The 144179-nt window shown below is 42.8% G+C and overlaps 1 protein-coding gene across 2 annotated transcripts; it reads left to right on the forward strand.

Annotated features, from left to right (window-relative positions):
• The first annotated feature begins 45278 nt into the window (after nucleotides 1-45278).
• LMCD1 (LIM and cysteine rich domains 1) lies at nucleotides 45279-109447 on the forward strand. 2 transcript variants are annotated; one of them, XM_012471096.2, is made up of 6 exons: nucleotides 45279-45424; nucleotides 76378-76466; nucleotides 80874-81129; nucleotides 90255-90590; nucleotides 106814-107029; nucleotides 108792-109447. In XM_012471096.2, exons 1-6 carry the CDS (start codon nucleotides 45383-45385, stop codon nucleotides 108948-108950), a joined length of 1098 nt encoding a protein of 365 aa, XP_012326519.1. In that variant the 5' UTR covers nucleotides 45279-45382; the 3' UTR covers nucleotides 108951-109447. The 2 variants fall into 2 exon arrangements, with proteins under 2 accessions (XP_012326519.1, XP_012326526.1); XM_012471103.2 differs by lacking the exon at nucleotides 45279-45424 and adding an exon at nucleotides 64405-65092.
• The last annotated feature ends 34732 nt before the right edge of the window (nucleotides 109448-144179 follow it).

Consider the following 144179-nt stretch of genomic DNA (forward strand, 5'->3'; position numbering starts at 1 on the left):
TTGAAATGCAGGTTTCTGAGCATCATCCACATGTAAGGAATCGTAGTCTCTGGACTCGAGAACCTGCCTGTGTAACAAATTCTCCAGTTGATTCTCACTCACACTAAAAGTGGCCTAGTGAATTGTAAAGAAATACTCCCCAAACTTGGCATAGGTGTGCATAGGAAGTGCCTGGAGAGCTTGTTAAAGCAGAGATCACTGAGCCCACCTCCAGAAAATCTGACTCATTAGGGGAGGGATCCAAGAACTTGCATTTCTAACAAGCTCCCAGGTGATGGAAATGCTGCTGATCTGCAGATCACACTATGAGCAGTCGTGGTGTTAAACTCACATTATTCTATATATTTTTTTAAATACACCCATATCTAAAGAAATCCTATTGAAACAAAAATGGCGATACCTTTTTGGAACCTGGGAAAGGTTTGTGTATGAATGTGGTAAAATACACATAACATAAAATTTACCATTTTAGCCATTTTAAAGTAGACAATTCAGTAGGCATTTGATACATACATAACGTGATGCCACCATCACTACTATCCAGTCCCAGAATTGTTTATCACCCCAGAAGGAGACTCCATACTCACTTAGTAGCCACTCCCCATTCCGGCTTCCCCTCAGTTTCTAACAACCACTAATCTGGTTTTCCTCTCTATTAATTTATCTATTCTGGATATTCCACATACATGAAATTATACAATATGTGACCTTTTGTATATGGCTTCTTTCACTTAGCAAGATGTTTTCAAGGTTCATCCGTGCTGTAGAATGAATCAGAATTTATTCTTTTTCATGGCTCAACAATACTCTATTGTACGGCTAGATCACCTTTTGTTTATCCATTCATCAGTTGATAGACACGTAGGTAATTTCTACCTTTTGACTGCTGTTAATAGTGCTCCTATAAACACTAGTGTGCAAGTTTTTGTTTGAACATCTGTTATCAATTCTTTGGGGGTATATGCTTAGGAGTGAAATTGCTAGGTCACATAAGTTCGTGTTTAACTTATTGAGGAATTGCCAAATTGTTTTCCACAGCAGGCTATGCCACTTTACATTTTCGTCAGCCATGTACTAGGGTTCCAGTTTCTCCACATACTCACCATCACTTGTGATTTTCCTTTTTGTTATTATGACCATCCCAGTGAATGTGAAGTAGCATCTTGTTGCAGTTTTGATTTTTATTTCCTCAGTGACTAATAACATTGGGCATGTGTTCACACCCTTACTGGCCATTTGTGAATCGCCTATGGAGAAATATCTATTCAAGAATCTGACCATTTTTTAATTGGATAATTTGTCTTTTTTGTTATTGAGTAGTAAGTTAGTTATATATTCCTGATACTAACTTCTTATCATAAATTTATACAAATGATTTATAAATAAATCCCATTCTGTGGGTTGCCTTTTCACTAACCTGATAGACCATACCTTTTTGAAGATTAATTAAATTCCAAGGCAATGACAGTTCTACAAAAGGGCATAACTCTGTGCTGTCAAAGACTCGCAGGAAAAAAAAAAAAAAAAAAAAAAACTGAGGCCCAGAGAGCTACAGAGGCTGTTCCAAGCTCTCATAGGAACTCCTCAGCACTGGAAGGGCCTTAGGGAACATTCAGTCCACTCCCACAACACACAATAACCACATGCGAAAACACACACACATATGATCCCATTTTATGCCTCGGATATTAAGGACACTTGAAATACACCCTTAGAAAGTTGCCTCTTTTTAGAAGTCAGGCTATAATACATCTATAGAGGTTAATGCATTCAAAGTTAGACTTTCAGCACTAGATAATTTTCCATTAAAATTCTAAAGTCAGAGCTTACAAAGAGAAAGCAAAATAGGTACTCAGGGTGGATCTAGAGTTACTTCAATATTAGACACTTCCTTTAATTTGGAATTTATTTCTGAATTAGAGGTATACATATATTACCTACTAGTGAAATGGGTGGATAAGCACAAAGCAAGTGTCTCAAATGTAAACAACAACAAGGGCAAGGAAGTAACACAGAATGTCAAACCCGAAGAGTGAAAGGTGTTAGGCCTGCAGTGCTTGTTTTACAATCAAGTGTAAATTCTGCTTTGTAGTGTCACTGCTTAAAACACTGAACAGACTAAACAAAATGGCAAATGAAACTCTTCCATGGGCTGTGAAAGCCCTCATCCAACCTGCCAGTTTATGATTCTTGTGTAAAGTGCCCCTTCCTTCATTTTAAATTTAACTAAGTATCTCAGCTCATGATCCTTTTCAATCCAAAGAAGCAAAGATGAACAAAACAAAATAAACATAATCAAGCACAAAATGAGTGTCTGTTATGTGCCTGGGCCTGGTCCAACTGCTAAACCCAAAGAGATAGAAGTGGTGAAACAGTAGAATCAGGAATGGCAATTGCTGTGATGCCTGGCAGAACAGCTTCAGCCTCACAGGAGCAACAATTCACTAAAAATGTTTTGTTCATGTATACCCTATTTCTTTCTCAAGAGAGCTTTTGGGGAATTCTACAATAAAGAGTATAATAACATTAACAGAATAAATACAGGAATAGTCAGGAAAAGAAAAAAGTGAGAAAGGAAATATGAAGCATAATAGTAGAGATGACTTAGAATCTACAAGTAGCATCAAATTTGACTGTGAGCTTCCTAGCAGCCAGGGGGAAAAAGGGAGCTACTATGCAATTGTTAGTATTAGGACTATGATTCTTAAACCCTTAAGAAAGAAAATATTTTAAAAGTGGCAATTTCCCAAAGAACATTCTCAAATGTTTGGCTAAAATAACTCCTAATGATTTAAACATAAGGATTTGATGAATTTTTCTGAAAACTGCCAGCCTACCATTAATGCTTTTCTCTAATGTTTTGCAGTAGGAAGGTCTCATGCAAACTCAGAAAGCTACATGCTATAACTAAGAGAAAATGACATATTAAGGGTCTGATGAGAAGGACTTGGAGGGCTCACATGTTCAGCTGCACACATCCCTGGTAGGGCCATCACGAACATCAAAAATACTCCAGACTATACATCTCCAGGAGTGGAATAACTCCAGTGTTAGATAACTTTCCAGGGAAAGAAAATGGATACAGTCCAAGTCCAAAAAAAATTAACAACTCCTTTTTTGGGGAGGAAGAACTGTATCTGAGACATGGAAAAGATCAATCCCTGGGAAAAAATCCAGTTATACGTCGCCTAGTAAGATGATGCATCCTGAAGCAATAGACTGTTCTGTCACCAAGTGTATTAGTCTTTTCTCACACTGCTAATAAAGACATACCTGTGACTGGATAATTTCTAAAGGAAATAGGTTTAATTGGCTCACAGTTCCACATGGCTGGGGAAGCCTCACAATCATGGTGGAATGCAAATGAGGAGTAAAGTCACATCTTACATGGCGGCAGACAAGGGAGCTTGTGTAGGGGAAATTCCCTTTATAAAACCATCAGATCGCATGAGACTTATTCACTATCATGACAATAGCATGGGAAAGACCTGCCCCCATGATTAAATGACCTTCCACTGAGTCCCTCCCATGACATGTGGAAATTACAGGAGCTAAAATTCAAGATGAGATTTGAGTGGAGACACAGACAAACCATATCACCAAGCCTTGGTGAAGTAGCGAAGAAAGAGACTTTCTTCAAGAGGAGATGGCTGACTGTCTTAGTTAACAAATCCAGAATACTCTGGAGTGCCAGGAAAAATGTCAAGCAAATGCATGTGAAGGTGAGAAATAGAGAGAAAGTGTAAGATTAGAAACAAGGAGAAGTGATTGTGGTCAAGCTGATTTCTCCATTCCATTCTGTGCCTACAGATACCTATATGTTCCGAGATTAAAGTTATCAAGTCATAAAATGTAACAGATTAATCACTGTGTTCATTAAGAATCTTTTGTAGTAGGCAACCAGAAATTGATTCAAGTTAAGCATAGAAAGAATTTGTTGAAAGGTATTGGAGTGACATATAATAGAATCAAAGGAAAAGTAAAAGAGAAAGAAAAGCCTCAAGAATCCAGAAACCAGGACATCTGTGAGCAACTATGTAGCAAGAACTCCTGCCCAGTCACTTTAGGATATCCCTCAGCTCAAGAGTTAAATTCCAAGGAGGGAGAGCCTGATTATTCCAGCGTGGGTCACAAGTCCATTCTCTGGCATTTCATCTTAACCAGTGGTTGTGAATCAGGGGCCGTTTTGCCCCCTAGGAGACATCTGGCATTGTCTGGGGACATTGTTGGTTGTCACAACCAGAGGGCATTAGTGGATTTTACAACCAAGGATGCTGCTAAATATCCTATAGCTCACAGGACATACCCCTGCAACAAAGACTCTACCCCAAAAGTCAGTAGTGTCAAGGTTGGGAATCCTGATTCTGACTGATGAGTCCAAAAGGAGCACAGAAGAGGCATTTCCTTAAAGGAAAAATGGGGTGTGTAGTGGTCTTATCTTTTGCCCACTCTACCCGGATTTCTTGGAATCCCTTTGACCATTTCTCTCTTCCCCTCCCCCAGCTTTGTCTCTACCAGCAACCAACTCCAATATTCTTCAAAGAATAGTCCTGGGCTGCTGGAGCCTTTGGCAAGCTTAGAGAGCTTGGAGTGCCTGGGTGTTTACCCCATACAGGAGACCCATAGTGGGGTAATAGGAAAACCCAGCTCTCTTGCTTCAAGTCAGGTGCCATTCACACTCCAGAGCTCCCCCATAGGATGGGGTTGAGGCTGGGACTGTGCTTAAATGGCACCCTTGCTCAGCATCTCCTTCGTCTCAGTCCTGCTTCCCCACTGCCTGACTGGTTTCTTCCAGGAAAAACTCTCTTAATAACTCATTTGTACCTATATCTCCACTTAGGATGTGCTTTCAAAGAGCCTGACCTAAAATAAGGTGCTATTGCCAAAAAAAAAAAAAGTGGGAGGATTGCTGATAGCAAACCAGCATAATTAAACAAACTCTCCTGCCTGGGTTTCCTGCTCTCCCCTCACCATATAAAAAGGTGAAAGATAGAAATCACACTCTTATTCAGATGCAGTGACCAGGAAATGCTCCAGCCATCTTGTATCCAGGATTAGACCTCCACAAAGAGAACCAGAGGCTTAAGGCTCCAAGACAGAAGCAAACAAGTTGATGCTTTCTGATTATTAATAACAGGTTGACACTTTCTAATCACTGATGACACAAACAGCAAAATCACCAACACTGAGCATCAGACTTCATCTCTGTGGATGGCTGGAGAGGCAGCCACCTCAACCAGACAGGAAGAGAAGATTATTCATAGAGGAAGAATTATGATGCTTAGTCACAAAAATGAGATGGGGAAAGGCACAAGAGAATCCAAAGTGTCGACCCCTGGGGAGTTGAATTGCTAGTTCCTTGTGAAAATTCAAGCAGCTGAAATGCAAGGTTTAGATGAATGCCTTATGAATGAAATATAAGAGATTACTAGTCTGCAGATAAGAAAATTAGACGTTTGCGAGTGGCACAGAAGAGCAAAGGAAGTAAGCAATCTTTGCAGATCTGCAAAGTCCTTCGAGTGGATTGAAATCAAACAAAGGATATTAAAAGACACCTAAAATAGGGGCAGAAAACTGACCTCAACTCTGTTGCCTGCCTCGTAATGCCATTAGGGGCTTTAAGTAAGATTGAGAATGCACTCTTCTAAGGCTATGGAACTGTTTAATACATTATCCACTGGCCCCAGTGAGATGTCTAAGTTCAAATTATTTAAAATAAAACAAAATCCATAATTCAGTTGTTCAAGTGCATTGGGTTCTGTTCCCAACTCAGTGACTTATTTAAGCAAGTCTCATCCCTCTGTGGACCTCAAAATCCCAGCTGGCAAAGAAGGGGCCGACAGGAGGTCTGTAAGATCTCTTCCAGCTCTGGTGTTCTTCATTCTGTGACCTGTCTTGGAAAACAGCTCAGAAGGAATCATCTTAAAATGATCAATAAAGGTTGTATACCTACAAATTCAAAATCCATGTGTCCCAGTAGACCAAGAAGTGTACTTCCCAGATCCTCCTTCAGAAAATGATTTGCTACCACTAGCTCTTGGCTTTTTGGGCTCTGCCTCAGATGCAGAGAACCATTCCACACAAGGTCATGGCCTCCTGGGAGCAGCCTATATTCAGTGACTGAGCAAGGTGAGGTATAAAGGCCTGGCCATTTCGTACCACAGGAGAAAGCTCTGACAGACAGTACTGGTTCCTAAGCCCTCCACTGGGTTGAAGGTTTTTGTGGGGCATGCATCTTCTCCTCTGCCCAGTCCTTCTGCCTCCCCACCTTTTCATCGGTGTTGATCACTAACAAACACTGTATCCACTAATAAATGCCTCAGGGTCTGCTTCCAGAAAACCCAATCTCTGTCAGTGTGGGCCATTAGAGGTGGCTTGGCTAGGCTGGGCAAATAGAATAAAAGGATTCTGTGGAGATTTGATGATATAACAACAATTAATAGCAATTGTAATAGCAATTATATGACACTAACAATGTCCAGGCACTTTTCCATGTACTTTACACATGTTAATTCTAATGCTCACCCAACCGAACAAATTAAGTGCTGTCATTATAGACAGGGAACCAAGGTACACAGAGGCCACAATGGGCCTATAGTCCCACAGCTAAGATACGACACAGCCGGACCTAAACCCTGGCAGGCTGGCTCTGGAGTCTGCACTCTCACCCACCAATTTGAGTCATTATCTCACTGGCCTTAAGTCATTAACCCCCCAGCTTCACCTTTCCCTTTGTGATGTGAGAAGTCCAGAACCAGTAACCTCTCAAGCCCTTCCAAAGTCACTGCGTGGTGTTCCCTCTCCTTCTCGATGTGTCCATGGCAACCCAGAGCTGGTCACAGTCAGGCCTGGAACTCAAAAGTCACTGTCACTGCTATCCCCACACCCTGAGGCTCTTTGCTCCACTCTGGTCTGACTTTACAGAGGGGGAGGTGGAGGCAGACCCAGAAGAAGAGCTCTAATCTATCTAGCTCTAATCATGGCTGTAGAGTAGCAGTAGTAATAGAAGTAGTGGTAGGAGGAAGATTAGCAACATTAATATAAATAGCAGTATAAGTTACTGTAGTAGAAGAAGAGAGAGAAGTAAAGAAAGAGGAAAGAGAAAGAAGAAAACGATATAGTTGTGGTAGTAGTGGTAGAAGAAGTAGAACTTATAGAGGAACTTATAGAAGAAATCACAGTAATAATTGTAGTATACACCATAATAGAAGTAGTTGTAGTAGCAGCAGTGGCAACAGAATTAGTAGTAAAAGAAATGACAGTAGTTAATAGATGAAATTGTAATACTATAGGTAGTAGTAATAGTGATAGAAGGAGTAGTAACAATAGCAAAGGGAGTGGTTTTCAAAGAAGAAGAAGGGGAGGAGTAAGAGGTGGAGGAGGAGGAGGAGGTAGAATTAGAAGAGCAGGAAGGAGAAAAAACACCAACATTTATGAAGACCTCCTAGTACCAGACACTGTGGCGAATGTGTTTTGTATACTCAATCCTCACATCTCTCTTGTTAGCCAGCTACTTACCATAATGTTCATTTCACAGATGGGCAAACCAAGATTCAGAGATGTCAACCTATGCAAAGAGGTGGTAGAGTCCAGGCCTTGGTCTTCCACCATGCTGGCTGCCTCTCCAAGGCCACCCACACCGTGCGCCAGAGGGAGTAGCTATGTTCTTTCAACTTTTACAATGCTCATTCCAAGAGTCCTGCCACATAAAATGATTTGACCCTCTTGTCCTCAGAATTAGTAGGAAACTTAGAATTAACTTCCCTCGGATAAGATCCTTTGTAAATATTTTCCATCTTTGCTTTATTTGAAAAATAGGCATGAGACTGGTTGTCACCCAATACTCTGTTGACACTTCCTTTTTAAAGAACATAACATACATTCTTGGGCTGGACTCAAACATTCTTACATTTTGTTTTTAAAAGAGAAACTATTTATGGAAAACCAGAATTATTGGAAATGCAAGGTGGAATCCCTGAGTTCTTTCTTCCTCTGTGATAAAGGGCATAAAATTTCAGCTTTCTACCATTCTAAGAGATATATATTCCCCTCTCCAGCCCCATTTCTAAAGACTAGCACAAAGTGTCATCATAATAACAATTGAAAATGTTAATGGATATTTGCCATTCGGGTGGGGGGTTGCTATGTAAAGCATTTTATGTGCATCTTTTCACTGAATTCTCATCATAACCTTATGAGATAAGGTTGTCAGCATCAGCCCCATTTTACCAGATGGTGAAACCAAAGCTTGTGGGCTTTAAGAAAATCACCCAACTTCACCCTGTAAGTGAACAAAGTGGGCTCCTAAACACAGGTCTGTCTGAATCGAAGCGAGAGCTCCTAGACTAACTGGGAGTAGCTGGAAGTTACCAACTAAGGGAATTTAAGAAACTCAACTCCTGAAGGAATGAAAACTTTAGATGGATGACTGTTCAGCAACTGACCCACAAAAAGACAGTCATGAGAGGTCACTGGAAACAACTGCCTAAGTAAGAGCTTGGAGTTGGAGGTGGGGGCTCTGTGAATATCCTCATGGTCATTCATTCACTGTGTATTCAGCAAACATGTGCTGCTCATCTCTCATGACAGACAAAGCTCTAGGAACCAGGAACACAATTGGAACCAAGTCAGACACAGTTGCTGCCTTCCAAGAGCTCACAATTGAGAAGAGAACAGACAGTCAACAAGCAATCACAGTTGAATGGGAGAAATGAAACACTAAAGTTTCACTTTGAAGGAACTGAGAGGGGGATAGGATACAGCCCAAGGGGAGAGAGGATACAGTCAAGAAAGGCTTGTTGGAGGAGATGCCACAAACTTCTATTTGAAAAACAAACAGAAGTCAGCTAGGTAAATGAAGCTGGCTGTGGAAAGAGTCCTGGGCAGAGAGAATGGCATGCACAGTGGCTTGGAGGAAAGAGAGGGAAAGGAATGACTGGAGAATTGCAGGACCTTAGTATGTACATTCTGATGCTGGACATGGAGGCCTCAGTCCTTTGTGGCTGGGTGATGTGAGCCACTCTAAGAGGCCTAAGTCCCTTCATCCTGGCTCCAGCTCCAAGCTTACCCAGTCACCCTCTAGTTATCATTGGCTTCCAATGATGGTTTATCTACAGGGACAGAAGGTCTAGACAGGAGCTAGATTCCAAATGCAAATTAACAGATGGATTTTTCAATTATTTCTTGCCCCTCTCAAGTAAATTGGGTTTTTACCACTGAGTTTCCTGGAACCTGGTCACCTGAGTGTCCAAGCCCACACAGCATAAACACAGACATAGGGCACAGCACCCTCACTCTGCATGGACCTTTTGGCTGAGATAGATCATTTGCCTGGGGGTGCATGCCATGGCCAGTTCATGCATCGGTGTTTACTGAGCATCTGTATCTGTTAAAATTCTTTCAATAGTGACCAAGAAAAAAAAAAACCAATTCAAAGTCTTAAGTAATAAAGGAATTTATGATTTTATAGCCAGAGGACCCAGAGTAGGTTAATTCCACAGCTCAATGATGTCATCGAATACCAGATTTTTTCCTAGTTTCTCTCTTCCTTCATCTTTCTGTGGTTCCTGGTGTCTCACGCAGAGATAATAATCATTAGAAGAAAAGTGACTTTGCCTGCCCTAATCTTATTCCCAAAAGTGCCCTCACCCCATTAGATTTTCCCCCATACCTCATTGGCCAGAAATCAATCACATGCCAAAATTTGGTTAAGGAAAGAAAAGGATTGCTTAAACTGGATCCGCTGTGGGGAATACAGAAAGTTTCACCATGCCTGATCCACGGCTCTGTGGAGGAGGCAAAATTGAATGATTAGGGGCTCTGCCAGCCAGGAAAAGTAGGGTTTAAAAAATGGATATGGGTCATTTGTCTGGCTTTCAGTAAGAGCTCAATAAATGTTTTCTGAACGAGGAAAGGAACGAGCAAGTTGAGATGGTTACAAGAAGCAAGGTAGCATAATAGCTATGGACATGTATTCAACACAACCCTCTGAGTTGAAAAAACTAGAAACTCAGTTCTAACTTGCTTCAGAGAATAATTGATACCTATTGAATCCTATAATTGAGAAGTCTAGGATTGTACCAGCGTCAGGCTTAGCGGGATGCAGTAATCCACATACTATTTTCAGGAATCAATGCTGTCAACAGCAGCCTACCAGGTCAACAACCTTAAGGGTACATTTTTTCCCAGCCTTCCAGCCCAAGTTCCTGATCTGTGGCTCAATGGCCTGACTCAGATGCACAGACTGGGGCTGTGAGGGGGCTGATTGGTCTGCCATGGGGTCACATGACCCCCATGGACAGGGGAAGCAGGAAGAGAGTTTCTGCGAGCTCAGGAGCAGGTGAACTGGAGGCTTGAAGAGCAGGCACAGGGTGAGGGAGGGAGGAGAGGCTGAAGAGAGATGTGACTTGGCTCTTAGTCATTTTCCATCATTTCCTCATAGCTCCTGCCTGTTTTTTCTTTGGCGGTTAGGACATAACCAAGCAATCCGCACATTTCCTAGTCACGTCTCTCTACTAAACAGCAAAAATGCCTTGTGAGAATCATTCCAAACCAAGAACTGGGTGGGTGGATAGAGAAAGACATGTGCATCTAATTAATGGGAGCTGACGGTCATGAAATGATGTTGGCAAAAACTTCCTTTAACCTAGGTTTAGGAAGGGGCCACTTAGGAGATGATTAATGACGTTTTATTCTTCATAGTCTCAGTGAAAGTAAAGGGGAAACATAATTGGTGTCATTTGGTTAAAATGTGGCAATTTGTTCATTGGCAGTTTTGTTCGGTGGGAAGGGGTGGGGATCTGGCCAGAGCAGAACAAACAAGGTAGGCACGTTGTAACAACGCACACAGCCGAAGCCTGTCTGTTTGGAAAAGGAGCTAAATGGAACACGTGACTGGTTTTCACGTAATTCAGAACCCACAACTACTGCACTCATTTCAGAATTTCCAAAATGGGTTCCTCTTGAGTGGGCCTATAGGAAGCATCAAACATCACATCCCCCTGGAATGATCACATGACAAATATGAGAAAGCATGCCATGTATTGTCAGGATGTATTCTGTGGCCCAGTTTCCCCACCATAAGGCCTTGCCCTTGCTGGTCTCCCCACTTGGAATGCCCTTCTCTGTGATCTTTGCAGGGCTGGCTCATCCTTGTATCTTCACATCTCAGTTCAAATGTCACCTTGTCAGAGAGGCCTGACCCCATGATCTGCTTCACAGGACACTACTTAATTTCTCAGCACATCCCTGGCTGATATGTGCTTGGTTTATTTGCATGTTCATTTGCTTTATGGCTCAGGATGCCCCTTAAGGGCAGATGCTGGTCCTATCTTGGTCATCAGTAGATGGCCAGTGCCTCACCAGTGACTGGCACTCAAATATTTGTTGAAAAACTTAATGATCTCTGGCCCCTTCTTGCTAACATCTGCCATAGCAGATTCCTTGCATAGGCTCCAAACTCTTGCATTGGCTCTTCCATCTACCAGAAATCCATGTCCTCACTCACCTCCACATCAAAGGACTACATGATGAATTCCATTCATTCTTCAGGGCCAATGTTACCTTCTTTCTGTAGCTTGCCTGGATCTCCAGCTCAGCCCAAGATAGAGTATAATAGAAATAACCCAGGCCCTGAAGTCAGACAGACCTATGTTCAATTTTGCCTCCAACACTTACTAGCTATGGATGCTCAGAAACATGTTGGGCTCTCGTAGCCTCAGTTTTCCCATCTGAAAAAAGAGAATCATAACAGTACTAACATAGAATTTCCTTGAGGACTAAATGAGGTCCAATGTATGCAAAACGCCCAGTCCTAGCACCTCACGTTATTGTTTTAGGATTCTAGAATCAATCATAGTCATTTGTGGATGTATCTGTACCAACAGGAGGCTGTGAGTTCCTCAAGAAGGGACTATTTGCTGCTTCTCTTTATGTTATCATGTCTTGCATTTTTTTGTGGAGCATAGTAGGTACTCAATAAATAGGTGTTGAATCAAATTGGATGTCATTCCAACATTTCCTAGGAATTCAAGTGGCTTCTCTACTCCTTTTCCTTGACTTACAGCTATCCAGAAAAAGCAAACCCATGTTGCTCATGTCACAAGCAAAAATTTAAGAAATGTCATCCATGAGAAAATAATCACATCCCACGTTCCCACACCAAACCAAATTGTTTTCAGTCAAGTTCTAGTCTGTGCACTCTGCCCTTCTAACCAATGTTTATTAATATTAGCAATCAAGAGGTTACTAGGGGCAATTGCTCAAAACCGGCAGGACACTAACATTTGGTTGGTATCTGAGTCTCTCTCTGGAATGGGTGCGTCTTCACGTTCACTTCTCATGCTAAGGTTTGTTTTTCCCACATGTTGTTCAGAAAACACAAGACTTCATGCCCTAGCTTTTTGCTGCCTAAAACTGCCAACCCTTCCCTTCTTCAACCCCAGGGACTATGTCAACTTTAAAGTCATGACCACAGGGCCACAGAGGAGCCAGACATGATAAAAAAATTATTGTTTGCTTCCTTGGTTTCTGGTGCAATCAACAGGAGCCCTCAGCTCCCAGAGTCCCAAGACTCTACAAATTCCTGTTCCAACCCAAAACTTCACCAGTCACTAGAGCACTAATCATTTTATCAGACATCTAAGGTGGCTCCAGCATCTCATTCCAAGTTCTGACTTTGCTTTATTTTTTTTCCAATATTATAAATGTGCTACTTTTAAAAAAACATGTTTTTGTTGGAAAGATCTGTATGTCCTTATGAATCTTTCAGATCTTACTGGAGTCCCTTAATATGCCCCTTAAAATATCCATTAAAAAGTCAACCACAACTGTTTAAATACTTTTAATACATACATTTAAAAAGAGAGCAATGATATATGCTACACCATTCAAAGATGGTGGTGGAGTTAGAAACGGAAGTCGGTGATGAGCGTGAGGTCACAGACTCGCCATTGGGGACCATTCTTCATTCAGCAAGTTGTCATTTACTTGGAATATCTCCCCCATTCCATGGATTTTAGGCATATTTTCTCTTTCAATGGGAAAATGGAAGGAATAGGTCATTGGGACCTTTCATTTTTCTCATTCCTATCATCTAAACACAAAGAAACTGCCCTGTTTAGAAAATGCTGCTAAGTTAGGGCAGCCCAGGGATATTTCAAGCTTGCATTCTGGCCATTTCTCTCTGTTTTACATGGCTTCCTATTCTCATATCCAATGAAAATAGCTCTTTCCATGGCAACACCACATAGAGATATCATGGCAGGATTGTGTTGTGGTTTTTTTGTGGGTTTTTTTTAGCGTACTATTTATCTTGAAACTGCACCAATCTCTCTCCTTTTTCTCTCATTCCACAATCACACCAGTGTTGGCAGGTTCTCTTGAGGGCATGTGAGGACACTTAGTCACCTTTACCAAAGGATTGTAGTTCTCTCTCTTTAGTCCACCATTCAACATTAGTCCTGTAGACTTGCCAAGTTTTTAACTTTCGGTGCTCAAGTTGAAGTTCTCAGTTTGATGTTCAAAGCCATTCACAATAGCCTTGACTGCTTCCATATTTCCGTATCCTAACACTGCCTACATTATAAAAATACGGAGCTGTTTAACCTGTGACTCAAAGATACCTAGACCTTGTTGGCCAGCCTCTCACTGCATTACAGCCAAATTTAACATATCACCTTATTCCAAACACACACATGTTAATACACACATACACACAAATACATAGACACATAAATCTATTTCCTATAGCATTTAGACAATAAAGCAAAATTTTGCTGAAAGTCTATGGAGAAGACTGAGGATGGGAATTGTACTACACATTCTTAGACAAATGTGCCTTTAAAATGCCTTTTATAACATTTCTTTAAAGTTCCTTTCCCTTTAATAATTGTTAAATGTATCTCTACCCCCAGCTCCTTTATCTTAAAACTGTTCTCCAGTTGAAGTTAACTCTTTCTCCCCACCTCTCCTCCAGTTCAAACATCCCACTGAACAAAATGAGATCCAGGTCACTAGCTGAGAGGTTTCAGTGAAATCAGATCATTAGGTTGGCCTAATCATTCAGCAAAGTTCATTAGGTTTACCAACCAATCAGTGATGGCTTGAATGAGTCCCAGGCTGGGGAGAGATGGGCATTAATGTCCTCTTCATCCCATCATGTGAAATTTACAAGTGTACTAGGCACCTCTGGCTTCTGAGTGCACATGCTATTCCTGCTTCCTAGAATGCCCTTCCCTCATTGCTTATCCGATAAAACCTTTAAGGTTTTAAGATCCAGCTCAAGAATCAATACTTCTGAGAAATCTTGGGGATTTCAGACATGTATCCTCATCCAAAGAAAAACATAAAAATCCAGAGCTGGCCACTGTGATGTAGCACTGTTCACGACCCCTGGGTTTTTTACTTATTGACCATGTCTTTGCCCCACTTCTCTTATCTTAAAAGGAAAGTCTTCTCATCTGAATTTTCAGAACCCAGATCAGCACTGAGTATATACATAGTGTATAATCAGTAAATGTTCACCAGATGGAATTATATTCTTGCCACACATCCAGGAATTAGGTGAAGCAGGTGTTATATTTTAACAGGCATTGATAGGCAAGTTCTTTTTCCTCTCTGAGACATGGGTTATACTGTATGAATGCCCTAAGCACTATACATGTATTAATTCATTTAATCATCACAAGAGCCCTATGAAGTAAATGATATTATCATCCTCATTTTACAGAGGATAAGGTTGGATTTCCCTTTGGTAAATTTTATTGTAGTTCAAAATACTTTTCACCCATCCTGGGGTGTCTCTCCCTATAGGAGGCTTATATACCCAGGCACGGCTACATGACTAGCTTTGTCCTAGGAAAACTAAAAAGTGATGTGTGTCATCCCCAAAGATTTAAGAACCAGCATGTGGTTGCCCTACTTCTTTCTCCTCTACCCTCTTAGACGCCTCTACTCCATCATCATGGATGCCCGAGTAAAAACGATATGGGAAAGAGGTACCACTGATCCATGTGACCATAGAGCACAAGCAAGAAATAACCTTTGTATTTGTAAGCCACTGAACTCTGGGTATCATTTGTTATCTCAGCATAATTTAGCCTAAACTGACATATGAACTCCACGAATCTGTCTTCTTTTTTTCAACATTCCCAATGTCATTGAATGAGATTAACATCCATCTATTCACACAAGTGATGAATCTGGAATTTATTTCTGGTGCCTCCTCTCCCTTCTCTAAAGGAAAAAAGTATATATCCAAGCCCTGTCAATGCAACCTCCAAAATCTCCCTGGAATGGAATGTCTCCACTTCTCTCTTCAATACCACCATCCTAGGCCAAGTCACCATCATCTCTCCCTTTGGCTGTTGAAATGACATATCTGAACTCCCTAGCACCTTACTTCACCTGCTTTTTTGTGCTGCCCATACTATCCTCCACAGAGGCTCTATTATAACAACAGCATTAATCATGCTATTATGGTGTATAGAAACATTCAGTGCCTTCCCATTGTTCTCATGTGCTGACAAGACCCTCCAGAACCAAGCCTACCTCTCCAATTTCTATCTTTTTTTTCTTTTTTTTTTTTTTTTTTTGAGATGGAGGCTCACTCTGTCGCCCAGGCTGGAGTGCAGTGGCACAATCTCGGCTCACTGCAACCTCCGCCTAAAGGGTTCAAGCAATTCTCTGCTTCAGCCTCCCGAGTAGCTTGAATTACATGTGCCCACCACCACACCTGACTAATTTTTTTGTATTTTTAGTATAGACAGGGTTTCACCGTCTTGGACAGGCTGGTCTTGAACTCCTGACCTCGTGATCTACCCATCTCAGATTCCCAAAGTATTGGGATTACAGGCGTGAGCCACCATGTCTGGCCTCCAATTTCTTTTTTATCCCATCACCTCACTTGAACTCAATAACCCAGCCACTCTGATCTTCATCTCACCCTTAAGCCACAGTATTTTTGACCTTCAGGTCTTGCACATGCTGTTCTTCCTGGGCTCCTATCTCCTCCCACTTCATTCTCTATCTTGCTATTCAAACGGCACTTCCTAAGGAAGCCTTCCTTTGATCATAACCCCTATAGTCTGGGTCAGACTTTCTTATTAAGTGCTTTTATAGGACCATGTACTTCTCTTTCATCATATATTTCACAATTGCCATTTGGATGCAATTAAAGAATTGTTTTATTAAGCTGCCTCCTAGACCATAAACTTTGTAGTAATGGGAATCATGTCAAATTCATCTTTTTACCTGAACACCCAACCATTTCTGAAACATGGCAGATGCTCTAATAAGATTTGATGAATGAAAGAATGAGTAAATAAGTGAATGAAGACTTTCCATTTTGAGATTCTAGGGCTCCTTGTAAAGCTTGAAAAATAAACTGGCTTGCTCTCTCCCTTAAGCAGGAATGAAAGACAACCCTTCCATTCACTTTGTTGGATCAAAAAATGCAAGGTACTTCAGTAGTCAGATTTTTGTCAGTGTTTACAAAGGTACTTTTACATATCATCTCGTCCACTTAGGCTCCCTGCCCATGCAGAAAATAAGTTTTATTCAGGATTGCTCTGAATACAGGCCTTGGACCTAAAGCAAATAACATGAACATCGGTACTGACAAGCAGGGCTGGGTCACTGCAAAGTTAACTTGGTCATGAACTAAAATGGACTGTTGTCTTTTGGAATGTGTACAGCTGGTGACCAGAAATGGAGCACTGCCTGATATTTTCTCTCAGCAACTAGCTAGGGCTTTGGGCATCCCAGGGGCATGGTCTGGGCAGTTTCATATAAACAGCCCCAGAGGCCCTCGGCAGGGCCTCTGTGTTTTTCTAGGCCACTGGTCATGACATTGGCTGTACCACTGCTCTTACAGATTGTGGTCAGAGGCAGAAGGACTGGGTAGTGGGGCAAAGATAGAATACAGATGCAAAAAAAAAAAAATACCCATCAGAGAATAGAGCCAGGGGACCCATATACTTCCAAGGATATTGTTTTCATGTCTACTGGCCATCTTTGTTCTAAACATGGAGTGTTTTCCTCCTGGACATTATGACTCAGCTCCCTGGGTGATAACCAGTGTGTCTGTTGGGCATACCCAAGCCACACTTTGGATTCTGGCACCCTCAAGGAGCAAGAAGAGGAACACAGGTCAAGGTGCTTGAGAACAAGAGGAGGAGGAGCTCTCTGGAGTAAGTAAGTGAGGGGATCAGAGTAAAAAGAGAGATAAGTGACCTAGAGGGGCAAAAGTGTTGGACCAGGATTGGCATGAAATTAAAGGGGAGAGAATTAGACCAAGCTTAGGCAAAACCATTACTAATGTAGGCTTGTCTGCAGTAGCAACCATTTCCCTTGAGAAGTAGTTCTGAAAGTGTAGTTTCTATATGAATAGCATGAGTATTACTAAAAAATTTGTTGAAAGTATAAATTCTTAGGCCATACCCCAGATCTACTGCATTAGAAATTCTGAGAGTCAGGCCCAGCCATCTGTGTTAACAAGCCATCCACATGATTCTGATACATGCTAAAGTTTGAGAGCCATTGCTCTTAGGTATCTAGTACCCTCACGTTGTCTCCAGGTGTCCAAATCACTGCCCTATCTAGAGATACCTGGGCTTTACCTAAATTCTTCTCACCTCCCTTTCTGGAATCCTGTGAATTCTCTCTGCCAGGCCCTTCCATCCCTACTTTCCCTGTGCTAAACCATCTAATTCAGGCTTAGCTGTTCACAGTTGGCATAAATTGAATTACCCAGCACCAGTTCTTTACCCTTCCCTGTATCTGTCACTGTTTGCTATGAAGCCATGCAGTTCCTTCACAAAAGGCAGACTATATGGCCCAAGCCCTTCTCTTTGGGCTTGGTCATGTGACTTGCTTTGGCCAACAGGATGTTAGCAGATGTGATTCGAGGACTTGAAATGTGCGGTGCACTGGAGCTTGCCGTCTTCTACTTGGTCATCCCCATGAGATGGGCTCCTCCAGGGATAGGTTGCCCCCATGGCCTGATCCCAAAATAAAAACATGTGGAGTACAGCCAACACAGTCAGCTAAGACAATACACAAACCTATAGGCAAAACATACTCATTGTTGTATACATAAGATTCTGGGGTTTTTGTTACCTCGCAATAGCTGACCACAGCACACTGAGCATCCATCAGTTTCAGTGTTAGCCTTGCAAGTGATCTACTTCCCCTACAAGATGGGATTCCTAAAATCCTAGTGACTTATGGCAGAGGAAGACTATCAGGCCCTTTGCTTAGATACAGCGAGGAATATATCTTAGTGAGGATCAGTTAGGGGGAATGGGGAGCTCTCACTTCTCTAAAGCCCACTGCAATCAGCATTGCCCTGAGAGTCACTCTTGAGTCAGACAATAAGAAACACAATGAGGATGGAATGGGAAACAGGCTGGGAAGGAAAGACAAGCATGAATGAGCAAAAACAAGGCAACAAGTTAGGGTAAGAAGGAAGTGAAAAGCAATAAGCATCATGTCATATCTCACTCTCATTCGCTGCTACTGATGGGTCCAAAGGGAATTTTTAAATGTCTCAGCTCCAGCCAGATGTCTTCATTTACTCTTGCTTCTGATCATGGCTTCCATATGATTTGCCTTTTGTTTAGCAAGCCGGTAAGAGTTGCAGCAGTGCCAGGATGAGGAGCAGTATTCTCTCAGTGGGAGGTGGCTGGGTACTATTTGTATGGAGTGAATTATTAAAGGCAAGTACTCCCACCCAGATTTGTACATTGCAATTAATTGTTCCTAAAGTGCTATCTTAGACAGGGTCACAGCAGTGAAATGCCACACATGCTTCCACTCAGCTGCCTGGGAACTCAGTCAGTGAGAGAAGCAGTGTGGGTTATGTGCTAGCCATCCACGGCACAACTCGGGCCACACAGGGAAGACAGGCCACTCCTGACCATGGGCACTTGGCTTCCCTATATGTTGAAAAATGCTTGTTATAGACAAGTTATAGCAGAGTATTTGTCCTATAAGTCAAGACCAAAAGGGGAAATAATTAAGTAAGCATTTTCTGGGTACCCAGAGGTAGAGATTTAGGCATTTTCAGCACTGAAGCAACAGTGCCTGAGATATCTTGTAAAAATTGCCTCTCTTTTCAACCCCAATTAATTTAGCTGGTCTGTGCCATATCGGTGTCATCCATTCTCTGCCCAGCTCAGGGATCCAGGCTGGCCCCAGATTCTCAGAAATTAAGGGAAGGATAGTACTGCTGGTTGAGCACTTGCTATATGCTAGGCATTGTGCCAAGCGGTTTACATAAGTTGTCTTAATTCTCCTTCTAACTCTGTGAGGTCGTGCCCTAATGCCCATTTTACAGATAAGAATAGTAAAACAGAAGTAAAGCAACTTGCTGTAAGCACACATAGTTATTAAGCTGAGAGCCAGGGTTGGAATCTAGACTTTCTGAGAAACTAATGACTGCATCCTTACCATAATACATTACAGGGGCTTGTCCATTTCATCATTAGAAATTTTACTATTAGTTCCCTGGGGGCAGGGACTGGATCTGCTTTTTGTCTATGCTAAGTTTACATGCATTCTCTCATCTAGTCTTCTGAATACTAGCATCATCCTCATTTTATAGATGAAAAAAACTAAAGCTCAGAGAGATTAAGTAACTTGCCTAACATCACACAGGTAAAAAGTGGTAGAGCCGGGATTTGAACACAAGCCTGAATCCCTAATCGTGTTTCCATTCCTTTTATTGTGGGTACTTATGGCCCCATCACACCAGTTGAAAAGTGGTTACAAGTCAAAAAAAGGAATGCTGTAAAAAACATAGCTTTCTTAGAGCTGCTATAGACACCCGAGACCTCTTAGAGACATGTGACCTGCATCCACAGCAACCCTGAAGCATGAAAAATACTTTGAGAATAAACTCTACTCCCTCATGCAACTGTGCTGACCCAGCCTTTGGAGCTCACCTTTGGAAACACCAAGAATGAAAACAATGACAACAGTGGATTTGAATGAGCAATCTATAAAAGTAAATTGCTACTTGGATGAGAAACAATATTAAAAATATATTCCGAGGGTCACATTTCCCCAGCCTTGAAAATATCCGAAAATGGAGATAAGAGAGAAAAATAGGAAAAAAAAATAAAACAAAACAGAAAGAGCCATGTTCTATGGTATTTTCCATTAGTTAATCCCAATGCTTCATAAGTTCAGACAGACATCAAGGAGTTTTCATGTGGACATATCAGGGGCTCCCAATTTGAGCTTATGTCATAATAAATATATATTTTTTAATTTCTAAAACCTGCTTTTTCAGTTTTGTTTGTTTTAGCTGTGACTGCCCAGCATCTGTCCTCTCTCCTTCTGGGAATATCCCCCTGATTTTCCTGGAGGGGAGTGACTCTCTCCCACTTGGGTCCATGGGGTTTGGGAGCAGGGAGCTCTACTCCCAGTCCCAAGGGAACCCTGGGCAAGACAGGTCTCTGCAGTCAGCATATGCCATTGTCTTGGCCACAGCGATCGGTTCAAGCATGGGCTGGCAGTTCAGCGTGGTCCACTCAGAGGGAGTCTGAGACTTGTGAGGGAGCTTCCAGGAAGAGCAGCTCTCCTCTCCTTTCTGAGCCTGGAGGAAGGGGAGGGGTTAGGGAAGGGGAGCCAATGAGAAGGGCTCTACCTGGGAGGAAGCTGAGAGAGGGCTGAGGAGACACTGACCCCTATGTGAGACCCTTCTCCAGATGGCCAGGAGTAACCTCAGCTTTCCCTGCATGGCCAGGGTTGTACCCTGAGAAATGCAGAATTTGGTTGTCTGTCAATGGCGACTAAAAAATTCTAGCTAAAATGATAATATTGATGAGTAGAATTCAGGAGAGAGGCCTAGAAAGCCATCCTCTATACTCTAGGGCCCTGAACTGTGAAGCTGGTATTCACTGAGTGCCTCAGAGTCCCTGGGTTTCTTACACCATGGCCAAAGGCCCCAGAGTGCAAAGGTGCATGGCCTTTTCTAACTTGGCTTTGGGTGTCACACAGCATCTCTTCATTCCATTATGTTCTTTGAAGCAGCCACAAAGGTTCACCAGGCTCAAGGGGAGGAGACACTGATGCCACTTCTTAATAGAAGGAAAGAATTTGCAGACATATTTTAAAACTACTACCTGGATATTAGCCCCCATTTTAATAATGGGAAAACTGAAGCTCATAGAGGTTAAGGAACTTGGTCAAGGTCCCCACAGCCAGTAAAAGGCATTAAATTCAAGTCTATCTGATATCTACGAGCACTACCTGCCCAGTGTGCCTGGAGCATTGTAGGTGCTCAATAAATGTTTGTTGAATGAACAAAATAATGAGAGCCATCATGGTGATTATTCTTAGTTTTCCCTTCTGCCATGCTTAATCAATGGCTCCCTGGAAGCCACTGCACTCGGGAAATGATAACCAAGTATCATGGCAATTTATAATCAAGGATGAATTTAAAAGAAGCTATTAGATTGGTGTAAAAGTAATTGAGGTTTTGCCCTTACTAAACCACAGTTACTTTTGCACCAACCTAATAGGACTATATTTGTTCACCCCAGGCCTCCCAAATCCCAAAGCAAGGAAGATACTTGGAGTTGCCAGTCAAGACCTGATTATCCAAGACCATAGACACCATGCTGTGGACTGGCCAGATGGAATGGGTGTTGGGGAGGACCATTCTCTCCCCCAGCACACCGGTCACTTTGATACCTAATAACAAGAAGAGTTAAAAAATTGGGGACAGGTTCTCTGAAATTTACTAGTAGAAAATACAGCACAGATATACAGATGAGGAAACTGAAGCCCAAAGATACAGGGACCAATTCAATACTCTCTAGGCCCATTGGTGGTATGGCAGAGACAAGCATCAGATCTCACATTGTAGGCCCATAGACTTCTCAACAGGAAGACAGCATGGACCAGGTATTTTGGTTATACACCAAATCAGACAGGTCTGGGAGAAATGCTGGCTCTCCATGTGTGGCTACTCGATCATGACCAAGTCATTTAACTCTAGGATATTCAATTTCCCCATTGAGGAAATGTAGCTATTAATTCTCTTTTCATATTAGTAACAAGAACATATGAAGAACTCCTATAAAAAAAAAAGTCACTAAGTGTATTAGTCTGTTCTCATGCTGCTAATAAAAACATACTTGAGACTGGGTAATTTATAAAGGAAAGAGATTTAATGGACTCACAGTTCCACATGGCTAGGGAAACCCCACAATCATGGCAGAAGGCAAAGGTATGTCTTACGTGGTGGCAGGCAAGAGAACATGTGCAGGGGTGCTTTCTTTTATAAAACCATCAGATCTCATGAGACTTATTCACTATCATAACAGCACGGAAAAACCTGTCCCCAAGATTCAATTACCTCCCACCAGGCCCCTCCCATGACACATGGGGATTATAGAAGCTACAATTCAAGATGAGATTTGGATGGAGACACAGCCAACCCATATCACTAACTAAAGCACAATATAATAGAAAAATGTGGGCAAAAGAAAGGAACAGATAAATCATGAAAGAGGAAACATAGGGCCAAATATATATACGAGTTGTTCAAAATCTTTAATGATCAAAGAAATGCAAACCAAGACCGCAATTTCTTTTTATGTTCATTAGCTTGGAAAAAATTTTAAAACTGACAATTCCAAACATTGGACGGAATGTAATCTGTATATTTCCAGTAAGCAAGTAAATTGGTGCAACCACTTTGGAAAACCAGGATGTACAAGAATGTTCAAGGCTACACTGTTAACCAGAGAAACAATCTGATGATAACCCAAAAGCTTATTCAAAGGAGAAAGAATGAATAAACTGTGGGATATTCCCACAATAGAATATTTAATTCCACATGGCAAATGCTTAGAATACAGTAAGAGTCTGAATGGGTAAACTCTAGAGAAATGCAACAACATAGATGGGTCTCGGAAATGTATTAAGTAAAAAAAAAAAAACAAGTCCCTAAAATTACCTAAGATGTGATCACCTTTTATATAAATTTTAAAACCACTAGACACACATATTTAAAACAAATAGACACACATATTTATGAATATGTATAGGTAAAATAAAGTTAGGTAAGAAGGAAAGGCAGGGGTGACAGACATGGGACTCAGGACAATGGTATCATGAGGGGCTGGCAGGGATGAGATAAGGGAGAAGCCATACACTTAGAGGTAAGTTATTATCAAAGTCTGAGATTTTGTTTTAAATTTGAGGTCATGAGTATTCAGTAGATACTTTCAAATATGAAATTTTTAGTATGTGTATAAAGCAAGAATTCTTAATTCTCTGAAGCTGAGGACAAGTAACAACAACTATTCCTTCTTGGTCAGGATGCTGTGTGGATGCAGGATAAGCAGCCCAGCTCTTACACAACTCCCCAGCACACAGCAGGCCCACAGTAATAGGGCAGTGGTTGTTACATGTATATGTGGCTTGAAAACAGCTTGAAGCGGGCTAAAGAAAATAAAATCCTTTTACTCCAACCCCCTCTGCCTTGTGGCTTCACTGATTTTATGAATAAATACAATCTTTCAATTATTTAGGGGCCCATGCCTTTAAAAATTGCCTAGCTCTTGTCTGATAGATAAGAAGACCTACTTACTTCCAAATCTCAGCAGATTTAAACAGCAAGCTCCTTAAGGTACTGGGATGTGTCACACTACCATTTGCTTCAGAAGAAGCTCTCACAGTTTGATCTCTCTCCCTGTCCTTTTGAACAATTTCACTTGGTCTGAACTTCAAGTTAAAAGAAAAACTGACTTTCCGCAGAGGGTGAGGGTACCTTGTTGACACAGTTCTTCTACCTGACTGTAAGTGAGAGGTTTTTTTTTTTCTTTCCTTCCATGCAACACAAGGAACAGAGAAGTCATTTAAGCCATATGAATTCTTGAAGGCTCAAAAAGCAAGTCGCCAGCCTTAAAAACATGTCTCTGTTTCCCTTGGCTAATTTGCAAATCCAGTAATATTTTCAAATAAGAAGGTAAGCAGACGATGGAGGAGATTACGGAGGCCTATCTTAGGCTAGTATCTTTATAGAGAGACCAGGAGAAAAAAATGTTACTGAAGTCTTTCCTTTTCAGGGAAAAGAATAGTAGCCAAGCCCATAATGGCCTCAAAACCTGGGAGGCAGATTGTATTAGTTCCTTCTCATGCTGCTACAAATACCCAAGACTGGATAATTTATAAAGAAAAGAGGTTTAATTGTCTCACCGTTCTGCAGGGCTGGGGAGTCCTCGGGGAAACTTACAATCAGGTAAAAGGCACATCTTCACAGGGCAGCAGGAGAGAGAATGAGAGCCAAGCAAAGGGGAGGCCCCTTATAAAACCACCAGATCTCGTGAGAACTCACCACTATCACAAGAACAGCATGGGAGTAACCACCCTGCATGATTCAATCATCTCCCACCAGTTCCCTCCATTACAGGTAGAGATTATGGGAACTACAATTCAAGATGAGACTTGGGTGACGACACAGTCAAACTGTATGAGTGATAGAGAGAGGTACTTCTCTCTGCACCTTCAAGAAAAATGGGAACACCAGTGAATATAAGGTGCCAGACACATTTGCACCAGATCTCAGCAAGGCTTAGAGACAAGGAACCGTGTCAACAAAGAAACTGGTATAGTCTACAGTCAGAGCTCTAGGATAAAGTGAACTGCCTGGAGAGGGAGAAAATTCCTCATTTAAAAAAAAAATCTGTTCTCTGGCAGTAAGTCTTTACTTACAAGGATACTGAGGAACAGTCTCAAGATGGTAGAACCAGGGAGAGAGATCCAAGATGGTCGATGACTAGCAGCTCAGGATTGTAGCTCCCAGTGAAAGCGCAGAGAAGGAGAAGACGCCACACTTTCAGATGAATTTTTGTTGCTCACGGACCAGGAGATTCCCAGCAGAGGAGCCCCACGGGTCACCAGCGTGACTCTTGTGGCCAGCGCGGCAGTTTTGCCGGTGCCCCGGCACGATGGTTCCCAGTGCAGAGTAAACGGGACTGGGTCCCCTTTTGGTCAACCTTTGGAGGTCCGGGAAGGCAGAGTCGCCTATTCAGCTGATTGAAGAAGGGACTCAGGAAGGAAGCCAGACCGGAGATTCCTGGGCAGAAAAGCACCATGAATCTTAATGCCGCTGTTTTAGCCAGTGCAGTGGGTTGCTCAGATTCCGGTGCTGGGAATCAACAAGATGAACGTCCACTCAGAGACCTAATTTGAAAGTTGGTAATTACAAAGACAACAGGTGGATAAATTTACAATGACAGGGAGAAACCAGCGTAAAAAGGCTGAGAATACTCAAAATCAGAATGCCTCTCCCTCTACAGGGGATCATAGTTCCTCATCAACAAGGGAACAAGGCCTGATGGAGAACAAGTGTGTTCCAATAACAGAATTAGGCTTCAGAAGGTGGATAATAAGAAACTTCTGTGAGTTAAAAGAACATGTTCTAGCCCAATGTAAAGAAACCAAGAACCTTGAAAAAAGGTTTGACGAAATCCTAACGAGAATAGACAATTTAGAGAGGAATATAAGTGAATTAATGGAACTGAAGAATACAATAGGAGAACTCCGTGAAGTATGCACAGGTTTTAACAGTCGAATTGATCAAGCAGAAGAAAGGATATCAGAGGTTGAAGACCAACTTAATGAAATGAAATGAGAAGACAAGATTAGAGAAGAAAGAGTAAAAAAGGAATGAGCAAAGTCTCCAAGAAATATGGGACTATGTGAAAAGACCTAATTTACGTTTGATAGGTGTACCTGAATGTCATGAAGAGAATGAATCCAAGCTGGAAAATATTCTTCAGGATATTATTCAGGAAAACTTTCCTAACCTAGTAAGGCAGGACAATACTCAACTCCAGGTAATACAGAGAACACCACAAAGATATTCCTCAAGTAGAGCAACCCCAAGACACATAATCGTTAGATTCACCAGAGTTGAAATAAAGGAGAAAATTCTAAGGGCAGCTAGAGAGAAAGGTCAAGTTACCCATAAAGGGAAGCCTATCAGACTCACAGCAGATCTCTCAGCAGAAACCTTACAAACTAGAAGAGAGTGGGGGTCAATATTCAATATCCTCAAAGAAAAGAATTTTCAACCCAGAATCTCAAATTCAGCCAAACTAAGCTTCATAAATGAAGGAAAAATAAAATTTTTCGCAAACAAGGAAGCACTCAGAGATTTCATCACCACCAGGCCTGCTTTACAAGAGCTTCTGAAAGAAGCACTATACACAGAAAGGAACAACCAGTATCAGTCATCCCAAAAACTTACCAAAAGGTAAAGAGTATCTCCATAATGAAGAATCTATATCAACTAATGGGAAAAATAGCCAGCTAGCATTAAACAACAATATTAAACTCACAAATATCAATATTAATCCTAAATTTAAATGGATGAAATGCCCCAGTCAAAGACACAGACAGGCAAATTGAATAAAAAGTCAAAACTCATTGGTACGCTGTATCCAGATCCATCTCATAAGCGAGGACACACAAAGACTCAAAACAAAGGGTTGGTGGAAGACTTACCAACCAAATGGAGAGCAAAAAAAAAAAAAAACAGGAATTGTAACTTTCGTCTCTGACAAAATATACTTTAATAGTAACAAAGATTAAAAGAAACAAAGAAGGACATTACATAATGGTAAAAGAATCAATACAACAACAGGAGTCAATGATCATAAATATATATGCACCCAATATAAGAACAGCCAGATACATAAGACAAGTTCTTAATGACTTATAAAGAGACTTGGACTCCCGCACAATAATAGCGGGAGACTTTGACACCACATTGTTAATATTAGACAGATTAACAAGAAAGAAAATTAACAGGGACATCTATGATTTGAACTCAGACCTGGAACAAGTAAACTCAGTGAATATTTATAGAATTCTTCACCCCAGGTCCACAGAACATACATTTTTCTCAGTATCCCATTACACCTATTTTGAAAGTGACCACATAAATGGAAGTAAATCGCTCTTCAGTATTTGCATAGCATTTCACAGACTTAAATGAAATATTGGTTGGCTGTTTGCTTGTTATTTTCTTCCCTTATTCCTTCCTGTCTTCACTGTTAAGCACAATTATCGGCACAAAAGAGGTTTTTAATACCTATTTTTAGATTGCATTCCAGCCTAGGCAATAGAGCAAGACTCCTGTTCTCTCTCCCCCTTTCTCTTTCTCTTTCTTTCTTTCTTAAAAAAAGAAAAAAAAAAAAAAAAAAAGGCCGGGCACAGTGGCTCAAGCCTGTAATCCCAGCACTTTGGGAGGCCGAGGCGGGCGGATCACAAGGTCAAGAGATCGAGACCATCCTGGCCAACATGGTGAAACCCCGTCTCTACTAAAAATACAAAAATTAGCTGGGCGTGGTGGCATGCGCCTGTAGTCCCAGCTACTTGGGAGGCTGAGGCAGGAGAATTGCTTGAACCCGGGAGGCGAAGGTTGCAGTGAGCCGAGATTGCACCACTGCACTCCAGCCTGGCACCTGGCGACAGAGTGAAACTCTGTCTCAAAAAAAAAAAAAAAGATGGTAGAACCAGATCAAAGGTTTTAACCTAGGGCTAGAAGTTGGGGAGATAGTGGGGAGGGGATGAATTCTCTGAAACTGAAGGTTAAAGTTTGGATAGACTGAGTGAGGATTCACATCTTCTATGGTATTCTCAAAGTGTGTGTTCCTACGAAAGATAATGAATCAGCAGTATAAATGATTTTTAAGGTTGCTTCTTCCACCAAACCCCAAGACCTGGAATCCTTTATGTCTTTAAATTGAGGCTGTGTCAAGTAGAAATTATATAGGCTTAATTTAAATATGTACCCAACTAGAAAGTAGGCTCCATAGAGACAAGGATTTTTATGTTCCCTTCATTGCTCCATCACCAGCCTCTAGAACAGTGATTGACACATACTAGGTACTTGGAAAACATTTGTTGTTGAGTTGATGAAGTGACCCTAGCTGAAGCCTGCGTTTGTTTTGCTTAGTGTGACCCACAGATAAATTATGCCTCTTCTGACTGGCAATGGAGGTGGCTGAACCTTAGCAAACATTCATCTTTGGACTTTATCTGCACCAAGTCAAGGTGTGTCCCACGTAATGCTACTGATAACCACATCTGCAATCGAATGTCAGGGCTTGATTATTTCATCTAATGAAGCAACTCTGAAATGTCACCCTATGCCCTACAGCAAAACAACCCTTCCCAGTCTAGAAAGGAAGGTGTTAACTGTGGCCCTGGACACTGGATTTATAAAAGGCATCCGCTGTTCCTGACTTCAACCTTCCTATGTTGTTGATATTGAAAACTAATTGTGTTGATGTTGGTCTCCAAGGTAAACAAAGCTTTACTGGGGAAATGTTTGGACCTAGAGATTCCTGTTTGCTCCAAGTATGGACTAATGGCCAAAATAATGAGCATTTTCATTCATTTCCTTTTAAAGTGATCCTGCTAATGTAACTAAGGGGACAGCTCAAAACAGTTTCTATTGGCCAATATCAAAAATAGTTTCTGGAATATGATCAATATTCAAGTGAAATTCTGGAATTTCACTTACAGAAAATGCCAAGAATTGTACCTCTAGGAAGCCCTCAAGATCCTGAGGGTAGAGCAAGAAAAGAGGGAAAGTAGAAGAAGGGAAACGAGAGAGGAAGGGAGGGCTGGACATCAATTGCTGACATGAGTGCTTATTACATGCCTGGTGCAAAGTTAAGTTTCTCAAATGTATGACCTCATTAAATCCTTTTGACAGCCCTGAAAGAAAGGTTTTCTTTCCCCCATTTTGCAGATAAGAAAACTAAGGCCCAGAGACAATTCAAGGTCACACAGTTGAAGTATGACCATGCTGGGACTTGATGAGAAAGCCTGTGCTCTTAACCACTAAGTTGCACTGCCTCTCAAATCTTGTTCCTCTCTCTTCTCACCATATGTAGTTTTCTCCCCATTATGAGGATGGTTTCTGAATTCAGTTGTGAGTTCTCTGGCCTAGAGAGAAGAGATAATGCATACATAAAACAAGTAACGAATGGTGGTAGCAGATAGTAAAGGCTGAAGATGGAAGTGGAGGTTGGTGGGTAGGCCAACAAGCTTGGACCTTCTCTGGAGGGCAATGAGGGCCAAGGAAGGGTTGGAGGTAGGGGACGAGCATGGCCAGGACTGTGTGTTAGAAACAGCATGCTGACTGTGGTGTGTAGCCTGCATGGGGTCCTAAACAAAACAGACACCGCTGAGCTGAGGAAGTCGTCTAGCCCATGAGTGGCACTCGTGGAAGGATGGAGCCTGGCAAACCTCAGCCTCATAACCCAGTCTGGGAAGCCGGCCTCTGTTGGGTTTGGCAAGGAGACATGTATGAGCTCAGCAGGAAGGAATGCAGAGTGTCACTGGCTTAGAGAGGAAAATGATCTGCTGAACCAAGACCAAAGCTGGGCCATCCTACAAAAGGGCTTGGCAGTGTGTCCAGGACTGCCTTTGTTTTCAGACATGTGTGGTGTCACATCCACACTGGAGGCAGCCTCAACCCTGGCACACAGGGGCTTACAGCTCTGAAAACAATCCCTAGGAATCTTGCTCCTCCAGGTGTGGTCCAGAGACCAACAGCATGAGCATCACCTGAGAACCCATCAGAAATGCAGAATCTAAGTCTCCACCCAGACCTACTGAATTAGAACCTGCATTTTAACAAGTTCCCCAGGTAATTATTTTACAATTGAGAATCATTGTCCCGACATAATGAATTGGAATCTCTGGAGCTACATTTCTCAAATCTGCCCAATTTCTAAGTTCACCAGATAAATCAGACACATACTAAAGTTTGGTCACCAGGGCAGGAAACCTTTGAAATGTCCTAAGAATGTCAATATTGCAGTATCTAAACTACGTCCTTCATATGCCTCCCATACTCAGGAGTGTCACAAAAATTCCCTGTGAGCAGGCATGGACAATATCATGACTTGACCTGCAATCTGTTAACTTCTAACAAAGGAACTATGACAGCTTATACACAGAGCAGGTGATCAGCTAAGGAATATAATAGAATGTGTTCTAATGAAACTCCACAACCCCACCATCCTCTAAGCTTGTCTCTCCATATCGGGAGGAGTTCAGAGCCTAAAACCCCACCACTGACTTAACCTGTGCTTCTTCTTAACAATTACAAGGTATTTTTTTTTTCTTGGACGAAAAAAAAAAGCACACTTACACTCAGATTAAGCTGTTAGTGACTTTTCAGAGCCCACTTTTCCTAGTGGCAATCTATTAGCAGTATTTTCAATCTGCCTCTAAAGAAAATCTTGGATGTTCCACCTCTCTACTCATCCACTGCCACATCTTGTCTCATCTGCATGCCTGCAAGAACCTGCCAGCTGATCTCTCCGCTTCTACTCCTGCCTTCTCTGGTCTCTACTCTACAAAGCATACCAAGTGCCCATTGGAGAAGACATGAATCAGACCATGTCATACCCTAGCCTGAGGCTAAGATCTGCTTGTATCAGTGTCCTTCAGCTGCTGTAACAAATAATTACCACAAATATGATGGCTTGAAACAACAGAAACATCGTGTCTCCCATTTTCTGAAGGCCAGAAGTCCAAAATCCATATTACTGGGCTAAAAATCCACAAGTCAACAGGGCTGTGCTCCTGGCTCTAGGAGAGAATCCATTCTTTGCTACTTCCAGCTTCTAGAAGTGCCAGTATTCCTTGGCTTGTGGCTGCGTCACTCTAATCTCTGTTCCATGTTCACGTTGTCTTGTCCTTTTCTGTCTGTATTGACTCACTCTCACCTCCCTTTTATAGGAATACGTGTGATTACATTTGGAGCCCACCTAAATAATCTCTCCATCTCAAGATCCTTAACATAATCGCAACTGCAAAGTCTGGTTTTGCAATATCAGATGACATTTACATGTTTCAGGGATTAGGATCTGGATACCTTTGGAGACCACTATTTAGGCTGTCACACTGCCTTTTCACTACACTTAATAAAATATAAAGTCTTTATTGTGGCCCATAACGTCCTACTAATCTGGCTCTGGCCCACAGCTCAGGCCCCATCTTGTTCCACTTTCCTCCTCTCCCAGCCCACCCCACTGGTCTACTTTCAGGTCTTCAAGTATGTTTCTACTCCATGGCCTTTGTTTTTGCAGTTCCTTTGTTGGAATGTTACTACTCTTGGCCTAATGTGCTGAGTGAATGAATAGCTTATTCCCACGAGCTCAGAAAAGATGGCAAAACTAGAAGGAGCAGCATGGCTGGAGATTAACTTTGCCTACTTTACAATTTGGCCTAGAGACTTCTGGTTAAACATGTTTTTACCCCCTCTGTTTTCAATTACCAAGTACCCCAAAATATCCACAGCTCTTAGTTATCTGTAGGATCTCTAGAAAGGAGTCACTTTAGACAATTGTAGCCATCTGAACTGGGTATTGACGGGAATCACGTCACATGGAACCATCTCCAGGATCCTTATTCTTGGAAAAACAAGGCAGTCTGAGAAAAGCCAATAGCTTGGCATTCCAATCTATTTTGACTTCCAGCAACAATTTTGATAAGGCTCCTTCTTCTAGTGCTTGATGAATGCTCATTGTTGACTTTGGGCAATTTTACAAAAGCCACCACTTCATGCTACCCTGGAGACAGAAGGCCTGACCGTGGCTAAACGGCCTTTACTTGCTTCCTGACTCTGAGGGCAAAGCTATCATTAAATGGAATTTCTAATAGGCTATTACGATGAAAACACAAATATAAGGAGGTTTTTTGTCCCATAAAGAAAAATGCTAACTTCTGTACAGTTATACAAATCAGTATCAGTCACTATATTAGATAGTGGGTTATCTAGAGTGATCAATTAAACTCATTCTGGTTTGTCTGGGACTTTCTCTGTTAGCATTGTAAATCCTGCATCCTGGAGAAACCCCATAGTCCCAGATAACCAGGACAGCTCATTGTCCTAGTAATAGCTACCCAGCCCTACCACTTGGTGAACCCAAGGCAAAGAGTATAAGTGGAGGCCCACATAGCATAGGTCTAAATATACGAGTTGTTAATCAAGCTGACACACTGATGAATAAAAATATGTTCTCTCCTCCTACCATGACAAATGTTTTCAAAACAATTTGGAAGTTAATGCTTGAATTCCAAGTTCTTGAACTCCTCTCTAAATCCTGATCTGTCTCCACCTACTCTTCCCACTCCTAGCTCTGTTCCATACCTCCAGGGGTCTTGCTCACATATATGCAGATTCCCCAACTCCATCTATAACTCATAAACAGCCAGCTCTTGGTTATTGCTTGGGCCTAGGGGTAAATTGTTATGAGGTTCATCTTGGAAGCAAATAAACCCAGGAAAGAGGCCCACACTGCTCTGGAAGTGGGATTAAGACCCTTCAAAGACCCTTAGTGGGGACTAAGGGAACTTAAAGCCTGGCCTAGTAAGAGGGCCAGAGTGTGGTCCTCAGGACTGGAGCCACTCTTGCCTGGGCATTAAAGTGATGCTGGTAGTCACCACTCACTGGAGGTCCATTGTAATTAGAAGCCATGAAATAATTTCCAGTTTCCAGATAAACCACCAGGTCTTTCTAGGCAGAGGTTAGAGTTGTTCAATCTAGAGAAATAACATTGCACAAAATCTTACAGATGCCCTCAAACGATTCCTAGAAAGAACTAAGATCCTTGCTAGAAGAAACAATTATAGTACAGTGGGGGAAAAAAACATCACGTAGCAAAGAGGAAAAACGACTTAGAAAATGACTCTCATGCCTGGAGATTTGTAAGAAAAGTATCTGCCACAGAGGAGACCCGGAGCTGAACAAACTCATCCTTCCAAGTTCATGCTAATGCTAGGATTTCTGTTTTCCTTCATGGGATTTACACTGATGGATGATGCAGAGGGCAGTGGAAGTATCAGTAGGTTCAAAGGACCTCATGCTCAAAATGACTCGTCTGCTCTTGTAACCTAATCATACAAGCGTGATGCATGCCAGGAACTCTATGTTAAGTAAATAACAGTACAGATGATAAGAGGTGGTAAAAAAAAAGATCATGAAAGTAGAAAATGATGATGTCATAGTGCCAGATAAGTTGGGTTTAGATAATGCCTCTGCAATTTACTACTAGTGGGGCCTTAGGTGAGTTACTTTGCTTATGTGAGCCTTGGTTTTTTTCTAAACAAAATAGAGATCCAAACCGTACCTACCACATAAAACTGGTATGAAGATTGATTAAGATACAGTATATAAAGAACTCAATCCAGTGCCTATAACCTGGTAAGTGTTCTAAAATATCGCTTACCTGTGGTAATAGAAGGGGTGGTGGCAGTAGTACTACTCAATGAGTAGAGTAGTACTCATTGTTTTCAGGAACAGGCAATAATTGTAGTAATATGAGATGTAAACAGATTAGTTGGTGATACGGGTTGGCTGTGTCCTCACCCAAATCTCATCTTAATTATAGCTCCTGTAATTCCCACGTGTCGTGGGAGGGACCTGGTGGGAAGTAATTGAATCATGGAGATGGGTCTTTCCCATGCTGTTCTCTTGATAGTGAATAAGTCTCATGAGATCTGATGGTTTTACAAAGGGGAGTTCCCCTGCACATGCTCTCTTGCCTGCTGCCATGTAAGACATAACTTTGCTCCTCCTTTGCCTTCTACCATGATTGTGAGACCTCCCCAGCCACATGGAACGGTAAGTCCATTAAACCTCTTTCCTTTATAAATTATCTAGTCTTGGGTATGTCTTTATTAATGGACTGATACAGTTGGATTCTGAGGCTCATTGTTCTTGAGTCTGGATGAGAAGGAGACAACTTTAGTGATAATTGAGATATTGGGTAAAAGAACCCAATTTACCCCTAGGCCCTACAACCCTTCAATGGATGAAGCCTGCAGAAACTGTAGAAGGGCCAAATAGAACTGGCAGGAAAACATGAATCATTCACATCTTCATTAGAGTATGTGGCACTGTGTCAGCAATGCCTTGAGCATAGAGCCATTCCAAACCACGTGGGGGACACCAAAAGAAGCTGCTGAGGAAGCTTCCCAGGATACTCACAGTTATAAAGACTCCACCTGAGTCACTGTAGCAAATCAGTGACATCTTAGATGATAGAAGATGGGTCATTTACTGGCAAGCCTGAATCAACATCACCATTAGCATCTGTCCCCATCCCTGGCCAGACTTAGGTACTACGCGATCTGTAGATGAATCACTTCTAAATTAAGCATGAAGATTTCCAAATTAGTTCAAAATGATCTAACATCTAGACAGAAGATACATATTGGAGGACGGGAACATAAGGAGTGAGAAAAAATAGAAGACTATGTTCTTTGAGAAAACAATTTATTTTCTTTTGAAAGGCAGGACCTATTTTTGCAAAAAAATGACTGACTCACTTTATTTTTTGGATCATTGAAAAGGAAAGAGTGTGTGTGTAATGGATTGCTTTACAACCAAATAAAGATGTCATGTGGACATTAAGCTTTCTAATTTGGTTTATATTATTCCAGCTACAATCAAAATGCACATGTGACTCTAAGATTGATTCGTTTCTGGCTTGGATTGCCTAAGGTCTTTCTACTGTTATAAGTAACTTCCCGAAAACCTTTCTCATGCTTTCTGGGATGCAGGAGCATAGTTCACCCTAAGATGCTCTCTAACCTGGTCACCCTAAGATATTGCTCTTGTTTCCAAGGGCTGCAAGCCTTACTGCAGGGTTATTGATTCTTTGGAAGTAAACTAGGAAGTTCCTGAGTTATTGAAGCCTTTTGTCACAGCTTTTCCAGTTCCTGGGCATGTGATGGGGGGCAAGCATTCATGGTTATTATCAGGAGCTCAGAGAGACCAGAGGTCAGCTCCTGGCTCTGCTGCTTGGCTCTACATGACCACAGACAAGCTGCTTAATCACTTTGAGCTTCAGCTTCCTCATCTGTGAAATGGGAGTACTCAGGGAACCTAACTCTAGGATTATTGGGAGGATTAAGTGTGACTATTTTGTAAAGGGCTTGGCTCAGTGTCTACCCACATGGCAAGAGCTCCACAAATGTTAGCTCTTATTCTTTCTAATGGAGAAGTGTTTGGAGTTATTTATTTAGATGTCCTAGAAGTTAAGCCATTGGGATCTGATACTTTTGGTAACAGAGAACTGTAAGCACCAGCCAAACTTAACTTTTTTTGCCTCAAGGCCCATTCTTTTCCTTTCATAATGCTCCCATTCATTACCTTTTGTTGTAATTGTTTGTTTAACATCTGTCTTCCCCAGGAGAGTGAATCCTATGTGTGTCTTTTTTCACTGCTGCATGCCCAGCAGAGCTCTTGATACAGAAAGAGATGTGCAATCGCTATTTGTTAAACACCTGAAAAACTGAACCACAGATTGAATGACTGAGTGATTCAATGAAAAAAAGAACAAACTAAATTATTGAAATTGGTCATTTATATTCAACCTAAGTATATGAAAGTGCTTTGCTAGCATGACAAGAGGTAGGACTACAGAATAGTAGATTTTATCTAGGAAATAGGCCTTTAGAGGAACACATAATAACTATTTTTGAATATATTGAAGAGTCCAATTCTGGTTTTGCTACCCATCAATGATGAGATAGGGGCTAATACCCTACTGCAAAGCATTACTCACTCCACACTCATATGGCCCTCAGATTGCACATCCCTCCCACCCTCTGCCCACCCTCTGTCATAATCCAGGATGTTTGACAGCTTCTGGCCTCAGTGTGTCTCTCCATGTCAGATGATGTCATTGTAAAACCATGTGTCTTAGGTTGTGAGAAAAGCTGGGAGAATCAACAGGAAGGCTCAGAACTTTTAAAGCCTAATTTCTGATAAGTAAGAATCTTTCCTGAAATCTCCTACCCACTCTTTTCTTCTGGGTAAGATCATCCATTCTTTCCAGAAAGACTGATCAGCAGCAAGGCATTGATGGATTATGTCAGGAGGATTTGGTGTCTTCATACCTTGTTCATCAGCCATGAACACACTCATCTTTCAGAAGCTTTGGAATTCTGCCCTTGGCTGTCTGGACATTCTACTGCATCTCCAGGGGGCCTCTTGGGATGTGCATGGTTAGCCATAGAAAATTCAAATTATGTTTTTAAATTATTACCTGCTTTGTGTGAACAAACTAAAATGACCATTGAACAACAGGCTCACTATACTATTTTCCTCCTAAAAATCTGTGATTGTGATGAAATAAGTGGAATGCTTATTTAATGCCATTTTTTGTCACAAGGAAAGAATGGATCCCCAAATGTAGCCTGAACAAACTCTTAAATGTCACTGGGAAGATTTTCTACGAGAACCAAACATGATAGCTACCTACCTGAAAATCAGCAAATAATTATACAGCTACCAAGTACCAAACGCCTTCTCCATGCCAGGCAGTAGACTGCAAGCTGGTCATTTAATCTGTGTGACAGGACTATGAGGTTGGTAGTGTTGCCTCCATTTTATAATAGGTGGATTGAGGATCACAATAAATAGCCAACCAGGGATTTGAACCAAATTTGTCTGACTCCAAAGCAGGAGCTTCTACCCCTTACAGGTCATACCAGCCCACTGAGATAAGAGAGGAGGGTCACTGCCCACAAAGTGGAATATAATGGTGGAATAAAACTTAAGCAGAGTACAGTAGTGCCTAAAACACGGAGGGGAGAGGAGGAGAAGACCTCTCATGCACATGATCCTAGCTTTCATCATATGGGAAAGGAAGAATCTTTCAAATAGATTTCAGAGGCTGGAAAAGCATAGAAGGGTGACAGCCCCAGGAAAGGAGATGTCAGCCCAAGGTAAAGAAGAACCGTCTAACAATGAGGGCTGTCCAAAAGTACTTGGAACTGGCTGATAAAAAAAAAAAAAAAAGAAAAAAAAATGAGCTCCTTGCCATGGAAAGCATCCAAGCAGAGGGAAGAACACCCTGTTGGGATGCTACAAAGTTGGGGGGGTGGGATATCTGTGAGATTCTGTCTAGCTCCCAGCCCCTCTGTTTGCTTTGGGAAGATGCTTACTAATCCCCCTAGCCTGCACCCAGCTACTCCCTGTTGCAGACATGCATGTAAAAGAATCTTTGCAGAATCAGTCTGACATGACAGTTTCATCTTCCTGATGATGAAGAAAGCAATATGGAAAATTGTTATTATGAATCCTATTCATGAAAAACAAGGAAGAACTGGGTGGACATTAAAAGGGAAGGGAATTTTGGGAGAGGCAGGAAACTACGGGTGTGACTCTGTGCCAGGCAATGTGTGGGTGCTCTACGTACATCATCTCACTTCAGCTGGGTGCCTCCCTCTTGATGTCAGGCTCATCGTTTCCATTTTACAGCCAGAACAACCTGGGAGAGAAGTCAATTTGCCCGTGGCCACATAGCTAACAAGTGGTGGAGCCAGAGTTCGAACTCAGTTATGCCTAACTTGGAAATCACTCTTTCCTCAAAGGCATGCTGCCCAACCCAGTGTGGGAAAGGTGAGACAGGGTACTGAGAGGGCTGTAGGCAGGACAGGTAAACTCTGATGGGCAGCAAAGGAATCATAAGGCTTCAGCACCAAGTGGGACACAAAGGACTAGGACACTAGGTCAGAGGGGGATGCTCGGGCAGGTGATTTCATCATTGAGGAAGGTTTAGAAACTGGGAGGAAATGAATCATCCCCTCCTTCATAATCGAGTCTAATTTTGGCCTTGAACCCAAGCTACAAAAGTTATTTCCAATCACAAAGGATGCAGGTTCACAGATAGAAGCTCATACAAAGGCAACATTCAGAAGCATCTTCACTGTTTTTTTTCTTTCCTTTTTTTCTAGAAAATGACATGATTTCAACATCCCATAGGGCAAGGTAACCAGGTAGCACCATTTTTTCCAGAAGGCTTTGGAAAATTAAAATGCCAACATGGCAAACAGAATGGAAAATGTGATCATGGGAAAAATGCTAAGGTTTTAACTGTACTGATTTTTATCTCCTTTCTGTCTCTTAAGTTCTCCTGGAGAACACAGGTGCTACAAGACTGCCCTCCCCTTCCCACTAATTAGAGATTCCCTGACGTGTTAAACATCCCTGATTTTCCCCATTTACTGGTGGGTAGAAGGTTATTCTAAAACAGAATGTTATTCTAAATAGGCCACATAATTGGGTTATTGAGGGTCACCTACAATTAGCCCACAGGTGTTAAGTGATGGGTAGGGGGAGAGGAAGTGGTTTTTATTTCTATCCCAGGTCCTGTAGCATAGCACAGCTTGGCCCATGGTGGACACCCAAGAATTGGTCACTGGTATTTTAGCTGTGGCTTTGTACTTTTTCTCCGTGTTAACTTCGAAGTCTGACACATGTGGGTTTAATTTCAGGCTCTGCAACCAGCTATGTGACCTTGGGAGAATTACTTAACATCCCCAGGGCTTAGTTTGCTCTTCTGTAAAATGGAGATAAGACCGCCTGCCTCAGGAGAGTGTCAGGAGGATTCAGTGAAATTTTATGTGGATAAAGCCTGGCAATGTCCTGTTGGTGGTAGCTCAGAAACAGCACCTGGTACCAATTATCCTGAGCATGTCCCTTGAAGCTGGACAGTTCCCTCTTTGACAGGCCACTGTAAATCCACAACCCAGCCCCTTCCAAGCTAGTTCACCCCTGCCACTACTCTCCCTTTCCTCAAAGAATCAAAGTGATTCTTAGACTAAGAACTTGGAACTGCAGTATTGCTCCTTAAACCTGTTCAACACACTTTCTCAGTGAGTCATAGTGACACCTCATTCCCTCAGGGGCACGTAGATAATGACAAGGACTTTGCTATATCCTGCTGCAAATTCTATGAAGGTCAACAAATTATAGAGATTCGGCTCAGTAAGAGGGTCTGGCTCAGCAAATTGCTCCAGGTTCCCCATTATCTCACACTCATGCCTAATCCCCAAAGAATCAAGAGAAGATTAAAGCAACTGGTCCCCCTGGCCCAGGAATCCTTTCACCATGGAAGGGCCGTCAGGGCTCAAACCATGCTTTTGCAGACAGCCCTAGATCTACTCCTCACAGGAAGCCCAATTTTGGGGGCAATTTTTACTGATAATTATTTTAATGACAATTTTTTTCTTGCATCTCCAACTTACAACTTACATTTTTATGTGTAGGCATTCCTGAGTGTAAGAAGTCCGACAGCCCAGGATTAGATTAGGCGAGGGAAAAGTACAAAACAGAAGGTGAAGGAAACCACTCATGAGAAGTGTTTGCCCGCCTGTTGCCTTATGGCCCAGGGAGAGGCCCTGCTGCTATGTTCCATGACCCCTATGAAAATACTGATGGTGGTGACTGTTGGCATCTCTCGTATTCTCTGTGTTTCTTGAATAAGGCAGTTCCCATACTTGAATAGGCCCCATTTTTAAAGATGAGGAGACCTTGGCACAAGGGACTCAGTGCCTAAAGTCACTGTCAGTGGCTGAGGAAGAACTCAGCAGTCAGGCTCCTCGTGACCCAAAAGCAGCCAATAGACCAGTCTAGAAGGCCGCTAAATTTTTGTCTTGTCTTCCCAGCACCTCTAACTGCTTTTCCTATTCTAATTCATTTCCAAGCCTCCAATTCTTTTAATTAATCTACATACTAACAGACAAATATAATGTAAAAGAAACATACAGGGTAGTCTATATCTGAGCAAGGCGGCTAAGGCTACCCTAGGATCATCTCTCAAACTCACTCTCGTGTCTGCGTGGGTGAGTGTTCTGGCTAGAAACACTCAAAGGGGTATCTAAAGGGAGTTTAATGAAGGGGTTATTTATAAAGGAGAAAGCGTGATTCAAGGGCTCCCTCCTGGTGCCAACAACAGCAAAAAGCAGGGACCACCACTATCTGATGTGCAGGACAAGTTTATCACTCGCCCCCAGTTAATTTTAACAAATTTGAATTGCAAGATGATGGCCAACCACATTTTTAGCAGAACCAGGATCAAAATGTAGGGCTCCAAAGTCCTGATCCATTGTTATCTCATAAGAGGCACATTTTCCTTGTGTTTTCCACTGCCCTTGTCAAAGACTGTAAGGCAGGACACTGCTTGGGTCCAACAATCATGTTCTGTTTTTATCCAGATGTTTTAGCCTTATAGGCAAAACCTTTCTGGTTCTAAGAAAACATCCAAAAACCTGGGGGAAAAAAAGAGTTATTGTAAAGTGAAGGTTACCATGAAAATGACAGGAAAGAAACCACAAAAACTTAAGTTGTAAACAATTCATATATATGTGCTACAAATGATGATTCAAGTTGATACAAATTAATGTAGAATGTTCATGTATATTTATATTAGGTAATTCAGATACACTGTGTTCTGTGGACCATTTCTAGCTACTGACCCTTAAGTCTTAGTTGTTTTTAATGAATACAATATTTAAAAATATATACAACAAAATAGAAGCTATTATTCATGTTTTCACATTGAAATGACTTGGTCTCTGCTTGCTACATTGTAACAATAAAAACATTATTGTGAGCCATGATTATTGGGGATTTATGAAGGTGTGGGCATGAAACCAAAAGATCTGGGTTCAAGATCTTTCTAGTTCTGCCCCTTTCTAGCTTTGTGACTCTGAGAAAATCCCTTTTGCCTCCCAGTGCAGTGTTTGGAATGCATGGTAGACCACATTGCACCAATTAATGACCAGTTTCCAATTGCTCAGCTTCTCCACCTGAGACAGACATTGTGAGTTACCGGCTGGCTTTCCATTAGTACCTTTTGGTGTCCTTGCAATGAGTAACACAGTAAATCAGACACTGTCATTCCCCAGCTTAAGACTCTCTATAACTGTTCTGCTCAATATAGTAGCCACCAGCCAGATGCAGTTGATAGTAGCTAGATGGTAGCCACCAGCCAGATGTGGTTACTGAGTATTTGTGATGTGGATAATCTGAAGAGAGATGTGCTGTCAGTGTAAAACACACACCAGATTTCAAAGACAAAGCACAAAAACAGAGTGTAAACCATCTCAATTATTTTTATATCAATCACAGGTGAGAATTACCACATTTTGGTTATATTGGGTTTAATAAAATACATAATAACGATTTCACCTGTTTCTTTTTTATTTTTTTAATATGGCTGTTAGAAATTGTCAAATTACATACATGGCTTGCATTATGTTCCAGTGGGAAAGCACTGATGTCTAACCTCCTGCCATTTCCAGGAGAGAATGTAACATGGTTTATAGGGCCCACATGAGCCAGCTCCTGCCTCCCTCACCTGAGGCCCCTCATACCAGTCTCCTTGTCCCACCACATGGACTTCATGATCCCTCAGACACACCAAGCTCGCACCCACCTCAAGGTCTCTGCTCTCATGACCCCATCCTCCTGGAATGTTCTCTTCATGGGGACTCTACTCACAACTGACTCATTCTCTTCTTTGGGGCTCAGCTCATATACCAGCTGCTCAGCCAGGCTTCCTAGACCCCTGATCTAAAAGGACTGCATCCAATGAATTTCTCCACTTATCTCCTCCTAGGAATTCATTGCCATCCTTAATTACCTTATCTAAATATCTGTCTATTTGTTTAATGCCTGTCTCCCCCTACACACATTAGAATAGAAGTTATATGAGGCCAGGGACATTTCCTGTCTTATTCACTGTTGTATCCTCAGCTCGGGGTCTAACCCATAGTATTTCCCAATTCGATATTTTTTTGTTTAATTAATTCATTCATGAATGGTAAAAAGAATACAAGACTCAGAGTTAAGAATCCCAGTTAGGACAAGCCCAGTGACAACGATGACAACAGCAGCAGCATCTTAATCCAAGTGCTTCCTGTTTTGCTTATAATCAACCATCTGCAATCATTACAGAAGCAGTGCAGTATAAGTGAAAGGGCACAATCTGAAGTTAAAAACTGAATTTAAATTTCAGCTCTGCCACCTGCTAGTTCTATGACCCTATAGTCCTGGGACTGTTTGGGATTTCTGTTTTCTCTGAGACTGGTTGTCTTGGAGTTCAAGTAAGATTAGGGCTCTGTCAACCAGAGAGCCCCAGAAGTAGTTATTAGACCAAGATGTTCTCCAAGGAGAAGGATTCTTTTATTTACCTTGATGTTCCCAGCACATATCAGAGGGCTTGGCTTATGGAAAGTACCCCAAAACTGCTTGACAGATTAATGAATGCTTCTAATAAGTCCCAGTGTCAAAAATCAATGACCTTTGGAGAAATCAGATCTCTGTGGTTTCATCTTGGAAAATATATCTAATTTTCTTCCAAAGAGGAGTGAAGAGGACCTCAGAGCTAGAGTGAGGCTCAGGTACAATAACTGTATTTCCCCCATTGTCCTGAAAAGTCCCAAGTTGTAGTAATCTGTTCAGGTGTCTGGCTAAGTCTCTGAATATAGGTCCCCTGGAACAAGTGGGTCAAGTGTAGGGTTTAAAGTGTCAAAGTCAGAATCCTCAGCTGGGGAGACAGCAACTTCTAGCAGAGAGCAGAGACCCCCTCTCTGCCTACAGAAGGTCTTTTTCCAGAAAGGAGGAAATGGGCCACCCCAAGCAGCAGCTCCTGACACTTCTATTCTAAGAAATTCTGAGAAACAGCTGCAACATCTGCCTCCTTAATTGTACCTGGAGCCAAGGGTAAAAATAAGGAGAAGGAGAAAGTCTGGTGGTTGGAGCTATTAATAAATAGTGTTCAAGTTAATAAAATTAGCATTATTCCATGGAACGATGATTTTTCAAGATGGGGCAAGGAGGGTGGCTGGGAAGGGAGTGGGAAATGATTTCACTGGGCAGGCTTTTGCCTGGTTTGAAAGGAATAAGCTTGCCTTTGTTATATTCCTGGCTTCTATTCCCATAGCTCTGAAATATAAAGACTTCTGGCATGACATCCTGATTTAGCACTATTGTTCCTAGGATTTGCTACTGAAAGGACTATTCATGTGGAAACCTCCTCTCCCAGGCCAGGCTTCTGTTGGCCACTGTTTGTTTACATACTGGTTTAACATGTAGGCCACCATGGAAGTTTGGACAAACCAGGCCAGGTGTGCCATTGCGCCATCTCTCCCTATTCTTACCTTGCCTGCTTATGGCGGTAGAGAGTAGAAGAAGGTTATCAGAGGTTGGGAAGTGGTGGGCTGGAGTGTCGGGGATGAAGAGAGGTTGGTTAATGGGAACAAACACAGTCTGATAGTAGGAAAAGTCTAGTATTCAATAGCACAGTAGGGTGACTATAGTTAACAACAATGCATTGTATATTTCAAAATAGCTTTAAAAGGCTGGGCGCAGTGGCTCACTCCTATAATTCTAGCACTTTGGGAGGCCAATGTAGGAGGATCACTTGAGGTCAGGAGTTCAAGACCAGCCTGGACAACATGGTGAAAACTGTCTCTACTAAAAATACAAAAATGAGTCACGTATGGTGGCTCATGCCTGTAGTTCCAGCTTCTCAGGAGGCCGAGGTGAGAGAATCGCTTGAATCTGGGAGGTTGCAGTGAGCCAAGATTGCATCACTGCACTCCAGCCTGGGTGACAGAGCAAGACTCTATCTTCAAAAAAAAAAAGCTAAAAGAGATGTGACATCTTCCCAAGACAAAGACACGATAAATGTTCAAAGTGATGGAAATCCTAAATACCCTGATTTGATCATTGCACATTGTAAGCATGTATCAAAATTATCACATGCACAATCATCACATCTATCTATATCTATATCTATATCATCTATATCTATCTATCTATATATATGTCAGAATCCAACCTCTATTCATTTGCCGTACTGAGCCTGTAACACATGCTAGGTGTTTGAGGACATAGCTGGGAGCAAACAAGGCAAAAATCAATTACAGCAGAAATCTGTGAAAGAAAGAATAGGTCATCCCTCATCTTGGAAAAGATAATCCAGAAATGGAAAGCTCTTTCCAGGAATGCGTAAAAAAAAAAACAAAAACAGTCATGGGAAGACTGGAGATTATAAGAACTAAATTGGAGAAGGCTTTCAGAGGAAAAAGCCTCCAGCAAGAGACAGCCCCAGAATGAGAACTGCAGCCTCCCCGTCTCCCCAAATCCCTCCGGAATAGTGCACTTCGGGACCACTCTTCAGTCTCTGTGCAACTGAGTTTTATTTTAGCCCACAGGAACCCTGGTTTCTGGCCGGGGGCACTGCAAAGACAGTTTACAGGCCGAACACCTCACAACAGAGACAGTAGTATTCTCTCTAGGATAAAAAGGGCTTGTGTTTAATCCTCTGTAGGGGCAGCGGGGAAATGCCTCTGGGAATCCAAGTCTGTGGAACCCACTTAGCAGAGAGATGTGGCTTTATAGGCAAACAACACGGCATAGAGAGAGGAACCTGGCCAATTCTGTCTTATAAGAGTAGTTATGTTATGTGTTGCAAGGTCTCCACATTCCAGGGATTTGTGAGCTCAGATGGAATCTTGTTTGTCCGGGCCTGCATGACCCCATTTATCGAAAAATTACTAACTTCCTAGTTTGTAATTTATAATCCTGTGCCCCCACCCCGACCACCGCCACGAGCGCTCTATTAGTCTCTCAGGTTAAAGCCTTGCTCAAGAGTTCAGCTGTGGACCAGTTATTCTCTCTGGTTATTTCCTCATCTATCGCCTTAGAGTCATAATAATAATAATACCTGAGATAATTATGAGCATACAACGAGACAATGTGTCCATAGGAGCATCTCTAAGATCAGGGCAGTGTGTTCTTGCTCATGGAATAGGGAGGATTTATGTTAAAGCAAGTTATGAGAACACAGTTTAATACCTGACAAATGTTAAGTTTAAAAAAAATCATAACTCGCTGGAATCTCTTCTTCTCTCTGGTGATTGGAGAACTCGCCCAGGTTTGGGAAAAGTTAGCCGACTCCAGCAAAACCCTCTTCCTCCATCCCTCCCCGCGCCCCCTACGACCAGGCAGAAAGGGTGGGAAGGGGAGCACAGCTCAGCATTTATTTCTGGATCCAGCTCACTAAAAATACCTCGGCCCTCCTGTTGGATCACTCTCCCTTTTGACCTGAATGGATCGCGGGAGCCGCGCCGCCCGCCCCACCCTCGGCCCGTTGCCCTTTAAAGGAAAAGGGCGGGGGACGGATTCCTGCCGCTCTAGGGACACGGGGCAGGCCGGGGACGCGGCCTTGCTGACGTCAGAGCTGCTAGCGCTAGGCTCTGCTAGCGGCCTCCGAGCAGAGACCGCCTGGAGGGAGGGGGACAGCCTCGCGTTGGGATTGGCTGGCCTTGCGCGAGCGCCGGCGCGGATTGGCTGGCGAGGTTTTAGAGGGAGTCCCGCTCTCCAATTAAAGCGGTCCGGCTGCGCCAGGCTGCGCACAGAGCTCCCCCCGGGCCCGCGAACTTGGCCATTCAGCCGCCTCTGTCCCCGCTGCGTGCCCTCGCGCCTCTGCCTGAGAAGCCAGGCGCTGTTCCTCCACCCCAGAAGAGGATGGCAAAGGTGGCTAAGGACCTCAACCCAGCAGTTAAAAAGGTGAGCAGAAAGTTGTCCGTATTTACCCAGATTCTTTCTTTTCCTTGTTTCCCCTTCCCATCTGTTGGCAGAAACTTCCCAAAAGGTAATGGGAAGGAAACTCTTTAAATTCCAAAACTGCATGGAAAACAAGTAGTTGGGAATATATGTTTGAGCTAACAGGCACACACACCCCAAACCCATTGTTGTGTAAAATAATTTTCAAAGGGTCTAATGTCTTTGGTGATGCTAGTTAAAATTAACTGGTAATCTTATGGTCTGTAAAGGAAAAATCTCTAGCTTCCTCACTCCCTGTCCTCAGGTGGCTGAAATAAGGGTTGGGGGCATGTAATATTTACCCATAGTCTCCCTTTCGCTATTATCCCTGTGTTTTGTGTGTTTCCCCCAATACACACACATACACACACACACACACACACACACACACAGAGTTTCTCTAGTTGGTGATGTTGGCAGTGGCAGCAGTTCCAGCATAAGGGAACTGATTTCTGTCCCCAGGGTCTGCACATTTCCCTTTCAAGAAGGGCTGGCCCGGAGCCCAGAAGGTCACTGGTAAACTCCTGCACAGGAGCCTGCAGCTGTGCCTATAGCTCCAATACCCTTTGTCGCTTACCTGAATGCAGCTGGGAGAGGGCACAGGCTGGAGACTTAGAGAACACGTGAAAAGGAAGGGAACAGAGAGACAACCTAGGCTTTACAGATGGGGAAACTGAGGCCCGGGGTCACAGAGAGTTGGTCCCAGCAAGCAGCTGACCTTAAGGAAAACCCTAGGCATCCAGACTCAGTCCCTGCCACTTTTTAACTGCACAGTACTCGCAAAGTCACTTTTTTGAGCCTCAGTTTCCTTATCTCTGATGTGGGGATGATAGGCCTAACCCCCCTCATAGCAGTGGTAGCAGGGATATTGACACTGACTTAGTTTCCCAAAGCAGTAATTGTTAAACTCAGATTTCACAGGATTTAGTTTACAGAGCAAAGTCTTCCTTAAACATCTGCCATTAACCTGCAGGGTAGAATGAGAGGGGGAAAAAGACAGAATCAAACTAAAGACGCAAACCGCCACTTGGAGGCACAGCATTCCCCATCTAATTTGTAGCTGTGCTCTTCAACAGACAATCTGCCCAGACCCTGTCACAGAGTCCAGCGGATCCTTCTAAATGTAATAGGATTTACCAGGCTATTTGCAGAATCAAGTCATTTACCCTTCTACAGAAATTATTGTAGCACTTTAGACTCTTAGAAGATACCTATTAATTTCTACCTAGTAGTGAGTTATGCATGCCATGCTTTTATTTCTCTATACATTGTTCTGGACTCCTCGAGGGCAAACCTGTCTTGCTCATCTCTGTCCCAACATAGCATACCATGCCACACACACAGTACTCGAAAACCTATGAGTGAGCTACGAGAATATCTGTCCAGCTAAGACCACACTGTTTGCATAGGCTTCATTTTATGCATTATTGTTTTTTAACTTGTAACACTGATATTTGTGTGTCTGAACTGCCTCCCCAAGTTCAGATAAAGAATAGTTCAGGGCTAACGGTGGCAGAGTTTCATTGTCCTCCGGAAAGTGAAATAATTCTGAGTATTTTAAATATAAGCTGGTTGATGGTTGCTGCATGAAGTGAGATAAGGTATATGAAAACTCCCCCTCCTCACCGCAGGCCTGGGTTGCCACTTAGAGGAAGCCTTGTTTTTATTTTCCTTTGCATAGGGGAGCGTGATTATCCTGATTAGAGGTAGAACATGTTCTCCTTCTTGTCACCCTCTAGTGCCAACTTCCTTGGCCTGCAAAGGGTTTGTTTTCCATTTAGATCCAATTACAGGCTTAGAGAAAGAATGTAGGGGGTAGAGATGAAAGGGCAGATTTTTTTTTTACCTCTTGAGACTGCCACAATCAGGAGGAAGATCACCATTATGTAGATTAACCAATGTTTCAACTCAAAAAGTAGAGGGGAGAGAAGAGAGTGGAGAAGCTCACCTTGCTGGACTGAATGTCACAGAATTAAGTACTATGGGATATCAGCAGCATGCTGAAAAGCTTTTACTGCATATTTACTTTTTAAAGCTGCAACAGTGGAGGGGGAGTTATAACATTTGGCTTCAGGATGCATAATCGCACTTAGACATTTTGAAACAATTTCATAGAATCTTAGAGCTATAAGGGACCTATTTACAAAATGAGAAATGGTTTAAAATGGCATACAGGCTGTCTCCATTGCCCTACCCCCAAGGGGGTTGGGACAGGAATCCCCACCAACTGGAAAGTCATAAAAAGATCTTCAGCAGAGAACATAAAATCTAAAAACTGGAGTAGATTTAAAGGTCATCTAACCAACCCAGACAGGCTGGGGAAAGGCTCACTAGGGACCACATACATACGTCGTGGCAGAGCATAGAAGTTCCCCAACTTCTCTCTTCCTTGCTAAGTAAAATACTGCCACTGGCTTCTCTTGAATTATCTTTTTTTTTTTTTCCTATTGGGAAAGAGAAGATTTCCTAGCACAGACAGTTCCCTGAGAATGGTGAAATTGCCAACATTTCTTGGTAACAAAGGGCCTTGAAGGCCAAATGCAATTTTTCTTGGTGAAACCAATCTCGACTATGGATTTGTTCTTCATGTTTATTAAGAATGCAAGTTATTAGTGCAGGCTTTGGCTTCAGATCTGGTTTAAGTCCCAGCTTCACCACTTACTAGCTGTGTGCTCTTGGGCAAGCTAATTAACTTTGAATCTGTGTCCTCACCTCATTTGAAAGTTGAAGAAACAGTAACAGCATCTGCTTCCCAAGGTGGCTGTGATAATTAAGTGAGATGATAGACGTAAAAGGCTGAGGCATATGAGCCCTTAAAGTTAGCCACTGCAGTCCTGGGTGGTGGTGGTACATTTCAGTAAGTGCACGGATGCTGAAAGGAGTCTTTTGGTGAATGAAAGACACTTTTATTTATAACTGCCCCATCTGAAGAGCACCCAACTTTCATTCAGCTGAACCTAAGTCATTGCTCAGCTTTGACAAACTAAGAAAATGACCAAATGCTCTTGCCTTCATTCTCACCTAACAGATGCAAAATCTGCTCACGTAGAACGGTCTTTCCTTCTGAACGTGGATTGCCAGTTATTGAGCATTTCACTTTGGATTTATATAATTTTGGGCTTAGAAGGGGACTTGGAGCTCCTTACTTTTTAGATAAGGAAACTGAGGCCCAGAGGGATCAAGCTCCTTATTAGAGGTTGCAGAAAAAATGTACTGAAGTCTATTAGGCTCTGCAAGAATACAGACCCCTTGACTGTCCAGGAGCCATCTGCAGGAATTTAGAAGGGACTAGAAGAAAGAGAGCTAAGAGCCTGTTCATAGTTGACTGAGCGGTCACCAGTGGGCTGGCTCCATCTGAGCCAATTAGAAATTCTCACCCCTCAACACAATGCCCATGGGGCATTAAATGATGTTACTTCTAAGTGCTTTGCCAGGTCCAACTGGGTGTCTCCCTCCATGCTTCTCTACATCACATCCCTCTTGGCTTTCCTGTCCTTCAGGCTAGGCCTTCCCTCTGTACTCAGCCCTTCCTGCTTTCACCTCCACTTCCTGCAGTGTGCAAAACTGCTGGCACGTCACCCCAGTGAGCCGATCCAATGTAAACATGGCTCCTTGAGAATTGTTGTTGGCTCCCTCAATCTTAAAAACATATTAAACTGTCACTTAAAGACCTTAATAGCTAAGACATTGGAGACATGCCCATAGGTGTATAAGCAACTTGTCCCAAAACACAGCCTTATTTTTTAAAAACAGAAATAAATTATCCAAGTCCCTTTTAGAGGCTCTCTAAAACCAGATGCTGAAACTATTACTTTGTAAGTTGGAGATTTTTGTCCTAACCTGTGCGTGTGTCTGTCTATGTGGAGTTGGGGGCTGACAGTTGACTTTCACTAATGTATCTGCCACTGTGGTAGTGGGAGGCAGGGAAGAGCTTCATTCAGTTATCTCCAGGCTTTAATCTAAGCCATCTCAGCTCCAAGACTAGGAATTAGCTCAGAGCTTACCAATACTCCTACAAATGGGAAAGTGGAAAAATGACTTTGGCATTCCCCTCTGAGGATGCTTGGTTTGATCTTCTCTTCATGCTAACTGACCAAAGGTGACAAGGATGAAAAAAGAATAGGCTAAATTCAGCAAAGGCTGGGGACCAGGAAGGAGGGGCTGTGCACAGGCTTTTGTGTATCTTTCTTTCTGCCCTTACACAGGCCACTTCCTGAGAGGAAAAGGTAAACAGTAGAGAAGTAAGGGAATAATAGTTCATCTCACAACCCACTGGAGCCGAGAGGGCTCCAGGAGAAGTATTCAATTTGACTAAAGAAAGGCAAATCATCCTTTCTTTTCAACTTGTACATTCAAAATAGTTTGTGTCTCATAAAGTGGAGATTTGCCATGATAAGTAACAGACCTTGAGAGCTCTTATCTCCCAACTATTCATCCAATACCATTTAAATCTTTATTTTAAGAACAGATTTCTGGCAGAGGGGTGAATCATTTTAATAACTGCAGGCATTTACTCACAGGGTGACTTTGGACAGGTCACCTTTCCTAGGAAGTGGCAGAATTTGGATAAGAACCAGGCTTCCTTCTGCTTCCAGCCCACTGACCTTTCTTTTATACCAGACCATCTCCCGATTAACAATGATTATGGCAAAATAGGCTTAAAACATCATTCCACTGAAAGCAGAATTGTGGAGCAGCTTTTCAGGACATCCAAAATGAAGAGACAGCTGTTGCTCTTGAAGAGCCTTCGTTTAGAAATATCCCCACATCCCCTACCATTTGATAACAGGAAGAGGATTTGGCCAGCAGCTGCTGCTATCTCACCAGGTGCAGGGCCACCAGCCACTTTTGCAGGACTCCCTCAAGATCACGACATTTCCTTAACTTCACATGGAACAATTGGTGTGTCCTGAACCATTCTTGAAGGTTCACACATACCAATAACATAGATCTGCAAAAGCTCTAAAAAATTCTCTCTATAAAACTTTTACAGAAAAAGTTAAATATGAAATTGGGTCTCATATGTCCACCAAGTCTCTTTTAATGGCTGAAACATAAATTTAGTATCTATTCTTACATATTTAATGCAGAAATTGTGTTTTCACAAAAATGGAAGTGATAATTCATTACAGTGCTTTGTGAAACTCCCAGATCAACTCCTTGTCTGATATCTGCTTTTTTGTATGAGAAGCAAACTCTTTTACATTTTTTCTCAGAAAAGAGAAAGGAGTCTGTTTTTACTTTTATTACCTATTTGGACTCTTGCCTCCAAACAGACTCGTTGTCTATTAGGACAGGCAAGTTTGGGGCTAGGAAAAAGAGAGGAAGGAAAGAGATCTCTGAGGGTGCAGAGATGATTGATATTTTTGTGTGTGTTAGCTCATTCAGTTTTAAAGACTACCGTGCAAAAAATACTAGTGTCCTTTTTTACACGAGTAAGTTAAGACTAAGAGTTTAAAATAAGTTGCCTAAGGTCAGGTGATGACAGGTTAAGAACTCAAACTCAGGCCTCCTTGACTCTAAAATTTTAGTCCTTTTCACTCTACAAGAAACAGAAGGCATTCATCGAAAGCAAAAATCTGGTGGGGAGGGACTATGATTATTACTGTGACTTTCATACACAGATTAATTTCTTCCAGCCCACTGAACTCATTGATAGTCTGGTTCAGAAGCTTCCCAGCATTTGCAAAATGTTACCAGGCATCTACATCTCTTCCTTATCTCTTGATCACCACCAGGAGTATACTGTCACCCACACCAAGTCAGAGCCATTTCTCGGGTATAGAATAAAAACTTCCTTGATTTCTCCTTGTTTTCTAGAAGGCTAATGGACCTCTGTAGGCAAAAGACTAGTAGAGAGACCTTTCAAAGAATAATGCATGTTATCCTAATACTCCAAAAATAATCTCAGAGACCTTGTCCCAGAGCTTTCAGAAAACTCCTGCCTGGGGATAAGGTTGGCTTCACATGTGCATTTCTACATGTCTGGTCAGCCTGACTCATGGCCTACCCAATAATATGTAAATCAGGACCAAGCCAAATATGGCCTGGGCCTCCACCAGGACATGCTTTAAAAGGAAGTATAATTGCTAAGGGAGAAGAAACAAAGGCTCCATTTGGCAAGTAACTATTGAAGGACAAAGGAGTGCCAGTGTCTAACTCAAGGTGGCTGTTTCAAATCCACATGCTTTGTTTATACATTGTTTTTTCTCCTCCTCCTGTTTTAAAAATATTGAATCCTTTGTAAAATTTATCTTTGGAGACAAATGCTAATGAGTCATTGTCTGAAAAAGCTGAGCAGAATCTTTTATCTGCTCATTCAACCCCTTCATGTCATAAATGGGACACAGGGAGAAATGGCCTATCTGAAATTTACAAAGAAAAAAATGATATATCTGAAATTTACATGAGAAATGGTATATCTGAAATTAACAAACTTACATTTACATGAGTGGTACCACAACCAAGATGCATTGACTCACAGCATCATTTATGAATAAAGGAGAAAAGAGTATTTTCTATCACTTCCATACCTAGAGTGTCCAAATTTTGTGTCAGCCTCATACCTGAAACTCAGAAGTTCAGGTGAATGTTTTGGCTATGAAGTTAGCTTTCCCCGAAGTTCAGACACCTCTTCGAGGAGCAGTTAAACACACAACATTTGCAAAAATAAAGATCTAGATGTGACCTGCAGTTCTTCAATTTTCCAGGTCTGCAAGCTTCGCCAAGTTACTCTCTGGACCTCTGGTTCCTCATCTGAGAAAGAAAGCTAACCGTAGTTCTACATTTAAACAATAGTTTAATGTGGCAAAGCACCTAAAGTGCCTGGATACATAATAAGCCCTTGATAAATATTTCTTCCTGCTGTTATGGGTATCCCCTCTCATCAGCATGTCACAAAAATCCCATAGGTATTAAGTATTGGAATGTGGAAGACCAAGTTTAATTTACCTACAGTTCATAGGGCTTCTAAGCTCTCAGACTGCAGGACCTTCTTTTTGTAGTTAAACTTGGACCTAGCCATAAATATATTCAAGCCACATCATATTGCAAAATCATGAGAACAGCAATAATTCATCTTGGGTGTTTGGTCACTACCCTTTCCATAGCCACCCTCCCTGCCCTATTACCATCTTTCCCTCCAATGTCTTGCTTATAAGATAGGGCAATAGTCATTCATTTCTTTATATAGCAAATATTTAGCTTCTGTTATGTGCCTGCCACTGTGCTAAGTGCTGAATACATGACAATGAATAGGAAAGCTTTGATCCCTGCCAAGTAAACTTGAGTCTGGTAGAATTCATTTTTCATAAGGCAGGAGACAGCTAAATAATGTCAGTGTTCTGTGAGTATATGTGTTCCCTGACCTCTCCCCTCCCCAACACACACACATATCTCTCTTTCCTTTCCCACCCACCCACATATCTTCCAGGACACACACCTTCAGAGCCACATCCCAACCCTAGTCATCCCTACAGTGTAACAGTGGAATGAATGTGGTAGTTCTCCCAGTTGTCACATTTTAAACAGGGCCTTTGGGAAGAAACTGCCAGAGGTACTGAATGAAAAGGAGTCTGAGGCAAGGGGGACTATTGGCAGCTCTCAGGTCCCACCAGCAGCCAGTGGTTCCTCAGCCTTCCTACAGAGATGCAGTGGTAGACCAGTTGTCTTTGCTCAGCATTTGTTTTCAGAGGCAGCTGAACACTTAGGTTGTATTTTTCATAGTATTGATGTCAGGGACACCAAAGGGCAGGAGCACAGGGGAAGGGCTCTTGGCTGACTAATGACTTCATAAGAAACCTACCCTTAGAAGAGAGCATCTATTTGGGCTATATGACTCAGTGGCGTTTCTAGGTACTGATTCATGAGGCTGACCATCGAGGTGACTAACCCGGGTAATCTGCTGGCTGAAAGAGGTGGAGGGAAAGTAGATCCCAGCTCTGCCCTCATCCTGGAGGAGAGCCACTCTGCCTACCAAAGCACATGGGTGCTCCCCACCCCAACGCTGGCTCAGTGGCCAGCCAGTCTCCTTGTTAAGAGAATCTGACTTTAATGTGGGGAGAGGTCAGCATCTCGGGGCTTTTTATTTTAGAGGAAGTATAAGAGGGGGATGTTTTGAAATCTTGTTAGTGGATAGAGGAGAGGCTTTTAAACCAAGCATCTGTGAAGAGAATTGCGGGTGTCAGGGAACTTAAATTAGGAAAAGTATTGCATTTTTTATCCCTAACCTATAACTGAAATTTAGCATTTCTTTCTACCATGAATAGAGACAATCATCCTGGAAGTTTATTAGCCCCTGTACCTTTGATACCAATACCAATGGAAAGCAGGTATTTTTATATCATGCTACAGCTGAGATAGATCCTCATCCTACCGTTTCTACTCATCTCTGCTCTGAAATGACCGTAATTACACCCACTGTAATTAACTTAGTAAAGACACATCTGTTACTAACTCACAAATTTGTTTTTATGTATTGAAACTAACTCAGTAATATTGGTTTTCTTTGTATTTTTATCTTATGCATTTAAAACACTAAGAAGAGATGTTCTCATGTCAGATAGACAAAGAACCTAAAAATATAAAGATTTTTCCCCATCAAGCTAAGGTATTAGCAGCATTACACACCACACACATACACACACACACACACACACACACATAAATATACAAATACATGTATAAGTAAATATATAAGCACGCACATACAGCTATAGTAGATTGAAGTCTGAGGCTCCTGGAGTAAACAAACTGGATTCAAATTCCAACTCTGCCACTCATTTCCTATTACCTCAAACAAGTCATATTATTCTGAGCCTCAATTTCTTCATCAATAAAAGAGGCCTAAAAGTTACTGTACTCATAACAATCATCTAAGTTCTTGGCGCAGTACTTGACACATGAGGAATGTGTGTTAAACATAAGGCATCACCACTATTAAAAGAGTTAATGAGGATGGAATGGTAAAGAGAATAAAAACATTATCTTGATGAAACTTTTTTAATTCACCTTTGATTTGGCCAACTCTAAGACTTTATTTTGTCCAAACATGTATTAAACAAATATTATATGCCAGGGACTGAGCTTGGAAATGGAGAAATAAAAGGAAAGGAATTTTAAAATCTGATGGTCTCAGAAAAGGAACAGCCTAATCAGATCATCAGAGAATCACAGCAGTGCCTAAAGACCTTGACTGGGGTACATGTGTGGGACTGAGAGAGATCAGAAGAGGAAATACTTAATCTTACCTAGAGAGGTCAGGAAAGGCTTCCCAAAGAGGGGACATTTGAGCTGAGGTGTTGAAAGACGAGGATGAATGAGCTGTTAGGATCGGGCCACAGTCCAGTTTTATGCCTTCCAAATCTGACACCCATATTCTCCAACCTATTTGATTTCCAACTGGGAGAATATCGCCCATCTTGAACTGTGGAGAAATACATTCCAATGTATTCATGCAGCCACAAATGTACATCTTCAGTCTTCTCAACCTGTTCCTCTTCCTCTCAAACAAACCCACTGGGGTGGCAGGTTAGCAAGTTCTGTCAAGCTGCATGTAGAAAACTTTTTATGGTGGTGACTTGAGGCTCTCCCAAGTCCTGCAGTAGAGTTCCAGAAAACTCCCCATAGTTGAGTTTGACTTTTTGCAGGAAGGTACAGGTTTGTGCTTTGACAACAGGAAAAAAAATGTAACTAAAGATATGCAATATCTATTGAAAGAAAGGAACACACACATGTGTCTGTGCACACATAGACATCCTCTGGAGATCCAGCACATGGCACATGTGAGCAGAACGTGGAAACACCATTCAGAGCACCACAGCATGTGTGTGTATCCTGAGCTTCACTCTGAAGCCATTTAATAAGAAGAGGAAAAGAAATCTCAAGTAGGATTTTTTCATGAACTGTAAGGAATCAAAACAGTGTTCTGAAATATGGCAACTAGGTTAACAAGATCTGGAATCTTGCATCAAAACAATTTCTCTCATACAGTACTTAGTTCAAATTTCTGACTTGGTCTGAAAATGTGAGTTCCTTCTTGCCATATTTTAGAGCAGGCGATGCATTGAAATGAAACACACATGGTTTGGATATCACAGTGACACTTGGATGATTGTCCTTGATTTTTGTCAGTTGTACATGGTACATTAAACAGAGAAAAATAAAATCCTAGATGATTTGCTTGCAATTATCTGAAAAATAACATTATGGTGATCATCCCCATGTTTGCAAGGACATTAAGAAAGGGCAAGATTTGATGGCAAACCTTTGTTTCCTCTAATCTGTCCTCCTACACAGCCAACAGACCTCAGTAGCCCATGGGGAAGATATAACCCTGTAATAAGATTCCCAGTGAATTAAAATGGCTGTCATCACCCACCTCTGCACATTTCCGTGAGCCCAGCCCAGAGATGGGACCGTCACAGGAAATTATCCTATATTTATTTGAATAATGTTTGTACTGTATATTTCAGCAATTAGAATTAACTTTGAAGAGGTAGAGGCTTAGAGATTCTCTAGCTCAGCTGCCTTCTTTAACAGATGAGGAAACAGACCCAGCAAAGCCAGATGACTTGCTTGAGGTCACAGAGCTAGTTAGTGGGAGAGCTAGGATTAGAATTCACTGTCCTATGGCATTTCAAGTTCAGGAAGACTTTTAAAAACTGTATTTTGTAGAACCACTTCCCCATAAACATGAGATGAGCTGGGCAGCCAGTTGCTGTCAGAATACCACTGAGGAACACTCATACCTCCTGAAGATGTCTAATTTTTTAGCTCCTCTAATTATTGGAAAGCTCTTTGTTATTTTGAGCTAAAATCTCTCTCTGTGTAACTTTTTCTTTATTGGTTCTCTTTCTTTCCTTGGCAGATTCAAGGAGGTAATGGCCATTTTTTTTCTAAAGTCCCAGTCCCAGTTAACCTACTAAGTCCTACATATTGGTCAGGATGAAGGTCAGAGCATCTATATTCTGGGTTTTGCCTATCTTCAAGGAGACCTGCTGTCAGCTCTTAGCTGAGTGAGATGGCCAGCAGACATCCCCCAGGGTTTGCCTGGGGAATCTGTTTTGTTACTTATGCCAGCTCCTCCACCTGGCTAGGATGGTTTCCTCTCCTGTCTTCACTCAGGTCGGGAGGCCCTTCTGTGCTACCAGCTATCCTATTTCTTGAAAGTGGATTTTTAACGTAGGAAATCATGGCAAGAAAGAGGTGATAGGCAGCTTTAAAGTACCAAGAGAAGAACTCCAAACCCATGTCATAAACACTCAAGAAGAACCAGCACTGTTCTACAAGCATACATGCACAGCACCTGACTTTCAAAGAAAAAAGGGAGAGAGGGATATATACAAAATCAAAGAAGGCTAAGGAGGCAAAGAAGAAATGCTTGATAAATAGCAGTAATATCCAAAACTTTTAAAAATTATTTGTAAAGTTGTCATTGCTTATTACTCTATGAAATACTAGAACAGTAAGAGGGTAATCAAATTTTGCATCCTTGTGTCTTTCCCTCTGGAGGGAGTGCTCAGTAAATAACTATGAAAGCTGGCCATCAAAATGAACTTGCTTCCATGAAAAGATACCACTTAGAAAGTGAAAGGCAATCCATAGATAGAAAATATTCGCAGTATTTGTATATACTGATCCCCAGACAAACCTGGGGGATGTCTGCTGGCCATCTCACTCAGCTAAGAGCTGACACCAGGTCTCCCTGAAGCTGGGAAGAAACCCAAAAAATAGATGCTCTGACCTTCATTTTGAATATATACATATATAGTATATAGATAGATGATAGCTAGCCAGATAGATAGATAGATAGATAGATAGATAGATAGATAGATCTGGGTTGTATTCAGAATATATAAAGAACTCCTACAAATCAATTTAAAAATCCAATTTTAAAAAAAAACAAGTGAAGAAAAAGCTTGTCACAGAAGAAGATGTCTAAATAACTGAAAGTATAGGAAAAGGTGCTTAACGTCATTATTCATTACAGAAAAACAAACGCACCATAAGACAGTGTCACACACCCAGCAGAATGGTAAAATTAAATACCAACAGGACAGAGTGCTGGAGAGGATGTGGAGAAACTGGAACTCACAGACGTTACCAGGGAGAATATAAAATGATACAGCCACCGTGGAAAGCTGTCTTGTACTATCTAAAAAGTTAAATATATATCCACTTTGTATTCCAGCAATTTCACTTCTAGGTATATGTCCAAGAGAAAAGATCACAGATGTTCACAAAACAATCTTGGGCAAGAATATTTGGAGCCGTGTTATTCATTATAGCTCCAAACTGGAAATAATTCAAATCTCCATCCACAGGAGAATGGATAAACCAATCATTTTATATTTATACAACAGAATATTACTTAGCAGTAACAAAAATCGAATATATGTAACAACATGGTTAATTTTAAATATGTTAGGCAGAAAAATAAAACCAGACACAAAAGAATACATATCATGTAATTTCATTTTTATGATGTTCAAAAACAGGCAAAACTAATCAACAGCGATAGAAATCAGAATAGCAAACTCCTTTATAAGAAGAGGTGTTTATTGAGTAGAAAGGGGCCTGAGGGAACTTTCTGGGGCACTGAAAATGTTCCACATGTTTATTTAGATGGTGGTCACATGGGATATACATATAAAGTAATCAAGAGAATACTGGAGATTGGTGCATTTTTACTGCATATAAGTTTTCCTTTGAAGTACTGTTAGAAAATAACAGAGACATTATTTGATAAACAGTTGGAAAGTGATATGTATCCAGGCAGCAGACCAGTTGGAGGGCAAAGCATGGAGGGTGAGTTTCTACTGTAGCCCCCTGGAGGTTTCACATTAAGGGAAGACTTAGTCCCTGGGAGCTCCCACCAGGACTCTTTCAAATCTTGCCATTGAATTTAGCCCGGCATCCAAGTTTCTATGTGATGGGCCCCTTTTCAATCACATCTTCCACTACAACATTCTGTTGCCCTAGGCTGACCTGTCACTCATTTCCTGAACATACATTTCTTCCTTTGGGCATGCTGAGAGAGTTTCTTTCCCAAATCCCACCCCTTCCTCAGTGCCCTCCTTGATAAAACCATCAGTTCAGACTAAGTTCTCTGTCCTGTGAACTCCTAGTATGGACTAACTCTCCCACTGAATGCACGCTTAGTTTTCTGAATAGCCCTGAAGCATCTGCAGTGGCTTTCTTGCCAGCTTAACTCCTATACCATCATATCCTGTTTATGCTGAAATTCTCCATGTTATGCTTCTTGAGAACAGAGACCATTCCCTCTTCCCCTTTGCATGTGCCCTGGAACCCTGGCACATGTTAAGCGCTCATTGATACTAATGGATAGAAAAGGGAGTAGAATGAAATCGGGAAATAGGAGAAAGAAGGAAAGGCATCAAAAGAGGTAAGAGCAGCTTTGTTCTCCTTTCTGACAGGGACAAGGAATTCTGAGGAGATAGAAAGAAGGAAAAAGACCCTATGAGCAGAAGATACAAAAACAAAACAGCTGTGGAATAGAGGAGGGGAGACCATTAACCTCTTTAGGCACCCCTCAGTGTGGCCCCACACATGCTGCCTTCCCATTCTGCACCAAGATCAGAACTGGCAAAGGAGGAGTGGGCTGGGGGAAGTGGGGAGGAGACTCCCTGGTAGTGTTTAGAAGGAATCTTAAGATGAAAAGGAAATAAAAGTGAGAGGAATTGGGGAAGACAGCACACCAAACCAGACCCTGAATTTTTTTATGCTTCCAAGTTGTATTCTCCTTCTTCAAGCTTGTCTACAAAAAGATGGGCTTTAGGATGGTGGATGAGCCAGGACTTAATTCATTTCCCTTTTTCAAACAACTAACTTAAACCTTCATCTGAACCTCGAGGTCCTCTCTTTCTGGCTGGACGTCTCTTGAGAACAAACTCCAGTGATTTTTGTGGTCTGAGGAGGCGGCTGGCCTGGATCACAGAACAACAGCAGCCGCATCTCAGGAGGCTAGGCCCTACTGAGAGACAAGAACTGGAGAGACGACCAAAAACTGGCTGAAATTTAGTACAAACCTCTCATAGCTCAGACAGCTATCGACTTTAAGTTTCTAGTCCTTGATGAATATTTATACCAAAATAGGGCCAGTGGAAAAGTTCCATCTGCATGGATTTTAAGAGTTTTGCCTTTCCTCAGCCACGTTGACCAAACTCAGGAAAGTGGCGGAATCAATGCCAAGTACATGCTCTTTGAAGTGCAAGAAATTCTGAGAAGGCCCTGAATTCATCATATTTCTTCTTATCCTGAAGACTTAAAGTTGGCACTCCTTTAAAAAAAATGCTTAATATCAATACCTCTCAGTGCTTTATAATTTTAGCCAAGCCCTTGACACCATGTTGACCACAACCACTCTTTTGAAGGAGTGGACAGGTCTATTCAAAGTTTTGCAGGGAGAAATTGCTTTGTTGGTTGATATTTTTAAAATCCAAATGATCCAATTAATCACTTTAATTCTCCTCTTTAGTTTGCTAGTAAGAAAAATGGCCCCAAGTTTTCTCCTTAGTGTTATTAGTCATCCTCTGCTCCTCAGAACCAAAACACCAGAAATTTCAACCATGTCAGACCTCTGATGTGTGGAGATAAAATAGAGGCCTTACTCTAGCAAGAGACATAGTAACTGCTCTTACCAAGCACAGGCCAGGAGCCAGGCATTGTGCTACATCATTTTTTTCCAAATTTTAAAATCACCCCATTTTGCAGATGAGTAAACTAAGATCCAGAGGGATTAAGTTCCATGGTTACATGCTTAGTCACGGTGAACATGAATGAAGTGTGGGCAATTCAATCCATAGCGCTACCTTTTCCTTTTGTGCAGCTGGAGGATCCCTTATATGAAAATCTGAAATGCTCTAGAATCTGAAACTTCCTGAGTGCTGACATGAAGCCATGAGTGGAAAATTTCACACCTGACCTCATGTACACACACTTTGTTTTATGCACCAGAATTATTTAAAATATTGTATAAAATTACCCCCAGGCTGTGTGTATAAGGTGTATATGAAACATAACAATTTCATGTTAAGGCTTGGATCTTGTCCCCAAGATATCTTGTTACATACATATATATATACACACACACACAAATATTCCCAAATCTGAAAAATATCCAAAATCTGAAATGCTTCTGGTCCTAAGCATTTTGGATGAGGGATGTTTAACCTGTACTGTTTCTATTCTATATCTAACATAATTTCAGTGTTCCAGAAGTATGGGTCGTGGACTTGTTGGTCTAAAAATGAATTTAGTTGATACACAGACATGCATTGACAACATTGAGCCATGTTAGCATCTTTCTCTCATTTCAGTTCTTCCATTATTCTGATTATATCAAGGAGGACGTCTCAATCTGATGCTAAAATGTCTTTAACATCCCAAACACTTGCTGAACTTCACTTTAAACAAGTGGCAAGTAGTTCCCAGGCTCAGAACTTTTAAAAGGCAATCATACCTAGCTAGAATTTAATTATTCATATTTATTGCATTTGTTATGGTTACCATCTAATTTTATATATTTTAAAGATAATTTTTTTCAAGAAATAAGTTTTTAAATGTGTGTTTAAGGAAAAGTCAATAATCACGCAGATGGTATATAGAGAACAAAATACATGAAGGGGGAACAGGAGGTTTTATAAACATAGCATGCTTGATTATCGCTGGTATGCAAAGCATCTTACATGCATTAAAATATTTGATTTATACAACCACCTAATGAAGCTCATAGGGATTATGATCCATTTTAAAGATGAAAAAAAAAACAAGGTTCAGAGACGAGAAACTACTTGCCAGGGTCCACACAGGTAGTAAAATTGTGGCCAGGGCTCAGGTTCTACACTAAGCCCCAGCATGCACAGAAGCTCCTCCAACACTCTGTCAGCAAATCATCCAAGGGCAGGTGTGGATCAAGGGATATTCCAAAGCAATGAGCCCAAACCAGAAATGCCATGGTAAGGTTGTAAGGCTTACTGACTCACTGATCAGCCTGAGTTTTTACAATTTCCCAGCACTTGTCTGTATTCTATTTCACAGAGAAGCCTGCAGCAGAGTTTTTCTAGAGAAGTCTGATTTTCTCTCTCTAGTGAGTCACCTTCCAGAAAGTGAAGAAATTGGTTCTCCCATCAGAGGGTCATCTCTTGCCTTCTGAGTACACCTCACAAGGGATGACACAAACTAGAAATGGACCACTTGATGAGGAAAAGCTGGGTTCTGCAGCAAGAAGACAGCATTTCTTTCTAAGTTTCCTTGCCTTGAGCAGCTGACTGGGATTCAGATGTCAGGTCTGGGTGGCTGGACAGGCAAGGATTCCATAAACATGGGAGAAGCAGGGAAAGAGTGAGTTGGCAGTTTCACTGGTCTGTCCACAAAGATATTCCAGGAGCTGAAAACATTCCTGGAGATAAAGATGAAAACTGGAGAGAATAGTTGAAACTATGAGTAGACTATAAGAAGAGAGGAGAAGAGCCAGTGGGAGAACCTTGGGGAGAGAAGAAAGTCATTGAGGAAGGCAGAGAAGAGGGTAGTCAGAGGGTCCGACATAACCAGAGGAGGCTAGGATCCTGGAAACCAGAGGAAACCAGGGTCGCTCTCTTTCCTTCCAACTCTCCATTCGGGCATCAGCCTCAGATGCAGGATATCTAACATATATTAACTTTTGATGTGCCAAGAAGCATAGATGACAGCATAGATGAAACATAGATGAAGACATGGATGAGGCATAGATGAAGATGTTTTATATAAATGTTTATTGAGGAGCTATTATGTGCAAGGCGTTGTTCTAGACACTAATAAAGCAATGAACTAGACATAGAGGGACCTTGCCCTCATAGAGCTTACAGTCTAGCAGGAAACAATAACATTGAAGAGTTACATACATAATTAAATAATTACTATCATGGTGGATCCTACAAAATACAAGGTGCGGGCTTTTCTCAGACCATATGATTGGAGTATCTGAGGGACAAATAGGAGTTTGTTAGGTGAAAGGAGAAAGAACTGGTCTAAACAGAAAGAACTGTATGTGGGCAGGCTCAGAAGTATGCAGGAATTTGGCATCTTTCCTGGGACATATGATTAAATGAATAATTCTAAATTTACTCAAGAGATAATTTTCTGGAAAGTAACTTGACTTCTGTAGTTCTGTTTTACATTTGAATTGTGGCAAATGAGTTTTAAAAACAAGACCTTGAAAGTGAATTATTTGCAACGTGAAGCACCATTCCCTAATTTCTGTTTCATAAAACTGAGCTTAGAAAAATGTGGCCTAACTACTCTTTAAGATCCGTTTAGTCCTAAAGATCTATGACTTTATTAAACACAGAATCCAACTATATATAGTGTGTACAATTAGGTCATTATGCTGAGGGAAAATCAAGGAAAGGATAAAACATCTGAAGTAAAAAGTATATTTAGTGTTAGTTTTAAAAACACATGATACCAAAAAAAAAAGAAAGAAAGAAAAAGAAAGGACTCTTTTATAAGAAGGATGCTTGTTTAAAACCAGGAAAACATCTTGCTAAAGGCACTACACTAAAACACAAGTGGTATTTTACCATCAAGGCACCAATGTTGGTTGAAGGGAATCCTTTTCCATGTGCGTGCACGTGTGTGTGTATGTGTGTGTGTGTATCACTGCTTCCACTGTCATAAAAGTTAACCCAGGAATTTGGGTGTGAGATTTCCAGCAGGAAGCATTTGCATAAGCAAAGCCTTAAGACTTTTAATAACCCTGCTGTACTTTTATATAGCACATTTCCTTTTAAGATATTAAGATTCAGACAGGCAAGATTAAAAATCCACCAACTTGGTGTGTTATGTCTCCCCTATTTCCAAAATTAACTCCAGTAAAAGTGTGTTATCCTTGGAAAGATCAGTAGTGCTGCAAATTTAGAATTCAGAGACATGCATGCACAAACACATACATACACACCAAATGGCATTCCTACAGGATGACATTCTTAAGACATCAGGCTGCTGAAATCAGGAGCATCTTATAAAACTGGGGAGGTATAATAAGTAGGTACTGTTGATCTCAAGCTTACAGATGTATCCTTGAGAAGGAGTCTGTTAAGAACCATGGAAATCTAAGAACCACAAAACCAGTTAGATTTTAATTTCCAAGTGTAACCTGAAGATACTAGGCCTGGGGACACCAACAGCTTGTTCTCATTTAGGAAAGGTGGGGTGGGAGGGGAGTTACGGGTCCCCACGGGGGCTTTATTTTCTTCTATCTTGATTTCCCTCAAGCTGCTTGGTAAATCACTGAATAAGATTCCCAGGGGATTTGATAACTTCTGGCTCAAAGTGAGGCTGGTGGCTTTACTACATTTTCCTAGAAGCTGCCAGGGCATACGTAGGGAAAGAAAAAGACAACTCCAAGCAAAAAAATAATTGTGTCGGAGCCTCTGGAAGCATTTAGTTTGGCAAAAAATGCCAGGTCAACTTTTGCCCTGTAGGAATCCCTTTCATAGGTAATTAAAACAGTCAATGCCCACCCTTTGGGACTCTGAGTGAGCTCAAAAGATCCATGAAAAGTCTAGAAGTGGAAGGAGATCAGAGGACCATCCTCTCACTGACTGAATTAATCAGGTAGCCGCTCAAATAATGGACTGACTTTTCTAGAAATGTGAACGATTCTCAAATAAACAGCAGAGAACGGTTTTGCCTCTTGGCTGGTTTTCTCAGACTGCCTCTGTACAATTCACTATTCATGTTAGGCTGGGCAGTGTCTGCAGCTAGTTCAAAGGGAACTGGTGTCAAAGGAAAATATTAGTTCAGCCTTAAAAATCCTGTCACTTCAGTCCAGTGGGGTCCTTTATACATAAGATTTGTGGGTCTGCTTTGGATACGACACCATGTAAATATAAGCTATCAGCAAGAAGCTGGCAGCCACAAAGGCTGGTTTCCTTTCCCCCTAGGTCATCATCATGTTCGCCCTGCCAACAAAATGTTCAACAAGGAGTCCATGTCCTGGGCCAGGACTGCCAGATTCCTAGATGTTCCACGCACCATCATGCAGATCCAGTCACCCAGCAATGAATCGTTGAATTTAGGATTTGGAACTTTTTGCCTCGTTCCATACTCGTCTTTTTCAAAGTGACCCCAACTCCATCCCGTTTGAAAGATAAAAGAGAGATCCTGTGACTGTTTCCATGCTTCCCCTTCTCAAAGGCTGCTGCCCATGCCAACTGGGAGAAGGAGCCCAGCCTGCGAATGATTTTATAGAATTGCTACAGCAACTCTGTCCAAAAGTCCCTCACATCAGGCTGTTCCAAGAGTCGCAAACCCTTGAAAAATGTACTGAGTTGAGTCTTATCACCTTTTTGTCTATTTTTTGATGAAAGTGCTAAAAATACAAAAGAGTAAAATTATCCAAAAGGCAGACAGAAGAAAAAGAAAAAGGGGCAGATAGTCTCCTATCTTGGCTAGCAGAGCACTCACAGTGTCTGCTCCCTTATGCCAAATGATACGGTGATGAGAGGTAGACATTGCTGGTAGATTCGGTTGGTAAACCAGATGGCCAAGGGAACTGTAATTGCAATAATGGATTCTTAATCAGGAGGAGAGCTTTTTCTCAGGATGCAGACGGTGGGGTCAGCTTCTCAGGTGGAGTACGGTTTTAGAATCAACGCCATCACCCAAACCCTTAAAGGCAGACTTCCATACGCTTACTTTGTTCATGGCCCAGGGTCTGGGTATTTCAGCTTTCCTGGAACCAGTCTCAAATCAGTGAAGCTTGGCCAGCAGAGATGGGGCAGGGAAGGCAAAGGCAAGGTCTTAAACAGAGAAAGCTTTCATTTTCTATTTCCCTTTCCACATATGGATTTGCTTTTCTACTCTGTTTTTATAGCCAGATTAACCCCTTTTGTTCACAGATGATGTGAGCTTTGGTGGTCTCCAATTATCCCCTCCCCTGGAAGGGAAGGCAGAGCTACACAAGTGATTACAAGCACAACAGTGTTCCATGAAAGGGCATTCATGGTGGCTTGGAGACTTCAGCAGGGAGGAGAGTGGGTATCTAGTCTAGGAAAGTCAGAGTACGCCCTGTGGAGAAGATGATAGGAGGAATTGGCCAGCCTTTTCCAGAACTGCCCAGGGGCATGTTCGTCAAGGAGCCTGAATGCAGTGATTGGAACAGAGACTTCAGGGACAGCTGCCCTGGAAGCCACAGGAGCAACAGTTCCCTTTCACCAGTTCCCCAAAGGCTCTGGGGCTACCATGCATTGCTCCAGCCTCTCACCTGCTCCAGCTCGGCATGTTCGGCTTCTGTGAATTTTTTCCTCCTTTGTGACCACCCTGATTTTAACTTAATTTTACCCATTAGACATGACATGTTGAGAGAGAGGGACATTAAGGAGAATACGGTATATTTTGCCCCAAACCCAAATTTTCCCTAGAATTGAACCTGGAAAAACTAATCTTGAGAGAGGAAAAAAAAAACCAAAAAAAGAAATGATTGAAATAATTAATTTTAAAAAATTAAAAATTAAAGAGAATATGACATTTCTTATAAAGAATACAAAGTATTCTTTCATTTGGTACACCAGAAACTCCTGACATCACAAGATAAATCCATCTGACTCTTCCAACTACAGCCAGTTCGTGGGATAAATTTAACACACACAAACCACATAATAGAAAAAATCATGGAATCTTCACCCTGAAGTGCTGCCGATTCAGGCACTTCTGCCATCAGCTCATCATCCACCAATTGTGTTCTCATTCTGTTGCTTCAAATAGGGTTGATCTTTAAAAACAAAACAAAAGTTTTCCATCCATAGAATTCTAAGTACTAGATCAGTAGGGCTCATCCCAATTTGTTTAGTCTGTGCATTTTTATCCTCATTACACAATTCAGAAAAAGAGTCTCTAAACTGAAGGGATTTCTTCACATTTGTGCTTGTCCAGACAGAGGAATAGGAATGCCCAAGGAGCCACCCTGAAATAGAAATAGATTTGAACACACACACACGCACACGCGCGTGTGCAAATGCACACACAGCTCCCTGAAGAGCATCTGTCATATGACCCCTAATGTAGATGAGGTCTTTGTTGTTGTCTGTGTGAGACTCTCTGTGGTTTTAGGATGCACTTTATCCAAATCATTTTTTTGACTGACTTCTGCCACAAAAGTGGGCTGCAAGCCTCACTCTTCCATATCATACTTGAGAAGACAGGATTCTCTTGGCCACAGCCTAAAGCCCTAGTGTGGGGCTTGCCGAAGCTTGGGGAGGTGAGTGAGCAAGAAGCCAAAGGACAAATGTGGAGCAGCAGTTCTGCTTTGAGATTGGAGGGAGCAAGATGGGGAACATTTGTTTTACATTACAACAGAAAAACATATAGATTATGGAATAGGATGCAAAACGTCACCCTGATGTTTAAGAGCAAATAGACTGGAAAGGGTTGTCATTTGACTTTTTCCCAGCATCCCTGGGTTTCCAACCCCCTGGCCGCCTCCTCTGGTGACACACAGGACCTGTCTCAGGAGGAAAGGCCAGGCAGAGGATTTACTTTCAGGAAGGGCAACAATGTAGACTTTAAGTTATGGACAGGCAGTTATCCTACTGGCGAGTATGTGGATTCCATTACTCTGTTAAGATTGTGTAACCGTGTTTTGGCAATTCCTTGTTTCAATTCTTGGGAGCTTCAAACAGTGGAAGAAGTCCAGACCCTTGTCAAGATCCCGGTATTTCTTTTTTTAACTTTTAATTTTTGTGAGTACATAGTAGGTATAGACCCCAGGATTCTTAAATGGGAAAGTGAAAAAAGCCTTCCTGGCTAGGTCAGGCCACTTCCCATAAAAATTATATCTCTTAAGGAAAAAAAATGACTTCCCATGCAGCTTGTAACCCTTTGGGTGTTGCACATTCCCAGCTGGGCCCTTCATCTGGTGGGATTCCTCAGTCCAAGGTGGGGAGGGTTTGGGGACCACTACTGGCCTCAGGCAGGGCAGAGCGCCCCACAGAGGAGTCAACTAGCCAGAGAAATTTAGAGGAAGAGGAAGGGCTGTGGTTTCCCTTTGGTCTAGTTAAGAGAATTACTGGATTTGGCACCAAAACCTGTGTGGCAGGCTTGTGCCAGGACTGATGTTGAAATGACAACAACAAAAGCCAGACTTGCTGTAAAAAAACTCTCCTTATAGGGAATGGTGGTCTACAAGCTGAGTATGAAAAGGAAATTTTTTTTCAGCTTAATTGAGGTATAATTGACAAATAAAAATTGTGTGTCTTTAATAGGTACAACTTGATGGATTTGTGTTGTTATTGTTGTTGCTGAAACAAAGCCTCACTCTGTCACCCAGGTTGCAGGCAATGGCATAATCACAGCTCACTACAACGTCAACCTCCTGGGCTCAAGCAATTCTCCCACCTCGCCTCCTGAGTAGCTGGGACCACAGAAGTGAACCATCACACCCAGCTAGTTTTTTAATTTTCTATAGAGATGAGGTGTCACTATGTAGCCCAGACTGGTCTCAAACTCCTGAGCTCAAGCAATCCTCCTGCCTTGGACTGCCAGTGCTAAGATTACAGTTGTAAGCCACTGAGCCTAGACCAAACTGATGTTTTGATATTCGTATACAATGTGAACTAATCAAACTAATTTTTTTACGTAGTGAGAATACTTAAGATCTACCCTGTTAGCAAATTCCAGTACAGAATACAGTATTGTTAACTATAATCATGATGCTTTACATTAGATCTCCAGAACTTACTCGCCCTGCCTAACTGAAACTTTGTATCCTTTGATCAACATCTCCCTGTTTCTCTCAAGCCTCAGCTCCTGGCAACCACAATTCTCTTCTGTGTTTCTATGAATTTGACTAGTTTAGATTCCACATATAAACGAGATCATTTATTTGTCTTTCTGTGCCTGACTTATTTCACATAGCATAATGTACTCAAGTTCATCCACGTTGTCACAAATGGCATTATTCTTGTCCTTTTTTGAGGCTGAGTATTATTCTATTGTGTGTGTTTGTGTGTGTGTATGTGGGGGTGTGTGCCACATTTTCTTTTTCCATTTATTTGTGGACACTTAGGTTGTTTCCATATCTTGGCTATTGTGAATAGCGCTGCACTGAACTTGGGAATTCAGATATCGCTTCGAGATACTGATTTCATTTCCTTTGGATATATATCCAGATGTGGAATTTCTGGATTGTATGGAAGTTCTACTTTTAATTTTTTGAGGAAGCTCATACTGTTTTCCATAATGGCTGTACCAATTTACATTTCTCACAACAGTGCACAAAGTTTCAGGAAGGGAGATTATTAAGCCAACGAGCCTAGAGCCTAAAAATCCAAGTTAGAACAGTTGAAGTTACAATGATGAGACCAAATAATTCCAAAACTTGTCTGCACATTGGCATCCCCTGGGAACTTCCAGAAATACTGATGCCTATAATCAGCTCCCAGGGATTGTGGTAAAATTGGCCTGGGGTGCAGCCTGAGTTTGGAAGCATTAAAAATCCCCAGAGTTTAATGTTGCAGACAAGTTTGGGAACCACTGTTGTAGCCCCTTGATACTCAAAGTGTGGTCCCTGGGACAGCAGCATTGGCTTCTCCTGGGAGGTGGGTAGAACTATATGTCAGGCTTGCCCCAGACTTGCTGAACCAGAGTGTGCATTTGAGCTAGATCCCAGGTGGTTTTATGCTAATCACAGTTTGCTTACTTTGAGGAGTACTGCCCTCCTCACACACCCAGACCAGGCAAAATCCCCCTGTTAAAGGACAATCTCATGGCACACTGTTTCTCCTTCCTAGCACTGATTGCATTTGTAATTTTACATTTGTGTGAGTTGAGAAAAACGTGTGAGGGCCGCAGAATATCTGGAAGAGGCTTCCTGGCATGGAACTATAGTGCATTGGTTAAATTAAAATGTGGATCTGGAATTCAGATACCTGTTTCCAGATCTAAGCTCTAGCACTTTAATTTGACCCCTTTGAACCCCACTTAATTAGAGAGACTGGATTTTCCCAGGCTTTTCTGGTTTTTGTACTAAAAAGTTCTACATCCTAGGCACTAAACAGTCTGGTGCAAACCAAGACAGTCATCCTTCAGTTATCTCATATGTAACCTAGAGGGACGAACAATATATCAGTGGTCTCACACTTTAATTGTTTATCAAAATCACCTGGAGATCTTGAACAGCAATGTCTGGGTCCCACCTGCAGAATGTCTCATTTCATAGGTCTGGGATGAGGCTTGAGAATTCTCTGTGCTCACAAGTTAGCTGCTATCATGCTGTTGCTTAAGGACCACACTTTGAGAACCACTGCAACATACCTCCCTTAGGCACGGTGGCTCACGCCTGTAATCCCAGCACTTTGGGAGGCGGAGGCAGGTGGATCACGAGGTCAAGAGATCAAGACCATCCTGGTCAACATGGTGAAACCCCATCTCTACTCAAAATACAGAAAGTTAGCTGGGCATGGTGGCGCGTGCCTGTAATCCCAGCTGCTCAGGAGGCTGAGGCAGGAGAACAGCCTGAACCCAGGAGGCGGAGGTTGTGGTGAGCCGAGATCGCGCCATTGCACTCCAGCATGGGTAACAAGAGCGAAACTCCGTCTCAAAAAAAAAAAAAAAGATTCGCACAAGGTCAGGCTTAGCACAGTGCCTGGAAAAACACAAATTCTAGAACCTGTTACAGCTACTATTATTCCTTTTGATTATGGAAACGATGGGACTAAAGCTGGTCTCTAAAGAGTGGGCGGGTCTGAAGCTCTCTGAGGTTTAGACAAGCATGAGCAAAATCCCAGAGTATGTGTGGATTTTGTTCTGCAAGAGGCTCAGGTGGTTGGAAAGAGAATCTGGGTGAAAACAGTAAATAATATGAAAATAGAGGGACAGGTGAGGTGGGCCACATTGCGGGAGCCCCATGATGTCTAACATCCAGCAACCTTTATTCCTTTAAAAGTGATTCAGCATAACTTCAAAATGAGACAGGCACTAGTATCCTTAATACAGAAAAACTATGAAGAGTTGGGAATAAACCCAGAAATGACTTGCTTCTTGATTATCATGGATTTTGCTTCTATTTCTTAAGTGAGAACAGTTTCTAGGTAGCAGTTTTCTACATGTAGCCCCCAAGCCACTGTTCATCCAGGCATCTCCCATAACTTGGGTCCCAGTGTGAGCTCCAGCTGCCAGATCTGGTCCTCAGCCTACGCAGCCTCTGGCCTTTCAGGCTTCCAGGGAGGCAGCAGACAAACTAAGTGAAATCAATGTCACTTTTCTCCCGCAAACTTAGCCTGTGGTTTTGATTCACTTTCTCCTCTGGCCAGTGCCCACCCCCGCCAACCGCAACTGTGTTTGAAGTCTATTTGTTGCCTTGAACATCTACATTTTAGTTTATTGAACAGAATAGGAGCAAGTGGTAGAAAGCCTGGGGCCAAGGTAAATGTTTCTAGACCTTGTCCTGCTACCCCAGCCCAAACTTTTCCAGCACCCCTCACCCCTGCAGACACACTGTCTCTCCTTTTTGGACCCAACTGGCCCAATGCCCAGAGTCAGAGCTAGACTCCCAGGAGTGCTGCTTGGGGTCTGGAGACTCCTGGGATGGTAAGAAGTCACGGGTTCTAGGTTGCAACAACATGTGTGTGAATTACATTCTTAGTGGCAAATCCTGTCAGTTGTAGGAGCTTTGTGCATGAACAAAATGTAAAATATCTACTTCCTAAGATCATTGTAAAAACCAGCTGAGATAAGGGATGTTAATATACTTTGTAAACTGTAAAGTGCTGTGCCCTTGGTGGAAAGTGCTATAGCAGATTGGATAAGAACACAACTCTGATGTAAGGCCTACCTGGTTTCACATTCTAGCTCCACCATTTACGAGCTGTTGAATCTTGAAGAAGAGGCTTAACCTCTGGAATGAAACCTATGGGTAATCATTAGGGCATGTGATAATACTAAGATACAACTTTCAAAAAGGTGGAATTTCAACTGTTATGCAAATATGAAGTGAAACTTAACAAAGATTGTGTTCTACTCATCAGTGAGGGAACCAGCATGGTGTTTAGGCCAGTTTAAAAAGTGCTTGAGGAGTTAGATATTTATAGATAATTTAATGTTAGGATAAGATTGATGGGTTACTTACAAAACTAGTTAATGTCTTCCAGTACAGTAAACCCTAACATTTGGGGTTATCTTTTTTGAAAGGACAGAAATTGTTTATGTCTCTATTGGACCAAGATCTGCAAATTAACATGTTACTTCACCAAGTCTCGGAGCTGAACAAAGTAAATTTCTCTAGATAATCCTGTGGGGATGAGGAGAGTCAGTGTCATATTGCCTCCATATGACACTGAAAGAATGTGCCACTCACCTTTCTGCCTTATGTCTGAGTTTTAAATACTTTTTTGGAGGGATGGGGGACAAGAAGGAGTGCAGTGTCTTTTCATAGCTCACAGCAGCCTTAAACTGCTGAGCTCAAGTGATCCTCCAGCCTCAGCCTCTCAAGTAAGCTGTAACTACAGGCACATACTACCACACCTAGTTTTTTGTTTGTTTGTTTTCTTGCAGAGATGGAAGTCTCACTATATTTCACAGGCTGGTCTCGAGCTCCTGGCCTCAAGCAACCCCCATGCCTCAGCCTCCCAGAGTGCTGGGATTATAAGAATGAGCCACCACATCTAATAATTTTTTAATAATAGTAAATACTTATTTCAATTTACTACCTTTTAATGTTACATGATGCTTACAACAGCCCTATTGAGACAAAACAAAAAAGAAAGGGCAGGGATAATTCATTTTTCAGAGGAGGAAACTGAGTTACTCCATGAGGAAGAACCCTAGATGGAAGAAGAGGCCCCATTTTCTAATTCCAAATCCCATGTTCATCCCTAAATTCTCTATTGTATTTTTTCTTTTACATTTTTCTTCCTCTCAACCCTACATTGTTCTTGGTGACATTTTTTTCCCCTCTACGACTTCCCTCAGGGTTCACCTGAAGGCAAATGCTTGAAGTAAAGAGGAGTCCCAGCATTGCCTCTGCTCCTTGCATCCCCAGGGGTCTCCTGGTCTAAGTCCTTTTAAGTCCCTGCCACCATTCAGTTTCTCGATAATATCAGATGAACCACATCCTACTAACCCGAGCCAAAGAAAATCATCAAAACATTTCTTCCTCTTCTCAGGAGAAAGGGCAGATTAGATGCTGCATTCCAAGAAACCTTTTTTTAAGTGATGGTTTCTTTTAAACTCTTCTATTCTCAGCTACTGTGAGACACAGAGCCCACATCAGAAAAACCTACTGTTTATAAACTAGAGTATCTCACTTGGAACTGTGGCTGATTGATGTTTTCTCCTCCTCAGTAAACGAGATTGTTCTGTGTTGAAGATAGGGGGGTCTGTCTGGCTCCTGGATGAATGGCATGCAGTGCACAAATGACTATTTATTGCATTAAATAGTCAGCCAGGAAACTAGCTGCAAGTGTGGCCTGATGACCTGAATCAATTTCTTCCTTGCAAGGCCATTTATTTTTCTCTCCCACATACTTCTGTTGCCATGGAAATCATCCCACTAGCAGATGGAGACCAGGGTCAACTCTCTGCTTCCTGAACCTCCGTTTAGTTTAATGTCCTGGCCCAAGCAGGCCAGATCGCCTGCATCTTCACTTGCCTGACTGCATAGGGCTTTCTTTGTGCTTGCTGAGATTTTTAACTTGGGTTCTCTTTAGGTGATGGGTAGCAGAGCACCGTGAGGGCGAAGGGCTAGGAATGGCCTCGCTTAATGAGTTAATCATTAAGTGTGGGACATGAGTGAGCATATTTTGTTTTTATGTTTTGTAGAAAAACCTAGTCAGAGAGGCAACTCTTTCTATAAGTCAAAAAAAGTAGAGAATAAGAAAGTATAGAGGTGTGCCGTTAGAAAAATAGTTCCTCTGAAGTTTCCTAGTATTTTGAAGCTAGAAAAAAAAATGCATTGAGAACATCTAATTTGGTGTCTCTCAAACCTTTTCTTGTAAGATGTAATTAATGACAACAACAACAACAAATGCTCAATGCATAATAAATGTGTGCCAAGCCCTTTTCAGGTAGTATCTCACTTAACCTCCTGGTAACCGTGTGAGGCAGGTTGCATTCCCATTATCCCCATGACACAGGTCAGGAGCCTCGAACTCAGTAAGCCTACTTGCCCAAGTACAGTGGAGGAAAGGGGAAAAACTGGGACTAAATCTCAGGACTAAAGCCTGGGCCTCCAAACCTGAAAGGGCTGCTTGCTCTCCCCTTCTCTTCTTGCTTCTATCATAGGCTGGCCTGTTAAAGGCTCAGGAGCCTCTACACATCCAGTGCCTGCCATTTGTATTTGATCAGGTAATTCTCTCTCCCACTCCCAACCAGGAACCGCTTTGTAACATCTCACAAAATGAGGATCCTGCAAAACAGAATGTGGGCAACCCCAGTGCAGTCCAGTTCCTTTTTTTTTTCAGAGGAGATGCTTTAGGCTGGGCAAGGAAATGACTCATCTCCAGTTACACAGCTAATAAATGCCAGAGTTGGCACCCAAAGGCCAGACCCCCACACATCGTAGACCAGTACTCTGCTCTGCTGGCTACCTGCGTCACTATTTCTAAACCAAATCCTGAGTCTGCAGACAGACTGCAGCTCCACTCCACTCTCCAAGCCAAGCATCAGAACTAATCCCCTTGTAGAATGAGGGTTAATTCAACCTCTCAGAAGAACAATAACACTGAAGTGTGCAGGGTGCTTTGCCGCTTGGAAATGCTTTCACCTATCTCTCCAGTTTCCAGGCCTCCGGATATATCTGAAATGGTCCAACAATGAAGCCTTATTCACAAATTGTATACCTCCCAAAATAAACTTTGAATGACTCTAATATTAAGTGGGTAAAGATCACTGCGTTTCAATTAGGAAAACTGAAGGTATCAAGAAGGAGAGGTAGAATTGAGCGAGGTTATATACCAGTGGCTTTAGGGACCAAAGTCCTGCCTGTGAATGAAAGCTGTTCAGCTTAGGAGAATGAGTTAGCAGTAGGTGTGTTTTAATTTTCACTTTTCATTGAAAATTTCAAAATTCATTGAATAGGCCTAAATATAAACTTGCTTCCCTCTACACTCCACATATGTGCAACATGGCTGTCACTCCCTGAAGCTATAAATATGTATTGAACAAGATGACAGAGTGTGTGGGGACATGGTGTAAACAGCAGTCACCAAATAAGAGGCATGGAGTGAAACATAATTGTGGGAAGATTTGGTGCACAAGAGAGGTATTGTGAAGGACAGCTGTCTCTTTCCATATCTGTGAATTCTACCACTGGCAATGAGGATGGCTTCAGAAGTTTCACTGCTTGTTTTTTCCCTTAAATGCAAAGAGAGTAGACCAGTAGCCTCCAAAGGACCTGCTCAGATTGCACACCCTACTCATCGTGCCTTCCATACCTTTTTCACTTCACACATTTTCTTTCTTCTGCTAGGCATCTCCTTCCCTTTTTCTGCCTGTCTATCTTGCACAGCCCAAATCCAAAGTCACCTCCTGTAAGAAGTCACCTGCTTTGATAAACTCATATTTCCCATATGAGTTTATTAACACCTTCCTCTGTGCTTCTAAAATCTGTGGCAAAATAAAAGCAGTTACCATTTCTAGTGCCTAATGCAGTCCTGCATGTTACATATATTATCTCTATACCCACTTGGCAGGTAAGGAAACTGAGGCTCAGTATGTCCAAGGCCATACAGCCAATAAGTTGAAAAGCTCAATTTGGAACCCAAGTCTCTCAGACTCCAAAGTCCAGGCCTTTTTTTACTACACAACAGGCAGCTTCCGTTACCTCAGACTTACCCCTTACAGGAGCAGGAGATGAATGTGTTTTCCTCTCCATATTCCCCTAGCTAACTGTGAGTTCCACGAGGGCACACCTGAGTCTTATATTGTATTCCTGTGCCTGGTACATAGTAGATGCTAAATAAATGGTATGTTTGTTGGATAAGATGCTTATCCCTTTACATTACTAGTTGATTGAGCCCTGCTTATGATGAAATCATAATGAAGTACATCCCTGTACCAAGTTGTCCCCACCCCAACCCCAATGGAGAGTTGGGTAAGTTTCTCAGCCAGCAGATTCATATTATTAACCCACTTCTTCTCCGATGCTAATGTAATGCAGATCTACGAATTTTGTTAAAGTGCAGATTCTGATTCAAACAGGCTGGAGTGGGGCCTGAGGGTCTGTATTTCTGGCAAGCTCCCGGGTGATGCTTCTGGTTTGAAGATGCCATTTGGGTCTAAACACGTCGGCGGCGGCAGCCAATGCACTTTTGGTACCTTTGACTGATAACAAGTAATAAAACCTGTCTCATGCATTGTTCTCCTTCCAAAGGAGATTTTAAGTTCTCATGTGATTTTTCAATGTTTTAGGAAAATATTTAAGTTATGCTTCGAGCTATAAACATTAGGCAGCATGCACATTTGTTTGTGCCTGTAGCTTTGGTTTAATCACACTCTATCAATAAATCACAAATAAATGAGAGAAAAGAGACACTCACTGGAGATTCCATTCCAGTGACATGTGGATCAGGAGAACTGGTGAGGGTCGGGGATGGAGCAGATAGATGGTCATTCACAGCAGGGTGTTTCCAACTAGTCTTGATGTTTAGGGACAGCACTACAGGCTGGGAAAGGACGGGACGCTCATTGTATTCTTGCTGGGAAGAGCCCCACCCATCCACACTAGCCTACCCTCTGGCCCCATTCCATGTTCCCATTTGGTCTTCTCACTTCCTGGTAAACAGTTTGTGATGGCTTATTGATCTCAAGCCCTTTGAACCCCACACAGTCCCTTTGCCAGCATGCCAAGTCTTTTAGAGGTCAAGCATCTCCGATCCAAGATGTTTGGAAGGAAAACACCCTCTTTTCTGTTCCTTTTCCAGATGTCCCTGGGCCAGCTGCAGTCAGCAAGAGGTGTGGCATGTTTGGGATGCAAGGGGACGTGTTCAGGCTTCGAGCCACATTCATGGAGGTAACAGATTTTGTCAGGAGGGTCTCTGTCTGATTTTGTTACTTGGCTGTCCTCTCGGGGAACCCTGGTTGCTTTCTCCGCTGGGACTGCTTTGGTTGTATGCATTGTCAGGGAAGGATGGCTACAGAGCGAAGGCACTCCTGCTTGGTCCAATTCAGAAACATGAAAAAAGTCCTGGCGGGGGAGAGAAAAGATCTGAAGAAGGAGGTTAGCACTTCCTAAACCATTTCAAGGTAGAGTCCACCAAGCCCAGCTCAGCAAGAATTGCTCTGGGAAGACCTGGGTGCTGTCCCGGGTGCATTTAGGGTATGCCTTGGGGTTTGGTGGATGGGGCTGATCTCTCCCCACTGCACTGTCATTGCTGTTGATGTGTTTTGGTCTAGAGTGGCCCCTGGGACAGAAAGAGAGGTCATTCTGTCCACAGTACTTAAAAGCCAGGACCTAGTATTCATATCTGCATGAGAGGACCGTAAGATCCAGCTAGACTTGGATTTCCAGAGGTTTTCTTTCTCTTTTTCCACTGAGGATTCTGAGGACAAGAGTGAGGCTGCCATATTGCGCAGTCCCTGGGCGGCATTCATGTCAGCATCTATGTGGGCAGCACCTCTGGAGCTGTGCAGAGAATAGACTGTGAGACTGTCCCTGCAGCCCTGGGAGAGGAAGGTTAAGCTCTGTGGAGGACACAAAGAAAGAGTTTTTATCATCACTGCTGTAGTGTTGCCTTGGGCACTCAGTGGGGCATAAAGTTTGGAAGGTGTTTTTGCAGCAATACTGACTTCCTTTGTGAGATGGAATTATAAAAATAACTACTTACTCATGAACTGAGTGAAATCTTTTTTATTTAAATGTTGAAATAACCCTAAGCAGTAGGTATTATCATCTCCATTGTGTTGATCAGGACATTGAAGGTAGGCAATGGAGAAATGACTACCAAATGACAGAATTTGAATTCAGATCTACATGAATCCCAGTCCCATGCTTCTAACCATTCTGCAGTACACTGGGCTATGAGCTTTCAGGGCAGAACACCATTCCCTGACTCCATTCCCTGACAGTTCTGAACCTCAGAGGAGCTCACATGGTCTTCTGGCTGCAAGGGACCTTCAAGGTCACCCAATTCAAGTTTCTATCCCCTGCAAAAATTCCTTCTGTAATTTAAACTCTCCTAGGAGGAGTTCTCCACACTTCTATTTTGGCCATTTGAGCTCTTTCTGGCCTTGAAAGAAAGTCAACTTCCTTATCATTTCAACCCCACTGGTCCTGAATCTTCCCTTAGAATCTCAGGACAGCGTTGATTCCTCTTCAGCTCTTTGAAGACAGCTAGGATGTCTCCTTTTAGACTTCTTGAGCCAGGGGAAAATGTTATGTAAATGCACCCACCAAGTCAATTCAGTCAGTTTCCCCTTCTCTCAAGGATCACAGCCCTGTGCTCCCTGCTGTCCAACATCTGAAAATGGTCATTTAGTGTATTTTTTCTGGTTTTCCAGTTGTTTAGGAAGAGAGGACAATTCTGGACCCTGTTTCTCGTGGCTGCAAGCAGAAGTCTCTTAGTATTGTTTTAATCACTCCATTTCCTGTCATCGTACAAATGATTTGAACATCAAGTGAATTTGTCTTTGAGAAATACAGATTGAAGCTTGTGGCTCCTGCATATCAACTGTCATCCTTGGTTGGAAGAATCCAGACAGGGACTTAAATTAGACTCAGATTGAAGCAGTAACATCAAAGAAGCTTAGGAGGGAAATCCCGTTAGACCTTTTCATGCTCCAGGTTTTAAACTCTCAATTGTTTGAAAGACATTTAAATGACCAAAGTGCCAACCAACATGGTTTTAGAGGAAAGCCCCTCAACTAATCATCACAGGACAGAATTCAGTCCCAGGTTACCAATGACAGATTGCAGAAATGGCCATTTTCATACCGCTGAGAATATTTTGGGATGGGTCTGTGTCCTCTACAATCTGAGCACCTAGAAAGAGTGGGGTGGGGTGAGAGGGGTGTATTCCTCATGTATAAAGTCCCAGCAACATACCTGGCCACGTGAAGAGTGTGAATAAAAGGAGAAATTGTGTTGATACCATTTCAAGGAACATCTCAGATCTGTTAACCTTTCTTTTTGTTTTGTTTTGAAATGTTTTACATTATCAGGCTCTCTAATTAGCATTCTGAAATTCCACATTAACTGAAAAAGCAATGGGCAGCCTCCTCATCCAGTTCTATTTATGGAAAGCACTGGGGAGGTCAGAAGATCAGATGGGACACTGAAGAATCAGGGTCCTCTGTGTCCCTCCATGCCAGGATTTACTTCGCTTTCTGCCTCTTCCTACTCCTTCCACTTCCAGTCCTGCTGTTCTCACTCCCCACCTGTCAACCACTGATACTGCCTATTGCCTGTCTTCTTAAAGAACCAGACTCCTCATGCCTGGCGCTTAAAAGGGACAAGCGAGAGAATATTATTGATTGTGAATAAAATGCAAAACAAAGCAACCCATTTTTTTTAAGAAGGAAAACATTTATGCTTTGCAGCACCCTTAGGGTTATTTTCTCTTTTTTGTTACTAGAACGCATCCTTGAGATTATCGATTTTAACATTTCTCAAATTGCAGCCCACTGAATGTGAACTTGTACTGCAAGCTTTTTCAATAGCATTCCAAATGTCATGCTCCACATCAGTATATCAAAGTCAAGGTGCAGCTTTGCACTAAAGAGGGGCGTTTAACCTCCCTTAGCCCACTGTTTTCCAAACTCACAACCACTAAGCACCGAGCCCTTTTTATGTGCCATATACTAACCTCCTGGAGAACTGCTCCAGGCCAGCAGAAGTACCCCAGATTTTAGGCAACTTTTCTGCCCTAAACGTATTCTACTTTATATAGTTTCCATCTGATTTTCTCTTCCTCCCTCATCCCACTGTAAGCTCCTTAAAGGTCACAATAAGGCCTTCTTCTCTTCATATTCAATGAGGGGTTTCCAACCTCTTAGCACAGTTACATTTTGGGTCTCATAATTCTTTGTTGTTGGAGCTGTTCTGTGGAATGTAGAATGTTTAGCAGCATCCCTAGCCTCTACCCACCAGACACCAATACCACTCCCCTACCCCACTGGGACAATTGAAAATGTTTCCAGACATTGCTAATTCTGTCCTTAGTTGAGAGCCACTAATGCAGACCATCAATGTAGCCTCACAGTCAACATTTGTGATATTCGATCAGACATATTTACCCCCTGACTATAGGTGAGAAAAGGAGGGTTCCCTCAGCCTTGCCGATCATTCAGCTGCAGTGACCTCCCTTACTGGGCCTCCCTCATCCTTGCAGTTGGCCTTGACATTGCTCACTTTACTTAACAAGCTCTCAGGTTGCATGCAGAGGAGCATCTGAGACCAGCACAGCCTGCCTATGGAAACAGGCCAGCAAGAGAGGGGAGCGATTCTCCTCTCACGCCATAGAACTCTCTGGATTTCTAAACCTTAACAGCGTGCCCCCAAGTAGCCACACATTTTTTTAACTGTCAAAGAGAAGCATAAGGCTTTTTAGTACATTTGAAGCATCCCCAGGATGTGTTTCCTTCTCCTGACAAAGCCTTCCCAAAAAACTTCTATCTCCCCACCCAGAGGGCTTTTCTCAGCTCACTCTCTCCCCGCTGGGTTCTGCTCAAAAATTTCCTGAAGAAAATGTTCACTGTATTCTAACGTCAGTATGCATGCTAAAGAGTTTAAAAGTTGCTGAAGCTCCAGGGCTGTGATCTTGGGAAACAATTTTAATAATTATTTAGAGCAGGAGTTAGCAAATGTTTTTTGTAAAGGGAGAAAGTAAGTACATATTTTAAGCTTTGTGAGCCAGATGCTCTTTGTTGTAATTACTAACTCTGCTGTTGTTGCCTTAAATCAACCACAGACAATATGTAAAGGAATGGGCATGGCTGTGTTCCAATAAAACTTTATTTATAAAAGCAGATTGTGGGCCAGGTTTAGGCTATGGGTCATGCAGACTCCAGCCCAGCTTTATGAATGAGCATGGCTGTGTTCCAATAAAACTTTATTTACAAGAGCAGACTGTGGGCCAGGTTTAGGCTATGGGCCACACAGACTCCAGCCCAGCTTTAGAGCATCTCTGATGAATGACTCAGCTTTTGCCATGGCAACCACCAGGAGGGAAAACATGCCACTCTTTTTACCAGCAAAAGTTATATTCTGTTCCTCAGTGTAGATTAATACAAAGACTGTCATTTCCCAAACGCAGGTCCCAATTCCAAAGCCCTTTATGTCTCAGGTTACCATTTGTCTGCAGCTAACCTTTCTAACTTAATTTTTTTAGCTTGCTTTCAAAAGGGTAGAAGCTGCTAGCAGGAGAATCTGCCTCTCTTTCCTGAATGTTAATCTCACTCGTCCTCATCCACCCACCCCCAGGAAAATATGCAAGTCTTGCAAATGCAGCCAAGAGGACCACTGCCTAACCTCTGACCTAGAAGACGATCGGAAAATTGGCCGCTTGCTGATGGACTCCAAGTATTCCACCCTCACTGCCCGGGTGAAAGGTGGGGACGGCATCCGGATTTACAAGAGGAATCGGATGATCATGACCAACCCTATTGCCACTGGGAAAGATCCCACTTTTGACACCATCACCTATGAGTGGGCTCCCCCTGGAGTCACCCAAAAACTGGTAAGATAGCTTCCCCTAACCAAGTAGTTGTTTTCCTATCCTTATAAATACTAGCCATGTCAAGTGTTTCTGAACTTTAAACATGGGGTGGCAAGAGATCAAGGTCACAAAAATGGCAGGAGTGGCTGTGGTTTTAGCCCTGCCCTTATATCATGTGATGTTGAAATGAAGACTATCTGGGCCACCATTTTCCTTATCCATGAAATGGGTAGAGATGTTCATATGGACCCTAAGAGGCCTTGCAGCTCTAGTACAGAGGCATTCATTGTTCCCTTTGGGCTCCTCACTTCTGAACAAGAAATAGTTTATCACCCAAAATTCTGAGTGCTTGTCTCCATCTGCAAGATATTCATTTTCCGTCAAAGTAGCCTGGTACATGCCCTTTGCAAACCTGTAGGAGAGCAGAGAAACAGTTCTGCCTAAATGCTGAAGCCTCTTGGTCTTAGAGGGGAGAACTAAACTGGTTTTACACAACCTTGAACAAAAGCAACCAGATAAATCTTGAGTAAATGATCAGAGAGACCCTAAGGAGGGCAGAAAGGACACAGGTCCAGAGAGAGCAAGTGACTTAAACAAGATTACACCCTCACTGCTCACTGGAATCCCTGGGATCTGCAGAAGGTCTCCCTGCCCAGGTCTCATCCCAGACCACTGAGTCAGAAGCTCCAACTACAGAATCCAACTCATCAGATGTGAGCATTTCATATGACTCCCTCTGCAGCCACCTTCAAGATCCAATGCACCAGACTGGGGCTCCTATAATCTCAACATGTGTAGAAATCATCTGGGGAGCTCACCAAAATGCATCCAGCAGGTTTAGGGCCATCCTGAGATTCTGCATGCCTCACACACTCCCAGGTGATGCTGATGCTACTGGTCCCCAGAACCCCACATGTGGAGTAACAAGAAGCTGGATGATTTCTATAAGTTAATGAGATTTGTAGAAGGTTCAACAATTTTTAAAATGCAAGCATGGCATTTAGTTGAATATTTGCTGGAAGCAAAGGAGTGCCTTTGGAGCCCTTCATAGCCCTATCCTTCAGGCTCCTCCATGACTGCCATTACTGTGCTCTCACTCCCAATATCTCAACATCTCGTGACACTCTGACTTCATCCTTCCAGTGCTAAAACACACCAAGCTCTTGCCCCCTGTGGGGACTTAGCACTTTCTGCTCCTCTTTTTTGAAAGGTTCTTATCTTGCTCTTCACATGGTTGGGCTCTTCCCAAATAGTCCTTCCCCACATATTCAATTTACAATAGATGCCACCTGTCATCCTATCACATTTTTTCTTTCTTTTGGTTTCTTCAAAAACTTTTATTGCAAGTGGACTATCTTAGATCTGTGCCTAGATATGAGGGCAGATACCCTGCATGTCCTGTCAACCATAACATCCCAGCACCCAGCACAGTGCAGGGTGTAGGATAGGTGTGACAAGTGTTAGTGCAGTGTCACAGCCTTTTAAGCCAGAGATGCTCCAAGTATGGGCTGTGGACTAGAGCTGTTCCACACAGTCTTTGCAACCTGGACACAATGAGAAAAGTACAGACATTGAGAATATACGTTGGGAAAATGTTACAGCAATTTGACATCCAACTGTGTGATGAGATGAGAACTCATCTCATTGAACAGAATTCCACTGTGGTCAGACTCACACTGAAATCTCATGGGGCATGCGCTACATTCTAATCACATGAGAGAGACCACAAATCACTCTGCAATGAGTGGAAAAACAAACAAACCTTGATCCTTCACCATAGAGCGTTTGAGAGGCACGGTTCTAAGCTGTTGCCTTAAGCGGGAAACATCCTTTCCAGATAAAGTAAAGAGAGGCTAAGATTTTTTTCTTAATCTGTACTTTTTGAAAAGAAAAACCGCATTTTAAAAGAAGACTTCAGCATCCATGAACTCAATCATCCTGTAAGGCAGGAATTGTTTTACATGTAAGGAAACACAGAATAGTTAATTGGCCTTCAAAAGTTTTTAGTGCTAGACAGGGGCTGGTCCTGGGCCACAGAGCGTGGCCACAGAACAACAGCAGAGCCACATGCCCAGTAGTTCAGAACTCAGTTTTCCCTCCACCTCCAGGTCTGGGTAAGCTTATCAAGCAGGTCTCCAGATGTCAGTGGAAACTAAAGCAAGCAGCTCATGAAAGAGCTGGCTGCGGTCTTCAGGGACCAGTTGGTGAAAACCCCAAACACATCGACCCCAGACTAATCAGGGTAAGGGATCAGCAGGCAGTGATTAATGCTGGCTCATAAAACCACACGGCTATAAAGAACCCCTCTGTCTGCTCTGCACCTGGGCGTCCAAAGCAAGTCACTGAGATTGGACAACTCTCCCTTCCCACTCACCTTCCCAAGTTTTTTTAAATCACCAAATGATCAAGACTGATTATATTTTGGGAATGGGACTGATTTTTGCTATCTCTCATCCTTTGCAACTAGAATGAAAGCCTGAGCCTTTAAATGCTGATAACAATAAGCCTAATTGTGGACATTTGTTAAGTATTTACTGTGTATCAGCTACTGTGCAAGGAGCTTTCCATGTACAATCTCATCTAATTTTCCAGCATTGTTAGAAATATACTATTATTACCCTAATCTACAAAGAAGGAAACTGAGGCTCAGAGAGATGATGCAGTGATGCAGCTAGCTAAATGTCCCACAGCTGATTTAAGTGACAGAGCCAGGTCTTGAACTCAGACCACCCTGACTCCAAAGTTTGGGCTCTCCTACCAATCCAGGCCAGGCCAGGAAAACTGGCAGGTGGGAGGGGAGGCAGGAAGGAGCAGGTACCCTGGGTTAGCATTTTCAGGGAAGGCTATCATGAACAGAAGCGGCTTGAGTGTGTCTTTGAAAGCTAGCCAGGATTTGGGGGAAGGAAAGGAGGAGAAGACAAAGGAAGGCAGCATCCATTGAGCATCTGTCTATGTATCTCATGAACATCTCACCACTCCCTTTGTGCTAAGTATGTTACAGGCCCATTTTACAGAGGAGCAGACAGAGGCCCGTGAGGAACCAGCTCAGGAATGGCACTTACTCACAACTCGCCCTCTGCTTCCACACCCATAGCAGGCATTGCTGACCAGTCAGAGTGTTGTTTCTCATTGAGTCCTCATTGGCCCTCAGGACCCTTCCAAACACAGCACTCTAGGTCACCACTATGGACTGGGGTTGTCTTGTCAGATTAAGCCCATTTACTGTTCTTGGTTGACAGCAGAAAAATCAGGAAGAGAAAAATCAGAACAGGGTCTCCAGATTCTAGAGCCCATTTATGTTTCACTGTCTATCCCCCAGGGTGTAGGAGCACCTTCCCTTCCACTTCGATTTGCATTTTTAGTTTCTTTCCTGATACAGACAGATTATTGGAACCTCTCCACCCAAGATGTTCCAACAAGGTTGCAGGGCACCAAATAACTCAGAAAGGTCCTCAGAAAAAACATAAAACCTAAACCAACCTTTCGAACTGGTCTGAGAAAATGCCTCTTGCTAGAGGTTACTTACAAAGGCATTTTCATGACTTAGCTCCCATGATGTAGTCAGGTATCAGACGCAGGTAACATAACGTAGTCAGGTATCAGAGACATACCTGGCAGATTCTCTTTCGGAGTCAGAGCAGTGCCGGGTGGTTGACTCCCAACCAAGCCTCTGTCCCTGTCATCCCCTTCCCAAGTCCATGCCAGTCAATAATCGTTGCCTGGAGGGCTGTGTGAAGGGGGATTGTGAGGGCTTGATTAGCAACGTTTGTGAATAGTGAGCAGTGGTGGGGGTCTCAGACCAGCCAGGCATCACAAAGTACACAGCAGTGGCAGCTGGATGCAGTGGCCTTGACAATGCAAAGGCAGAGAGCTGGCACCCAGCTGAAGCTTTTTTTTTTTTTCTTGAGACAGAGTCTCGCTCTGTCACCCAGGCTGGAGTGTAGTGTGGCAGGATCTGGGCTCACTGCAACCTTCACCTCCTGGGTTCAAGCAATTCTCATGTCTCAGCTTCCCAGGTAGCTGGGACTACAGACACACACTCAGATAATTTGTGTGTGTGTGTGTATTTTTAGTAGAGACATTATTTTACCATGTTGGCCAGGCTGGTCTCAAACTCCTGACCACAAGCAATCTGCCTGCCTTGGCCTCCCAAAGTGCTTGGATTACAGGTATGAGTCACCGCACCCAGCCCCAGCTGGAGCTTTGAGCTGCAAAAGGAACACTGGGTCTCTGGGAAGGGAAACTCCCTTTCTCCAAGGCTCCAGCCAGGAAGCCTGTTAGCCCTACATCCGCAGATATCCAAAGCCAGTGCAGAACTGTGAAAGGACACTGTGAACACAGGAGTCAGCAAATAGCTGGCTATTGAGGCCGCTGCCCCAGGATCCCTAGCACAGCATTTACTGTAAAGCTTAGAAGGAAGGGGTACAGGCCCTGGAAAGCCAGAGAAACAGACACATCCAGGGAATGGGGGATCCTGGTACCACTCGATGTGTACATACCCCACTAACCCTAAAATGATGATAAAAAGGAAATGCCTCCAGTGACTGGGGAACATTTTTACTCTTTGAAAACATCCATCTTCTAGAGAGGCAGCAGAGAAGGGCTTGAAACTCATGTTGCTGGGTTCAAAGCTGTCTCTATCACACACTAACTGTGTGACCTTGGGGAGGTTACTTAACTTCTCTGTGCCTCTGTTTTCCAAGAGGGAACATTAGTACCTTCCTAGGGTTGTTGTGAGAATTAATGGGTTGAAGTGTGTAGCACTTGGAGGAGTGCCTGGAGCATAGAGCCCTCCCTAATTGTTGGCCGTTCCTATCATTCCTTCAACTGCTGAACCTGGGAAAGTCAGCAGTCTTCCCAGGAGGGGCAATTACTCTCCCATGAGCTGAATCAGCCTGGACGGGGCTGCTTCAGCACTTGGTGTTAATAAGATGCTGGCCAGGCCTGATACCCACTCTAGCAGAGTGAGCCATGCTCTTGTTTCCACTTCTCCAAAATCCTTCTTTAGATTCTGGAAGCCCTGGGCAAAAAATAGGAAGGGGATAGTGTGAACAAAATTGCCACCCAAGGCTACACCCTAACGCATCTCCACAGGACCCTGTGCCTGCCCAGCCTGTTGGCTCTCGGGCTGCCACTTCCCACTGTCTCTGATGGCCACAACCCCTTTCCCCACTCACTGCCCCCAGAGAAGCCCCAACCCTGGGATGTCCTGTGTCAGAGCCACCCAGGAGAAACTGTAAAACTTCTACTTGATTGATTTTGAGACAGGGTTTGATTGATTTTGAGACAGGGTCTCACTATGTTGCTCAGGCCAGACTGCAGTGGTATAATCATAGCTCACTCTAACCTTGAGCTCGTGGGCTCAAGCGATCCTCCCACCTCAGCCACTAAAGTAGCCAGGTCTAAAGGCATGTGTCACCACACCAAGCTGATTTTTTAATTTTTGTAGAGATGAGGTCTCTCTGTTTCCCAGACTGGCCTCAAGCAATCCTCCGAAGCAGCAGGAGGACTGGACCTAAAACCCAGATTTCCTGACACTCCACCAACCAGGGCGTCTCTTCTGTCTGAGGAAGCAAAAGCATCCAGGAGTATGCAGACATACCTGGCATTAACCGGGTATGCTCTGAGCCTACAGTGCCAAAAGGTGTCTCAGACAGGTGTCCTCTGGGATCGAGGGCAGAGCCACCAATGGGGCATTTGCAGCCACCCCACAATTTGAGTCTCACAGGAGCTCAGGTCACCTGCCTCTGCCTTTTCTATGCTGTTTCCCAGAATTTATTTACTATGAACCCCAGCAGGTACCAAGCTCTGGTCTTGTACTCCCCCGCCCCACAACAATCCCAGCTTCTTCACCCCTGCTTCCTAAAATCAGACAGTGAGACTGTACAACATGAATTTCAGTATGAATTTCCATGTTCACTCCCACAATTCCCAAAAGAGTCCAGCCCCAAGTGATAAGCTATGGGGCAGATGGCTTCTAAGAGGATAAACCTAGCAGCGACCACCTGGGTGATGGGAATCAGGAGACCTGCTGCTAAGGTTCTGAGTCAGGGTCAGGCACAGAAATGGAAAACAGTTGTCCAGGATAAACAATTTGTCTCTCACAGTTTCTCAGGCTGTGGCCCTGACTTTTGTCTTCCCCTAATCTCCTCATCCCTGAGACTCACCCAAGTGTACGATTTCACTTCAGTAAAAACAAATATATAAATGAAGCCAAATTGGACAGTTACCTGTGAACACATTAATATTCAGACAGTTACCAGTCATATTGATGGGGAAATGTTACCGACCTGAGACCTTGTCGATTCTATTAGGAGTTGCTGTTGCATATTTTTAAATTAATAAACCATGAAATACCTTATGTTCATCATTATTTAATTATACTTTTCTAAGAAAAAGCAACTTTAAACAAGGTTGACTTTTTTTTTTTAATTAGGAATGTTGCCCAGGAGGGAAATGAAGTAAAAAGATTGTTTTGAGGGAAACAAAATTCATGTTGCAAAGCCAGCAAATCTAAAATGAACATCTACCTAAATTATACCATTCTGATCAAGAATGTGAATCTCTGACTATAACGTGGAGCAGAGTAAAAGCTCATTTAGGCCTCTCTCAGGTATTAGCAAAATTCACATTTCTTCCTTGAGAATACTTAAGTCTTGCAAAAGCCTAAAGCAGCTAGGAATTGTCAACCAGCCTTTCCTCAGATCTCTGTCCAGTGCCTGAGAATCCCAGTTGTTTATTTCACTCATTCATTTGTTTGCCAGTATTTTATTGAAACAGTAGTTCAAGTAAGATCCAGGAGCCAACTTCTTGCATTAGAGTTACCAGGATTCTTGTTAAAAATGCAGATTCCTATACCCCACACCTTACCTACTAGATGGAGATCTTGACTGGGGCTTGGTTCCTAGGAATCTGCATGTTAGTAATTTTTCACATGGTTAATGTACACTGTGTTCATTGAGAGACACTGCTTTGACACATGTAGCTGGTGAGTCTAACTGTAGTCAGAGATTTGAAAAGAGAAAAGCCACATATAGAAAAGCAAAGAGAAGAGAAAGTCAGAAGCATGTAGATCGGGGTGTCCAATCTTTTGGCTCCTCTGGAAGAAGAATAATTGTTTGGGCCCACATAAAATACACTATCACTAACCACAGCTGCTGAGCTTTAAAAAAAATCACAGTAAAATATCATAATGTTTTAAGAAAGTTTACGAATTTCTGTTGAGCCACATTCAAAGCTATCCTGGGCCACATGTGGCCCATAGGCCATGGTTGGACCAGCTTGGTACATGCTGTGGTTCTGTTAAGTAATCCTACAGCCACTCTAGGGTTACCATCCTCATTTTTATAGCTGAAGAACCTGTGCAGCGAGAAGGCATGACATGACTGCAGTCACACCACCGGCATGCCTACAACCAGGATTTCAGTTCAGGACAAGCTGATTCCAGAGCCTTTGCTCTAGCTACTACAGTAGAAGGAATATGGCCTGCCCTCAGGGAGTGGACAGTCCCACTAGAGGGTCAGCTCGGATACACTAGGGATGGTTAAGGACTAGGGAGAGACCAAAGCATACAATGCTGCTTGTAAGAATAGGAAAGACGAGGAAGGGCTTTTCCTTCTGGGGGGAGTAATTCCATGAGTGAAGGTAGAAATCAGTCCCACCAATTGTGGGGCCAGTGAGAAGAGAGCGCCAAGTGGAACACAGGTTTCGTGAGGGCAGCCAGCTGGCATTACTTCTGTCATTATACTGTAAGAGTTTTATCAATTGGCTACCATCTAGTAAATGATAGTAGAGAAGAGGTTTAAAAGCAGCAACTTTTCTTTGGGGATAGAGGCAAACTAGTAGTTGTAACTATTACCATTAATTGCAAGTCACAGAACAAAGCAAAATGAGCTTTATTCAAATTCTGATGGAATACCTAGCCCATGAGTAAATGTAGACTCCTTTCTCTTTTCAGTGCCACCCAAAATTGGTAACTACAGTATTTCTTGGAGAATAAGTGTTAAAATTATTATTATTATTATTAGCAAGTAGAGAGTTACTTACTTAACAGAGAGAGCACACATTAGCAGATGCAAACAAGTATCTCTTTCTCACACGCAAGATTATTCTCTGTTCCACACCATGACATGGGCTGGCGCAGTCACAGGAGAAACAGAATCCACTGACCAAGGACTCATTTTAAATGGTACACACACAGAAAATAGCATTTAAGTAGATCAAGTATAACCCTGCTTATTATTATTATTATAGTGGACTGTCCACTTCTAGGCAGAAAGAAGACTGAGTGCCCTTATTTAATAAATATACATAGAAAATAGTCTGGAAGGATAAACACAAAGTTGTTGGCAAACTATTACCATGAGCCAATAAGGTCTAAGTTTTGTAAATGCTTTCTAAAACAAAGAACAGTATACTCCACTTAATGCTGGGGTTTTGTTCTGAGAAATGTGTCCTTAGGTGATGTCGTCTTTGTGTGAACATCAAAGAATGCACTTACACAAACCTAGATGGTGTAGCTTACTACACCTCTAGGTTACACAGTATAGCCTATTGCTCCTAGGACACAAATTGTACAGCATGTGACTGTACTGAATACTATAAGCAATTGTAACACAATGGTCATCAGTATTTGTGTGTATAAACATATCTAAACCTAGAAAAGGTACAGTAAAAATAGAGCATTATAATCTTATGGGACCACTGTGGTATATGTGGTCCATCATTGACTGAAATGCCGTCATGTAGCACATGATCATACAGTATGTATATGGCAAAGTGCGTGCATCTAATGTGTACAGTTTGATGAGCTTTAACACAGATACACTTCCATGGCTCTAGCACCAAGATTGACACATAGAACACTTCCTACGTACACATGGTACCTAAGAGATGTAGGTTTTTCCTTTACTAAAGTTTTTTCTCTCATCTGTGTTTTATTTGTCACAATGTACAGTATTGCTTTTGTAATTTTTTAAAATTACAAAAGTAATTTAACTGCATTAAGTTAAAAAAAATAAAGATTCTGAGTCTTTTCATTGCTGGAAGAGAATGCATTTTTAGTTTTAGGTAGATTCTGTCATAGTTTCTTTGACTGATGAAGCCCCGCCAACCTCACACTGTCTCTTCCTCCTCCTCCTCCCTAGGGCCTGCAGTACATGGAGCTCATCCCCAAGGAGAAGCAGCCAGTGACAGGCACTGAGGGCGCCTATTACCGCCGCCGCCAGCTCATGCATCAACTCCCCATCTATGACCAGGATCCCTCACGCTGCCGTGGACTTTTGGAGAACGAGTTGAAACTGATGGAAGAATTTGTCAAGCAATATAAGAGCGAAGCCCTCGGCGTGGGAGAAGTGGCCCTCCCGGGGCAAGGTGGCTTGCCCAAGGAGGAGGGGAAGCAACAGGAAAAGCCAGAGGGGGCAGAGACCATTGCCCCTACCACCAACGGCAGCCTCAGTGACCCATCCAAAGAAGTGGAATATGTAAGTTTCTCCCGTGTCTCCAACTAGGCTGAAACCATGCAAGCCCAGGGCTGGACAGTCAGGGCCCCATCACGGGGCTTTGCTCCCTCATTCATGCATTTATTCATGAATTCATGCATTCAGCAGATATTGGTTGCTCATTTACTCTGTGCCAGGCACTGTCCCATGGAAAACAATACAATACCACTGCCCTTGAAAGGTTCATAGTCCAGTGGAAGTCACAGGCAAAACTGACACGGTTTAGAGACAGGAAATCTAAGCCTGCTTGGTGATGAGGGTAAGCTTCAAGAAGTTGGTGAGGTACAAGCTGGCCTCTGAAGAATGTTTAGGGGCCATCCAAACCTTCAAGCTTCGAGGGGAGGATGTGCACCCCCTTAAAGAAGTGAGCATGTGCAAAAAGCCAGGAGTTCAAGAAAGCACAGTGCATTTAGAGGATTAAAAGAGTCCCACGTGATTGAAAGTGTGGCACACCTGGGGAGCTAGGGACACGAGGCTGGGGAGGGCAGCAGAGGCTGGACTCCTAGAGTCCAGTCCATCCATCCATTCATCAATCAAATACTGATTAGCTTGTATTAGCTGCTATGCCCCAGGAAATCAAACAAGCAGAATATATTGTCCCCAAACTGCAGAATGGCATGAACTTAGGACTTTATTCCAAAGGCCACAGACAGGCTTTCGGTCAGAGGTATCACATGGTCCATGCTGTGCTTGCGAAAGTTTCCTCTAGCAGTGTCTTAGTCCATTTTCTGTTGCTTATAGCAGAATACCTGAAACTGGGTAATTTATAAAGAAAAGGAATGTATTTCATACATGTGTGGAGGCTGAGAAGTCCAAGGTCGAGGGGCTGCATCTGGTGAGGGCCTTCTTCCTGGTGGGCACTCTCTGCAGAGTCCCAAGGTGGCTCAGGGCATCACATGGCAAGGGGACTGAGTGTCCTAACTCAGGTCTCTCTTCCTCTTCTTAGAAGCCAGTCCCACTCTCATAATAACCCATTAATCCATTAAGCCATGAGTGGATTAATTCATTCCTGAGGGCCCGCGCCCTCACCACCCAATCATCTCTTAAATGCCCCACCTCTCAACACTGTCACGCAGAGGATTATGTTTCAACCTGAGTTTTCAGAGGGAATGTTCAACCCATAGGAAGTGGCAGTGAGGAGTGAGCTACCGGAGGCCATTTTGAGAAAACAGAAAGGAGAAGAAGCCAGCGTTGGGGAGATGAAAGCCTCATGGCTTGGTTTGTCTTAAACTGCCCCACAGAAGGCGAAAGGAATGCTTGAGACTAGACCACGTGGGTCTGGTGCGCACTGCATTTCTGATCCTCAGTCCGCGTTTTACCTTTTGCTCCCCCTGCCCCATCAACCAAGTGTCCTCATTTGTTTCTATGGTAATTAACTTTTGGAGATAGAAGTCTCAGCACATGAGATTCCCCAAGCCCAATATCTACTTTGCTGAACAGGCTGGCAGGCAACCCAGGGAAATGCCAGCCCAAATGAAACTGCTGCCACATCCAGAGAGGGCCAGACTCTTTCTCCCTTGGAGTCACTCAAGCTAATCATCCAAAACTTGCATCTTCCATCTCCAGGCCCCATCTTGGTAGCACCATCTGGGATTGCCATCCAAGGAACTGTTTTATCTGAGAACTCTAAGACCAAAGAACAGGATTTATTTTTTCTGCTACAGATTTGGCAATGATGCGTAAAAGTCCCATTTCTCAGGAAGAATACATGTCCTAGGGATATTTTTTTTAAAAATTTGATCTGCTTACATGGCCTATAAACTGGTCTTCCCCACCCCACCCTGATCCTGCCTTCTATCCACCTTCAAATAACTGTTTGTTCATAAACTCTAAATACTAGATCATTCCAAGTTGGAAGGAGACCTCTAGGTCTTTGTAGCATTTCCAAATTGCCATTCCCAAGAGAGATGTGGATCTGACATCGTATTTTATTCTTGACTGAGCCTCACATATTTTTTCAGCATGGAACAAAAGCAAAGGCAGCCTGAGTACCCGGGCCCTTGCCTACAGTCAGCTTTAGGAAATAATTGTGACACTTGGGAAGCATTTAAATAGCAATACTAGATAGCACATGGCAAACACCAAAGTTAGAAAATAAGTAGGGATTCCAAAAGACGTCTTTATTGATTGGGCTGGGCTAGCTGTGGAAGACAGACTTCTACGTCCCTGCCCCAACCACAATTTTAATTTAATAATTCTGTAGTTAGTAAATTAATGTCTGTCACCCTCTGTAGATGTCGAGGTCTTGTTCATCTCTTTATTTGCAGTGGCCGTCACTGATATACATAGCAGTTGCTCAATAAATATGTGATCCATGAATAGAAGTTTGAATTTAAGCCTTAAAAAATAGGATCTATTTGGATGGCCAATTTTCCCAGGAAGACGGTGTGATTCCAATTCCACCTTTATTAAGCCCCAGCTCTATGCCAAACACCATGTGCACACTGTCAGGATCTTTCTTTAATTCTCACAGTTGTCTGGTAAGGTGAATTTTACCAAACGCATTTTACAGTTGAGATTCAAGGATAATAGGTAACTTTTCCAAGATCCCATGGTTTCTGTGGGGCAGAGCCTGGATCCAATACCCATTCTGTGATAAGATGCTAAGTTGTAAAACCCTGCTTGTTACTTGTTCCAGGCAGGAAGAAGACTGTGTGCCCTTACTTAACTCCCTTTTTATCTCCTTGAAGCAGGGGAGTAAATCCTGGTAAGGGTAGCTAGATAGGCTGACAAGACACAGACAGTGTGTTCCCATCAACCCCGCCATTAGGGGTGGGTGTGCGCTGCACTCCCTGACCAATCTGCCTTGCCTCACCAGCATTCACATCAAGTGGACGTGTGTGCTGGCCGCCCTGTGTGCTTGCGCCCTCTCCCTTCTCATAAAAGGGCAGCATAGAACAATTACCAGAGCCAAGCATCAGGCAAGAAGCCTGACTTCTGCTCCCCTGGTGAAGGGCAATGATTTTTGCAGGAAGTGGTCCAGGCATTCAACTTGAAAATAAAGGTGTGGGGAAGAAATTGTAGGACTCAGCCTGACACCCAAAACCTAACAGGGATTTATGGGAGAAAAATGAAGGGCAAAAGAGAGACATGTGAACATACTGGAACTGTATCAGTAACACCTGCCTGTTTATCATCTTAATTGTGTTCTTTGCGATTGTTGTTAGTATTGGCAAATCCGTGGTCATTGCCTGAACCGAGGACAGGACTAAGCAAGTATCTGATTTAAAGCTTACAACTGCCCCAGTGGCTGTGCCTTCCCAGGCTGCTGGGCCTCAGAACTTGGATTCAAACGAATATCTGCCTAAAATCAAGTCTATGTTCTTTCCCATTTCCCAAAGCTGATTCCTAGAAGAGCTACCAGATATTTTGCTATAAAAGGATCATGCAGCTGCCTCAGGAGGCATTAGAGTGAACATGAAACTACATGGGTTTCTTTACAGCAGAACTTCTCAGAGCCTTTAGTAGGCCAGTGCTGCGGTTCTTAAACTAAAATCACCTGGAAGCCTTGTTAAACCCCAGACGGCTTGGTCCCATTGCCAGAGCTTCTTATTAGTAGGTGTGGAGTGGAGTCTTCGCATGTGCATTGCTAACAAGTCCAGGTGATGCTGATGCTGATCTGGGGCTACACTTGGAGGACCACTGCTAACAGTGTTAAAAAGTGCCTTAGATGTGAGCTCAGCAGAAATGGTATCACCAATTTGGCCTACAGTGAGAGTCTAGATGGTAACGGGCATTTTCCAGATTATTTGGCCTCTTGGCTCTATGTATTATTTATTTATGTAGAGAGTGAGGGTGGATTACCCCAAGGGAGCCAACCTTCGAGGATCTGCACAGCCCTCCCTGTTCCTGGATAGTTCTGGAAGCACAGGTGCAGAATCTACCACACTATACTCTTTACCCTACCTTGCCCACCTCCATCCCTGATGATACTAAGTCTCTGCAGTCTGAGGCCAGGGCCCTACTTTCCCCTACACCCCCACCAGCCATCAGCTCCCTCGGCTCCCTCCAAGCACCTTGTCCACCTGCTGGGGGACGTCCTTCCTCTGAGTCCTTGGGAGGAGATCCTATGGGATTGACAGCAGGATCAGCCTGCCGAGTCCGCCCACCCAGCCTCCCACCCAACTGTCCCCGGTGGAAAATAATGTCCGCACCAGAGGACTGTTACTGCCAAAATGCTTGTGTGGAATTTCTACCAAGGGGCCATGTTCTGAGCGAGCCCAGATAACATTGGTGGCCAGGTTTCAGGACGCACTGCCGCCTGAGCCCAGCCCACCCACATGGCTGGTGCCGTCAGTTACACAGATCTGAACACAGTGAGCAGATTCCGACCCCACCCTCAGCTTCCCAAACACAGGCCAGCAGACAGGCCCCACTGACAGGACAGGGCCACCTAAAATTAGCCTTGGCACCTCTGTCCACTTCAGAAATGAACCAAGAGCTGTGGCTGTCCACCCCTACCTCAGGGCAGTCCTCTGAAAGTGTTATTTTTACACTGAGATTAGGAGAGGCGGGATATCATGGGAAGTTCCTCCAGCCACCAAGTTGTCAGAATAAGCCTTCTTCATGGGCCAATACCAAGCCTGAAAATCCCGGTCCCAGATGCTACCTCATCCGCTGTCACTCCTGAAGAAGCGAGGCTTTTTCAATCAGCGAGACCAATACAATTCAAAATACTTAGTCTCCCTCTCTTTTCCTCACTTGTCTTATTGTGTGGGGGTGGAGGGGAGGGCAGAAGACAAGATGAGAATAGAGGGAAGAAGTGGGAGACTGTTAGGGTGCAGCAGGCACTGTGCAAGGTCTCAATCTCTTTATTTTTTATTTTTTTAGATACAGGGCTCTCTGTCACCCAGGCTGGAGTGCAGTGACAGGATCATAGTTCACTGCAGCCTCAAACCATCCTCCCGCCTCAACCTCCCAAGTAATAAACCTCTTTAACTCTTTGTAACAACCAGTGAGAGAGGTTAGGGTTATTATACCCATTTCGCAGATGAGGAACCTGCGGCACAGTGAGGTTACCCCACTTGCTAATGAGAGTGGGGCTTCGGTTCAATCCCTAGTCCTTCTGTTTCACTGGCAGAGTAGAGCCTGAGCTGTCTTGGGGTGGGTCATCAGCAGGGTGGGTCCAATCATGCCAGAGGATGTGTACATGAGTATTTAGGTTCACCAGGGTGGGCAGCAGTGTTTGGGTTAACTTGCACCTCAACCTACTGAGCACATGGGAACCTCTTATCTGCATGCTGAGAACAATGAAAGGACTCCCCTGTCCACCTTCAGTTTCACCCACTGTGGATGCTTGTGGACCTTTGGAATATCAAAGATCTCCATAGCCAGGGAGCTGCCGACTCCAGCAACCTGGACCCATTCACACCAGGCTGGTGGGAGCGCCTCACGTACTCTCCAAGCCCTGTGCTCCCCACCTGGACAGAATTGATGGGCCCCTGTGCTGTGTGGGCAATGATCTTAATGCTCTGACTGTTAACAGCTCCACTAAGCCATTGCCCTGCATTTAGAGAGCTCACTGGATATTTTCTCAGAAATTAAATACACAGATTTCCTGGGCATGGCTATTTTGCCCAGGAATTTCCGCCTTTCTCCACACCCCAAACTTGTAACCGAAGAAAGGGAAAAGAACGCCAGAATGTAGCCTTCAATGTGATCTCTACTCTTTAGCATTTACCATTCTTTTGGGGCGCCTCCCCGTCTTGCCTCTTCCCCAACCACTCCTCCCTCAGGCCACATGACTGCACCAAAAGAGCAAACTTAGGAGGAGGAGAGTCCATTGAGAGAAGTGAAGATGTTCCTTACAGTCATAAAAACATGTGAATATGGTCCCAAATCATCCTCCGGGATGCCAGGAGCACAGTCTGACCCCTCTGCCCCATTTCCCCACAAGAATACTGAGAGCGGGGACAGAAGGCCTTTGTCCCCTCCCTCCCCACCAAAGGTCTGCCTCTCAGATGGAAACTTACAGCAGCTGGCGGCTCAGCCCAACTCCAGCCCCAATAGAGGGACATATTTGTGGGCAAGGGACTTCCAAGTCTTTGTCTGAGCAGATGTTTGGCTTGTGGGCTCAGCAGGCAGGCTGGCTGGCTTTCCTGCCAGCCCCACTTGGGAATTTGAAACTGCCCCTCCTCCCCACTTAGTGAGCCCCATCTGAGCTGGAGGACAGGAGGTAAGAGGCCCAGAGACAAACCTGGGGTCATTCACCCAGAGGAATCCCTGCTCCCCACACTCTTGCCACCCCTGGCTCAGGCACCACGGGCAGGGGCCTGGGGGCAGCCACAAAATCACTGTGGTTACTAGCTTCTCAGCATCTGCCTGCCCCTTGCTTTGCAGTGAGATATTTTAGTGCCTTTCAAGGAGATCTTTTTTTTTCCAGGGAAACTTCCCTTTCTCCCACTTTTTATACTATAAATACTTTCCCATGTTGCCACATGGCCTTCATAAGCTTTTTTTTTTTTCCTCCTTTTGAGTGGGCTGCATATTATTCCATTGACTAAAACAGGGGTTGGCAAATTTTTTCTGTGCAGAGCATATAGTGAATATTTAAGGCTTTTCAGGCCACATGGTCTTTGTCACCGCTTATTAACACAGCTCTTGAAGCATTAAAGCTGCCATAGGCATTATCTAAACAGATGACCATGGCTGTGTTCCCATCAAACTGTTTTTACAAAAACAGGTGGTGGGCTGGATTTGACCCAGAGATGGATGCAAGAATAATAAAGAATAGTTTTAGCTTTTTATTAATCTCTTTGGTTTTACTCAATTTTGTTTTGCTAATATGGGTTAAGTGATGATGATGATGATGATGATGATGATGCTGTCACCTGCCATTCATTGACTACCTAGGTTATGCCAGGCGTTGTGCCAGAAATTTTGCATGTTATTTTACTTAATCCTAAGAATTATCCTACAAAGTATATCATCCTCCTTTTTACAGACGAGGGAATTAAGAGACACTCTTAGCAAAGTTAAGCATTTTCAAACTTCAGGTCACAATCCATCAGTAGGTAATACATCAATTTAATGGATTACAACCAGAATTTTTTTAACTGATAAAGGAAGAGTGTTTTAGGAGTAGTAAATATTTTTCTTGGAAGCTCGTTTTTTTTAGGGGGGGTGAGGGGAGAAAGAGAGAGAGAGAGAATGTGTGTGTCTGTGTGTGTGTGTGTGTGTGTGTGTGTGTGTTAGATCAGGACATGAAATGTATTTCCTGCTGTGGATCACAGACAAAAACAAAAATTTCAAAAAACAGAAAGCTGAGGAAATTATCTGGTCACTTAGCTGGTAAGTAGTTAATCCAGAGCTAGGACCCAGACCTGCCTCACTCTAAACCTAACACAGACTCTAATTGACAGGTGCTCCCAACTCTGGAGCACCCACACAGTTCTAAAACCCAGGCAAGGCCATTCCAATGGGAATGAACACATCTGAGACTCTGTCCCTGCTCAGCTGTGGATCAAGCGACTCCCTTTGCAAGGAGCCAGTCCTTGACCCTGTGCTTGTCAGAGCTGGATTTTAGAACAACCCGCACTGATATTCTCTTACACATGTAGCATTTATGAAGCCTTTCCATCTCCCCCACTTCATCACATAACAAGGGAGGGAAATTCAATTAGAAATATTTAACATTTGCCTTGCTTGGCACAGAGCCCCACAACGGATCGTCTGCCCCAAGAAGAAACGTAAGGTAAAGGAGTCGATTAACAGTAGTGACCACCAACACCAGAGTAAGGCATTTCCTATGAGCCAGGGCCTGCCACCATGTGCTACAGATGAGAAAACTGAGGTTCAGAGAGTTGGATATTTTGTCCAAGAGCTTCACCAGTTATGAAGCCATGGCATGAACTGTGTTCCAAAGCAAGTGACCCAAACCATTGCATACCCACCCTGCACATTCTGCACCACAGGGAGCCTTGAGAAGACTATATAGTGTGGGGAAACAGAACTTAAGAGAGCGAAGGATCCCAGAAATGATGTTAGACCAGAAGAGGAAAAAAAAAACCTCTGGGATACATGAGCCTGCAAAGCAAAGATGGTAAATAGTCACCATAAGAGGAAATGGGGAGATGCTGTTTATAAATAAATTATTGAGTATTTGTGTTGGAAAGAACCCAGTGCCTGAATTCAAGGCCCTTTTGTTAATATTTACTCTATTGTAGTAGTGAGATTTCCACAAGGCACTCTGGGTTTAGACTGGGTAGGCCTTTGGATAAGAGCCTTTCAGAGGAAAACAACACAATTGGGACAGACTTTCTGGCAGACCTGAGGCAGAGATTATTGCTGATTTAGAGCCTTCTCCATATCTGCTGATCCCTCTGTGAAAGCCAACACAGCTCAGTCCTTAGAGACAGTTCAGCTGAGTAACCCTTGGCCACTGTCCTGAATCTGCTGTTGCCTAAACCACTTTGTGTCTTGGTTACTCCCATTTCAGAAGCCTTGATAATTCTGCGTGTACACATTTGATGTTTCTATCACCTAGGGCTGTATATCAAAGTATCCCAAGGCATATGGCCGAAATGAACATCTATTTTGCTCACAAATCACCATTTTGGTGGAGTTCAGTGGGGACAGCTTGTCTCTGTCCATTCGGTGTCATTTGGAGGAGCTTGTAGGCTGGAGGCTGGAATCACCTGAAGCTCATTCACTCATGTTTGGCCTAGAGGCTGGGAAGACATGAACAGCTGGGACTCTCTCTCAACCTCTGTGAGGTCTCTCCATGAGGTTGCCCTCAGATGGAGGCTTCAGGATACCAAGACTTCTTTCCTGTCAGCTGAGGGCTCCCAAAGTGTGTGTACTGAGAGAGAGAGCCCAGAGGGAAACACTGCCTCTGTGACTACCCTGGGAGATGCATAGCATCACTTCATCCATGTTCTGTTCTATAGAATCAAGTCACTAAAGTGGGACCATATTCATGGAAAAGGAATTAAATCCCATGTTGGTTGGAAAGGTATCCAAGAAATTTGCCAAATTTGACTTAAACACACCTTGGCTGAGGGAACCCCACAACCCTGCAGGGTCTTAGCTTTTGAGTAGCTGAATCTAAAATGTTCCTCAGCTTTCTTGAAAATTGCAAAGGCCCCAAATATGGAACATTCAAAATCCTTCATTTCAACCCTTTTAATTAAGAATCTCATGCCATTTGATCAGGGAACAAGGTAAAACTTTACTGGCACAGGGAGAAACTTTCCATTTGTTCTACTTCAAAGGTTTGTTTCACATATCCTCTACCCAGGTAGGAAATTGTCTGCAAACAAGGTCACGTGACAAATGTTAGACGCATTCTCATAAGCAAGCTCTGATCTTAGATATTTGGGAACATGAACAAGAACCAACTGATATGCTAATTATAAAGTATTCTTCTCCACGCCTTTTACCATAGTCCCAAAGAGCTTCCACTTGACCATACTACCTCCTTAATAGGGGAAGTAGCCTGAGAATCACCTCATTGGGCTTTCTTAAAAATAGTATAGAATTTAAACATCCAGGAATTCAAATTGGCCGTTATTGTAACTGAACTGAATTGGTAATATTAGTTTTGCTGAGCTTATGTATAAGGTTATTTTTAAACACTCTATGATGGTGATTCTCAAAGTGTGGCCCCCAGCCACAGCAGCATCCCCTAGGAACTTGCAGATTCTTGTGACCCACCCCAGATCTACTGTATCAGACACTGTGGGGAGGTGGGAGGTGGGGAGCAGATATATGTTTTAACCAGACCTCTAGGGGATACTGAGGCAGGTTCAAGCCTGAGAACCACTGTCTCCAGGGGTGGGATCAGAGATGGGGAAGAGCCGGCCCTCCATGCATGGAGTGAGTGGAGCTGGGTCTGGGGTAGTGGCAAATGATAAAAAACTCGCAGGGCTCAGTTCTCTGGTCTTGCACAGATGGAGAGAACTGACAGGGGAAAAACAAAGCTCATCAGTGGCAGGAATGGCCTCCTGCTAGTCTACATGCCTTTGGTATCGTGGAAGGAAATTCAGGCCTCCAAACCTGCCTTCGACCTATCTTTGTCATTTTAGGAAAGTGATTTAATCCCTCCAGGCTTTACAATTCTAGCCTGCAAGGTGGGCAGAGGTAAGGAAAACAGGAGATTTTAGCAAATCATTATTGAGCCCTTGTAAAGTCCAAAAATTCCATTATGTCATTCAACCCACACCATAATCCTATGATGTTGCTATCATTACTATCTCCATCCAACAGGTGAAAAAACAAAGGCACAGATGAGTTAGTTCATTTGCCCAAGGTCACACAGCTACAAACCCAGGCAGCCTGACTTGGTGTCTCCCCTCTCAGCCATCTGTTACAATTTAGAAATTGCAAACCTCTCTTCAAAAGATTGTGGCAGAGACTACGTTTGTGCAGAAAAAGACAGACCCAGGATGATGGGACCCAAGCAGGCTGGGCATTCTGACTCTTAGCTGCTAACTTGTCTCTGGTGGCTGAGGGACCACCAGACGATAGATCCAAGACAACCTCAGATCTCTCATCCTTTGAGATGACTGGGGAAAGAACACAGAGTATAGCTCAGAGGCAAGAAGAGCACATTACATCCTGACGCATATTGACAGGGCTCCTTACCTAGACATCTTATTTTCATAGAGTGAAAGTGACACTGTTTGCTTGAAAGGTTGGCTACTGGTAGAAACTGGGCCAAGAACCAGGGATGCTAGGGAGAACAGTGAGGGAAGAAACGCTCCTCCAAGAGGGGCTTGACAAAGTGCTTTCCAATAGATGAGAAGGTTACAAACAAGCTCTGTGAACAAAAATCTTCCTCCCTTCATTCAAGCTGCTGCCAGAATATCTCCCTACAGTGCAAATTAGAAACTTGCGCTCCTCATCTCAAGAACCAGTTAACAGGTTGGGCACAGTGGCTCATGCCTATAATACCAGCACTTTAGGAGGCCAAGGCTAGAGGATCCCTTGAGCTCAGGAGTTCAAGACCATTCTGGGTAACATCGTAGGACCTGTCTCTACAAAAAAATTTAATATTTTTAAAATGTCTTAAATAGAACCAGTTGTGGCTCTCCATTGCCTCCAGAGTGAAGTCTCAATCCATAACTTGGGTTCAAAGCCACCCATGATCACTCTAAACTTCCCCCTCCTTCCTGCAGTGTATCATCAGGGTGCCTGCCTGTACTCCCCAGATCAATCCAGGTACATTTCTATCCCTCTCCCTTTCCCTACTTTCATGTCAATTCATATTTGAAAATGTGGAGTGGGGAACCCCACTGACATATCATGTTGTTACCCGATGGGGAGTAGTTGGGTGAACTGAGACGAAGTCCCTTTTTTGTGGGAGGAAAAGGACTAGAAATTTCATTCTGTAGAACTAAGAAGCCAGACAGAAAACTCACTTTGAACTGAGACCGCCCTGGTCAAAGAGTTTACAGTTCCCAGCTATGCAGGAGGAAGGGTGAAAATAAGGAGATGATGATTGATCGCTGGTTTTTGTCTAGACTCCCTGATGGGCTCCAGGCCAGCTGGGTCCCGGTCATGCGAAGAGGAACAGGGTTTTCCTTTGGGTGAACGACTCACACTATTCATTCTTGGGGGCGTAACTGAAACCACAAATCTAGCATGTTCTAAGGAACATTATCAGGCACAGTCAGGAGCCATTCAACATATATCCAGTTAGCCAAACACATTCCTTATATAGACAGTCATTCAAGAGTGCCCATGCTCAGAAACTGCTATCAGTACTCGGAATTCTTTGTTATTCAGTGTTCTTTTCCTAATTTTCACCATTTTAATTTTTATTTCCTCGTCAATATGAGTGTATTAAGTATGTAATCAAAGTATTTAAGTTAAGAATATAAGTGTGCAGTATGCTTCCCCATCTTCACATGGCATATCAATAAATATTTCTATTTTGGCTGAAACATAGTCAACGCTTAGTAAGTTTAAATTAGCATCTAAAGCCAGGGTTAGCAAGCACTTTCTGTGGAGCGCCAGGTGGTAAATATTTTAGGAGATGTGAGCCAAGAGCCAAAATTGTGATATCATGTGAGGACTTTATGTAACAAGAGAAGAAACAACTTTCCATGTTTGGGTTTTTTTTGTTTTTTTTTTTGGTGAAATTCAAAATGTAATAATAATAATTTAGCACAGGGTTTTTTTTCCAAAATAGGTCTACTAATGAGGCAAGTAGAATTCTTTCTTGGGAGAAAACATTTCACTGAATTGGAGGGCAAATGTAAAATCCAGTCTTCATTCTCATGGGGCTTGCAAGAACAGACAGTGGCCGGATTTGGCTAGTGGCTGTAGCTTGCTGACGCCGGATCTCAAGGCCACATGATGGAGTAGAAACAACTTTGGCTTTGGAGTCAGGTTTGGCCTCTGTTCAAATCCTAGCTTTGCCTCCCGTCAGCTGTGCATTATTGAGCAAATCACTGAATCTCCCTGAACTTCAGTTTTGCCATTTCTAGGAGAAAAAAATAATGATTTTTCTAACAGAAAAATAACTCTAAGAGAAATAACTCTCTTGGGTTTATGTAAGGGGTAATAGTAGTGAGAGCAAAGTCCTGAGCACAGTGCTGGATGCAGACATGCCGTAGGGACATGGTAGTCATTGTCGTCTCCATCATCATCATCAGGGCTTAGAGGAGCAGGGGATAACTCTAAAATGGCCCAAAAGATTGCGTGGATTAAGAATGTCAAGTTCCAGGCAAGTTATAAATGTGTGATGGATGAATACCTAAATGAACCAGTGAATGAATGAACATTTGGCAACTTTCTCTGCTCCTGGGAACTGGCATAAGACAGAAATCTAGAGCTCTCACCAAGAACTTCTCCCAGGCACACTCACCCTCCCCATGAAGCCCTAATCCGAACTGAAGCTGAGGAACAACATGAGTTGAGGTCCACCTTGTCATGGTTTCTGAGCAGGCCAGTGAAAATGTTACTGGCAGTAAAAGACAGATAAAGGAGCCCCAGATGGAAACAGGATGAGATAACTGCTGAGAGACCCTGTAGGAAAGCTACTTCTCACCTCTAGCTGTTGGGCATGCTGATCCTTTGCCATGCCAGAATGCATTCTCCTGGGAGCCCTCCTAGCCCTACAGACAATTCCGTGACTTTAGTCTTCCCACCCAACCCAGCTCAGTTTCCATAGAAAGCCCCATAGGGTCACGGGCTGAAGTTTGAATCCCAGTTCTGTTTCATGGCTATGTCCCTTGACTAGCTATTGTGTCTCCCTGGGCCTCACTGGTCTTAGCTATAAAATGGGTGCATTGCTATGTACCTGCATTTCCTACCCACAGGGTTGCTGTGATATAAATAGGAATGTAGTTGACCCTTAGCCCCTCATCCCTCAGAGAGGCTTCTCCTGCTAAGGTGGCCCCTGACATCTACCCCCAAAGTCTCTCACTCTCCATTCCCTTACCCTGTGATTGTTTTCCTGGTATTTATCACACTCCATGATTATCTCATCTATTTGTTTACATATTTATTTTTTACCTTCATACACACACTGCCCCAGTTTCCCTGAGGGCTCTGGCATTATCTGCCTGGGTCACTGCTGTATCCCCAGCATCTAGTCCAGGGCCTGCTACATAGTAGATGCTCAGTAAACATGGATGAGCCCTTGAAAGGCAAGAGTGCCCTGAAATCTCCCAAGGACTTTCCACAACTGTCTCTGGAGCCCAGCTCTCTGCTGCACTTAGTCTAAACCTATCTCTGAGATGCAGACAGATGCATCATCTGCTAATATCTTCCATATTCATCTGTTGTTCCCTAAGTAGGAAGTATGAGGTTGCAGGGCAGAGGTTTCCAACTATTTGTTATTCATCTACTATGTGCCAGGCACTGGGGAGATGTGAAAGCAAGCATAGTTGGATGTGGCTCCTGCTTCGAAGGTACTTCCATCTAGTGTGGAAGGAACGTGTATCAAACAACCATACAGAGAAAGGTAAGCAGAGAAGCTTTAGTATGGACTCAATTGCCCCTGGAAGGAGGTCAGACAAGATTTCCCAAACAGAAGATTTTTAAGTCTGAGATCTGAAGAATGAAAGGGAGTTAAGCAAGCTGGAATGGGAACAATGTAGCAGACATCCTGAATAACAAGGGCAAAGGCCCCATGGCAAGGTAGAGCATTCCTTCATTCAGCAACTATCCATGGGGAAGTTATGTGTGCAGGGCCCAGTAGAGGGTCCTGGGTCAGAGCAGCAACCGAGCAGCCTTTCCCAGCCCTCTGCAGCTAACCACTTAGTGGAGAAGACAGATATAAATTAGATAATTGCATAGGTGTTTAAAAAAATAATGTTAGCTAAGATGCATGGAGTCCTTTTGGGGGATCTGCCAAAACCATGCATGGATTCCAAATTACTTAGGTAGATAATTGGCCCTGGAGGAGATGGAGCATTCTTTAGACATGGAGGGCTTAGTGCCTTGCTTCCAAAGAGGATAATATGGAAAGGGGGAGAAGAGTCACTTTATAGTGGAGAATCTGACAAACACTGCCTCCACCAGAAGGTCAAGATCAACCCCAACAGTAACAAGTGAGGGTGACAGTATGTACCCGTGGTAGGATGTGATGAGAGGAGCAATTTGCCCCTGTGATCTTCCTCCCAATGTAATCATGATAGTAACATCAGGCAAATCCCAACTGAGGAACATTCTACAAAACACCTGACCAGTACTCCTCAAAACTGCCACGGTGGCCAAAAACAAAGTCTGAGAAACTGTCCCAGCCTGGAGGAGCCTCAGGGGACATGACAACTAAATGTAATGTGGGATCCTGGAATAGAAAAAGGACATTAGGTAAAGTCTATGAACACCTGAATAAAGTTTGGACTTTAGTTAATAACAGCATATCAATATTGGTTAATTAATTATGACAAATATACCTTATTAATGTAAGATGTTAAGAACTCAAGAAACTGAGTGTGGAGTACGTAGAAATTCTCTATACTATTTTTGCAATTTTTCTGTAATTCTATTACTACTCAAATATTATTATTATATTATTTGAGACAAGCTCTTGCTCTGTCACTCAGGCTAAAAGCAGTAGCATGATCATAGCTCACTGCAGCCTCAAACTCCTGGGCTCCAGCAGTCCTCCCACCTCAGCCTTCTGAGTAGCTGGGACTACAAACAAGCACCACCACAACTGGCTAATTTTTAAATTTTTTTGTAGACATGGGATCTTGCTATGTTGCCCAGGCTAGTCTCAAACTCCTGGCCTCAAATGATACTCCTACCTCAGGTTCCCAAAGTGCTAGGATTAAAAGCATGAGCCACTTCTAGACAAAAGCATGAACCACTTCTAAACAAAAAAATTATTAATTAAATATTATTTTAAGATATTCATGCAAAAACCACTGAAATTTAAAAATAAAGGAGAAAAAATATAAATAAATAAAAATATTCATGAATGGGTAAAAGATCCATTCAAAGTGCAAGGTGGACAAATAGGTTTTAATGTAACCAAGTATGAAAGGTTCACTGATATGTTTTCAGATTTCACACTGCAACTAACTTGAGAAACTATCCTCTGTCAAATTTTAATATAGTATCAAAGAAGAATATCCATAGTTATCTGGAAGTGCTTTTAAAATGCACCTCCCTCCTTTTTCCAACTTTATGTCAGTGTGAATTCACATTTTCTTCATATATTTCAACCAAAATAACATCATGCAAACGATGGACTGCAGAAGACGTTATGGGAATCCAGCAGTTTTCCTCAAGTCGTTGAAGAGATTAGCAAAAATGTAAAACAGTGTCTTAAATTTTTCTTCTCACTAATTTTTTTTGTTTTGAAAGATATAGTTATCTTAGTAACAAGATATGTATGTTAATGTATTACAGATTTAGTATTGTCATTTTTAGATGAATAACTAAATATTTAAATTGTTCTCAGTTTTAATTTCTCTTATGGAAAATATCAATAGTTGTTACCCACATGAAAAAAAAAAACAACTCTGTGGGGGTCTTGATAATTTTTAAGAATATAAAGAGTACTGAGACCAAACAATTTGGGAATCACTGTGCTAAATAAATAACTTGATTTAGTCCTCATTAATAGCCTGTTAGGTAAGCAATATTATTGTGCCACTTTGCAGATGGCAAAACTGAGGCATGGAGAGGTATAGTGACTTGCCCAAGGTCACCCAGGAATTAGAGAGGCTGGAGCTAGGATTTGAACCCATGTCACTGTGCTCTCCTGACTTCTTGTCTCCTGTGGTCCTTCCCTATCCTTCCAGGTCTGCGAGCTCTGCAAGGGAGTGGCCCCTCCTGACAGCCCTGTGGTCTACTCAGACAGGGCAGGCTACAGCAAGCAGTGGCACCCCACGTGCTTTGTGTGTGCCAAGTGCTCTGAGCCACTAGTGGACCTCATCTACTTCTGGAAGGATGGTGCACCCTGGTGCGGCCGCCATTACTGTGAGAGTCTGCGGCCCCGGTGCTCCGGCTGCGATGAGGTGGGAGATAGTGGCCAGATAGGTTGGGGGCTTGAGGGACACTGCTGAGGTTAAGAGCCCAGAGGCCAAGGGGAGTATAGCTTTGTGGATGATGTATTCTACAGATTGGGAAGCTGAGATCAGGCCTCACTGCATGCTCTCAGCCTTCATTTTCTCATCTGCAAAATGAGGCAGACAACCATGGGATTGTTGAGACGGGTCAGACATAATGCCAGTAAATCCTGTCCTTGGCACAATGCCTAGCACTTAGTAAGTACTCAGAACATAGCAGAGTGTACCAGGAAGCACTGCCTATGTTCAAACCTGCACCTGCATCTATTATTATTATAATCAGGTGGTTACCTAACTCCAAAGCCTCAGCTGAGCCTCAGTTTTACTGCTTATAAAACAGGATGAGATCAGCACTCATCCCATAGAGTGGCTGTGAGGACAAATGAGATAATGCATGAAAATGCTTGGCACAGGGCCTGACCTAGGAACTTACAAATGGCAGCTGCTGTTTGTCTTAGAATAATATAACATAATATGAGAGTTAACATTAATGTGACACAATACAATACGATATGATAGAGATGCTATGAAAGGGGTTCAAGTCTCTGATACTGGTTTGACGAAAGGAACTCTAAGGTGTATTAATAGTGGAAATACTAATTATGATCATAGTAAGTACTGTTTGCATGCTTTTGATTGCAGACAATATACTAACTTCATCTTTGGCACATACGAAGGTTAGAAATGTCTTCTTTGTATTGAACCAACATCTATTTTCTACCACCTTCTACGTATTGGTCACCATAAGAAATTAAGACCCTATGGTCCTCTTACCTAATAACTCTGTTATTAAGTGAAATTAAGAAGGAAAAGGACTGTCGCAGGCCTTTCCTGGAGCCTCATTTTTGAGGTGACAACAGTATATGCACAATAACAATTCTCCATCATTTATTAAGGGCTTACAGTGGGTCAGTAACTTGCTATATACAACAATCCTTCAGGGAGAGATAAGCATGATTTTTTTCTCATTTCACATTTAAGAAAGGTGCAGCTCTGAAAGGTCAATGCTAATCGGATAGCCCTTACTTTATGTCAGTCAACATTCTGAGCCTTTCATATGTAGTTGGTCATTTGGCAATCACAGAACCTTATGGGATGGGAAATATTGTATCCCCATTTTACAGATGTGGAAGCTGAGGTACAGGGGGATTAAGTAATTTTCCCAAAGTCACAAAGCTGGTAAATGTCTTAAGTGAAAACTCATACCCACTTCCTGTTTGACTCCAGTATTAGAAGGCCCATTAACCATTATGCTCCTCTGCACTTCCTGAGCCTCAGGGGATCCGTATTGGAATATATCTATTCCAAGTGTCCCTTCATTCCAAGCCCAAGTGATCCTCTGTATTCTTGCTCTTGATGACTGGTCATTGGCAGCTTATCTATCCTTAAGCTTTCTTAACCAGGGTGTGTAATCCCATCTTGGAACTAAACTTTAGATTTGGCCCAAAGAGTAGCACAGATGCTACATAAGTAAAACCTGCCCATGGGGAAGGATTTTTGTATTCCATCTGAGAAGCTAAGATGCAACCACAACCTTCACCAAATACTATCTTTACTGCCTCAAATTTATGCCAGATTTCCCCACTAAGGCTTTCAAAAGTCAAAACAAGAACAGGTTAGGATGAACCACCACCCTATAACTTGTCTTAGATACACCATCTCTACCTAGGGACAGAAACTGAGTCGTGCATTTCTCCTGCTCCCTCCCCAGATAATATTCTCTGAGGACTACCAGCGCGTGGAAGACCTGGCCTGGCACCGAAAGCACTTTGTCTGTGAGGGCTGTGAGCAGCTGCTGAGTGGCCGGGCATACATCGTCACCAAGGGTCAGCTTCTGTGCCCAACTTGCAGCAAGTCCAAACGCTCCTGAAGGGCTGCCCACCCACAGCCAGAATCCACAGAATCCCACCGAGAAGGAGAACCAGGTGTACTGAGACCATCCTAAGGGTCTGACGTGACAGTGAGCAAGTGACATAAACAGTGATTTGCTTTTCAGTGAGAATATATATATATTCTAGGTTGGGTGGTGGTAGATCCTTGTGAGTCAGTAGTTTCAAAACCAGAAATATTCTAAGAAGTCTTAGGATGGAGTTCTTTTTCTTTCTGTTGTTGTTTCCCAGCTACAACGAACTAAAGACACAAATGGCGTTCTGCAAGGGGGTTCTGGGAGTTTTCCAGAATGCAATTCCGAGTGATCAAATCGAATAGCTATAGAATGTGCGTGCTTTTTTGTGGACACAGGAGCTCCACCAGGAGCAGGCTGGGATCCCAACTATCGCTTGTTGCCTCTTTTTCAAGTGGAATTTGAATTTAAATAAACAACTTTTTGGCATGATAAACATATCAATAAAAGTTTTGTGAATTCTACATACACCTTTATCTAATTATTTACACCTTGACAATGATTTTGCAACATCTATTTAACCCCACAACCCTAAATGCCAGTGATGGCAGAAAATACGGTAAAATGCTAATGAGCCTCTCTATCAATGTATGTCATCACGCTTCCACTGGGAGTGTAGGCTTTGGGACAGAACCCCACACCCCATCTGCCTGTTCCAGATCACTAATGTAACAAAGGTGTCATGTTTTATGGTGCACAAAAAAGTGGCCCGCTGGGAACTGATGAGTTTCTCTTTAGCCAGGGACCTGACTGCTGCCCTCAGAGCCCAGGAAGATAGTGAAGAACCCCTCTGGGAATAAGACCAGTACTGGGGAGCCTCCAAACAGGAGCCACCTAACTTCCACCAACAGGTGCCACATGGGACATAGTGACTAATGTGGGCAGGTCTTTAAAAATATGGCACTTTTTCAAATGCTGAAACAATCGAATTAAAATGTTTTCAATAAAAATTAATCTAAAAAATTAAACAATGGCGCTTTTATGAGAAATCTCAATTTCTAATGTTGCCAACTAAACACTGAATGAGCCAAGTAGAATAGGTCTTTAGGCCAAATTTTATCTCCCTTTTGTGGTCTCTCTGAACATTTTCAGCCCTTACATTAATTCCTTTCCCACAATTTCTAAGAAAAACACATCTTTTCCTACTGGGAGTATAAGGTTGAAAAAGACACAAGTCCTAGGAGCTTACAGTCTGGTCATCAATGGTTTTCTTTCTTGAATTTTCTCATCAGCTGCCGGGTTTCTTTAAACTCACCATTCAAACTTTGCTCTGAGCACTTCTTACCTACAAAACCCCCATTCGTGTGCTTTATAAGTTTGACCAAAGCCATTGCTATATCCTCCCAAGGCAGTGGTTTTCTGTTCCCAGCTCCTTTCTCTACTCACCCTCAGTTTCCTAGTCATGTTCATCTTCTCAAAGAGAAGTTTCAAATGTGTAATTTCCTTCACTCAGTCTCCATGGCTCTTCATTGACTGCCAAATTAACAACCAAGTCCTCACTTGGATGTTTGAATCCTTCCAAAAGTTGGCTTTGTTGTCTTTCTGACCCTACAACCCTTTATTTCCCTAGATTTCTATTCCCCTATTCCTCCTAAACATGCAGAAGCTCCCTCTGCTCAAGCCCTTCCCTGTGCTTTTGCTAGTTGTGGCCTGGCTACCTGAAGGCCAACTCTGGCTGTTGAAATTCTGTTCATCCTATAAGGTGCTTCTCAAGCATAACCTGCTTCTCTGGCACTTTCCTGAAGCACCAGTGAAATATTCACCCATTCATCATTCATTTATCATTCCACAGATATTCAGTAAGCACCACAGAGTTCCAATTCCCATGCTGAATATAGGAGATACAGCATGCACAAAAACAACAGTGACTCCTACACTCATAGATGTTACCATCTGTGGGGGAGATAGGCCTCAAGCAAATACTCTCACAAGTCAATGCAAAATTACACCTACTGTACATACTATACAAGGAAGATTTGTGTTACTATAATACAAGTAAACTGGACTTAGGTATATCGAGAGAGGTGCCCCTGGGAAAGTGACACTTGAACTGGGCTGTAAAGGATAAGTAGTCTTGCCAGGCCTAGTGGCTCAGGCCTATATTTCCAGAACTTTGAGAGACCAAGGCAGGTGGATCACTTGAGCCCAGGAGTTCGAGACCAGTCTGGGCAACATGGCAAAACTCCATCCCTACAAAAAATACAAAAATTAGCTGGCATGATGGTATACCTATGGTACCAGTTACTCTAGCAGATAACCTGAGCCCAGGAAGTCGAGGCTGCAGTGAGCCATGATCATCCCACTGCACTCCAGCCTGGGTGACAGAAGTGAGACTCTGTTTCAAAAAAAAAGAGGATAGGTAGCTTCTAAGTTGGCAAAGAGGGAAAGGACAATGGTTAAAGATGGATACATGAATGGCACATGCAAAGGCCCTGTGATAGAAGCTCCACCAGTTTATTCAACACCTATTTGCTGGTGTTGGAGATACAGTGTGAACTTGGCCCAAGGATGGAACTGAAAGAAGGTTAGTGTGGCAGAAGCACAGAGCATGGTGAGGAGGGTGGGTCTGGGGCATGAGAGGTGGGCAGAGCCAGCCTGCTCCAGTTTTGGGGCAATTCAAAAGACTGGTCTCTGTCCTAGAAGCAAGGGGTAGCCTTCAAACAGCTTTAAGCAAGGGCTGGTGATGGCTGCACAGGGAGATCATGAGATACGTGATCTCTTCTCTGTTGAAACCCCAGCACAATGCCTGGTTGACTTTGTCCAGTGAGTCACACCATCACGGGTGGGCGTGATCTCCCACAACAGTCCCCATGGGGCACCATCCAAAGTCATTCCTGCCTTTCTCATGTCTATTAATGACACCCACCCTTGCATTTGGAGCACCTGAATCATCTCTGGCACTCAGATCAGTCTAGTCCTTTCTCCCCATCCTCCTTTTCCCTCTATCCCCAAAGTCATATCTTACCTTGAACATTTTCTGCTCAGTCTGACAAGCCTCCCCGACAGGAACTCGCCCTCTCTACCCACTGCTTTCAGATGAATTGCTCAGAAACACAGTCCTCATCTTGCACTCTCCTCTTCAAGAACAATCAGGGGTTCCCTGTCGCACACACAGAAAAAAATTGAAACAATTTCACCTTGCAATCAAATTTCTTACTTTTCCTGCCCCAACCCTCCTTCCTTCCTGTTATCCTTTCAGAAGCCAAATGGTCAGCTTGCGGTCACTGTGTACACCCCTGCTTTCCTCACCTCTGTACCATCACTCAGGCTGTGTCCTTTGCTTGGAATTCCCCACACTGCGTTTAATTGCTGCTTCTGCCGCGCTGCAATCGCTGAGTGGGATTCTGTACCAGAATTGGAAAGATCCACATTAACTCTTGCATGATTCTATCTCCCATGTCAGCAGGAAGAGGGGCTGCCATCCCACCCCTCTCACTCTCTAGGAAGACTTTCCTGCCTCACCCTCCCCTTGGTGTGTTTTAGGTGCCCAAACAACTATCTGTAAGCTCATAATACCCCAGGCTTACAGTAATTCCTCTATGGCTTTTATTGGGCTATAATTATTTGTTCACGAAAGTCTTCCACTATGAATTCCTTAAGAATAATCATTTATCTTTGTTTCCCCAAATCTTAGTACACATCCTGGAAACTAAATGAAAGAACAAACAACCTGGAATTCTGGGATGGTTCATCTTTGTTCATGGCACTGTGTTCCAAAATGGCCAAGGTCAAATATAAAAATTTCAGATGGAGGCAGAAACTGCTGGCTGCCTACACATTGCCATCCTCCACCCACTTCCTTCTTCCTTGTAGGAAGAGCCCACTCTCCTTTATGTAAATTGCTCTGCCAGCTTCCGCTGCAGCTGGAGAAAGTCCATGTGCCTCCATTACCAGCCACTGGGGCTTCTGCTTTGGGAGGGTCTTAGAAAAGTGTTCTTCCTTAATGAAAGGAGACAACTGCAGTAAACAGCCCTGTTTTTATTTTCTTTTCTTTTGATAGAATTTCACACTTACAACAAAAGTTACAAGAAGAGAACAGAGAGCCATTGGAGTATGTTGCTGACACAATGCTTTATCACTCTTAAATATTTTTGTGTGTAATTCCTACAAATAAGGACGTTCTCCCACATAGCCATAATACAACCATAAAAATCAGAAAGTTAACACTGATGTGTTTCTACCAGGTAATCCTCAGATCCCATTCAAGTGTTACCAGCTGTCCCAATTAATGTCTTTCATAACAAAAATATTTAATCTAAGATCACACATTCCATTTAGCTATCTTGTCTAGTCTTCAATTTGAAGTGCTCTTTGGTCTTTCCTGAACATTCATGACATTGACATCTAAGAAGCTTAAAGGTCGTTTAATGTTGTTGAGTTAAATATCCATTAAATTGGGTTTGTCAGTTATTTCCTCGAAATTAGATTCAGGTTATGCATTTTCAGTAGGAATATCACAGAAGTGATGTTGTTTTCTTTCTGTTGCATCCAATCAGATGATACAGGATTTTGATTTGTTCCATTAGTGTTGATATCAATTTTGAACACTTGATAATGCCAGCATCAGCCAGATTTTTCCATTGTAAAGTCACTCTTTTGTCCTTTGTATTCAATAAGTATTTTTAGGGACTTTGAGCCTATGTCAATATCCTGTTCTTCATCAAAATTCCACCCACTCCTTCTTAGTATTCATTGATGTTTACAGATCAAACTAATTATTACTATGATAGTTGCCAAATGTTTGTTTTTCTAATTCAATCATTTATTTCGTGTTTATGAGCATTCTACTATAAGGAAAAGCACTGTCTTCTCCTCGTTTATTAATGCACTTATTTATATAAGTCTGGAGTTATGGATTTCTATTTTATTAAATTGTTTATTAAGTCTCTACATCCTTATTTATTTTAATGCTCAAATTGTCCCAAATTATGGGCAAAGAAAGCTCCTTCAAACTGGTTGCTATGTCCTTTGTTCCATCATTCTTTAAACACATTTTACATCTGGCACAATAACATGCTCCATACCCATCTTGTACTTTTCCTGCCACATCTTTGAAATCAGTCACTTCTCAAGGAATCTCTTCCTAATCTGGCTGTTACTGTGTTGGAGCCATCTTAGAACCTTAAGGAGACAAGAGAACCAAGCCAAAAGGTTTCCATGACGCAGTTTAGAGTTAAACAGAGCCTAGATACTGAGTTATGTCACAGAGACAGTGAACTAACCTCCAGATTGCTTGCTACAGGAGACAACTGATTTTCTTATTTTCTATGTAGGGCAGTACATTTCTTCATTTTGAAATATATTTCTTTAACATATAGCTTTTCATTAGTGGAGATTTTGTCAATTATAACCAAAAACAATGTGTGACTGATACCCAAGATGTTTCATATTGTAGCTTGGGTGAATTACACATTTCTGAAGCCATTACACTTCCTAGTTTATTTGGATTTGTTTAAATTGACAAAAATTATATATGTTTATGGTCTATAACATGGTGTTGTGATATATGTATATATTGTGGAATGGTTCAATCAAGCCAACACATCCATTACCTCACAGAGTTACCATCTTTCATGGTGAGAACATTTAAAAAATATTGTCTTAGCAATTTGCAATCAAGCCTGTACCATGGAGACACAAGCAATAGTGACATGAATGCTTGACTCCCTGGGTTATCAGGCTTGGATTCCAAATGTTTGGCTTCAAATATGAGAAAGTTACATGAAAGATGAAACTATGCAATGGCATGGCTGTTGGTCATTCACATCTCTCTCTGCCAAGAATGGAGATGACGCTGTTGAAGGAAGAAATGTGTTTTCTCCTTTTTCTCAACTGTTATTTGCCTTAGGTCAGATGCTACTACTTTAAAGCAAAATGATCTCCTGGTCTGATTCCCTTGGTTCTCTAATAATGGAAACTGCAACGATCAGCATAAAGTATTCCTTTGTTCTAACCCCAGTACAACACCGCTTCTTAAAAAATGAAAGTATGTGGACATGCAGACAGAAGCAATATTATTCAAGTCTCCCTTGTTGCAAGTGATGGAAGTCCAATTCAAACTGGTTTAAACCTTTAAAAAAAGGCGAGAAGGGGTTTGCATTGTAGAGTCTGTTTTCTAGTCAGAAAGTACAAGAGAAGGGCCAGCTTCAGGAACAATTGGATGCAGTAGTTCAAATTACAAGTTAAGTCTCTGCTTCTTTTCGCCATCTCTCTTCTGTTTTCCTTCACATTAGCCTTATTCTTAGGCAGGTTCACACAGACAGCCACAAACACAGCCACCAGTGGCAGCTGGGCTCACTTTTGTCCTTGGAGCCAGTGAGCCAAGTGAAAAAGGAGCATCTCTTTCTGGGGCTTTCCAGGGGTGACTCTGATTGGCCAACAAGGGTTAGTTAGTCATGTGCTTATCCCTTGACCAATCTCTGTGCCCAGAGGGCAGGGTACTCTGATTGGCAATGCCTTCATCATGGGTTGACCACTGTGGGGAAGGGGGAGGGATTAGAAAAGAGTGACATCCAAATTGAATGAAGCAGTCCCTTTTATTTAAAAAAAGTCCCTGTGAGAGCAACAGGAGCAAAGCACAGAGAATGAGCAATCTTGGAGAAGCTAGAAGAGAACCAACCCAAGGAATCCAAGAGACTAAGACCGTTCAGGGTTGGGGAACAGAAGCTCACAGGAGGCCTGGGTGAGCTGCAGCAGAGCCAGGAGGGAAGCCAAATGCCACAGCTCATCTTGAAGTAATTATAATCCCACTAAAATTCTCATTTGTCTTGATTTTTTTTTAATTACTGGCAAGATAAGGCAAATGTTTTTAAAGGCCTAAATAAAATGATATTCCCTGAAGGAAATGTCTAGAGGGTTTTATTGTGGTCTTTTTTTTTTTTTAATTCTAAGAAAGATGATGGAGACTTACTAAACTGTTTTTATGGGAAAAGTTTAATAAATGCGAAGGATGTACTTCCATGAGTTCAAATATGGAAAGTTTTAAAATAGAAGAGTGACACAAGCAGCTAATGATCCCAATATGTTAGAGTATGCAGGCTGTTGGCACAGGTTTCAGTTTTTAATCAAATACATAAATTATGAAATATTGTTATAATATTGTTAAATATTGTTACAAGGAATCACAAGCCTTTGCCCTACAAGGGAATCGTTTGTGCTTCAGTTGACAGGAGAGCTCTGTGGAGTTCATCTTCTGCTGATAAGGGGACAGGGAGAAGGAGCAGACGGGCAGGCATCCTTGGCCCACACAAGGGGACCATCCAGTGCCAAAGCTGGAAGGAAGAAAAAGCTCCAACCAAAGTCCCAGGCCAAGTAGAAAGTGTTTGTCTGTTCAGTTCATTTACCCTGTGGTCCCTGTCTACAGGGGAAGTGTCTGTGACATCTCGGGCCAGAGCATGCAAACACTGAGCTTTCAGCTTATTCCTTCCTGAAAGGCCTGCTTCCAGCTGCTTCTGCCTTCCAAGTTTAGCACAAGTTCTCCCTCCTTCAGGAAGCCCCACTGATTCCTCCAGATATTCCTTTAGGTTCTCAGAGTCTCAGCTGACTATGTAATTGATTTGGCCCTTGATCACACTGTACTTATGTCAGACCCGGTGTTTTATCTTCTAAACAATGGGAAGCACACTCACTCATTAGTAGATTCTTGTATTCATTCAGTCACTGGGCATTTACTCAGCACCTGCTATGCCCCGAGCATTGTGCTAGGCCTTGGAAATCCAATAGTGGACACAGCAGACATGGCTCTTGTTCTAAAGGAGTGATGATCTATCAGAAGAAAGTAACAAATAGACAATTATCTACTCAGATAGGCCTGAATCCCAACAAAATCCACCTTATGTTCCTTTCCAAGGTATCCCTCAGCCTCTCACAAATAGAAATTGCAGGGGTGGTCTTTCCCATTCACTGACCAAGTAGATCCAGCAGGCCTGGCAGTGTAGCACTATCATTAACAGCATGGACTTAGGAGCTAGACTGCCTCATATTCTAATCCCGGCTCTACTGTGGCGCTTTAGATCAGTCATTTCACTTTCTCCCCAAGTTTCTCCATTATAAAATGGAGATAGTCGTGGTTTTACTTTATGAGGTTGTTCTGAGGATTTAATAGGTTTATGCATGTTTAAAAGATTTAGAACAGCTCCTGGCACATAGGGGAGTGTTCAGCAAATAGCAGCCATTGCCTCTGTTGTTGCTGTTGTTTGTATTGCCCAGCAGGGAATCCTGGAAGATGACTCACTTGCAATCTCTTCTACTCTTGGAAACAGCAATTTTTTTTTTTTTTGAAACAGAGTCTAGCTCTTGTTGCCCAGGCTGGAAATGCAACGACGCAATCTCAGCTCACCACAACCTCCGCCTCCCAGGTTCAAGTGATTCTCCTGCCTCAGCTTCCTGAGTAGCTGGGATTACAGGTGCCCGCCACCACGCCTGGCTAATTTTTTGTATTTTTAGTTTCACTATGTTAGTCAGGCTAGTCTCAAACTCCTAACCTCAGGCAATCCACCTGCCTTGGCATCCTAAAGTGTTGGGATTACAGGCATGAGCCACCACCCCCAGCAGAAACAGCAATTTAAAAATAGATATTTTATGTATGTTTCTTAAAATCCATCAGCACAATTGCTCACTGATTTTCAAGTTTGAGACCTTCCAGCAAATGCCCAAATATTACCTCCCCACCAAGCAAGATGTTTCAACATCCTGATTCTCACACACACACACACACACACACACACACAGAACTGTGAATGTAGATGCTCTTCAGGTGGAGTCTACCTGCCATTTCAAAGCCAAGCATTGCCTGACCTGTATTTGTGCCGTGCATGTTCTAAGAATGTTAAGTGACTGTACTGACCCTCAGACTCATACGGTCCCACAAACTATTAAGAGACTACCTGGGAGAAGCTAGGGAAATGTTTATACTAATAGGGCTGTGCTTTTATGTCTCACCTAACTCGCCCTAGGATTCAAACTCAGAAATTGTAATTTCCAAAGGCCTTCAATTTAGAAAGTGGAGACCAGCATGTACCACAACATCACTCCAGGAAGGTGATCTAGAAAACTGCTTCTCAAACCTGAGTGCTTATACGAATCACCTGGGGAACTGGTTAAAATTTGGACTTCGGTTCAGCAGTCCTGGATGATGCTAATGCTGGTCTCAGGACCACACTTGGAGGAGCAAGGCCAGAGAATGTTAGAGTTGAAAGGGCTGATTAGAAGTCTGATCATCTGACTCCTCACCTAAGAAGTGGGGAAACAGAGCTAGAGAGTAGAAGTAGCTATGTCAATATCACACAGCAAGCTCAAAGCAGAGCTAAGAACACAACCTGGGTCTTTCACTCCCAAGCAAACACCCATTCTGAGTCCACTAAACCAGGGATCAAATCCCGGTGCCTGCAAAAGCCAGGCAATTTGGTAAATGCCTGATGGAAGCCAGCTGCCAAACAGCAGGGGCTCAGTTGCTTTGGCTCACTTTTTAAAACACCAGCAAAACATGGCAGTAGAGGACAATTGGCCTTTGGGCAGCCGGTCTGCATTCCCTATAACCTTAGATCAGTGGTCAGCAAATTTCTTCTATTAAAAGCCAGAGAGTAAATATTTTAGACTTTGAAAGCCACATGAGCTCTACTGCAACTACTCAGCTCTCCTGTTGTAATGTGGAAGCAGACAGTGACAATCTGTAGACAACTGGATGTGGCTTTACTCCAATAAAATTTTATTTACAAAATCAGGAGGTGGTCCAAAGTTTGCTAACCCCTGTCTTAGCAGATTAGACAAATTGGGGAGAAAATTGTCTCTATTTATACAAAGTGTGACTGATATTATAGAACAGTATTTTAAAAATGTAACTTTTGTCTTTCAAGGTCAATAAAGTGTTGTCTTCTGTGAGTTAAATGAAGGGCAGAAGTTAATAGTCTTGTTTCTTCAGTTCCAAAGTACGCATTAAATGAAAACATTGCATTCCTAAAACAGGGATTCATCTTAGAGTTGCAGTGTACATTTAACATGGTAGAGTTTCTCCCTCCAGCCCTCTACAAGTGAGTGGTATCCACAGTGAGGTGAAAAGCCATATATGAAGTAACATCAGATCAATTTGAAACAACTTGTATAGAGAAGTTCAAGTCTGCAGCAGTAAGTTGTGGTCATGCCACTGTACTCCAGCCTGCATGACAGAGCAAGACCCTGTCTCTTTAAAGAAAAAAAAATAGGCTAGGCATAGTGGCACACACCTGTAATCCCAGCACTTTGGGAGACTGAGGCAGAAAGATTGCTTGAGCCTAGGAGTCCAAAAATGGCCTGGGTAACATCATGAGACCTCGCCTTCACAAAAAATTAAAAATGAGCCTGGCATGGTAACATATGGCTGTAGTCCCAGCTACTTGGGAAGCTGAGCTGGGAGGATCATTTGAGCCTGGGAGGTTGAGGCTGCGGTGAGCTGTGACTGTTTCAGCCTGGGTAACAGAGCAAGACCTTGTCAAAAAAGAGAGAAAGAGAAAAAGGGTGAAAGGGAGGAAGGAAGGAAGGAAAGAAGGAAGGAAGGAAGGGAAAAATTTTTAAAAAACAGCCTCAGAGAGGAAGCTGGTATGAGACATGATGTTTGGCTCCTCAGCTAACAAGGTAACAGGATATGACAAGTTGAATTTCTAAGTCAAGGAAACCAACACGTATCCATCTAGGAGAAACTTCGTGTCTTATCTTGGTGAACGGATTGAATTCATTTTGAACCAGCAGTAGAAAATTGCTGTTTCTTTTCCGAAGTAAAATACAATATATGATCAGTGTCACTTCACTTAAGAAAGTCTATTCAGTAGTGGCTAGATTATCACAAATTCTAAATTAGTATGTGGGTCTGAGAGAATGAGCCAGGATGCACCAGTATATTCACATTTTTTAAGGAAATTATTTTTTAAACAAAGGGTTGTTAAAAATAGAGGCCTAGAAGAAAATGGCAAAAATTATAGATGAAACACCCACAGTCCAAATCTGAAACACCTTATTTTGGAATGACTAAACGACAATTTAAACAGCCCCAGAGACTCTCGCTATTAACAGTGAGAAGCCAAATCATTTGAGTCTGAAAATTCCTGGCCGTCCACCATGGTCATCAGGATAGATGCCTGCTTTTCTTTTAACTTTCATTTCTTCTTCCATATTCAGAGTCACACAAGTGCCTTCTGATTTGGTATATGTTTTTTGGTTCAATTTTGATGGGGCTGTCAATCTATAAATTAGAATGAGTTCCTCTGAATTTTGCTAAAATTGTGGTTGCTTTCTTTTGTCTTCAGGAAGAATCCCCTTGCATGAGAATATGCACATGGCCCCAAATATGGACCACTCATTGTCTATGGGGAGTGACTTTGGAAACTGACTTCACTTTCAGGGTCAGAGTACTGTTCACTCTAGAAAACTTTTTTCCACTTCAGAAGTTTAAAGGCAAACTCAGTTCCAGGCAAAGCTTTCATGATACAATGTGGCATCCTCCATGCTAGAAAACTTTCCAAAAGGAAAAAATAACTATAATGATAAACAGGCCTAATCTGGGTGCTGTCTGTTCCATTTATAATGCAGAATTAGAGCTATTTTCTTCTGTGATGGCATTTACCAAAAAACTAAGTCATCTGCAGGCAACTGAGCAGCTGTCTGAAAAGAATGGACCTCAGCTAGTGACTGCTATGTTAGAGACTCATGTAGCATCTACACACACACCCCTAATTTGAGGCCAGACATCTGGGCTCTTCTCCCTCTGCAAGCATTTCAATGGTTGTGTTTCAGGAAAAGGTCTAGGAAGAGGAACTATGGCAGACACTATAACCCAGCACCAATAACTCATCAGAGAAGTCAGTCCCAGGTGTTACTTAGAGAGAGGGACTTTCCGAGGTCTCTGAAGACTAGAACACCGTTCTGATGCTCTCTCACCACACTCATCTCATAGCTACCCTGGTATCAGGCCCTGCCAGCAGAGTAGCTTAGGCTTTTTCTAGCCAGAGTCCTCTTTCAAACACCCAGGGCTACCCAGTTCTTCTTGGGAGCTCTAGATATAAAAAGAAGCCCCAGCCAAGAAGGCAGAAATCCTGAATTCAGATCTGGGCTTTACCACATAGTGGATCTAAACCTCAATGTTCACCTGCACAATGGAATTATCTGTCCTGCTGGCCACTCAGGTAGATGAAATGGGATAGGCAACAGCTATACACATTGTCAAGAGCCCTATTCAAGTATGGCCTGCTTATTGGCTTCCTCCTAAGCTGATTTGAGATGAGCACTCTTTTGGCACCATTTAATAGGCTAATTCAGACACATTCAAACATTTTTTGAGCTATTAATGTCAATGAAATTTTACAGTCTCTACACATATAAAATAAATGGAAGTAGGGATACAAGAATCAGCAGGGGGAGGGGAGCTACAGACTCTCCCCAACACCATCCCATCCATCAGCCTCTCTTGACAGCATCCAAGGCTGCTGCACAGACCCCGAGGGCTCTCAGGAACCAGGTGCAAAAAGCTCTAGACCAGACCATGACAAAAGGCTGATCCTTGGCTAGTGGCCACATTAACAGAGAGCAGTAGAAGTGTCCTGCCCCTCCCAATCTGCCAGGCCCATCTCCTTCTGGTAGTTCCCCTTTGAGAGGGGAGAGAAGGCAACTTGACAGCATGGTTCAAATCAAAGAGGCAGCAAAGGGGCTGTCTGCAAAATAACTAGTGCCTACAGATGAGGCGGGGAATTTGGGTAAAGGTTGTCAAGGCCATGTTTCATTATCCCCTGTAAGTCTTGCCTGGCCTAGCCTTTCTGTACACATCATGCAAAAGAAAACCACCACCCATACTCTGTCCAAACAACCCCCACGGTGATGAGTAGGAGGAGAACTATGGGAAATTTCCTGAAGTTTGTTTTTCTTAACTGTTCAACCACATGGAGCAGCATTTTGGAGCCAGATCTGCCAGTTTCCAGACCAGATTTCAGGGTCTTGCACATAGAGGACATGAGGCTTCTGTCCCACCCAAATGCTGATGTCCGATGGGGGAAACAGCTTTGAAAAGGACCTGGTGCTGACCCCCGGGTGGTTAATTCTGTCTAACCAAACTCTGACTGGGAAAAGACAGATCATACACATAAAAAATGATCTATGCTAGCTTCTGGCCTCGGATAACTGGGGAGGACTTGCTCCGTCCTGTTCTCTTCCCAAACTGACAGTCCCCATGGCACTGGAAAACAAAGTTTAGAAACAACTATGTTTATTTCCTTGGCCTGCGTCATCATAGATCACTAGATATTCAGCATGGAGCAGAGGAAAGTTATAACAGGGAAAATACAGCTGGGCATGGTGGTATACACCTATAGTTCCAGCTACTCAGGAGGCTGAGGCAGGAGGATCTCTTGAGCCTAAGAATTTGAGACCAGCCTGGGCAACATAGCAAGATACACTTCTTTTTTTTAAAAAAAAAAAAAAAAAAACAGGGAAAATGTCAGGACAGTTGAGGCAAGTCAGCATTAGTTACTGTCAGTAATACAGCCTAGAAACAGTATATCCAGGGGCGCCTGTCATGGCCCAGTGTTTTGCCTATGGTTAAGTTGGGCTGTGATTCATCCCCTTTTTGCAAATGAGGAAACCGTAGCTCAAAAAGCCCAAGGTCACAAGGTGGGAAGCTGTCAGAATAGAATAGGTGTTACTATATTTCACAGATGATAAAATGTGTTGCAGGAATTTTATACATGGGGAAACAGGTCAGGAGGGAAATGTGATTTTCTCAAGACCACACAGTTAAGAGGAGCACTGCTGGGGCTGGATCCCAGTCGTCCTGGTTCCTGCTCCTGAGATCTTTCTACTTTACTCCTCATTGAGAGCAGTGGTAGAACCAGCGAAACAAGTAGCAATTATTAGTCATGTTGTCAGTATTTTTGTTGTTTTCCTTCTCATTTTTGGACCAAAGTTCAGAGAATTCAATTAAAGTAAGTAAGCAAAGGACAAACTGATTCTAAACAAACACTCTTTTTTCTTGTTTCTTTATTTTAATTCTTCACTTGAGACTCTGCTTGCAATGCAATTTGGTCCTTCATTCTCAGTTGAAAAACCAACGAAAAGCACACCCAAATAAGTTTAATTGATACTGAGCCTGGTCTCTGCCAGTTGATGCAATCCTTTTGCTAGCCAGAGTTTGACTGTGGCTTGCTGACCCACGAGAGACAAATATGACCTCCATTCTCACATAATCCACACTAAGATAATGACTGGACTGGGGAAATACTTCAGACCAATGTATCCCAATGGGAACTTATTAAAAAAAAAAAAGGCAGACAAAAGTGGCTCAGGACCCCAGCAGAGCTGCCCAGATTCACAGCACACTCCAAGGGCCCTGGAGTCTTGTTTATATTTCACCCAGACCACAGTGGAGAGGAAAACTCAGGACCCAGAACCTTCCACCAAGTGCTCTTCCAGGGAGAGGTGACCCTGGCATCTGAAGGCAGAGCTCAGAGTGGTAAGCCTTCCTTCAGAAGGCTCTTCAGAGGCCACTTTACAAATAGGCTTTGCTGACTTCTCCTGGCAGGAGAGTTATTTTGGAGAGAAAGTTGGGCACTTTGAGAACACAGTGGCCTCGTTTGAGACACCAAGCTCACAAGCCGGCTCAGTGGAGGACAAGCTGCTCATGGGTGCCCCAGTTCTGTAAGGGTCTATTCCCTGGTGGTCTGCTCTATACACCGTGAGCTCCTGAGGACCAGTGGTGCCTTCACCACCTGGCATGGCTCCAGGCACTCAGGAGATGCTTATTGCTCACCTGGCTGACTTCAACTGGCTCTCACCTGGTCTTTACTCTTGCCCACCGTAACCCATTCGCCCAAGCCAATGTTTAACATGCATCAGCTCAAGTCCCTCCTCACTTCTAACTTTGTGCTATCTCCCCATGGAATAAAATCCAACTTCTTTATTGTGGCCTGGAAGATAGGACACCTGCAAACCACTCCAGCTTCATCTCCTACCATCCCCTGACTTGCTCACTGTGCTCCAGCCACATAGGCCTTTTAACCATGCTTGAGATGTAACAGGCAAACCCTGATGCAACCTCAGGACCTTTGCACTTGCTTTCCCCTGTGCCTGGGATGCTCCTTGCTTCCCCAGATCATCACAAGGCTCCATCTTCCCATCCAAGATCAACTCAGATGTCACCTCTTCAGAGAGGCCGACCCTGACCACCTTATTTGAAAGGCATCACCCACCATTCATTCTACATGACATCCTCTGCTTTGTTTTCTGTGTAGCACAGATAGGAGGTACATCTTGTTTATTTACTTGTTTACTTATTAATGATCTCCCCTACTAGGATGTAAACTCCATGGAGCAGGGGACTTGTCGGTGCCTTATTCCCCAGCACCTTGATCAGTGCCTGGCAGGCACATAGTAGGCAATCAATAAATACCATCCTGAATGAATAAATAAATATTTCACAAAGGAATGAGCAGGAGAATTCCTGTATCTAAGTTTGCTATTGTTTGCTACCAACAGGACTGTCCTTTCTCAAGCTGGTCTATAAGTTTCTGTAGGGCAGAAACATGTCTATTTCATGCCAGAGACTACGTCTCTGAATTAACCATATTTTCTTGTTTTCTGTATTCTTGATACTCTGGCATTTGGGGCCTTGCTGACAGAGGCAGGACTGCCCCTCCCAGGGCCAGCCAATTCTTAGAGATAGTAAATAAGCTTGCCTTTGATGTGCAATGAATCCTCAGTCCACTCCCCATCTACCTCCTTTATCAGGCTCCTACAGCCCAAGACATTATTTCCCTGCCCTAAATCACCCCAAGGACAGCTACCAGGCAACTAGGGATTAGCCCTAACCCCTGTGGTCCAGAGCCCTCCATATTATTCAAACTCTCTAATTCCCAGGCTGCTCAGCCTGCTCACTCTGCCTTGCTCATTTCTTTCCAAGAAACCACAATGAGGGCTCCTGCCCATGTTTTCCCCTCACACACTCTGCCCCTGGACCAGTTCTAGGGCTTCTCCATGTGGCCCTGCACAGCATGGCACACCCCGTCTCCAGAACTGTGAGTAACAAACTACTTTTCAATGGTCATCATCTCCTGATCTGTTGGTCCCACCAACCTGACTAATAGCAAAACTTAGCTTTTAATACAGTCTACTGCCCCAAAACACATCAGCACTCAGCTCTCAACAAATATCAAATGAGGGCAGGAGCCACACCTATCTAGTGTGCCACTCCACCCCCAGAGCCTAGCACACTGCCTGGCACACAGTAGGTGCATAGTAAACATCAGTTGAATGGATGAATGACTTCACTGAGGGCCTACTAAGTGTCAGGTAGTTTCCCATCTGGAGGCATAGCATATTGGGTGGAACCACAGATTTTAAAGCCTCTGTTTAAATTCTGGATCTGCTACTTTGTGGCTACATAGACTTGAAAAATTGTTTTAACTTCTCTGAACCTTAGTTTTTCCATATGAAAAAGGAAAACATGGTAACAACCTCATAGAGTTGCTGGGACTCTTACATGAATTGGTTGAGGCAAATGGTACAGAGCTCCATGTGATACACAGCTGTCACCACACAGGTAATTACATTTTCTTGTCTTCTCCATCATCCGACTTTGAGGAGCAGGGATTATTATTCCCAATTTGCAGAGGAAGAAACCAGCATTCTAAGAAGTGAAGGCATTGCTTGCTCAAGCTAGCAAGCGGTAGAGCTGCATCTAGACCATTCATAACATATTAGAATCCAGGGTTTCTCCAAGTACAGACAGGGAGCTGGCTTTTATCACTCCATGGGGCTCACCTTCCCCATTGCTCCTTGCCCCCCATACCTTGTCTCCTGGCACCGTATCTTGGGATGCACATAAGCCATTCAGAACAAGAAACTGGATTCCAGGCATTCAAGTTAAGTTACAGTTAACACCTGTGAAATCATGATTATATTTATGCCTATCAGTGAGGCAGCCAGCCTTACATGGCTGTCTAGAGGGACTTAAGCCACAGCTCCCCCGACAACACAGCTTAAACATTTTTATTAGTTTTCTGCAATGAAAAATTGTAAGAGTCTACAAAGAACAACTTAATGTCCATACTTTGTTTAAAAATCACACCAGCCTTCAGGGACTTGCCTCCCCATTTCCCCTGTCTGCTGCAGCCGGGCCATCCATTCTCCCTCAGACTATTACAGCAGCTTCCAGACAAACTTCCCCTCTGTCCCTGTTCTTCAATTGCCCCTTTACACCACCTGCCACTACAGGGGGCCGAAGGAAATCTACTCCAGTGCCCTTGTAGCAGGGATTTTAAAATAATTTAAAAGTAATGGCAAAACTGCAATTACTACTGCACCAACCTAATAGAACAAGGGTTCTATTACCATGTACCATATACCGTTATTGATTGAGATTGCATAGAATCAACAGATCAATTTGGAAAGAACTGACATCTCAACAATACTTCCAATCCATGAATACAGTATATGGTTCTATTACCAATTTCATCAGGTCACACCCTGTTCTAAACTTCTGAGTCTTTGTTTCTGTATATCAGGCTTAAACTCCTTACGGGAGCATTCCTGCCCTTCATGGTCTGGCCTCTAGCTATTTTTTCAGCCTCTTTTCTTTTCACTCACTGCAAAGACATCTTGAACCTCAATTATATTCTAATGGGAAAGACAGATAATGAACAAGTAAAGAAACAAATGAACAAGATCGTAGAAGAGCTATAAAGGAGCTGAACAGAGCAGGATAATAAATGGTTATTGTGGGCTACCTTGAGGTACAGCAATCTGGGAAGGCTTCTCAGATGAAGTGGCCTTTTGATCTGAGACCTGGACAGATTTGCAGGATTGTCTGATGAGTGGTCCCAAAGGTGCATCCAGGTTGCCTGTGGTGGTAGATGCCAAAATGGATCCAATCCTTCCTGTCTTTCTGTCTCCATGACTCACACATTATGATTTTTGCTGTCCCTCCCATCAAGAGGTAGAGTCTGTTTTCCAGTTCCGTGAATCTAAACTAGCCTTGTGAACTGCTGTGACCAACTGAATGCAAAGGCTCTTCTTCCCCACTTCAATTGCCTTGGCACATTTGTTGAAAATTGGTTGACCATATGCATGCAAGCTTATTTTCAACTTTCTGTTCTGTTCCACTGACTTGTATGCCTATTGTTAATATTTACTGATACACCACATTGTCTTGACTGATATGGTTTTATCATAAATGAGATTAGATAGTGTGAGTCTTCGAACTTTGTTTTCTTTCAAAATTGTTTTTGTTTATTCTAGGTCACTTGCATTTTTTACATCAACTTTAGAATTAGCTCAATTTGTACAAATGAGCCTGCTGGGATTGTTGACTGGGATTGTATAGAATCAACAGATCAATTTGGGAAGAACTGACATCTCAACAATATTCAGTCTTCCAATCCATGAATATGGTATATAGCTCCATTTATTCAAGTCTTCTTTCATTTTCTTATTATGAATATGTCCCATTATAGAGTTCCATTGTAGAGATTCAACATCTTTGGCTGAATTTATTCCTAAATTGTTGATGACACTGTAATTTTTTGAAATTTTATTTTCCAGTTATTTGCTGCCAATATATACAAATGCAGTTGATTTTGTTTGACTTTACCTGAAAGATGCTTTCATCTGCTCTGTGCATGCATTTTAGGGTTCAGCCAGAGGCATTTGGGAGAATACAAGGAATTTGGGGGTTCCTGTTTTCCAGCTATCTCTCATCCTGGTGTCCACCCTCACTCCCCAGTGGTTACAAGCCCTATGGAACTGAGCTCTGGTTCCCAGGCCAGGAATATGGCAGAATTTCTGTTGGTATTTTGGCGACTCTTCACTTCACTATGACTGCATCCTGCCTTCAAGCAAAAGCCATAAACCCCAGAAACTTAGTGGATGCCCATCCTTTCTTTCAAGGTCTGACCCTCTCCAATATCTGCCTACTTTGATGTACTTCTTGGAACCTCAGATGCTGATCTTTGTATTTTATCCAGAGTTTATCATTGTTCTCTGAGTGTATTTTAGTCAGGTTTCTCTAAAGAAACAGAACTAATAGGATAGATGTACATGTAGGGGAGTTTATTTAGGAGTATTAACTCACATGATCACAAGTTACCTCAACAGGTCATCTGCAAGCTGAGGAGCAAGGAAGCCAGTCTAAGTCCCAAAGCTGAAAAGCTTGGAGTCTGATGTTCAAGGGCAGGAAGCATCCAGCTCAGGAGAAAGAGGTAGGCTAGGAGGCTAAGCAATCTTTCCACATTCTTCTGCCTGATTGGCAGCTAATTAAATTGTGCCCACCGAGATTAAGAGTGGGTCTGCCTTTTCCAGCCTAGTGACTCAAATGTTAATCTCCTTTGGCAACACCCTCACAGACAGAGCCAGGATCAATACTTTGCACCCTTCAGTTCAATCAATTTGACACTCAGTATTAACCATCAAAGAGGGTATTTTGCCATCTGAGAAGCAGAACTCCTTGATATGCATTTTTCAAAAAAAAATGGAAAATAACAAGTGTTGGTGAAGATGTGGAGAAATTGAAACCTTTGTGCTTTGCTGGTGAGAATGTGAAATGATGCAGCCAGTATAGAAAACAGTTTGGTGATTCTTCAAAAAGTTAAACATAGATTTACCATATGATCCAGCATATGGATTTACTTCTAGGTAAATACTCAAGAGAACTGAAAGCAGAGACTCCAGCAGATACTTGTACACCAATGTTCACAGCAGCATTATTAATAATAGCCAATAGATGGAAACAGCCACATGAATGGATAAACAAAACGTGGTATACATATACAGTGAAATATTAGTTGGTCTTTTTAAAAAAGGAATAAAATTTTGATGTGTGCTGCTTCCTAGGGCTGTTGTAACAAAGTACCACAGACTGAGTGACTTCATCAACAGAAATTGATTCTCTCACAGTTCTGGAGGCTAGAAGTCCGAAAGCAAGGGGTCGGCAGGGTTGGTTCCTACTCAGGGTCATGAGGGCAGGATCCACTTTAGGCGTCTCTCCTTGGCCTTAATCCAATATTTCTTATAAAGATATCAGTCCTATTGGATTAAGGCCCACCCTAATGACTTCATTTTCACTTAATTATCATTGTAAACATTCCACCTCCAAAAGAAATATTACATTCTGAGATACTAGGGTTAGGACTTCAACATATAACATGTTATACACACGTTAGGTACCATTTAGCACATAACAGGCTATAACATGGATGAACTCAGAAAACAGTAAGTGAATAAGCCAGACACAAAAGGAAAAATATTATGTGATTCCACATATATGAGGTACCTAAAGTAGTAGTCAAATTGATACAGACAGAAAGTAGAATAGAGATTACTGTGGCTTGTGGGAGGGAGCGAAGGATGGGGAGTTACTGCACTGCAGAAGGGGTACAAAATGCCTGTATGGGATGATTAAAAAGTGCTGGAGACGGACTATGGTGACGGTTGCACAACCATGTGAATGCACTTAATGCCATTGAGTTATATACTTAAAAATGGCTGAAATTACAAGTTGCATATATTTTACTACAATATAAATACTTTTTAAAAATCAAGAAATCATTACCTACAGTATTTTCTCTTTCACATTTGAAAATTGCTGTAATTGCGAAGGGTACTTCTATTTTTTTCTTTTTTTGTTTCTTGAAAAACAAGAAATTTCCATTTTCTGTTGTTCCCCGCCCCATGAATTATATACCTCAATGCAGTGACACTGACCATTATTTTAAGACAAAAGGCAGGTTATTAAAGGCAAAATGAGAAACAGAAAACAGCTCTGAACAGGTCTTTAAAAAATGAGATTAAAGTCAGCGCTTCAGCTTGAACAGCGAGTATCAATAAACCAGGCATTTAATTTAAATAGTTTATATCAAATTTCTGGGGTAGTCACCGGTGTTCTTTTCCCCCAGTAAAATATCATCTTAAGGGCTGCAGATTCAGCAGACTGATTTCTCTTTCTCTGTGTCAAACGGCATCCTTATAAACCTCAAGCTCAAAATGCCATGGCCCTCAGAGTTCAACACGTGAGAACAAGCAATTCTGGTTGTGAACAGCACTTCCGGGTTTCCAAAACTCTTCTTTGGCCATTCACAACAACCCTGAAAGGCTTATCCCAAACACCATGAATTAGGTGAAAAAAACCAAGGCCCCCGTCATCCTTCAGGAGGCTAAATAGAGCTCAATATCTGGAAAGGCTACGCAATATTATAAATTACCTGAGGACAGGTTTTATCCTTTCCTCTGGTGCTTCAAAATTAATTGCCTTTTCTTTCCACTGGTGAAATAAAAGAGGGATAGATATGATGGAGTTATAGATAATACATACCTGAATTATAAGTTTTGAATACTTGGTTTATGACCTTTTCAATGAATCGTGTAACTTCAGACAAGTCATCTCACTTCCCTATGCTTAGAATTTCTCAACTATAAAACAGGGATGATAATAGAAATTATCTGGAACACGGTAAGCACTCAATAAATATCTGCCAATGTTATTGTAGTGGTGAGTATTCTTATGTTCTTAGCAGTATGTCCAGTGCTTAAGCATATTACTATCTATTGTATCTATCTGTATCTACAGGTAGCCATCTATCCAATAATATCCATCTATGTCATCTAGGTCAACTCTGTGAAGGAGATTACCTTATCCCCATCTTATAGGAAGGGAATCTTGGGCTCTGAAACATTAAGTAACTTCCCTAAAGTTTCCCTAGTAACCAGTTTACTGGTTTTGAAGTCCAAGCATTTAAGATAAAGTTGTGGCCTTGAAGACCCAGTTCCAGTACCGGTGTGTGATTGTTAAATCACAAACCTTCCCTCTTTTGCCTTCCCCAGACTCAGTTTCCCTCATCTGGAAGATAGGAATAACCAATCCATGCCTCCTCCACATGCTTGCTATGTGTAAACTGAGACTACAGCTACAAAAACACCTTATAATTAAAGTGTCAATCTACCGAGGCCCTGTAGTCAAGCTCTCTTAAGGGTGTGAGGGTTCATGTCTGTGTTGTCCATGACTGTTTCCCCAGTTCCTAGCACTTGGACTGGGACGTAATAGGTGCCCAATTACAGGTAGCTGAGATGAATCGGGCAAATTCATTGCTATTGCTTCCCACTGAGTGGAGGCTTCTCAGAGCAGATGTTTCCTTAATAAGCTCCAAAATCCCAGCAGTCCTGTGGTCTTCAAAACAAGAACCTGAGAGGGTGGTTACAATATTTGCCCCAGGTTTAACCATGGTTCCAAAGAGTAAAACCAGAGCCCAGATTCCAGAAGGGATTAGGAAACCTTTATGCCAGCAGCAGCTGTTCCAGATTAGGAAGGGTTGTTATCTTGCAGTAATTGTGCCCCAGCCTGCCCAAGAGGCTCCCACCACTGGGAAGGTAAATCCATCAGGTGTCTCATAAATGGAGGTTTATAGGGAAGAATAAGTGCCAGTTTCACTCACGACGCTCTGCTGCTGGCTCAGATCACAGCTACTATATTGAAGCCCACACTTAGGGAATGAAGCAAAGCATTCTAAGTCATTGTTGACTGCCCTGTGGCCATCCCCGAATTCAACTTGGATTTTTCCTACTATGCTTGGCTGACATTAAATTCCCATTCATTTTCTACTGTATCTTGGAGGAGGCATAGATCTGAGGATGATTCATGCCTGGAAAAGAAATAAAGAAAACCCTCCAGAGACAGCCATTTATTTGGTTGCAGATAAAGATGCAAAGGAAACTAATTAAGGCTTTGTTTTTAATTTATGTCCAGGTTTGAAATGAGCCATCATCAAAAGACCAAAGGAATATGTTTGCGGAGTCTCAATGATTTCAGCAGCTAGGTCACAAGAGAAAGAGCTGAAAGTCCAAGAATCTGCAAACAACCTTCCAGGGTTTGGTAGGGGAGGTGTCAGGAGCGAGGCAAGAGGTCCAGTTCTCTCCTTTCCTGGGACTCTCTTCTTCATAGAGAAAGTCACTCACAATGTTATTACAGACTCAACTACCAGCTCTGCCCCTTATTAGATATTTACCCTGGGCTAGATACTTAGCTTCTTTGAGCCTCAGTTTTCTCACCTGCAAACTATATTTGCTTATGTAAGAGTCGTTCTGAAAATTCCAATGGCTCATTGAGTGACAAACTTTGCAAATGGAGAAGTGCTTATCAGAGTCTGAGCTTTCTTTAACTGCATCAAGTTTCATCTTTCCCACCTCTACCACCCCTCCTACAAAGGGACAATGAGTTCTTTTAGGGCAAGGTCTGTGTCTTCCCCAGGAGCGAAATGCTGTTCAAAATGAACAGGCTTTGAAATGAGACATATCTAGGCTTAAATTCTACCTTCAGCATATCCTGGCCTTGTCAACTTAAGCAAGTTTCTTAACCTGAGACTCTGTTTTTGTCTTCTGGAAAATGAGTCCACACTATGTGTCTCCAGTGTTGGTGTGAGGATTAAATAAAATAGCAAATGAACAGCAATGGCCCCTTATTAGATGTCCAAAGGATATTCATTATTTTCTCTTTTTGCTTCTCTTAAGATACCTGTTTTTATAGGCCCACAGTTATCAGGACTGGGCCTCTGCACACAGTGTCGGCCAACTTAGTGTTTTCTAGATAAATAATTGGTGCTAGATAAATACTTGTTCTAGATGAGCTGAGTAATTTACTCAACCTCGTAGTGCAACAAGAGTCGTTTTCCAACAACACATTTTAGTTCCCTAATTACTGCTTTCTTTGTGGGAAACCCAGAGGTAACTAATAGAAATGATATCCATTCAGTTATTAGAAGCAATAATGTAGATCTCCATGGTCAGGTATGAAAATCATTATCATCTGTTTTGTAACCCTAAGTGCATAACAGGCACCACCCTAAGAGCTTTACAAACATTTGTTCCTTTACTCCTTATAACAATCCTAGAGTTGAAGCTGCTGTTACTAAACCCTTTTTGCATGTGAGAAAACTTGAGGCACAACAGGTGTAAAGAAGGTGTCTAACCATATGAAAGATAAAATTCAAATCCCAGGACTATGAATGAATGCACTATTATGTAATTTAAATACACACATGTACACACTGCAATGAGTTTAGGCCAACTATAAAGCTAGAAGGCACTGTCCCCTAGACCACCTTAATTTCTCACACCAATTAATTGTATATTCAGACGGAGTCCCAAAACCCTCAGCTTCAATAATTTTATTTTTTAAAAAATTCACTAAAAGCGATTATATTCACAGTGCAGTTTATAGTACAGCAAAAGGATACAGATTAAAATCAACCAAGAGAATAAGTTGATAGGACAGAGTGTAGGAGAAGTGCCAAAGACTGGGCTGTCATTGTCCTCTTCCCAGGGGGTCATGGACATGTTACTCTCCTGGCACCCATATGTGACAATATACACAGAGCATTGCCTAACAGGGAAGATCGCCTGAGCCTTGTGTTCAGAGTATTTATTGAGGTTTCATTACATAGGTGTAATTGATTGATTGGTGGATTGATTGCCCACATGACTGATCTAGTCTCCAGGTCAACTGATACTGCATGATCCTAAAGCCCCCACCCTCAATTGCACTGTTGGTCTTTCTGGTGTGGTCAGCCCCACCTAAAATCACGTTATTATCTGAGAAGCTTGGGGCCCTATTCAAACAAAGATCACCTCCCAGGAGTCAAGGGCAAAGCCGGACCTTCTTGTAGGCAAGGTTAAACTCTTTACTGTACACACACATATATAGTTGCACTTGTATTTACACAAATAATACAAAGTATATATAAATACATAGAAAAAAGACTGAAATAAAACTGTTAATACTCAGAATTGATTGAAATGGAACCTAAATATTTTACTGTACGTATTGTTCCTGTAATTCTCTATTTAATTATTTAAAGACGGGGACTCACTCTGTCACCCAGGCTGGAGTGCAGTGGTGTGATCACAGCTCACTGCAGCCTTGACTTCCTGGCCCCAAGCAATTCCCCCACCTCAGCCTCCCAAATAGCTGGTTCCACGGGTGCACACCACCACATCCAGCTAATTTTTGTATTTTTTGTTGAGATGGGGTCTCCCTATGTTGCCCAGGCTGGTCTCAAACTCCTGGGCTCAAGTGCTCCTCCTATATCAGCCTCCCAAGGTGCTGGTATTACAGGCATGAGCCACCGCACTCAGTCATATTTCTCTATTTTTTAAAATCCTCTCCAGCGAGAATATATTTGCACATATTGCTTGTGAAAATAGTTATCTTTAAGACTTTAGGGAATAAAGAAGAAAGAGAAAAGAGAGTGTACTGTGGCCGCCAGGCCAGCAGACATGGCGCCAGGTCTGACTTTCCATGTCATTCTATAAATAGTATAAAATCTGCTGACTTAACTTGGTATGGAATGGCATGAGCTGGCCATATCACAGGAATTCAGAGTTGGGAAATCCTAATGAAATGGCACAGTGTTGGGATTCAGGAGGAAGGGGAGTAAAGAAGACCAATCCAGGAGAGAAATGATCATCAGACAAGGATCAGGTTGACCTGTGGTGAGCTGGCATCAAAGGCTGGCCTGAGTCCTGCCAGAGGAGAAGTGGGGACAGTGGCAAGGATGCAGGTCTTGGCCTTGAAAATGGGGAATGGGAGGTGAAGGTCAAAGGTGCAGGAGGAAACTTCCTCACCCTGAGCCTCCTCTAGCCTGAACCCCAGCCAATAGCCCAGAAGCGAGTGGCAAAGCAATGTGTGCAACCTGCATGTCACTGCACAGCACTGTTCCCTTCTCTGGCGCTAGCTACCCACAAGCACTTTCAGTTCGGCACCCCGGGAGCTCTCTGCTTCACACCACACCTCACTGCACAGAGCAAGACAGGCCTTAGCCCACCTGTCGCTGCTCGTCAGGACACACTGCTGGACCCCTGGTCTGTGGAGCCACAGCTGTCCCAAACAAAGGCAAGACCTGGAGGCTTTTGCTTTTGAAATGCAGCTGTAGTTTCCTCTCTATAAAGACTCACTACCAGAACCTAACAGCAAAAAAAAAGCAAACTTACAAAATGTCACCTGCTTGAGAAACACCAATTAGGAATCATTTTGAAAGCACAATTCAAGCACCATATGGAACCTAAGCTATTCACATTCTCCAGCTTTTTCTTCCTTTTTAAAAGAGTCACAGTTTTTTCAAAAGAGCTCATAGTACTATTAGTGGCAGAGTAGTGAAGTAACAATTCAACAGTCTACTGTGTACCAGGTACTGCATTCATTCCATTAATCCTCACAATGACGCTGCAAAATACTACTCCCATTTCACAGATGTGAAAAACTAAGGTCCCGAGAGGCTAAGAAGTTCAAGGCCACACAGCCAGTGACAGGAAGGACCACTGTACAAACCCCAGACTATCCGATGTTAGAGTCTAGAGCCTCTCCAGACAGTACTGAGAGCTCCCAGCTCTCAGATGGCCCTGGTAAAATCTACATCTTACACTGACCTATGGTCACTTGGTGCCTGTCAACCATCATTTCCAAATTCAACAGCATCTTGAATTCCAAAATGACCTGGGCTGACTTTAAAGTCATCTCTTAGAGGGAACACATTTTCTAAACCAAAGAACAAGCCCAGGGCCCAAGAGAGGAATGTTATTCTCCTTCAGGTATAAATGTCAGTCTGGGAAGTTGTCATTTGGATACCAGAGTATGGTCATTCCAGGGACAGCTCAATGGTTTTTGAAGGCCATAGGGCAGAGCAGCAGGTCTTGGGACAACCCAGCAACTCCCTGCTCCCATAATGCCCTGTGTGCCCCTCCAGCCCGCTTCTTACCACAGGCACGGAGGCTGATGATTGCTATGTGTCTCATCTGCTGGTCTGTGACCTGGAGGACAAGTCAGTGTCTCAGTCATCTCTGCACCCACCACCCAGATTAATATGGTTTGGCTGTGTTCCCATCCAAATCCCATCTCAAATTGTAGCTCCCATAATTCCCATGTGTAGTGGGAGGGACCAAGTAGAAAATATTCGAATCATGGGGGTAGTTTCCCCCACACTGTTCTTGTGGTAGTGAATAAGTCTCATGAGATCTGATGGTTTTATAAGGGGTTTCCCTTTTCGCTTAGCTCTCAATCTCTCTTATCTGCCACCATGTAAGATATGCCTTTTGCCTTCCACCATGATGGTTAGGCCTCCTCAGCCAGGTGAAAGTGTGAGTCCATTAAACCTCTTATTCTTTATAAATTACCCAGTCTTGAGTATGTCTTTATCAGCAGCGTGAGAACGGACTAATACACAGGGCAATGTTGAATACAGAGACCATACTCAGGGGGAAAAAAACTTTTCAATGGAAGGAGGGGAAAGGAAGGAAGGCAGAGAAAGGAGGAAAGAAGGAAGGAAAATAAAGCAGAGAAATGTGAGACCTATTGTTCCTCTAGTTATGAACCCACTGAGTCCAACCTCTGGAAAAGGTTCCACAGGGGAGCTGACCTGCATGAGGCTGGAGGCTCCCCTTTTCTTGCACCTGTCACCCAGAATTCAGCCCTTCCTTGTGACCTCACCCAGGAGCCCAGAGTCTCCAGCACCTGCTAATCAGCCCCAAGGACCCCACACAAGCAGCTGCTCCACTGAATGCCACTGCCTCATAGTTTGCCTCCCTTCTGGCTTCCAGGGCAGCCTGGAGATTGTTAACCTTCCAAACAGCAGAGATCACCAGGAGTTAGCATGGGCCAGCTGTGTACAGGGCATAGGTGGCTCGGCTCATTGTCTCATTGTCTAAGACAGAACACCTCAGTCAGAAGTTGTGTGTAGACACAGAAAACCTAGACCACAACCAGGCTTCCCCAAACACTCTTATGAGTGGCTGAAGAAATGGGAGCTATATGGCTGTACAACCTGTAATGTGCTGAATGATCACCCCCAAAATGGTGCTGAATAACAGCTTCACACAAGCCTGAGAGGGATGCATGTGCCAGCCAGTATGGCGTGTTTATCAATGACTTGGGGGTGAGGCACACAGCATGCTCATTAATGGCGTGGGAGGCACTGTGATGAGAAGGGCTGCCAAATGTTGAATGAGAGAACTAGGACCCAAAAATATCCAGGCATCCTGGAACAATATAGCATGGATCTAACAAGGCACAACTTTAATGGGAACAGATGGCGGAAAGCTCTGTGCTTGGGCCCTGAAATGCAGCTGCCCTAATCCCAGAGCGGGTGGCACAGAGTACTAGCAGCATGTGTGAGGAAGACGTGGGGAGTTCCGTTGCATGTAGAGAGTGAGGGGTGTCTGCCAAGCAGAGCTGTGATCACAGATGTGTGGGGGTCAGGATAAAGTGAGTGTCCTCCTTTTCCTTGCTCCGCTTCTGAGCCCCCAGAGCCCCACACTTGAAGGATAGTGAAAAACGATTACCATCTGATGAGAACAGTGATGGAGACCGAAGCCAGGCCCTCTGAGCAATGGCTGAGTTATGTTTAGCCTAGAGAAGAAGCTCAGGAGGACATGAGAGCTGCTTTCAAATATCTGAAGGGCTGTCACAAGGAAGAATAATTCAAACTTGTTCTGTGTGGCTCCACAGGGTGAACCCAGTGCAATGCCAGTGACATCAAGGCAGATTTGGGATATGTAAAAGTCAACTCGGTACTGAGCAGTAGTTAGGGCTGTCTGATGATAAAATCGGTTGTCTCCAGAGAGACTGAGCTCCCCGTCACTGGAAGTAATCAAGCACATCAGAATGACCACCTTGGAGGGGTACTGAGAAGGGCAGTCACTAGCCAAGATGTTCCTCGTGGGCCCTTTTAACTCCAGGAACTGAACCTTTTTCCTGGGAGACCTCAGGAAGGAAAAGCTGCCTTGAGAGCAAGGTGTAGCAAAGCACCTTTTCTTAAATTTTCTAGCCAAGCCCTCTCAACAGCTGCCATCCCACTGACTCCTTCTCCTAAATTAGGCTCCCTGGGGCGTCACACAGGGGCTAGAGCTCAGAGACAAGGCCCCTACTAGTCCAGAAAGTAATTAAGTCCATGATATCATCACTCAACTTGTCCTAAAGAACACCGAAGCCCCAGGGGCAGGGGGCCAAGTTTCCTCAAATTACCATTCTTGTAGCTCATTTTGGCCTCTTGTCCCTGAGGGCCCAGGCTTCAGCAAGGTGACACCTGCCAAATGGCAACCAAAATAGAGCTGAGCCCTGGGACCCAGGCTATCACCCAGAAAGGGGACATTTAGTCAAGGACATGGGGAAGTGGCATCCCGCATCCCTGCCTCTTCTCCCTCAACTGGAGTCTGCAGTTGTTCTCTTCTCAATCAGCCAAACTAAGTCAGGAATGAGACATGACCCCCAACCGTGAGATGGAGGTGAGACATGTTCATATGGGTGGAACTGGGCATGAGTCTTGGGCATGGGAGAATAGCAGGGCTTTGGAGCACAAGGGGTTCCTGAGAATACCCAATCCCCTTGCTCAGCAAATATGAGCCAGTTTGCTAGGCATTTTGTTATAGGGCAGACTTGATTCTAATGGTGGGTAAGAAAGGGAATAACAAACGAACAAACATTCTGTCTTGTGGCATTTGAATACACTGGAGCCCAGAGAGGTTGAGTGACTTGGCCACGGTCACAGAGCAATGGCAAAGCTGAGGGTCAGAACTACATCTTCTCCCACCTTCAGCCAAAGTGTTGTTAGAAATGTCAGCTCCACTGGGCCCAGAAGCACAAAGGAGCCCTTGCATCCTCCAATCTACCACCTCTCTCATCTCTAGAACCTCTTTTTTTCAGGGAATCAGAGTTTGTTGAGAATGAAAACTCCTAAGGAGGTAGCCAATACACAGTCTATGAGTGCCTATAGGAGGGAAATTGGAACCTCACAGAGCAGACGACCCAGAAGAGACTGGGGACTCTAAAGACAATGGCAGTAATCCCCTCTTATCTGTGGTTTTACTTTCCACAGTTTCAGTTACCCTAGGTCAACCACAGTTTGAAAAGTTCAAGTGGAAAATTCCAAAAATAAACAATTCATGAATTTTAAATTGCACGCCACTGTTCTCAGTAGCATAATGAAAAAGCACGCCGTCCCCTTCCAACCCACCTGGGACTTGAATCTTCCCTTTCTCCAGTACATGCACACTGCTGCGCCACCTACCCTATTATACAATGTGATTGCACAGGAGTCGGGCACAGTGGCTTATGCCTGTAATCCCAGCACTTTGGGAGGCCGAGGCAGATGGATCACTTGAGGTCAGGAGTTCGAGAGCGGCCTGGCCAACAGAGTGAAACCCCGTCTTTACTAAAAATACAAAAATTAGCCGGGTGTGGTGGCACAAGCCTGTAATCCCAGCTACTCGGGAGGCTGAGGCTGGACAATTGCTTGAATTCGGGAGGTGGAGGCTGCAGTGAGCCAAGATCACACCACTGAACTCCAGCCTGGGTGACAGAGGGAGACTCTGCCTAAAGAAAAAAAAAAAAGTGATTGCATAGGAGAAAAACAAAAACATAGTAAACATAGTATACATAGGATTTGGTATTATCCGTAGTTTCAGGTGTCCACGGGCATCCTGGAACATAGCCCCTGCAGATAAGGCAGTGGTTATTGTGCTTCCTTCCCAAATGTCCCCTTTTGGGGTAACTGTAAACATAAGGGACATGCGAAGAAAGATAGAGACATGTGAAAGGAGGAGAAAAAGCAAGACAAAGATGCTGCCAAAATGGGTGGACTACATTTGAATCCTCGCCCAAATAAACCAACTTTAAATAAATATATTTATCTACCAGAAACGACTTAAGGGCCAACCTAATACATTCTGAAGTATTTGTGGATGAAATGACACAATTATAGGATTTCCTTCAAAATAACCTAATGGGGGTGTCGGAAGAGGGAGGTGCTGACAGATAAAACAATCTCAGTTAATCATCGTTGAACTGGGAGCTGAGTACCAAGGGGCCTTGTTATATTTATTCTTCTCTCTACTCTTGAATACATTCGAAATGTTCTATAATTAAAGCTTGAAAAAAATATGTTGCCAATATTTTAAGCATCACTGCTAATGTCACAACCTAGAAAGAGAATTGTAAAAGGATGTAAATATATTGCAAAGATTAATTTTGGTATCCATAATTATGCTAGTGCTTGTTAGCCTTCCTGGAAGTCATTTAGCCAAACTGCTATTGAATGGGTCAGGGACTGGGAAAAGTACACTCATCAAAATAATGGCAAAAAAATAACAACTCCTCAAAATAATGGCAAAAATGTTTCTCATCTTTACTTCTTTTCCAGGGGACCAATTTACCAGCTTTGCCTCCTTCATGGGGAGGAGGGGAACATTTCTTGTCCCTTTAATTGCTTCAGGGTAATCTCTGAGCTGGGCTACTGGCCCCCTGGCTCCAGTGATGTCACCCACAAGTCGGCTTTGGAGATTTAAGCAATCCTTCTGCAGTGCCTGGCCCATCCCAAACTCAGCTGCTCAGATGCCTTCTCTAAATAGAAGCCTTGTTTAGTGATGCCTACCCTTTTGCCTGCCTACAGAAGCCAGGCTGAGAGGCCAAGCTGATTAGTTATGAGCTAATTTTTACCTGTGTCCACCTGTTGATGTCTATTTCCACAGGTCTTGCAGTCATGTGGTGTGTGATATGACAACCCGTCTTTGAAGCAGGACTGTCCATGGTGTAGGGTGAGTATTACTGGCCATTCAGGACATGGGTTTAAGTGCTCCACAAATCTAGCATTAAGTAACATTGTCTCACACAGTGAAAATTTTCCCATATTCTGTTACCACTTCTCTCCAAATCTAGCAGGTTACTTTCTCCAAGGAGAAAGTCTCACTTTGAGCTAGAAATGTTGGCTCACGCCTGTTATCCCAGCAAAGGTGGGTGGATCACTTGAGCCCAGGAGTTCGAGACCAGCCTGGGCAAGATAGTGAGACCACATCTCTATGAAAATCCAAAAATTAGCTGGGCATGGTAGCATGCACCTGTGGTGCCAGCTACTCAGGAGACTGAGATGGGAGGATCACTTGAGCCTGGGAAGTTGAGGCTACAGTGAGCTGAGACTGTGCCACTGCACTCCAGCATGGGCAACAGGGCAAGACCCTGTCTCAAGAAAAGAAAGTCTCTCTTTGTTGCCACTATGTCTTTATCACCTTTCTAACACACTTAAGCTCCCTTTTTAGCAAAAACCAAAAGTGGTGGCAGGTATCTAACTAAATAGAATAATTTGGTTTGATTTCATCATATTTAATTCTGTAGCTTACTTTCTATTTATAAAAGTAATGCTGGTATCATGTATAAGCATAAGACATGATACCAACCAAATGATGTTGGTTCCCATGTATAACCGTAAGACAATGTAATAAAACATAAAGTAAATATAATTCAGATATTCTGAAAATTGTGAAGAAATAGATTAAACACAAAGCTAATGAGGTTTGTGTGGATCCTTCCTGAAGCTGTCCCAGCACTGCTCAATACAAGAAATAGCCTACAGGAAAAAAAACAAAGCCAGAGTGAAAAGAGAAGGCAACCTTAATTGATTGGGATTAACTTTTCAAATTCTAAAAAGCATAGGACCATATGAAGACATTTTGTATGTTTTTTTCCCTCCCTAACCTAACTGAGAGCTTCAGGAGTCATCCTTATCTTTCTCCTCAAATCTCATTTATCATCTCCATCCTTCATAGCTATAACCATCCTTATCATTACCATCACAATCACCATGCTTACTTTCACTGTCATCATCATCACCATCATCAGTGTCATAACTGTCATCACCACCATCATCATCATCACTATCATTATAACCATTATCATTGCCATCATCATCATCCAGTGTCATCATCATTATCTCCCCATCATCAATGTCACATTGTCATCATCACCACCATTATCACCATCGTAAATGTCATCACTGTCACCACCACCATCACTATCATAACCATCATCATCACTGTCATCATCATCATCATCATCACTATTATCACCATCAATAGCCAGTAGTATTTACTGAACGCTTCTTATGAATGAGGCATTGTGCTTCACCTCCATATTAGTTATTTCAATGAGTCCCTCACAAGCAGAGATGCTATTATCCAGTCTGTCTTACAGAGGATGAAACAGAGTTGGAGAGGTTAAGTAAACTGCCCATATTTACATACCAGGTAAGCATCAGGGTTGGGATTTGAACCCTGGTCTGTGGTTACGGTCCAAGCTATTAATCACTACACCTTCCTGCCTTTGGTTTAATCACTGACCTAGCTTAGACTTTCAGAGTTACTTTCCTTTACTTCAATACTACCTAACCAACCTGCTGTACTTCTATCTCCTCCTTCTCATATGGAAACTCAGTTGTTCTTTCTAAGCCACCAGCATAGTCTATATAACACTCAAATCTTTCCCCACCTAAATCTTTCAAAGGGGCTTCACCCACTAGATATTATAAACTCTTTGCACCTATTAGGATTTCTTGATGGAAAGCAACAGGGAAAACAGTAATTTAAGAAAGGAAAAAAGGCAAGGACAGGGAATTTATTGGAAGGATCCCAGGTAGCTCACTTAAGCTGAGACTGAAACCTATGATGTGGTGAGTACTCATCGTAAGTTTATTGAGTGAATAAACGAATGAAAAAATAAGTGAAGGAAGGGGGCAGGCTTGGTGGACCCCAGTGGTTTCTAAGCAGAATGACAGAAGTCCACAAAATTGCTTCAGAAATTTGTAGTGGATAAGAATCTGGGCCACACCTATAGCCTCTGACTACTTCCATCTGTTTATGAATTGAGAAGATTTGCATAGCCAGGCACAGTAGTTGATGCCTGTAATCCCAGCACTTTGGGAGGCTGAAACGGATGGATCACCTGAGCTCAGGAGTTTGTGACCAGCCTGGGCAACATGATGAAACCCCATCTCTACCAAAAATACAAAAAATTATCTCAGCGTGGTGGCACACACCTGTGGTCCCAGCTACACAAGAGGCTGAGGTGGGAGGATCACTTGAGCCTGGGAGGCAGTGGTTGCAGTGAGCTGAAATGGCACCACTGCACTTCAACCTGAGTGACAGGGTGGGACTCCTATCTCAAAAAAACAAAAAAGAAGAAGAAGATTCATTTAAGACACATTTTCTAAGGGAGTTTACCTCTTTAAAATCACGCATAAAATAAGTAAAGCACTAGCCTGGAATCTGAAGATATGCATTGTTTTCCTGGTTTTACCATTCACCAAGTGGATGCTTTGGGGCTAGACATTGCCCCTCTCTCAGCCTCAGTTTCCACATCTATAAGATGGTCACATCCAGCAACTCTAAATTGCCCAGACTCAGGGAGAAGAACAATCCAAGGTGACTGCATAAACACTGGATAAGCCCAAACACAAGCCCTGAAGATCTACTTTATTAATTGCATTTTTAAAGTTAGTATTTAAATGAGCTATACCTAGTCACAGGAAATGGTGAGGCTCCAGGTTAGTGATGGGGAGAGGGCCTTGTTCAGAGTTTCCATAGCTACTACTAATAATCCACTAAATGCATTTCCAGCATCAGGATAAGTAGGAGGAACATGAAAATTAAAATGGGTAGGAGTTGGGATTTATTCACCATCCAGTAAGTGCATAATGCAATAGAACATAAATTTTGGATAGATTTGTGTGTGTGTGCATGTATGTGTGCACACTGTAAACATGGGTAAATGTATGCTCAATGGAAAATGCCCAAGAAAACTTTTCCAACATTAACCCACACAGAGGAGGAAACTGAGACTCAGAGAGGCTAAGTTTTCACTTACTTTACTACCGTTGACTTTGTACCAATGGTCTCTACAGGCCAGTGTCTCCAGGTCTCTATACCTAGAAAGTGCTTACCCTTCTGATATGGTTTGGCTGTTATGCCCCCACCCAAATCTTATCTTGAATTGCACTCCCATAATTCCCAAATGTTGTGGGAGGGACTCGGTGGGAGATAATTTGAATCATGGGGGTGGTTTCTCTCATACTGTTCTCGTGGTAGTGAATAAGTTTCATGAGAGCCGATGGTTCCATCAGGGGTTTCCGTTATTGCATTTTCCTCACTTTCTCTTGCCACCACCATGTAAGAAGTGCCCTTCGCCTCCCACCATGACTCTGAGGCTTCCCCAGCCAAGTGGAACTCTAAGTCCAACAAAACCTCTTTTTCTTCCCAGTCTTGGGTATGTCTTTATCAGCAGTGTGAAAACAGACTAATACACCTTCCATCAACATCCCATACATAAATCCTTTCTAGATCACACCCTGCTCACTGCCCCTTCAAAGGGATCTGGCTGCCCAGGAAGTC

This window comes from Aotus nancymaae, unplaced genomic scaffold (assembly GCF_030222135.1).
Source record: "Aotus nancymaae isolate 86718 unplaced genomic scaffold, 86718_ANA_hifiasm-v0.15.2.pri h1tg000046l, whole genome shotgun sequence".
Taxonomy (NCBI): domain Eukaryota; kingdom Metazoa; phylum Chordata; class Mammalia; order Primates; family Aotidae; genus Aotus; species Aotus nancymaae.

Coding starts and splice junctions, on each gene's coding strand:
- LMCD1 (XM_012471096.2), top strand. CDS start 45,383: ATGGCAAAGGTGGCTAAGGACCTCAACCCAGCAGTTAAAAAG. Junction 76,467..80,873: donor TTCGAGCCACATTCATGGAG/GTAACAGATTTT, acceptor ACCCACCCCCAG/GAAAATATGCAAGTCTTGCA. Junction 81,130..90,254: donor CTGGAGTCACCCAAAAACTG/GTAAGATAGCTT, acceptor CCTCCTCCCTAG/GGCCTGCAGTACATGGAGCT.